The following is a 140,278-nucleotide window of genomic DNA, read 5'->3' as shown; positions in this document are numbered from 1 at the left end:
GGGCTTGCCCTAAAGCCTTACACAAACTTAACATTGGCTTCACAGCAGAAACTAATGGCACTGAGGGTTCCCAGCCACAATGTGACTGGACGACTGGGCTGGACAGGAGGTTGTTCCATCTCCAAGAGCTGGTTTCCTGAGACTCTGCCTCTGTCCCCACCGCCCTCGGTGACACAGGTGACACATGGGAAGCTGTTGGCCCCACTCACTGGGCCTACCACCCTCCCTGGCTCCTGCTGGGTGCAGGTGGCAAGAGCGTGCAGGGACTTTAAGCCACCCTGTCACTGAGTTGCGTCCTCTTAGGTCCCTGAAGTCTTGTCTGAAGGAACGTGAAACCACGTCACTCCCCATTGTGGAGGCCGTTTTTCTGTAGAATCTTTAATTCCCAAGTTCCATTTTATTTTTCAGTCATTTAGCTTATTCTTAGCATTAAGCAAGAGTTGGGGCATTTTGGATGAAAGAAACTCTTGCTGGTGAATTCCTTTCAGTGAATGAAGTGTGTGAGCTTTCTTGTTTTCACAGCCTGTCTGCTGTGTTCCTGTGCGTGTGTCGTGATTTACGAGTGTGGGCGATGTCACAGTTTCTGACACGTGAGGAGAACATGGGGACAAGAAGAGACAGACTCAGTGATGCCATAAAGTGAGGCCCCCGGCAGTCATTGTAAGTGTGATAGGGACAGTTCCTGGGGTGAGGTGGCTCTCTCCTCAGTCTGTGCAATCTTTCTTTTAAATTAAACAATGAGACCTCTCTAGCTTTTAAATGCCACTTTTTGGCCTCTAAACCAGGAAAAGGTTGTCAAGGAGCCAAACACATCCTGGAAATGAGTCCTGGGGGCTGCATCCAGGAGTGTGACTTGGGAACGTGCCAAATTAACGATGCCAGCCACACTGGCGGTTAGCAGCAGGGCCCCTGGACACAGGGCCCACCTGTGAGGCTGGAGACCCCACCTCAGAACCATGGGAGGCAGGCGCTTTCCACGCCCCCCACCTCCCAGCCTCTTGTAACTGTCTGAGTATCATGTTCCGCACGTCTGGTGAAGGTGAAAGACATTGTAGTTCCCTTGCCTGGGTGCTTGGATGGCAAGGAGCCGGTGTGCACCACAGGGCAGGCACAACTCTGTCTGCAGGGTTTCATGGTCCAAGGTGTGAGCAAGCAGCGCACCGCACAAGGAAGCAGTGCACGTAACAGCACACGCACACGGGGCAGCCCAGTCGGACCTCGTGTGACGAGGGAGGGGGCTGGGGTCTCCACCGGCTGAGGGCTCAGTCTGTCTGCAGCTTCCTCTGCTGTGGAGCGCCAAGTGGCCCGTCTTCTCAGGGCAGGGAGGTGACCAGAGCTGGCTGGCCCCTCGCTGCTCTGGCTCGTTTCCTCTAACCAGACTCAGACAGAACACTGCTTCCCGTAGGCGCTGAGCGTCTGCGCTTGATGTTGTCCCACATCCATTCTCTGTCCAGTGCGCATTGTCCAGTGCGCATTCGTCCAGCACCTATGATGCTCGGGAACGGCCTCAGGCTCGGAGGACCCGGTGGGAGCAGCCCTGACCTGGTCCCTGTCCCAACTCCGTGCACAAGGCGGGCGGTCAGACGGTCGTCCCACAAAGGAAGGGTCACACTACACGAGGGCCTGTCACTGTGTCATTCCATTGCTGCTGTTGCATTTACGGCAGCGAGGCCGTGGCCCGGTGTGTTAGGAGCACTGGACAGGCACAAAGTTAAGTGGTCCAGGCCATTGCCATGGACAGTGTCCTGTCCACACTCCACACTCCACTGTCCGCCATTGGGGACCTTCTAGTTCAGTCTGAGCTCCCAGCATTTTCAGTCTGAATTGCGGAACTTGGAGACGAGCCACCTGCCCCGCTCAACACCCCACCGTGCTACCTGGATGTCTGAGCGCAGTAATCAATAGACTTGGAGAGGGAAGGAGGTCTGGGTAGGGCTGTAAGTGCGGGCAAGTGAAGGGCCGTGCCTCTGGGGTAGGAAAATAGGGCGTTGGGCTCTGTGAGTCCATGATGACGGATGCAGAATGAGGACGTGCAGGTCTGCGGGCAGTGGTGGGGAACGGAAGTCATTAATAAAACACAGCTCAGTCTCAGGACTTCAGTCTATGTCTGTTGTGTAGCCTGCTTCTCAGGCTCTGAGACAGGCTGAACCTTAACCTGTTGGTTTGTGTCCAGCTTTGCCAGCAAAGATAAGTTTGCAGAACTTTGTCCTTTCAAGGAAGCCACCTTTGGGGGAGACAGAAAAGGCTCCCACTTTTCGCAGCTGTCCTCCAGGTGGGCGTCTCTGGATGGCTCTACCCATTAAGTCTTCCCTCTTTCTAGGCAGCTGTGTGTACATGGGGGGTGGCACTGAGGGAGGTTAAGAATGAAGGCACCTGCAGTGGCAGTGACAGGCAGAGCGGACAAAGGGAGGATCTAGGTCCTTGGTGGCACTGTTTGAGTCCCTGGCTTGACTCTCAGCTGAAGCCAGCATGCCTCTGAGCTTCTCACTTCTCCGAGGCAGAAACCTCCCTCCAGGGTCAAAGCTGGAATGGGTTCTTTTAATCCTTGCAGTGGGAAGGCTCCTGGTGAACACAACTGTCTGTCCTTTCCCCGAGCCTCTCGGGACTTGCCCTGGCCTGTCCCCCGTTTGTCAGGAGACCCATAAATCTTTTGTGGAAAATGTATAAAGCAGTTTATGGTGGGGAGACAGTTTGAAGAGGAGGAGTCAAAAAAGAGATAAGCAGTTGTTCCAGAGTCTATGACTGAAAGGGTAGATTCAGTCGTTCAGAAATGTGTGTTGAATGCCTACTATGTGCCAGGCAGTATTCAGTCTGAACCAAGTTACTACTTTCCTGAAGCCAGCATCCTGGGAGTGGCAGGATGACAATGTGCAGGCGAATCAATAAACAGATATTAGGGAGTGGCAGTGCTGCAGAGACTCAAAACAGGCTGGTGCTGTTTCGGTTCTGGCCCAGTGGGGACAGGCATGCCACTCTCTCCTCCCACAGAAGGCAGCCAGACGCCCTGGACAGCAAGTTTGGGGCAGTTACCTGAGGAATCTAAATAGTACATGGGAGGCAGCAAGAAGGTTTGGGAAGGAAACCGCAATTCAAAATACTACCACACTGGTGCTGTTTCCCGTATTCCTTCCTCTGGTGTCTCCAGGCCCTGGCTCAGCGACAGCGTGGAACCCAGAACTGAACGGGAGACAAAACCATCTCCCAAAGAAGCCCTCAATTGCTGGTCCGAGGCATGGGAAAGAGCCTCAACAGTCAGAGTGTAGAAAACCCTGTTTATTTGTGTTTTCTATCTTTCCTGCCCAGCCCCCAGGCAGTCTAGTGACAGTAAGTCGTGCTGGCAAGGGAAATGGCAGCCAGACAGTGACCAGATGCTGTAGTCCCAACAGGGAATACCTCTCTCTCTCTCTCTCTCTCTCTCTCTCTCTCTCTCTCTCTCTGTCTCTCTCTCTCTCTCTCTGTCTTTCTCTCTTTCTCTCTTTCATACACACACACACACACACACACACACACACACACAAACACGGAGGGTGCCAAAAAATGTATACACACTTTAAGAAAGGAAAAAACTGTATTACAATTGTAATACTCAATATATACCAATAACAAAAGGTGAATACAAGTCACGTTTGACTTCTGCAATTACAAGAGGTGCTCAAAGTGGTTACCATCAGTGTAATTTTAATACAGTTTTTTTTCTTAAAATGTGTATATTTTTGGCACTCTGTGTGCGTGTGTGTGTGTGTGTCGGTGTACCCAGCCATACCATACATATATATTTGCTTTTGGGAACAGCAGAGCAGGGAAAGCAAAATCCTAGCTTTTTAACCAGAAGACCAAGGTGAGGTTGGAGGGGACAGGATCTGCTGGGAATGTGAAAGTGTTGGGGAGGTCATGGAAAGGGGGAGCTAAAGGAAGTGATCCTGTAAAGTAGTGTGTGAATGTCTGAGCTCACCCCAAAACCTACCGTACAGAGCATAGCTGTGGACATTGGAATTGAGCTCCCAGGTCCAAGGCTAGCACACACACTGAACAGATTGGAATAGCGCTGTGAAGCCTTAAAACTGAACTGACACTATTTAGTAGTTTCAGCCCAGAGAAGGCAGGCAGAAACTTATAGCCTGAACCTAACTAGATTGATTGCCTGATTTAAAAAGAAAGAAAGAAAGAAGAAAGAAAGGAAGGAAGGAAGGAAGGAAGGAAGGAAGGAAGGAAGAAAGGAAGGAAGGAAGGAAAAGAAACAAAGGAAGGAAGGAAGGAAGGAAGGAAGGAAAGAAGGAAGAGAGAGAGAGAGAGAGAGAGAGAGAGAGAGAGAGAGAGAGAGAAAGAAGGAAGGAAGGAAGGAAGGAAGGAAGGAAGGAAGGAAGGAAGGAAGGAAAGAGAGAGAGAGAGAGAGAGAGAGAGAGAGAGAGAGAGAGAGAGAGAGAGAAAGAAAGAAAGAAAGAAAGAAGAAAGAAAGAAAGAAAGAAAGAAAGAAAGAAAGAAAGAAAGAAAAGAAAGAAAGAAAAAGAAAGAACAACATTTCCCATAGGATTTAAGGCCCATAATCCCATAACAATATTCAAATTGTCCAGGATTCAAAATCACTTGATTTTTGAAGACCCAAGGAAATATCTTTCAAGGAAAAAGACAATCAAGAGACAAAAAGCTCTAATATGACACAGTTGTTGGAGCTGAGACATTAAAGCAGCTATTGTAATCATGCTCCAAAAAGTAAGGGCAAATCTCCCTGAAATGAGTAGAAAAATAGTCTCATCAGAGAAATAGATACCAAAATTTGGAAAGAACCAAATTGAAGTTTTAGAAATAAAAAATATAATAACCAAAATGAAAACAGTCATTGGATAGACTCAGTAACAGAAAGCAGACAATAGTGTCAGTGAACCTAAAGATAATCCGGTAGATCAATATTGATAAATCAATGTAAACTGATCTACAGATCAGTATAAATTATCCACCTGAACAACAGAAAGACAATAGATTGAAAAAAATAGTCCTCAGGAAACTGTAGGACCACACCAAAAGATATAACATTCTTGTCATCAGAGTCTAGGAGTAGGGGAAAAAGTGTGTAGTGCAAAACATTTTTTGAAGAAATAATGGCTGAAAACTTCTTAAATTTGGTGAAAGACATAAAATTACAGATTCAAGAAGCTCCATGGGTACCAAACAAGATAAGCTCAGGGAAATCCATGCCCAGCCATATCATAATCAAACTACTAAAAGTAAAGACGCCAAAAAAAAATCTTGAAAGCAGCCAGAATAAAAACAATGCATCTAATATAGGGAACAACAAGTTGAATGATGGAATTTCTCATCAGAAACCAGAGGCCAGAAGGCAATAAACATTTTTAAAGTGTGAGAGAAAGGAAAAAAACAAAACCAAAAGCAATAAAACTGTTAACCCAGAATTCTATATTCTGCAAAAATATCCTTGAAGAATGAAGGTGAATAAAGAGTATCTGATTATGCTCAATTCCACAACACATACTAAATCGGAACAATGCTGACATGCTATAATGACACCCAGGGGACAGAAAGGGGAGGGACAAGCTAGAGAGGGGGTTCATCAATTTATTAATTTAGCAATATCTAATCAATTTAGTTAGCAATATGCAATAGCAAAAGACAAAGGCAATTAATAGACTATGTTAATGTCAGAAAGTAAAGGTGGTTAAGACTAAACTATATGCGTTGGTAACAGTGTCATGTCAAAGAAGTGCACATACGTATAAGTTTAAGAGACCTCAACATATGTTTAATATTGATCAAAAATCATTTGGCTAAACACACAAACAACATGAGTAAGGAGTATCTAAAGGCAGTAATAAGCTTTATAGGATAGTAACTATTACAGTAGATGCCAAAATCTCACCAAACTGGGGGAGAACAACACTGGAAAGTCATAAATCAAAACCTTGCCAGGTCTGTAGCTGAGAGAAACTCAGGCGTCTCCCACACCAATACTTGCTAGTTCCCAGAATGCTGCTGCTGCTGCTGCTGTTGTTGCTAGAAATCAAGGCATCTTCTGACGCTGTAAGCTGCAAGCTGCACACAAGTTTTCTAGATGCTGACAAGTTCTCAAGAAGGCTAACCGTGGGAACAACACTGGAGAGGCCGGGAACCAGCCAGACCCCACTAGGTTCGCAGCTGGAAGTCAGGACACCCCAGTAGTAAGCTGCACATTGCTGGAAGTCTTCAAAACGTTAGAATGATGAGAAGTCACCAATGACAAAGGACCAAATGACGAAATAATAATCACACTGTCAACTGAGGTCTGTTTTATATATTTTCTCAGATGTACCTTAGAGCCAAGCTTCTTGTTCCCGCCTCCCCCTCCGGGAGTGGCCAGTTCCAGGAGGGTCCAGCAGTTACTGAGATGAATGCTGCCCATCCAGCCGAAGGGCCAATTCATCCGGATAAGCACCAAGGCCTGGCAACGTGCCTGTCACGTCGTCCTGATATAACTTAGCTACTTCTTCACTTCATCTGCTGATTTGGGCAAAACAGACAGAAAGCAACATCACCTGTATCTCCTCTACTCAGGAGGATGAGAGCAAAGAGGGAATTCTCTCAACCCCTGATCATAGAATTTTTTTAACCCTATCACCTCACAGCACAGACAGAACAGTAGCCTCATCTCGTATCTCCCCTGCTCGGGAGAATGAGACCAAAGGGGGACAGAAAAGCAACCTCAGACCGGCTCAGTGGCTCAGGTGGTTGTAGCTCCGAGCTCCTAACGCCGAGGTCACCGGTTCGATTCCCACATGGGCCAATGAGCCGTGCCCTCTACAGCTAAGACTATGAACCACATCTCTCTCTGGAGCTGGGCTGCTGTGAGCAGCCGGAGGTTGGCGTGAGCTGCTATGAGCTGCCAGTGGCCAGCGTGAGCAACTGCCGTGAGCTGCTATGAGCGGCTGACCGACAACCGGCGACCAACTGCCTCAGCCAGGGGGAGCACAAGGCTCATAACAGCAGTACAGGCCAGGGAGCTGTGTCCTACACAACTAGGCTGAGACACAACGGCCTAAACCAGAGTGGGGTGGGGGGAGGCGGACGAAGGAGAAACAACAGCAACCTCATCCGATACCTCCCCTGTTCAGGAGAATGAGACCAAAAGGGGGAATTTACTCAACCCGTGATCAAGCACAGAAATCACCTCACATGCAGGAACAGATAAAAACTAATAAACAAAAGCTCACATCAACCAATGAAGGCAAATTTTCCTCAACATCTGCCCTACACATGTAAATCCGTATTTTTTAATGTACAGCATGGTGACTATAGTTGATAATACTGTGCTGCACATTTGAAAGTTGTTACTGGAGATCTCAAAAGTTCTCATCACAAGAAAAAATATTCTGTAACTATGTGCTGTGATGGATGGTAACTAGACTTGTGATCGTTTCGCATTATAGATATATATGGAATTATTAGGTTGTACACCTGAAACTAATATAATGTTGTATGTCAATAAAAATAAAAGACATTCTCAGATGAAGAAAAAGTAGAACTCATTGTCAATGACATGCTCTAGGAGAGGTGCCTACGGAAGCTTTCAAACGGAAGGAGCTACAGAAATGGTAAATATCTGGATAAACATAATAGATTGTTTTTTTCTCTTAAGTTCTTGAAAATATATATGGTGGTTGAAAGCAAAAATCATAACATTGCTTGGTGGGGTTTTCAATTTATGTATGTGTAACACATAAGACAACCTGGAAAGCAGAAGGGTAGAGGGACCCATATGGTCATAAGGTTTCTACATTCTTTTTGAAGTGGCAAAATATTAATTCTGAGTAGAATGGAAAGTTAACTATGTATATCATAACTCCTAGAGCAACTTCTAAACAAACAATACTAAGAGGCATAGTCAAAAACTCAATAGGTGAATTAAAAATGGAATACTAAAAATATTTGAAAAATCCCAAAGAATTCAGGAAAGAGGAAACAAAGTAATGAAACACAGAGCAAACAAAAAATAGAACGGTAGACCTAAATCCAAACATCAATAATTACATTAAATGTAAATGGTCTAAACACACCAATTTAAAGACAGCAAATTTGAGGAGGATTGCGGGGGAGGACCCAAACATATCATAATCACAAATGAAACCATTATAAATATAGTTACATAGGTAAGTTAAAAGTAAAAGGGTGGAAAAATACATGCCGTGCAAACACCCAGTCTGATACCATACATGCAAACATCAATTACAAGCCGTGGGACTGCCTTGTTGCTGGGACTGTAAGTGGTTTTACCATTTTGGAACATAGCTTGATAGGATCTGCTAAAAACACATACCACAGCACACATAGTTCCACTCCTAAGATATTCCCAGTAGAAATGCACACATAGATGTACCAAAAGACTCGTTCCAGCAAGTTCATGCTGTTATTAATTAATTCATATGCCAAATTGAAAGAACTCAAGGGTCAATAAACAATCGCACGTGCCAATAATGCAGTGAGTCTGTGCACTGCAACACTGTGCAGCACTGACTACAGCAACACACAATGGCGTGGGCGGGTGTCAGCGGCGGCGTTGTGAGTAAAAGGAGCCAGGCACAAAGGAGCCCACTCAGAAACAGGCAAAAGCAGCCTCTGGGCGTAGACATCGGGAGAGCAGGTGTTTGAGGAGGAGTCTGCAATGTTCTACTCCTTGCTCTGGGTGGTGGTTTCGTGGTCTGTACGTTTTGTGCACTTTTCTGTGAGTGTATTATAGATCAATAAAAATTTTGAAATAATTTTTTAAAATCAGAATTAAGAGAGGAGGTGCTGGTCTTGCTGTGGAAAGAAAGAGAGCCAAAAGAGAAGTGATTTCAGGTGGAATGGAAAACAAGTACTTGTGAAGCACCTGCTACATGCCAGAACCATCCTCGAGATTTTCATATACATCATCTCATTTAACCTGCCCCAACTAACAAACGAGAAAATGGACATGATGAACATGGTGTTCAGTATTCACTAATTGTCAGGCCATGATGTGGAAACCAGGGGGCCCGTTGTAGAGGCCCTGGCCTCTTCTCCTGGAACTGGCACCCCCCCAAGCCACCCCCCTCTCACCGGACTCTGACATTGGGTCCGAGAGCAGTCACGCCCCAGCCCTGGCCTGGAAGGTGGAGATGGCCTTGCCGCTCTAACCTCCTCCCTTCTGGCGTCCTGCTCTCACTGTCTTGTGAATCCTGTCGTGTTCTTTTAAATAGCCTGAGGTGAGTGACTATACTTTCTCACACATGATAAAACATCACTTGGTTAAATGTAAACATTTAAAATATGCTGGATTTTTTACAACCGGATTTGTCATAACCATCTTCTGTGAATACACTAAGTGCCTCAGCAGGCGGAAGGGGCTCCTTTCCCCTTGTCACCTCTGCTTCGTAAACCAGGGATGGGCCTGACAAAGCTTTCCGTCTTGCTTTCCCTTCAGCTGTTCCCGCTGTGCCACCTTGTTGCTGGTGGTCAGTCAGATGGATCCTGCAGCCCGTAAGGGAGGACAGGGCTTATTATAACATTCAGGAAGGAGGCAAGGGTGGGACTCCTGGGGCAATGCCTGGTTGGGTCCATCCTGCCAAGGAGATGGGCGGGTGGCAGGCGAGCCCCGGCCTCACGTCTTCCCTGGACCTCCAGCAGACTGGCTTGAGGTGCGCTTGGTGAGCCCATTGCCACTCCTTGCAGTGCCTTTGCTCTTGGCTTTGTTTGCCCAAACCCCCCTCCCCTGGCTGTCCCCAGACCAGCAAAGGCCCATGTGGCTGCTCCACCCATCTGTGCAGGAGGGCAGGCCTGGAACCAGCACTCTTGCTAAGGAGCAGACACTGGCCTCTTGTGGAAGACAGCGAATTCCCTGGGTCCTCCCCACACCCCACCAGATGGAGCACTGAGGAGAAGGCCATGAGGTCAGGGAGAAGGGACCCATCCCCCAACTTCCAAGCAGACTGTGGGTGCCAAGCCTTTCTACAGATGGTCAATTCATTCTAAGGTAGAGAGGAAAGGGCTCAAATCTCCAGGATCTGTTTGTAGAGTGAAAAGAGTTGCTTGGCTCCTGGGTCACAGTCCCTGTGCTGGGCCAGCATTCAGGGCCTGGAGGCAGGAAGGAGCTGCCTGGCCCCAAGCCCAGCTCCTGGCTGCACTGGCTGGGGGGGCAGCGCCAGGAGAGAGGAGGACTGGGGCTTGGGGCAGCACCCAGCCAGCAGGCCCTTCTCTGGTGCCTGCCAGGGCAAATTTCTCCCACAGAGGGCGTCCTCCTCATCTGCTGTGTGGGGAAAAGAGGACAGGACCATAGGAGGGTGCAGAGAAAGGAGTCACCAAGTCCCTGGGGACAGGAGCTGGAAATGAGGGCTGTTCCTCCCCTTCTGGTTTGAGGCTGAGGGTGGCCGCCTGGGTTGGACAAGGAAGGAGCAGGGGAGACCTATAGGAGACCCAGCAGGTCCATGGTCCCTGCCTTGACTTCACAGATTCTCGGTCTCTGCCCTTGGGAAAGGTGTGAACTGGCCGCGTGCAGGGTGGGAGGAACACCAGAGCGGTCTGCAGATTGCCCAGTGCACAGTAGGTGCTAAATAAACGTGTCTGTCACGGCCAGCGGCCTTAGCCGACACTCTGGGCACCGGGTTGGGGGGGTAGTGGCTGCTGCTGGCCTAGAATAACACGCTCCTGGATTCAAAAATTCCTAGGAAGGAAGGGCCTGCCTACCCGGCGCTCCCGCCCGGCCCCGCCAGGGAGGCCGGCCCGGCCCGGTGCGCAGCCCTCCTTTTGCTGAGGATTTCTGGCTAGAGCGAGTGGAAGGACCTGCTCGGCTGGAACGTTCTTGTCCCTCCCAGGCGACGTCTGATGGGTGTGTCGGGCAGGAGGTGATATTTGACGGGCAGCGGGAGGGAGCAGCGGAGCCGGCACCAGGCAGGGTGCGAGCATGGCCTCCCGGGACCCGCCGCCCCCCACCACCCACGCGCCGCCCGACGTGCCCACGGGGCTCGCGCTGTTCCTCACCATCCCCTACGCCTTCTTCCTGCCGGAGCTGGTGAGTGCGCCCCTGCGGACGGCGGGGCGGACGGGGGATGCGGCGCTCCCGTCCCCCGGGGGAGGGGTCAGGGCCCTGCGGGGCTGCGGCGTCCCCGTCGCGCCAGGGGGCCTCCCGGGAAGCGGCCCAGTCCCCACTGCGCTCCCCCGGGCTCCTGCAGCGCCGGTGGGTTTCCTCCTTCCCCCACCGTGGGCCTGATAGGAGGCGGGGGCCAGCTTCTAGAATATTCTGAATCCTCAAGATAATGTTGGACACGGACTTTAATTATATAGCTTCTTGTCTCCGACTTCTTGTTTGTGCTTTACTAAAGTTCCGAATGGGGGGGGGGTTGTCTTTCCTGCCGAGAGGAGGTCTTGCAGTTCTTAATTGTCGCGTTAGCTGACTTTGAACTTTGACTTATGCGGGTGCCCCACACGAGGGAGCTTATGACAACCTCCCATAAAACAGCGGAGCGAGCTGCCCTTGCTGCACAGGAGAACCTGGCCCGGCGTTGGTTACTCTCTGGGGCACCCACCTCTGAATTCTGGTCCCCTTCCTGCCAGGTGCTGGCGTGTTCCCATCTACAGACAGTGCTCACCGAGCTCAGCTCTCTCTGAGCTACTGTCACCATCCGCTTTGATGGGGACACTCTAGTCTGGCGAACAAATCAGGGCAAAGGAGTTTGTTTTCCAACACCTGAAATATCTAGCTTGTGGGCGACATTTCCTAGTACCTCTGAAAGTGGCAGTGCTGCCTCAGGCAGAGACAGACAGATAGGAAGTGGTTCCAACTTTCAGCTGGACCTGGCCAGCCCTCTCACTCTCATCTGCCTGGAAGGCTGGGTTCAATTGAGTGACCTTTTGGCAAACTGGTTAAAGGGCGCCCATTAATGACAACCAGAAAGGGAGCCAGGCAGGGCGGGCTGAGCACTTGGGTGGCTCCAGCTGAAACCCCACCCAAGAGGCAGGTTTCTGCCAGGGCTGCTCCCCAGGGGACACAAGTGTGGGCATCCTGCCAGGCTGATGACATCTTGTTGCTCTTGCAAGGTCTCTGTGCGGGACCTGGGTGTGTCCCTCACCTCAGAACCACCACGTGAATTGCCAGGACGGTGCTTGAGTCAATCATATGCTTTATGTCCATCATGGAAGCCATGGGCGACACTACCTCCCCAGGTCCCTGACTATTGGAGAGACTGGCGAGCACTTCCCCTCCACGGTCAGCCGGTCCCCAAGCACGGGATCATGAGGGGCTGTGGTACCAGCAAGGAGAGGCCACCTGACCTGTCAGGTAGGAGAGTGGTCCAGGCCTGTCACAGAGACTACTGTGGATTTGAACCTCAAAGGACAGGCTGAACGTCCAGGCTGGGGGGCAGGAGAGGGAAAGGCTCGGAGTCCAGGAGAGACCAGCCAGAGGCAGGGCCTGGGGGCTGGGGCTTCAGGGGTCAGGGAACACCCGGGTTCAAGAGGCCATCTCGTGCACCCTCTCCCACAGTGCTGGCTCCTGCAAATGGAGTTCCCAGAGGAGTGAAGTGCATGGGCGCTTTATAGACATGTGTAGACAGCAGTCTACAGTTTTGCTTTCTGTGCTTTGTTACCCGTGGTCAACCATGGTCTGAAAATATTAAATGGAAAATTCCAGAAATAAACAATTAATAAGTTTTACACTGTGCACCGTTCTGAATAGCATAATGAACTCTCTCTCTGACTCGCTTTGGTCCGCCCTGGACATGAATCATCCCTTTGTCCAGCGTATCTCTTATACACCACCCTCTCATTAGTCACTTAGCAGCCATCTCGGTTATCAGATTGACTGTCATGGTATCCCAGTGTATGTGTTCAAGAGACACTTATCGTCCTCAACAATGGCCAAAGCGCAAGGGTCATGATGCTGGCTCTTCAGATATGCCAAGGAGAACCCAGAAAGTGCTTCCTTGAGGTAAAAAAGGTGTAAGTTCTCGATTTAATGAGGAAAGAAAAATTATATGCTGAGGTTGCTGAGATCTACAGTTAGAACAAATCTTCCATCCGTGAAATTGTGAAGAAGGAAAAAGAATTTCATGCTAGTGTGCTGAGAGAGAGAGAGAGAAAGAGAGAGAGAGAGAGAGAGAGAGAGAGAGAGAGACCACATTCCCATAACTTTTATCGCAGTAGATTGTTATAATTGCTCTATTTTGTTGTTAGTTATTGTTGTTAATCTCTTACTATACCTAATTTATAAATTACAGTTCATCATAGGTACATATGTATAGGAAAAAACACAGTATATATGGGGTTCGGTATCGGCTACTGTTTCAGCCATCCACTGGGGTCTTGGACTGTGCCCCTCCACAGATAAAGGGAGACCACCATACACACGGGTATATTTAGTTGGGTTATTCTGTATGCGCTGCTGTGCACTGGCTGTTTTCTTCAGTAAGCGTTCCTCGCAAGGCATATAGAATCGTGTGTGCCTCTCATCGGGGAAGGAGGAGGGGAGAGCATCACAGCATCATCGAGGTGAGTGGTGACTCTAACCCCACAGGAGCAGAGGACATGCTGGGCTGGAGAGGACAGTATAGAGTCAGCCAGTAGAAGCCCTCTCTGCCCTGTCCCCTGGGTATGCTGCCACTGCTGCCCACGCAGACTGACTGCAGAGCTCCAGCCCTGGCAGTCCCTGCAGATTCCTAGGCTTTGGGCCCAAGGTATCACAGACGAGCAGATGTCATCCTAAGGACATGAGTCCAGAAAGTGGATTCTAAAACCGGGAGCAGAGGCCAGCAAAAATGAGGCAGAGAAAATGAAGTCCGTAAGCTGGATTCAGCTGTCATCCGTGGCAGGGTGGGCCAGAGTGGACATTGGCAGTGCCTGCAGCCACCCGTCCCTCAGTCACTGTTTCCTAAGCGCCCACTGTGAAGTCTGGAGAGCAGGCCCAGTGGCCAGGGCCTTCCCATGGGGAAGGGGAGAGCAGAATTAAACCAGGGCTCCTGGGGAACCACTGAGGCCCATGCCCCCCCTGCTGTCTCGGGCTCTTTGCATTTCTGGACCATGACAGACTTGGGTAGCACAGACTCCAGGGGCATCTGTTCCCCACCTGCTCTGCTCCCCACAGACCACTCTCACAGGTCTTTGCCTAACTGGCTTTATTTTAGAGTCTTTAACATCAAAATGCAAGTTTTTAAACTTCTGACTTTACAATGCTTACAGATCCTAGGCAGCTGCAAAGGCCGTTCAGCGAGGCCTCCGTCGCCTGCATCCAGCTCCCCCTGTAGTTATACCCGCCCACGCGCTAGGGCAATATCAAAGCGAGATGCCCGCGGGGCAAGACGCATCTGTGCTCATGCCGCCGCCTACCCAAAGCTCGCTTTCCACCACTTCACTTTAAGGAAGCCCTACATCAGTACTCGTTTCCATTAACCGAAAGAACCCCAAAGAGGACTTCCCCTTTTACGAACAAAGGTGAAAAGTTCAAAGAGCGTCCCACGTCTGTTCTGCAGTGGTTGTCGCAGAGGCAGCTGCCCGAGCTCCTTCCGGGAACCACACTGGGCGTCTCAGCATCCAGCCTCAGAGCCCTCACTGTGTCTGGGAGCAGCTGGGCTTTGTCTCCACTGAGTCTGATGGGTCCTCGGGAACCAAAAAGGCCTGAGAGAGCTCAGAGGGTGTGACACTCGGCTTAAAACTACTGTATCCGGTATGATTTGGCACTGTTACTTTGGGGATCTGTGAATGCTCAAAAAAGTTTCCATATGAATTAATGGTAATCACTTCCTCGCTTTCCTCCATGTCATAGGAACCTTTGGATAGCAGGGGACACCTATACGTATATGCCATTTTCTCACATGTGTAGATTCATGTAGCCACCACCAGGGTCAAGACAGAACTGTTCCGTCCCCACAAAAGCCTCCCTCCTGCTTTCCTTTTACAGATTCCCCCCCACACTCTGCTCCGGCCTGGTGCACCCTCACCCCTCCTGAAATCCCGGAAACCACTAATTCCATCTCTCTAATTTTGTTATTTTGAAAAAGTGAGATAAATAAATGGAATCACACAGCCTGTGGCCTTTTTAGACTGGCTTCTTCCACTCAGCCCTGAGGTTCACCCAAGATGGATGTTTTATGTATTAACAGTTTCTTTCTTTTGATTGCTTTGTAGTAATCCATGGCGTGGATATACGTGGTTTGTGTAACCATCAAGCCATTGAGAAACCTTTTAGTTGCTTACAGTTTTTTAGCTGTTCTAAACAAAGCTGCCACAAACGTTCCTGTGTAAGCTTTTGTGTGGCCATAATTTTCACTTCTTTGGGAAAACGCCCAAGCGTGGTTGCCTGGTGGTGTAAGAAGTGCATGTGTGGTTTTTATTGGGAAACTGACAAACCCCTTTCCAGAGTGACTGTAGTGTTTGACATTTCCACCAGCAACAGAAAAAGACTTTTCAGATCCTAACATTCAAATTTGTATTTTATTCAGTTTCCAGTGGAATTCAGATTTCTCATTTGAAAACAGTAATTTCAAAATGCAATGTCCCGGTATGAGAAACCGTTGAATTAATGGATTTTAAAGTGAGAGCAGACATGGTTTGTTCTCTCTCTGCTTCATTCAGAGAGTGTGGTGCCTGCTGGTGCCAGCACTGGGCGGGGCCTGGGGGCCAGGTGACTCATGCCCCGCCTCTTTCTTTGGAGCAGACAGAGCTGCTTGGCTACATGGGCTGGGGTGGGAAGACTGTGATTCCCATCGTGGTTGACTAGTCAGCTGTTTCACGAGCTGTGTGGTGACCCAGGTGGCTAGGACTGCGGGAGTCCTTATGAATGAGAGTCCAGGGAAGTCTTGTAACTTTTGACCTTTTTAATAGTTAACTTACTAACTAGATTTTTGACTAATGAGAGAAACAGCTAAGACGATTTGTAGAGAGTCAGCCAGTTCAGAGGTGAGATGGTTGGAACACCCTGGTGTTTGATATTTTCCTGCCGGCACTGTGGTCAGAGGCAAAGCTGTCATCAGAGCCTTCCTACTGGGGACGCACACCCGCGTGTCACCCATGTCGCACTTCCCCTCAGTGTCAGCCCACGACTGCTGCTTCTCTGTTCACATGTAAAAGACTGTGTGAAAGTCTATGGTCCCTGCTGTCTCAGGTCAACTGTGAGGGCTGAGAGCAGGCCTGGGGCTCATCTCAGGCCAGGCTTAGGACAGGCTCCTTCCCCGTTCTTGCAACATTGCCTTAGAAATTGGGTTTTCCCAAAGGAAAACACCGTCCCCTTGTTGTCCTCTGCTCCCTTCCCGTTCTCCATGCTTCTGGGGAGCAGTGAAGGCTGACTTAGTTTACCCGCCTTCACTCCCACCTCCCCACTGCAGGCCTTACCCGGCCTCGCCTGCCATGCACAGGTTACCACTGAGTCCATCAGAGTGCGTGGGGATGCCCATGGCAGGCATGCGGCAGGACGGGAGAACGGGAGGGAAGTAAAAGGACATGGAATGTGGACTGGTGGAGGGCAGGCCTGGTGAAAGAGGCTCTTGGCCCCCGAGGCTGCCTGCATCCTTATGGCCTCCCCCTGCACGGGGCCAGTCCTTACTCTACCATAAAATAGATTCTGTGGGGACGGTTCTCCTAGTTAGTCGCTGTGAGGCCTCGGGTAGGTTGCTGACCCACTGGGAGCCCGAGCAAAGGAGAGAGTAACAGTAGAGATCTCCTAACACAGCTCTGTGGTTTCCAAAAGGACTTTCGCTGGAGGCGTCAGCTCACGGGACAGCCCTAGAAATGTCAGCCCATACTGTTTTATTGCCCTTGGCCATCTGGACCTCTTCACAGAAAGCTGGGTCTCTTGCCAGCGGATCCCAATTGTAAACCCACAAGTATTTTCTGAGACGCTGCTCCAGCCCCAGACTTTGCTCTTGGGGAAGGCAAGAACAAGAGGTGATCATAAGGAGCTAGTGTCCGGGGAGGGGGGTCACCATAATGAGAAGGCAACTCCTTGAATATGACAGAATTTCTTAAGAGTGGAATCTCCTTACAGGGATGAAGGGTGGGAGAAGACAGGTGACCCGGCACTCTGCACAGGTTACTCTCCGCAGGCCCATCACAGTACTTTTTTAAAAGTGTAACTCAGGTACTGGTGATTGACAAGACAAAGGGGCAAACAATGCAGTCATGGCAGGGGCCAGTTGATATTTATCTTGGTCATCACACCATTCCGTCATTACTAACAAAAATATTTATGGCTACATCTTAAGGAATGCAGACAACCATGAACGGGAAGGTTTTGATGTGCTTGCTAAGGACAGCAGGGGCTCCGGGCTCAGAGATGGTTTTGTTCACGTCTGTAGCTGGACAGATAAGGTCAGGCATGGCCCTTCTGAAAGGAGTGATGCGGGAATATGTGGAGAGCACCCCAAAATAGAATTGGGGAGCTCAGCCACAGCTTCCAAGGCTCCCAGCATGCTTACTCAAGGCATAGGGGTATGGCATCCATGACAGTAGGATTTCCTGGGACCGGGACTTGATGCAGACGGAAAACAGGCTGTGAGAAAAGAGGGAGGCGGCCCCACACAAAGGCCATGTGTTCGGGCAGATGTTCCGTGAGCCCTGCTCTGGGCCAGGCACGGTGATGCAAAGATGAGAAGGCAGACGTGACCCTGCCCGATGGCATCTGAAGCCCACCAGGGCAGATGGATGTAGCGAAGGACACTGGTGCATGGGGCGTGCCCCCCAGGGGGTGGGAGGAGGACAGCGCAGCGGGTGCTGCACACGGAGCGCGCTCCACACGGAGTGCTCACACCATGTTGAAAGGCTGGGAGAGCAGAGAGGAGACACTGACGCCCCCAGGAGGAAGCCCTACCCAGCTGGGAAAAGGCCTTTGAGGAGGAGGTGCTGTGAGGGAGGGGTCAGCCCAGAGGAGGGGCGCAGGGACCTTGGGATTGAAGCCAACTGCCACTGCTGCTGGAGTGACAGTGACGGGACCTGGAGCCAGGAGCTGTGCATCACAGAGACCCTGGAACTCACTGGCACCGTCCACACCCACCTGTCCCTCATGTCTGCACTTCTAGTCCTTTTCTTCCTCTGACCATCCAGCCAAACCAGGCAACCTTCCCTGAGCCACTGGCCCCTCTCAGGTAGACAGGTCACAGCCTGCTGCAGGCAGGACCCCCAGCAAGATACCACTTCAGTAGCAGGTGTCCTGGAGGAGAAAACCAGCCCTCCTGAAGGGTGGGAGGAGGGGCCCAGCACATTCTGACCACTGGTCCCGGGGAGCCCGAGGTAAGCAGCCTCACCGATGAGAGATGCCCCACCTGCCACTAGCATCTTCACAGGGCTTTTCACCTGGAGAACTTTCCCGGCACGGCAGGTCTGCGGGGCAGGAGAGCTTTCCAGAGCTGTCCAGACCAGCAAGCGGCAGGAAGGGCCCGAGGACCTCGCACACTGTTTCCTGGCCTTTACCCCTCTTATCTCAAACCACTGCTCCCTCACATCCTCCCATATCTGCCAGCCAGCCTGTCCCTCAGCTGTCACCACATGGTCAGGGCTGCCTATCTGGGCCAGAGTGGATGGAGGCTGGGGGCCCACACAGAGCCCGACCCTGCAGCAACAGAGCCACTGGGACCCACGTTCCACAGCAACTCGAGGCCCAGACCCCACCCTCTGGCCTCCAGCTGCACCTGGAAGGCATCGGGGGGGGGGGGGGGGGGCTCAGAGTGGGGCCGCAGTAGGCTCCTCACCCAGGGGTCCAGGTATCACGGCGGTGGGACCCAGAAGCTTTCAACCTATTTCAGAGAAGCCCACTGAGCTCAGCCCGTCACCCTGGCCCATCTCTGAGCTTTGCTTTTCTGCCCATGTGCTATTCACAGCCCCCACCCGCCCCTCTGGACCCTCTCCCTACCCAAGTGATGCTGGCTGGGGGTGGGGAGTGCTCATTTGAACGCCATCCTCTCTGACAGCACAGTTTTGTATAGACCTTCCTGTGTGCAGCTGTGAGGGGTTGCAGCTGGGGAGGGGGCCTGCGGGGAGGTGGGAAAGCCTCTCAGGGGATCCCATCTGTCCTCCGAGAGAAGAGGCTCCTGGGGACAGGGAGTTGATGGAGCAGGAGATGAGTGGGGATGAAACAATGGCTGTTTGTCTTCATTGGTCCAGGCTGCTGGCGGAAATGCCCCTGTGTGGCTGGGCCTCAGTCGCTGGCCTAGTGGTGCCACATGGCACCACCTGCATGGGAACCGGGCCCAGGAAGGTGAGACTGAGCAAGAGTGAGTGGAGAGGCCAGTAATCTGCCTCCTGCCTCCTTTCTCGAGTTGGTCAGCAGCTCATACCAGGCACCCGCTTTGAGTCAGGGTCCATGCCCCACACAGGGGGGACACAAAGACCATAAGGCAGTAAAGAGAGACAGTGACCATGAAGGACGTCCCGGGGTGTGTGCTAGGGGCTTGGTAGTTAGGAGTGGCTTCCTGGAAGAGGTGACATCGGTCTGGTCTCTGAAGCCTGGTCATAGACAGGATGGGATGGGGGGAGCTGAGCAGGCAGTTAACTGGAACTGGAGTGAATGGTGACATCCTTGCATTCTCCATGCATGACGATGGGCAGGGTCATGGTCCCTGGTCACAGAATATCTGTGGGTTCCTGGGAGAAGCAAGAAGTGGGGGGACCTACCTGAGCCCAACTCCAGGGCTCATCTGGTGACTTCTTGGGGACATATGAAGGGACGTAAGGTTAATAAATATAAGAGCCAAAGAAGGGAAACCAGAGTGGAAGGCCTGGAAAGTGGGGAAGCTGTCCAGAGACCACTGTGGGGACCAGATGCCCCTGCTTGCTTGTTTACACCTTTTCAGTACTTTCTAACTTTTCTAAGGTACACAGTTAAAAAAAAAAAAAAGGCAAAAAATAATTGCCCCCAATAATGTTTAGTTGTTTTGTTTTTTAAGACAAGAAGGAAAAGCCCTTTAGACTTTGGATGGATCGGAATGTTTTGATTATTCTATTTTATGTTACACTGTAAATCTGTACTGTTTAGTCAGGAGAAAGCTGGGTCTGAATGGGTGGGTGCGGTCCTGGGGAGGAAACAGTGGAGGAGACCTGGAGGTGACTCACCGTCCTGCCGCTGTGGTATCCTGCCCCTCCTGCCAGCCAAGCACACCCGAGGTGGGCCCTGATTTCCCTGGCTGGCGGCCAGCCTGTCCTGATTGCTCCTGAGGACACCAAGGGCTCCTTATATGACCTGGTCAGCCAAGATCGGTCTGGCCAGCACTGTTGTTCCTGGAGTGGACCGGATGAGACAAGGGCCCTCACTGAGGAGCAGGAGACCAGGCCAGCCATTTCCTGCAAGCCTTAAAGCCACAGAGTGATATTTTCACTCTGTAAGTCAGGACGGGTGACTGGGTACTTAGAGGTGTCCTAGGTTGGATTACAGAGCACAGAACTTGCATATAATGCTGGTTGCCTGGCGCCCTAAATTCCCATGCAGGCCTGCCATGCCCCCCACGGGTAACTGAGGAAGTCACTTGGCCTCTCAGAACTGGTCTGTTTAGGAGGTAACGATGCCCAGAAAGCTATCCAAGGCTGCTGGCCCCCAGACGCAGTGGTCTCCAAGCTGCCACAGGGAGGCCTGCCGCAGAGGAGGGCTGCCCAGAGCACCTGGCTCCCAGGCTTGACTTGGGCCTTTTCCTCCCAGCCAGATGTCTCTGAGGCTACGTGGTATAACCTGTGCTCAGCGTGTGTGGAGGGGACAGAGGTGAAGCTGTCAGGGAAATTAAGACAAGTGGTAAGAAGAGGAATGCAGTGTTGGTGGTGGGTGAGACCCGCCATGCTGAAATACCGCCAGCTATGCAGAAAAACCTGCTACAGGTGTCAGGTGTCTCTGTTCCTGGCCAGCCCCACCCAAGCCCACCTCCCAACCTCAGCCGAGTCCTGCCCTGCAGACCTGAGAGCTGGCATTTTTGGGCTCCGCCTTTGCCTGTCACACAGGTTCATCGCTCAGGCAGTGTCTGTTTTCATAACCCGGTGGTGTGTGAAGTTCACTCTTATGTGGCAGCCCAGCCCCTACCTCTCACCTGCCCCTCACCTGCCTCAGCCCCAGCTCCTCACCTGCCCCAGCCCCTGCCTGCCCCAGCCCCTCACCTGCCCCAACCCCTCACCTGCCCCACCCCTCACCTGCCTCAACCCCTCATCTACCACTCACCTGACCTAGTCCCTCACCTGCCCCAGCCCCTCACCTGCCCCAGCCCCTCACCTGCCCCAGTCCCTCACCTGCCCCAGCCCCTCACCTGCCCCAGCCCCTCACCTGCCCCAGCTCCTCACCTGCCCCAGCTCCTCACCTGCCCCTCACCTGCCTCAGCCCCAGCTCCTCACCTGCCCCAGCCCCTGCCTGCCCCAGCCCCTGCCTGCCCCAGCCACTCACCTGCCCCAGCCCCTCACCTGCCCCAACCCGTCACCTGCCCCAACCCCTCACCTGCCCCAGCCCCTCACCTGCCTCAACCCCTCATCTACCACTCACCTGACCTAGTCCCTCACCTGCCCCAGCCCCTCACCTGCCCCAGCCCCTCACCTGCCCCAGTCCCTCACCTGCCCCAGCCCCTCACCTGCCCCAGCCCCTCACCTGCCCCAGCCCCTCACCTGCCCCTGCCCATCTGAGGCCTCTCAGCTCCTAGCTGCTCCATCAGCTGGATGGGTCCATCCCCCCAAGCACAGGTGGTCCTCGCCTGTCTCTCCCATTCAGTTATTTTGTGAGTCTCCATCGTCCAGCGCAGCATCTTTCTTCTTTCTTTTTAAACTTACATGTTGGTTGTTTTGGGTTAGTTTAAAAACATGTCATCGAGCCAAGCAATTCTTCCCGCAGGTTAGGGTGCTGATTGATTGACTGAGTCTCATTCAGATACATTCTGTGCACCTACAACAAGGTAGGTGCGTACACACACACACACACACACACACACACACACACACATTTGCTCCTTTTTCTACACAAATAATAGCGCACTGGGCTCACTGGTCTGTGCCTTCTTCAATTCTTAGACTTTGTACCATTTTGTTCTCTTGGAAAGCTGCTGATTGTCCCACTGTGTGGACCTCATGGCTTTCAGTGGTCCCTGCTGGGCAAACATGGAGCAGGATTCCTAGCTTTGTTACTGCAAGGCTGCAGTAACAACCCTGTGCATTTGTCGTTTTGCTCACGTGCATTATTTGTAGGACAAATTCCCAAAAGTGCAATTACTGAGTTGAACAGTATGTGCATTTAATATTTTGATTGATAGTCTCAAAATAATAGCGCAGTTGGTAGCACCATTATTTTCCCAGGAGATGGCAATGGACTTCAACCTGGGAGCTGCAAGTGGGCTTGAGGGGAGGGATTGGGAGCCCCTAGATTTGTGGACAAACATTGTGCATGTACATAGATATATTTTTCTAGGCGACCAAAGCTTTCATCAACTCCACAGAAGGGTGTGTCCTACTCACCCTGCTGATTGGTCCCCCAGCTTCCCCAGAGGGAACTTCCCATCCCTCAGGAAGACCAGCCATAGACGTTTCCTCATCTGGGTCTTTCTCAGGGAGAGACCCTATCTTCTCTGCCATTCCAAGTGGTTATGGCCACCATGGCCAGCAATGGCTACACAATGCTAACCATTTGCACAAGAAGCAACTGAGACGGGTCAGTGCGATGCCACCTCTATCAGATGGACAGGGACATAGAGGAACAGATGAGTGATGTCACCTGCCCAGAAGGCAATGCTGGGATTCGAACCCAGGAGGACCAGTGCTTCCTCTTCTCTGGCAGGAGCGGGAGTGGGAGCGAGGACATGGGGTCTGAGGTCCTCGTCCTGGCTACAGCATCTGGGGAACTTTTAACAACGCAGCCTCTCTCACCAGCCCAATCAGGCCTGGGGCCTGTCTCAAAGTCCCCAATATTCCAGAAGGAACAGGAGTCCATGTGCTGCCCTGAGGGAAAGTCTCCTTACTCCTGCGCCATACTTTTGGCTGATTCTTTTCCATTATTAAGCATTTTTTTTCCCAAAACAATAAGGATTGATGGTATAGTGATGAGCACTGCTGCCTCCAAAATATAAATACCCCAAAAGTGACCAAAGTGAACTTTTTAAAAAGTATCATTTTCAAGTCATGAGTTTCCACTTAGTTGGTTATTCCAATCCATTGTGGCTGTTATACTTATTTGATGCTCAAATTGTCCCATCTTTTGTTGGCATGGGCCTTCTGAATCCTTTGACCTAACCCAGGAGCTCTTGAAAGAGTTTTCACTATCTGTGTGATGAGCTGCCCAGGCCCCACTGCCCCCAGCCCCGGAATCAGCATTTCTCCCCTGACTCCCATTGGGGGGCTGTTATTTCAGTTCTAATAGGTGGGTTTTGCAACCAGCTTCCTAAACGTGAGGGGGCTGTTCTCCATGCTCTAGATGAGAACGAGTGACCAGACTTCTTGTTCACCTCCATCCTACCTTCAAGATGCTTTCAAGTGCCAGCCCAGCTTTTGGGAAATGCAGTCTGTGTTTGTTCATGAGAACAGACTGCTCAAACTTGAAAACATAAATACAACCCAAGGATGGTAAGGCGATAGAGTCACTGAAACAGTGACACATTGATGTCACGTGATTGCAACACCCAGGTACAACACAGTATTCTTCTACTTCAAGGATCAGCCCCAAATATCTAAAAATAGGTCCTTCTCTTGGGAAATACAAAATAGGGCTTAAAAGACGAGAGCCGTGGAGGCTGCCAAGAAAATCTGGAAAACTCAATTTGAGATTCTATTTAAAAAAAAAAAAAAAGGAAAGAAACGCTCGAAGTTGCTTTGCCTATAAAGAAGCAACCCTGGGTCAGCCCGGTGGGGCTCAGGTGATTGGATCTCCATGCTCCTAACATGGAAGTCACCAGTTCGATTCACTGGCATGGGCCAGTGAGCTGCGCCCTCTACAGCTAAGATTGTGAACAACGGCTCTCCCTGGAGCTGGGCTGCTGTGAGCAGCCGGAGGTTGCCGTGGGCTACTGTGTGCTGCCAGGAGCGGCCGGCAGCCAGCGTGAATGGCCGGCAGCTGGCGAGAGCTGCCGACAGACAATCAATGACTGGCGACCGACTGCTTCAGCCGGGTGGAGCACAAGGCTCATAATACCAACATGGGCCAGGGAGCTGTGTCCTACACAACTAGAGTGAGAAGACACCGGCTTAAACCGGAGTGGGAAGGGGGAGGAAGAAAAAGGGGGGAAAAAAGAACCAACCCAGATTGCTTGACACAAGATAACACACTCGACAGGGCTTCATTCATTGGGATTTGTCCTTGGTTCTGGTCCCTTCCACTGCTCAGAAAGTGGAGAGAGTGGAAATAAAAGTAAATAGCATCCCTCTGTGTCACATTGATTGTGTAAAACTGAAGCCAGTTCAGAAGACTCCTGTGCAATCTGAGTGGATTCCCAAATGCTCAGAGGCCCCTGCCCTCAGGTGTGAAGCATGATTGTGTGGAGAGACCCTCAGGTCCCATCCTGTGCCCTGTGCCACCTCGGGCCTCAGTCCCCTCCAGCACGCTCCACCTCACAGACTGTGGTCAGAATTAAGTGCAGACGTGCACGTAATGTGTATGTGGTAGTGTCTGGCCAGGGCAGTCTCTGATGGTAAGAGGGGAAAGGCACCGATAGGCATGGTGGGGCTGAGGTACCCTTGTTCCCCTGGACCTGGCACAGGCTAACTGGCAAAAAGTGGAGGCATGTATCAAGTGCTGCTCGCTGGTCTTAGAAAGCCCAAGGGAGATAGAATTGCTGTTCAGACTAAATGAGGCCATCTGAGAGAGTGCATTTTATAAACTGTAAAGTACCTGGGGAATGTGAGGGGCTGTTATCTCCATTCATTCAACAGAATGTTCGCAGGCCCCATCCCCACCTACTTTGTTCCAGGCCCCGTGCTGGAACAGGAGTACAGCAGAAGGGCATAGACTGCCCTCTGCCCTCAGAGTCTAACGTGAGTCTACCATTGTACAAGTTCCAGTACAGTCACTCAGTCCTGACTGCCACCCCACTAATAGCCAGCATCGTTTGGGTGTTGGCTGTGTGACAGTAGTTGTATGCACTTCCCACGGCGCATGGCGAGGACACTGGGCAGGTGCCCTAAGGCTGAGCCCTGGCACTTCCTGCAGCATCAGCTGTCCTGTCCCTGGGATCAAGTTGAAGGGCCCAGTTCAGAGGCGACAGCAGCCCCCGCCTCTCCACGCTCCCTCCACCCAGCCTGCCACTTCCCAAATCTACCTGGAGGCTGATTGTTAAGGTCTGCCACAGCTGGTACTTCAACAGATGCCAGACTTCCAGAGCATTGCCCAGCCCATACAAGCCTTTGCCTTGTGGTCAACTTCCTGTTCTTTTCTGGCTTCTCACCTGCTCCCTTTCTCTCTTTAAGAGCCCATGAATTCTCCATAAATTCAAAAGTACATTTTCTGTCCTGGACGATAGCAGTGAAGCCTCATAAGGGATGGGCAGCATAGCTATGTCTATGGATTGTTTATTTGTAAGATGATAGCATATTTCAGAAAGCCAGGGGTATGTTATGAAAAGCAGAACCCGAAAGTGCAGCGCAGGACTTTGTAAGCGGGGTGCTTTAGTACAGAGGGCCTCTAGTAGCATCATTCAGAGTCATGTGCTCACAACTGAAGTCCACTCATAGGGGGGATCATGTGAACAGGAACCACAAACTACAGAATCTGACTACCAAGACCAAGATAATGGAATCAGCAGATATTGAACATAAAATGAATATCAAGCAAAATTAATAAAAATATACCAACACCTCAACACATTGTATCAGCATTGCACAAACAGAGAGAAGAATCTAAAAGCAGCCAGACACCTAAGGCAGAGTCCAACAAAGGGGCAGCAGCTCATCTGACAGCCAGGCTCTCAGCAGTGACAGTGGAATGATGTAAAAAGAGGCAGAACACAGTGGGAAAACAAGTGCTGAGAGCAAATGAGTGTTGGGGGGAAATGACATTGTCTGATAATTCCAACTGATTACTACCAACTGAGCTTCCTAAAGAAACAACTAACGGTTGTATTTCATGAAGAAAGAAAGTAACATCAAAGAAATATCTGAGGTGCAAGAAGAGTCTTCTGACTTAAGGTAGGGAAGGATTTCTTAAACTTGATCCAAAAAGCATAGACTATAAAGGAAAAGATTGACATATTTAATTACATTAAAATTAAGAACTCAGTTCATCAAAAGGCATGATAAAATGTGTGTGGTGTGCTTGCAGAATACAGTTGTAATATATATAATGAGATCCACACCATTAGAAAGAATTCCTATGAATCAATAAGAAAATGACAAAGCCATAAGGAATTTGGAACGAATAAAAAAGTTCACAGAAGAGGAAATATACAAAAATAAGCTTAATCTCATTAGAAATCACAAAAATTAAAATCTAATGAGATACATAGAAAATTTCAAGAACTATACCAACCAACCACCAAAAATACCTCCTTGAACTAATAAGTGAGTTTAGCAAGTTGCAGGATACACTGTTGACACATAACATCAATCCTGTTTCTATCCACTAGCAATGAACAATTGGAAAAGTAAAAAATTATTAAAAAGCAATATTATTTACAATAGCACCCCCAAAATCAAATACTTAGGTGTAAATGTAGAAAAACGTGTACAGCATCTATAGTGCCTTAAACTACAAAACATTGATAGGAAAAGTCAAAGGGCATGTCAACAATTGGAGAGGCATACCATGTCCATGGAAGGCTCAACAAAGAAAAGATGTCAGTTATTTCCAAATTGATCTCCAGATTTAACACAGTCCAAATCGCAGCAGACAGATGTTGGCAGCTGATTTTAAAACGTATGTGGAACGGCACCAGCACTAGGCATGGGGTGAGCTGTCTCCTGAGAACTGTGAATCGCCTGCACTGATGATAACTCTCTTGATTATAGTGACTTTATAGAAAGTTCAAAACTCTGGTAGTCTGATTTCTCGAAGCCGCAAACCCACCTCTATCATCCCCAAACTCCAGTGGTCTCATAACCCAACAAGTTCTTCTTCTTTTTGCAAACTTATCTTCCTACTTCATAGAAGATAGACTCCTATGCCCCCACTGTACCCTGCATGAAATGAAACATTGTCATTGTCTCTGGAGCCCTCCAGATATCCGTCCCCAGCCCTATAGCCTTTCCCCCTCAGGAGGACAATTCTCAGAAGGCACTAAGGAAGCTGAGCCCTGAAGGAATTTGGGAGCGGCATCAAGTTAGGCCTTTGGACCTGTTGGATTTGAGGAGCTTGATGGGCAGGGCCAGGACTGGCGTGAGGCAGGTGAGGTGCCCAGGGTGCAAAATATCATGAGGAACTCATTGTTAGGGTCATGCAAGGTCAGGGTTGGCTCCTGCAGAGAGCAGAGACATGCAGTGGGCAAGTGGGTGGGTGTGTGGGGCTGAAGCCATGGCAAGAAGTGGGGTGGAGGTGGGTTCCTGGGATCGAGCAGCTGTGGTGCTTCCAAGCACATACGTAAAGGGAGTGAAAGGACGGAGAACCCAGGAGGCTCACAAGGACTTCCTAAGGAGGCCCCGGGAAGGAGAGCTGCTCAGAAAGTCGGAGACAAAGCAACAGCAGAACCACTTGGAGCTCACGTTGGTCCCTCTCCCTGCAGGCCTCTAACTGGACATGTGTCCAGTGGACATTTAGTTCCTCCCTGGGGCTCTCCAACAGGGGTACAAAGCCCAGCCCCAAAGCAGAAGACAGGGGAAAGGTTGCTTTCTCCACCGAGGGGCTGATAAAGGGCCGGACAGAGTTGGGAGGTGATTTCACTGGTAATGGACCTGAGGGTGTCAGACGTGATAATCTGGGGGCTCCAAACAAAGTACCCACAGGGCCAGGAAGGCACTGCCAGGGCTGAGGGGATCCAGGAGCAGAACAGTGCTGGTCCACAGTGAATGTGAACAACAGGGAGCGCGCCACCCAATGGCATGGGGCAGCAGGGCAGGTGATGTGGTCCACTGAGGATGCCAGGTCCTTTTCACAGAGGACATTGTCTATGTCACGGCTCACTTCAGCCTACTCTGGCCTGGGAAATGGGTTCACTGTGGCCAGAACTATGGATTTCCCAAGAAATGTCTGAAATATGGATTTCTCATGTGAAATATTGTTTTAAATTGTTGGCAACTTATTCAAAAACGTTTAAAAAACTGTATATGCCAACACCATTTGGGCCAAGAAGACACATCCACATGCCAAATTTAGCCAAGTCCTTCCATTGGCAACCTGTGTGTTAACCCCTTGAATTTTCCAACAAAAGTTGCTGTGACTCCGGGCCAGCCTTCTGCCCCACCTACATTCACCATAACAGCTTTTAACCAAAGCTGAGGAGAGAAGAGACTCTTAAAGGGAAGCACACCCTCTACTAGCAAACGAATCCCCTCCTTCTACGGTTTTGTCTTACAGGTGTTTGGGTTCTGGGTCTGGATCCTGGTGGCTTCCACCCAAGTGGCAAACCCGTTGCTTCAAGGATGGGTGATGTACGTCTCGCTGACCTCGTTCTTCTTCTCTCTGATGTTCCTGCTGTCTTACTTGTTTGGATTTTATAAGAGATACGAGTTCTGGAAAGTTCTGGTAAGAACCAGCAAGGGGACCCAGGCCCACAGGCTCCTGCCAGACTGGTGTCCTGGGTGCTGTGGGGACAGTGGGCCTTCTGGGTGGGGAGGGAGAACCAGAAACCTTTTCTGGGCTAGGCCCCCACAGAACCAAGACTTCTTGTGTTCATGAGTTTTCTGTTAAACCACAATGAAAGTGTTGCTCTGCCAGAGTTAATCTCTCAATGTATAAATCTCCGATGGCTCCCTTATTAGGAATATACACGTTCTGTGTCCAGCTGACCCTTGAACAACGTGGGGCCTAAGGGCACCAACTCCCCACACAGTCAAAAATCCATGTATAACTTTGACTCTCCCCAAAACTTAACTACTAGTATCCAAGTGTTAACCAGAAGCCTTACCAATACTATACAGTCAATTAACACATATTTTTTGTGTTATATGTATTATATATTGCATTCTTACAATAGAGTAAGTTAGAGAAAAGAAAATGTTATTAAGAAAATCATAAGGAAGAGAAAATACATTTACAGTACTGTATGCATTTGTTGAAAAAAAATCACGTGTTAGTGGCCCCGCCTAATTCAAACCATATTGTTCAGGGGTCAGCTATACTCCCGTATCAAGCACATCTCGATACATTTCCCCCCAATTTTATTTGTGGTAAAAATGTTGGAGCAACACTGAAGGAAATGCTGGCAGGACAAAAATCACCCCAGTCTCAAGGGCCTCTCACAGTCACTAGGCTCATTCTTCAGTATTCTTCACTAATTTTACGTGCAATGTATGTATGTTCTAATCACAGTGAATCAATAATTTGGTGTGTCAGTTCTTTCATTTAATATTACATCACTAATTATTTTTCATGTTGTCACATCATCTTGATAACCGTTTAAGATTTTTCCATGTTGAACAATTTAAAACACACACGGACGTAGTGAGGATTATGTTACGGACCCTTGTGTAACAGTGTCCCAGAACTCAGCGTTATGGAGATTTTACCACACTTGCTTTCTACTCTTTGTTTTTTCCCCTGAAGAATGTTAAGCAATCTCCATGCATCGTGTCGGTGCATTGTACACACTTCAATATGCCTCCCAAACACATGCATGCGTCTTACGTTTTCACACATATATAAAGTTAATCCCTTGGTGTCATCTGAGACCCAGGTCCCACTCCAATGTGTTGGCCCGTTTCAATCAGGATCCTCACCAGGGCCACGCATCACACTTGGCAGTGAGCTTCCTGGGTACCTTTAGTCTAGAACAGCTTCCTTTGCCAGTGGAAGCCAGATCAGCAGTCCTGTAGTAGGTCCCCCATTTGGGGTTTGCCTGCTTGTTTCTTCCTGGTGTGACTTGACTCCTTCCTTGAGCCCCAAACTCTCTGTAAGCTGCAAGTTAGCACTACTGGTTATTGAAGATGGTTAACCCTTTCTGGCAGGAATGCTTCGTAAGTGGCTTCAAGTCACATCACACACGCTGACTGGCAGTCCCTCTCTCAGGGACTGTGACAGCCCTACCCCATTAACTTTTTCTCTAATGCTTTCTTTCATCTACCAATGAATTTTCCTGAACTGAATATTCTATTCAGGCTTGCAAAATGCCTATGATTTGCCTCTGGTGGCATTCCTTCCAGAATTGATAACCATTTCTAATGGCTGCATGACATTCTTGTTGAGCTGAAGGACACTGCTGGGAGTTTCACACAGAGGTTCCAAAATTGAAATCTGAAATCAGGTTAGTGGACTCTGCCAAGTCTACCGTGTGTGAGCCGAGCCTCAGTTTCCTCCTCTGTAAATGGAGATAACAACAGAGCCACCTCAGGAAATTCTCTGTGAAAATGAAATGAGGCAACATGTGTATGTTGTTAGGACGGTGCCCAGAACACAGGAGGTCTTCATAGCGCTTATGGTTAAGAGCGTAGGCTTGGAGTTAATGTGGCCTGGATTCAAATCCTGTCTCAGCCATTTGTTCAGTGACCTTGACCTTGTTTCCATTTCTTCATAATGGCACTAATGATGAACAGGACCTACTTCATAGCTGATAGGGTTGAATGGGATAGGTGAGAGAACAGCTTGGCACGGAGTAAGTTCTCAGTCAGTGCTGGCTAATGTTGATACCATTATTGCTGTTTATTAACCCACTATGTTCACTACATAGATATTTCATGAGAAACACTGCAAAAAAAAGCAGGAACTGGAGAGCGGGTCACCCCTTTTTCTCACTCTTCCCAGCTGCGTAGTCAAAGGAAAGCACGCCCGCGCGTAGGTGACCATGTGACATGGCCTGTGCTCTGCCCTTCCAGGATAGCCTGTACCACGGAACCACCGGCATCCTGTACACTAGTGCAGCCGTCTTGCAGGCGCATGCCACCATCGTCTCTGAGACCGAGGACCTGAAGAACTACTTCATAAACACCGCAGCTTCGGTGGGTGCTGCACCAGAGCCCGGAGCCCCAGGGACGGAGGGCTGGTGGGAAGCCCTGGGCCCCGGGGCTGACGAGCCAGGGGGACAGAGGAGGGGTGTGTGCATGTGGGTGTGCACGTGCATGTGTGTCCCGGGCTCAGGTTCAGGTATCACCTCTCTTCTGTTTTCCCCCCTCAGCCCTCTGACATCCACTTCACTACCCTCAGATTTATTTTTCCAAAACACAATTGGAATACCCCTCTGTCCCATGAAGAACCTTTGATGCCTCCCACTGCTGGTGGAATGGAGCCCAGATTCCTCAGCATGGCTGACTTGTCCAGGTGCCCTCTCACTTCAGTGACAGAGTCCACAGGGGGAACACGTCAGCTAATGGGACCCGTCAAAGTGGCCCAGCCAAATGGTGGGACAAGCCGGACCTCCGGACCTTCGGCGCAGGGGCGCAGCCTCCAGGCCCCAGCTGCCTGCCTGCTGGTCTGGGCGCCAAGGCCTCTCGCCTCCATTTGTGCAATAGCGCCCTCAGGTGGCGGCGGCGCACCGCCGGCAGAGGCCTCCTCCGGTGTGGTCCACCTTCTTCCTTTACCGGACCTTGAAACCTTCCACGGTGGGACTGGAACACGCAGACTGAGTCTGAGTCCTATGTTGTCTGGGGGCTCCCACAGGGGTGCAGCGTGGGGTGCTGTCCCAGCATAAGAATGGGGTGCCAGGCAAACGCTGTGACCCACTAGGGTAGACGGCAGCCTGTCTTCTTTCCTTTCTCGTCAAGCTGCTTTAGCGTCTTTCCATTCTCCCCTCCAGCTGCGGCTCCGGGCCTCAGTGGCCTGGCCCAGCACCCCCGCTGCTCATTCTTGGTCTGCTGCTCTGGCCATACTGGCCTCCTTGCTGCCCCCTCAACACACGACACATCCTCTGGCCTTGGGGCCTTGGCAAGGACACCCTCACTCCAGGAGGCAGTCCCTCACCTCCTTCTGTTCTTTCTCAGGTCACCTTCTCAGTGAGGCCTTCCCTGCGCCCCTCCCCCAGGACCCCCTTTCTTGCTTGAATTTCTCCTGGGCACGTGTCTGCCTCTCACTACCACTCTGCTGGTTTCTGCTGGTTGCTTTCTGCTTCTGCCACTAAATGTAAGCTCCAGGAGGACAGGAGTTCTCAAACTTTCACTGTCATAGCTACTATCATTTTTGATGTATAACAGGTGCTTAAAAGATATTTGTTTGATGGGTGAATGAATGAATGAATGAATGAACGAAGGAACCAGCGAGAACAGAGTGTGAGTGGACAGCAGGACAAAGGGAAGGCCTAGAAAACATGTTAAGGGTGAGGGCCTCTATCCTGAGAGGCGGGGTCGTCACACAGTTTCCGCCACATGTTGGTTAGACAAGGCCACTCTTTTCTCTCGGGCAGTTTAGAGGAGCAGAGTGGGCAGAAGTGCATAAGTTGAGGCCATGAGAAGTCCTGGTGAGGGATGGTGGCACTGAGACAACAGAGAGGTGGGCGTACTAGCCAGTAGACCTTGGATTTGGCCGTGGCAGGATGGGGGAGGGAGGAGTCAGGGTCACAGGTGAGTGAAACTGTGGGAGTCTTCGGGCACCGGTGATGACAGAAGGTGGCAGGAGCAGATGCCTAGGACAAGAATAGCATGAGAGAGAGGACCCATGGCAGGGAGGGAGATGAGCCTCTTTACAAGCCGTTTTACAGCAGGTGGAGAAGCACACAGGCATAGATGAGACTTGAGCAGGACACAGTGTGTGGCCTCAGGACGCCGGGGTGGAGAGTTTCAAAGAGGATGGGGCAGGTAGCTGGTGGCGTGGGCACACAGGGCACACAGGGGACACAGCGGGGTCAGAGCCAAGGCTGAGGACCCCGTGGAGGGTGGCAGGGCTGGCCCCCGTCGTGTCTAACACTGTCACTCTGTCTCCTTGCAGTTCTTTGCCTTCATCACCACTCTGCTCTATGTCCTCCACGCCTTCAGCATCTATTACCACTAGGAGCCGGGCCTGCCCCTGCGAGATGCTTGGAAAGCCTGGTCACTGGATGAGAAACACATCAACAAAATGTTGGTGAGACTAACAGACAGTCTTTTCAGACTGAGTGACGGAATCAGACTCTGCATGTCCATTTGGGCATTTTCGATCATCAAGACGAATATGGAAAAGCTGTTATTGTCTTTTGCCTGGGAAAGTAACTGACTCTTGGACTGACCGCCAACCTCGCTCTTCCACATACTAATCTCTAAAGCCCTCACTGGGCCACCCCATCACGCCTGGCTGGGAACTCTGCGAAGGATGGTCCCCAGAGCAGGAGCACGGGAATGATCAGTCTTACTTTCTTAAAACCAAAACGGTGCTGTCACTGCTGCCACGTCTTTGCCTAGATGCACGGACTTTCCCCTGCCCCGTGTTTCTGCTCTGCTTTGCAGTGGGGAGCGGCCACATGGCCACCCCATCCCCCATCCCCTTCCCTTTCCTCCCCAGCTTTGGGATCCAAGGAAATTCTGTGTAAAATCAATTTGGGGGGTAGATTTGTGGGAAAATAAGTGAGTGACTCTACAAATTGTTATAGCATAAGACCCGGAGAGGGTCTTATGCTATAACCCACCGTCCCACCTCCCACCGGGGAGGGGCTCTCTCAGAAAGCATGCAGCATGAGGCCTGCAGCACTCCACCCCAGAAGGACGAGAAGCCTCTTTGTCCCTCAGGAAAGGTCTTAAGAAAGAAGGCAGAATGTCATGTGCAATGACACCCTGTCACATTACGTGGGACATCTCAGGACGCTGGGAAAGGACTCTGTCCCGGGACATGCTCTCATGTGGGTGCCCACTCCCCTCGAGTCCCCCATGCTGCCACCTGGGTGGGGCCTCCTGTAATGAGGGGTTCCCACGGGCTGGTCCCCTCATTGGCATTTGACTTTTGACCATTCTCAATGAAAAGGCTGGTGTCACACACACAGGAACCTAAAAATCAGGTGCTTGGTTTCAAAGTAAATGTTTTAAGAGGAAGCTGTGCATGTGGGGTCTGTGACCTGTGACCTGTCCTCAGCTTTGTGCTGGGTCCCCTGTCCTTGTGGGCAGGGCACAGCCAGTAACTGTGCACACTTCTGTCCCTGCAATAAGTTAGGACGCAAAGGGACTTGTCTCCTCTGATTGGAGAGCTCACAGTTTCTATCAGCTTCTTTCTGCTCCTGGGGGGTGGGGAGGGAAAGGGGTACAAGGAGTCACCAAAGACAAAACTGGCTTCACTGTCATTAACTGCTCTCTCGAAAAGCCACCATCAATCTCTCCTTCTTGTCTGGCCGCTGTCTAGGATGAGCACTGTCTATATTTACTGAGTCGCCACATCCAAATAAAAGGGGTTTGTACAGCGAACTGCACTCACTCACTTTCGATGTCAGCAGCTGGAACTGCCACCGCTTCATGGCCTCCTGTGGAGGTGTGGAGGCCCAGCCCACCGGCCAGCCAAGTGGGAAGGCCACATTTGTCTCCAGGGCTCAGGCTGGCGGCACTGTTTCCACCTCAGGAAGGAGAGTTCCAGAACCAGCTGAGGCAAAGCTGGGGGCACACCGGCCCGGCCTGGGGGGTAAAGGGCTTTGGTGGGCAGGGAGTGGGCCCCTTGCCAGCCCTTTACCGCATATCCCTGCTCTTCTTCGTGGGGTGCTGCCCTTCTCTCCCACCACCGGCAGACCCCCATTTACTGCAGACACTGTGGACCCAGCCCTGAGTCCCACGTCCCCCATTTTCCTGCCGCTGACCTGTTCCCAGCTCACCACCACCTTCCAGCTGCTTCGCCTTTGGGGTGGGGGGTCTCCTCTCTGTCTAGGGCCCTCCCAGGACCCCCGAGGCACCAGCAGGAGAACATTCCGTGGGCTGGGGCACAAGCTTAATTGGCTTTTCTCCTTTAGCTCATCTGTACCCTACTTCCCCATGGGGCTTCTGGGATTCTGCACCCAAGTTCTTGGCTCCACGTCAGCGTCGGGTGACTTCAGACCAAGACGTCCCACAGCCATGTCCTGAGCCTCAAGCATGTGGGCTCAGGGTCCCACCAGTCACACCCTGCACCAGGCTGAGCAAGTAGAAGGCAGGTTGGATTTGTGGCTTTGTCCCAGAAAGCCAGTGATTCTTCCTTGGCCAGTAACTGGGTTAAGGTCTTTAAAGGCGAGGGGAAAAAAATAATAAAATGTTAACATTTGACAACCGGACAACATACCTCTGGTGGCTGGGGCGGAGCAGAACCGGAACAGCCCTGAGTGACAGGGTGTTAGTCCCCCTCCCGACCCCTGAATCTGTCACTGGCTTCGTGTTGGGAATTTGAAGTGGAGCCGGTCTCAGTGAAAGCTGGACGCTGACCTTGGAGAACCATATGCAGGCTCTTACCAGCGTGCTGGGGGTGAGGAAGTTGTGCCCATCCGCTGATTTCCCCCCAGAATCTTCAGGGCTAGCTTCTCCCACGGTAGGAGCTGGTCCTTTGAGGACCTTGCTCCTGCACACCTGTACCTCTGTCACCGTCCCCAAGGCTTCACGTATCCGAGCCTGCTCAGTATACAGCAGTTGGTTCATCACTTGTCAGCAGGGCACATGGGGGAAGTGCTACATTCCCACGGTGGCGCTGCACCACCCTGTGCGGAGGCCTAGTGTTTTTTCAGAGGAGTTTTGGACTTGGTGACAGAGCACCTGGGGAGACTCAAGGCCCCACCTGGACGCCTCTTTATTGCGATGTACCCTCCAGGGGCATCCAGGCAGCACACTGGTTTCTGGCCGCTTTCTACCGACCTCCCAGCCCTGTCCCAGGGCCAGTGGCTGCACGTCCCAGGGGGTCTGAGTAGCGGGGACAGCTCCACATGTGTGCCACAGCCCCTCAGAGCTCCGCCCGCTCCCCAGTCCTCCCTGCAGGCCCAGCTCCTGTGCCAGCCTCAGCAATGTGTCATCGAAGGAAACCCTCAAATTCCACATCTAGACGCTGCGTGCCCAGGTCATAGGCCAAGACCTTCACCGTCGCCGCCAGGGCTCTCCCCCCCTGTTCTTCCTTGTCTTGACCTTTAGCCATAAGGAGGTGTTTTCGAAGCATAGGAAACAGAAACACATAGCCCCGTTTATGAAAACACACAGAATACCACCCCAGGAAGGCCACCCAGCAGTGCATCATGCTCTCCCTCCTTTCTTATTAGCTCCAGGTCGATAGATTAAGGTATGTGGCAGTCAGGGGCCCTGACACCCGTTTCTGGCCTCCCGCCGTCCTGCTGTTGTCCAGGGCTCAGTTCTGGCCACCAAGAAGGAAGCAGAGATCCACTGGGGGCACGAAGGAAGGGAAGGGGTCTGGGAAAGCTTTAGCATTCCTGAGGAAGGGGTCAGACAAGACTGGCTGTCTTAGATGGAGTTCCAGGGACAGACTAAGACCGGAGCTGTGCGCGTGTGGTGGACATTCCATCTCTTCTTCCTGGGCACACGAAACACTGACCCTGTCAACATGGCAACTCTTGTTTGTCTTTGGGGGTCTTCCCTGAATGGCCTTCCCCAGCCCTGCAGTTAATCGCTGCCTCCTGGGTGGCCCTGCACCTGCGTGTGTCTGCAGGGTCTCCCCCACTGGACCATGAGTTTCCAGGTCGGGGAGCCGGCTCTTGGATGTTTCTATCATCTTTGCCCATCCCCACCCTCCGGCCTGGTGCCGCCAACCTCAGCTCCCACTGCTCTGTCTGCCCTGTGGACCAGGATGGGGACGCGCATAGGCCACAGCGGGCTGGCAGTTCTGCTGGTTCAGCTGGCTCTTGCCCTCCCTGTCCTTACCTCCAATCTGCAGTCTGACGTCCTGGGAGCCAGCGGTGTTCTCTGCCCATCCCTCTACTTCCTGAACTCCACGTGGCAGTCTAGCACCTCCCACCTTCAACTCTCATCTACAAGGAGGGGCCCAGCCTGCCATCACCAGGACCCAGTCCCCTCTGGTGGCCTTGCAGGGCCCTGCTGTGGGCTGCCCAGTGTGCACTCCTGTCCAACCCTGGTTCCAGGCCCAGCACACAGTAGGGCTACTAGGAAGGCACTCGGTGCCCCTGAGAACACCACGGCCTGCGTGTTCAAGGAACTCTTCTGAGGGGACTGCTAAAACCATGCCTTCAAATGTCACCCAAACTGTGAAGGCATGTGGACGTGGGGCCAGCTGGGCACCGTTGCGGGGTGGGTGAGAGGACCCAACCCCTCTGAGCAGGTGGTGCTGGAATGGGAGGTGAGAGGTAATCACAGAGGCGGCCTAGAGCCTTCTGGGCTAAAGGCAGCCACTTAGGACCCCAGTGAGCCAGGCCTGACCTAAGACAGAGCCCAAGGGGCTGCCAGTGGCAACTGTGCTCTGTCCCCTACCTCCCAGCTGGTGGGCGCCCTCCCACCCCCACAGGCCCGAGAGGCCAGTTGAGGGGGAGACCTCTAGAGCAGGCTGGCCAGCAGACTAAAGTCGGGGTAGGTGTGGAGCGTACGTGCAACTGCCACCTGGCCCATGGCATGACGTGGTGCCAGATGATGGCCCAGTGAGAGCGCTGGGGGTGAACCACCGAGGAAGCGCGTCCACCTGGATTTCTGTAGAGGGCGGGTGCCTGTAAGGCACCATCACATGACTGAGAAGCATGAGATAGAGGAAGTTACTTGGGTCTTTAGATAACACCCACATTTCTGTAGGGGGTGTCTGGATGGCTTAAGACCTCTAGCCGGTGGCAACCCTTCTTATGTTAATGCCCCTCCACCCAGCTAAAGAATGTATATAACCCCTGATTGAGCTGCAATAAAGAGAGACTTGATCAGAACTCCTGTCTTGTCTCCGGTCTTTGTGTCTCCCATTTTCCTCCCTTCTAGGTGCTTCGGGGTCCCTCGTGTAGTGTCCCACGGGTCGGGACAGATTTCTACTGTGGCTGGAAGACTGTACTTGCTGATGAAAATTCTGGGACCGTTTTAAATTTGTTACCGTTCCCTAGCACTTCAAGGCCATGAGGACCCCTTTTAAGAGCTCAAATCAAGCAGGGTGACACTCATGCAGTGTCATCCTCTGCTTTTGTTCCCAGCTGCTGACTGTGGGATTGGCTCTCCTGGCCCTCCCATCTTCTGAGTTACAGGAAATCACAGCTGGTGGCTCCTGCAGTGACCAGAACAGAAACTTCCACTGGCTGAACCAGGAAGGGACAAAAACAGCCTGAGGCCTGGGAGGTGACTGCCAGGAAATGAGGTGGAGACACAGGTGTGTGAGTGAGAGCCAAAATGTTCTCTAATGACTCTGCATCCACAAAGGGGAGAAAACATTGCTTCTGAGAGTGAAGGTATGTGGAAGATCTCACACACACGTGTGATGGTGACGACACTGGTAGCGTTTACTGATACTGGCTTCCATGTCTTAAAGTTTACTTCATGGCAGGCTCTGCAAAGGGTACTTGGCCCCCATGACCTCCTCTCACCCACAATGGCCCTGTGAGTGCGGGATCGTCACTGACATTTTATAGACAAGGTCACCAAGGCACAGCCTCCAAGTAATTTGCCTGAAGTCGCACAGCGAGTAAATAGCAGAAGGGAGATTTTTAACCTGGGTCCCAAATGTTCTCTCTCTATTCTGAGGGCTCTCCAAGGTCCCTTACTAGATGTCTGTTGTCTACTCAACATGGGACCAGAAGGAGGGCGATGACTGACAGAATCAGAGGTGCAGCTCTGTATGTGTCTGCCTTTGTGGAAGGCAGTTCATAGGGGACAAAGCCAGAGGCCAGAGTTCAGGAGGGAAAGCTGCCTGGCTGCTTAGTTCCTTCCTGTGGGAAGGAAAGCCAAGGCAAGAGGGTTGTGACAACCAGGTGATGGAGGCAGCACGAGCAAGCAAGAGTGTCCATCAGCCAGGCGCCTGACCTGGGAAGCATGCCGCCTTGTCCCCTGGCTCTCTGTCCAGTGACCTGTCTCTAGCAGGTTGGGGCCATTGAGGCAGGGAAAGCAAAACAACATTTCCAGAGAGGGGAGCTCTCAGGTCCAGGGTCTCCTGCCGCAGTGTTCCTGGCGTGGCAGAGCAGGCTGGAGCCAAGACGTGCCTCTTTAAATGGGCTTTCCAATGGCCGGGTCTGTGTTCTACATCCACGATTTTTAAAGGACAAGGGGCCGCTATCTCCTACCCTCACCCTCTCCTCTCCCTCACCCACCATCCAGTCCCCCGAGGGGACCACTGTGAAAAGTATGGCTTCTCTCCTTCCAGGTACTTCTTCATTTATGCTTTTACAAACTTTCAGTTTCTGACGAGAAGAAAAAACATGGGTTATGCTTTATGATTGGTCTGCAACTTCTTCTTTTCACCTCCAAAATACGTTCTCCTGGACACCCTCTGTGTCAGCACGTGAATGTCTGCTGTCCCTTTTCCAGCTGGCCTGAGGTCCCACAGTGTAGTCATAAGCCTCGTGTGTCTGAATGACTTCTCTGATGCCGAGCGCATGTGGCCACAAGACCTTTTAGAGAAAGAGTTATCCTTTCTCACAGAGCTGCTCCCTCTGAGGAATGACCAGAGGTGGGGGCAGCGGGGACAGGACCTGGTAATGCCAGGAGTCTGGTCCCTCTGATGTTTAAGAGTTTTAGAGGAGCTGATGGGTCTGAGAGGTGATGGTTTGGTGGGTCTGGAAGGTCTTGGGTCTGCAAGGTGACGGGTGAGGGAGGTGATGGGCTTGGGAGGTGATGGACCTGGGAGGTGATGGGCCTGGGAGGTGATGGGCCTGGGAGGTAATGGGCCTGGGAGGTGATGGGCCTGGGAGGTAATGTGAAGGTTATAGGTCTGAATCATCTCCCACAATGCAGTACCCAGCTCTGCACAGTCAGGGCTGCTCTCCAAACCATCTAGGCTCGTCAGATGAGGGTCAGCCCACCTCCCCATAGGCTGTGGTTCCTGTTTACCCTCATGGGCTGGGCTGTTCCCTGCTCACCTCTGGGTGCACCTCTCTGGGTGTTCCCTGCTCACCTCTGGGTGCAACCTTCTTCCTCTGTCCGCCACATGAGACAGCGGCAGGTCCCCTTCAGTCCTGCCAACGGCCTAGTTGCTCTGAGTCATAGACCAAGACCCAGGGCAACCACGAGCTTTTCCCTCCTCTTACTTTTCACCCTGCAGTTGGAAAAATGGGTCTGTTTGTCGTGATAGGAATCAATTCACGCAAAGGACACACTTCGTGTCATGGTTGGCAATTTTAGGAAAACAATGGAACACAATCCCTATGGAGTCTGAGGTTCCTCGCTTTCCAGAAGCCTGCCTGCATGCTGAATTGTCCCCTCCTCATTCCTTCTCTCCCTTTCCCCAGCCTCTCTCCCTGTGCTTTGTGCCCCCCACATGCCAGGCACTGGACACCGACAGATGAATCAGTGAGTCCTACTACTCTCCACAAGAACATTCCATCTTCTTCTGTACCAACTTTCTCATTCTGCTTGGTGGAGTTTTTATGGTTTTATCATGTTTTCTTATTTCATGCTGATCCACCTCTCCAGGGCTATTTCTGAGACATCTGGGCTGCTCCCTGGCCCCCCGTGTCTTTCAGATCTGTTCCAAGCACTTGGCATTGACCAAGAGTTCCAAGGACTGAAGGAGCATAGGCACCTGTAGGCCTCCCCCCCCCAACCCCTCCAGGAGAGCTCACACTGGCCTTAGAAAGGCCTTAATGGCCCCCACCTGGAATGCTTGCAGGTACACCAGCCTCACCCCCACTGCCAGGCTCCCACAGACACCTCCCTTTCTAGTCTGGTCAGTGCTCAGCTTGGGCGTGGCACTTGGAGGGTGCGTTTGGGGCTGAATGAATGGACAAGTCGCTGTGTGGGACCAGGTTACCACGCAGGTCTACCACTTCACAAGTTCTAAAAGATAATTTGCAGAGATGGAAGTGGTCGCCTTGATTTGGGAGAATCAGGGCTGTGACCACAACTTTCCTTTGTACATTTCCTAAGTGTAAGTGTATTTTTTCCAACAGAAATGCTAAAAAGAAAAGATAGCGAGACAGGACCCACTGGCACGACAGATGGGAGGTTAAAGTTTCCCTTACTTTCTCAACGACTGAAGGCCCGTGTCTTCTCTAGAAGGTGGGCTCCTTCCTGAGGGGTCAGTGCCCATAGGCAGGCCTTCGGAGGAAGACGGGTAGAGGAATGAGTTTGAGAGGGAAAGGCCTGGGGCCGAGGCTGTTCTGAGATGCATCAGCTGAATTCTGACACTTACTCAGCAATTACTTCAGTCTAAGAAGCATGCTGCTTGGCAAAGGCTGTCAGAGGGGCAAGTAAAACCTCAAAGGAAGGTGCTTCACACGGAAACAAGCCAGCCCAGCCCCAAACCTGCTGAGACCACATTCCGAGGACCCAGGGGCCCAGCCCTGCTCTGTGCCTCTGATGTTTCCTGCTATTTTGGGCAACTTGGGCCAAATTCCCCGTGCAACTTGCTGGGCAGGTCCTGGCTCTCGCGTCGGGGTGCAGCCTCCAGCCTTCTCTGGGGCAGACAGAAGGAGCCCGATGACTTTCAGGGCTGAACAGAGAAAACGACTCAGCTTGATGCTGTGAGTGTTGCCTCTTCCCTCCTGAGCCCAGCCTGCCTGCCTTTGGCCTTTCCAGCTGAGTTCCACAAGCCACCCTGCTCCCTACAGAAATCAAAGCTTTCTGGCCTCCAGGACTCATCTACGCTGGTGTACCCTCTCCTTCTTCTCTGCACAAGCCCCCTCTAGTGCTCCTGTCCCCAGTGGTTCCGGTCTTCTTCCAGAACTCACTGCCTGTGTCTGTCTCCTTCTGCCCTGGACGCCCCCACCCAGCTGCCTCTGACTCTTAGTATGGATTTCCTGCTTTGTACCTGTAGCCCGGGCAGTGTGTGGATCCGTGACCGACACTCCTCTGGGAGACCCTCCCCACTTACCCACGGCTCACTCTCTCCCACGAGCTCCCCCAACTCCTAAGCCGAGCCAGGCTTTGTTGGGCTCGCTGCTCCATCCTTCCAGCACCAAACCTCATTGCACATTTACTTCATGGGTGTCCGGTTGATGCCTGTCTTCCGTACCCTGTGATAAGCTTCAAATAGGCAGGGACCGTGTCCACACTGTGCCCAAGCTATTCTTGTTGCCTGGCGCTTAAGGAACTGAGGGCAAGGGCCCCTGTTACTGTTACATCTTGAGTGCTCCCAAGAGGTGCTCAGAAACGGGGGCCTGTCCCCACCCCAACCTTGTTGTACAGTGACTGGCCCATGTGCCACCTCTCAGCCTTTGCAGAGATGGGGAAAGTGCTCAGCCTGGGTGTCTACTGACTGCATGTGATGTCCCTTTTCGGTGGAACCCACCGTGGGAGCAGGGGCTCACAGACCCTCGGCTCTAGGTCCCTGTCCCTGAGATACCCAGACAACGCTAGCCCGCATTGCATGCTCTGAACCCCAGAGCTCAGTGATTACTCTCAGGTGTTGGGGGTGTGCCAAGCCTCCCCAGCACGAGGCCACATGAACCCAGCAGAAGTTGAGAACAAGAGGAAAAGGTCACATGCAGTGGCTCATTGTCACTGGAGGCAGCAGGCCACAGGTGCCCCCTTGGACCACTAAGGGACTGCTGTCTGGGGAGCCACACCTCTAGTTTTCAAGTGTATGGATTTCAGGCAGTAGGGACAGAGGCGGGTGACCTGGGCACACCCCCTCCCCACCCTGGGCCTGTATGGTGGGTGACACCTACCAGAAAGGCTCCGTGGGATGACGTCATATAGGCAAAGTGCTTGAGTGCCTAGGGCAGGTGGGGCACTTAGTGGGCTTGGGCCAAGACCGCTGTGACTGCCATTAACCCATCTGTCCAGCAGGTGCCCTCATTGCTTCACACCATGGGTAGAAATCCAGGGCTGTGGTGACTGAAACCAGTGAGATCCCTGGGATAAATGCTGGCCCCGGGCAGTTCTAAGCTCAACCTTCATCCTGCTTCCCCAGTCATACACAGGGATGGTGACCTCCAAATATCTTTTCCCTGTCGGGGTCCAGAGCTCTGACAGCCGGGAAGGGGTGCCTCGGGGAACAAGCCCAGCACCATGCTTGAGATGACCACCAGGACTGGATTTGGGCGGCTGCCGGTGGTCTTCGTGGAGCACGGCATCTGACGGCCATTGCCCACCTTAAGCACGGTTGCAAGTGCTTGTAGCTTTGGAGGCGCAGCAGCAGCACTCAGGCTCCAGGCGAGCTCCACCGCTCAGCAGCTGTGTGGCCTTGGGCAACTACTTCTTAACCTTTCTGAGCCTCCATTATCCCATCGGTCAAATGGGAGTCATTCTACAGACCTCGAGAGCAACTCACCTGCTATGATTTATTGGCAATTCCTGTCCCCTGGATCTTCCCCAGAACACGTTGCTCTCCCCCAATCCCCTCCCATCCACAGTGGGGCGGTGACATCCTCTGCCCTCAGGCTGGCACAGCTATGTCACTTTCTACTTTCTACTTTGTATACAACCACTCTGGGCCGTGTTATTATATTGACCGAAGCCCCAGATCCAGCCCAGGCTGACCCCCACACTCACACCCAGTCTGCAGCTGGGAAGACTGAGGACACTGCAGTGTGACTTATTGTTAGCTGGGGTTGTTTTTCATACCTGCTGGAAACCAAAGTGTGGTCCTGTGCTTCGTATCAAAATGAACCATCAGCAAGTGGCCCAGAGCCTCCTGGGGAAGTTCTGCTGTGACATCAAGACAGATCTGTCACTGCTTCCAACACTCTTTATGTCCAAACAGAATCATCCCACTTTCTCGTCTGTGGTCAGGCACAGGCCAGGCTGGGGCCGCGCTGGCACTGCACAAGCACGTACTGAGCCCCTCCCAGGGGCTGGGTTCTTGGTTAGGTGCCGAGGATATGACATACCTGGGAGTACACAGGCTGATGGGGTGGGGCGGGGCCGCCCTGCACAGGGTAAAGCCTGGTCAGGATGACGGGGCCTATGTAGGACTACATTGGAGTGGCGGGGGCACAGAGAAAGGGACAAAGCCAGGCTGCTTCCTAATACTCTGTAGCCTCTTAGGCCTTATCAGAGGAGGTCTGTGGTCAACAATCAGCTTTGCTGAGGGACAGCAGGCAGACTTTTGCCAAGGTCCACACTTAAAGGACTTAGCAATAAAAGTTAGAAATAGTTAGCAAAAAAAACAAACCAAAAAAACCCTCAAGGCCAGGCAAAGAAATTATTAAGAATTCATATGACCTTTATGTTTTTTAATTAGTGAATGCCAATAGAGAAATTGCCAAGGAGCTGGATTTGCTTCCAAAGGTTGTCTCACTTCCTGTGGCCATGCTTGGAGGCTTGTACCATTAAAGTTCCCTCAGAAGGAAGAAGATGTCTTCCCAGGGCCAGCAAGCCCAACTGACACCATGTGAGATGCCTGAGTGGGTGGGGACCTGGAGGGAGGCCCCTCACTCTCAAGGCCATGTGCCCATGAAGGCTCATCCAGGCAGAGGTCCTGTCCTGGGGGTCTGGCAGGGGGCAACAAGCCGTGGCACAATGGCCCCGGGGCCTCCAGTCACTCAGGCCAGCAGCCCCCAGGAAGCTCACAGAGGCATAGAGGGATTTTCTCATCTCACATGCCTGGTCTCTCTCCAAAGTGGTCAGAACGCACAGCTCCCAGCAAAGGATTTGCTTCTTTCTGGGGGGACTGGGAAGGAAAGAGCTGTGTAAAGGGGAAAGGGAGAGGGGAGGGTTGTAGGTGAAGCCACAGAAGGCCCAGGGAGGCTGATCTGGGGACATGCACTGGTAATAGTGCCTAAATTAAAATAAACAGGCAATGACTCCAGTGTGATACTTGTTTAAAAATAAAGTCAAAACAAGAATAAAGAAATTGTGGCCAAGGGGGGAAGAAAAGCCCCTCAGTTAATCCACAGTCTAAAGACACGAGGTGGGGGGGGGGTCGGGGAGAGTCCTCCCATCACATAGGCTCCCGCTGCCCCCTCTGAGTGGAGGGGACAAATCTGCGGTAAGAGATCCCCCTGTCCCTTGGGCTCAATGCTATAGTGCTGGGACAACTGAGAGCGACCTCCTTCCCTCAGGACAGACTCTCAGCTCCAGCTCACAGTGGAGGGGACCTTGGGCCATGGTCCCCCGCAGGCAGGGAGAAGGGGTGGGTGGTCAGAGCTGGTCTCAGCACCCGCTCTGCAGACCCCCAGGGGGCAGGAGTAGGAGCTGGTCCACCTGAGCCTGGACGCGGAGGTCGCTAATATTAACGCACCCCACGGAAAGGTGAAGGGACATCACTTAGAACAGTTAAAGCAAAGGTGACTCGGTGACGCGTGGCGCGCCATGCTGGGGAATTTGAGGGGCTTAATTATTGATGGTTGTCGTTCCTAAGGGATGGTGATGAGCTGCGAAGAATGCACAACTTAAATGGCCTTGTCCTGCTCCCTCAGGAGGTGGCTGGGGAGATGGACGCAGGGCCAAGCGCCCGCCCCCCCAGTGGGTCAGGGCGGCGCCCGCAGCGCGCCCTTCTGCCAGGTCCCCTGGGGCGCGCCCGGCGGGAGGGCGGGCAGGGCAGCCACGGCCGGGGCTCCTCCCTCCCGGGCCCGGCGCCCCTGCTCTTAACCCGCGCGCGGGGACGCCCGGCCACTGGGCTCCACTGAGCCAGCGAGCGGTCATCGCGGAGCCGGAGCTGCGCGTCCCGCCCCAAGTCAACGCAGCCCGCAGGCATGGCCCCCGCAGCGGCGTCAGGGGGCAGCTCCTTGCCCAGCGGCTTCGCCGTCTTCACCACCTTCCCCGACCTGCTCTTCATTCTCGAGTTTGTGAGTGGCGGGGGCGCCCGCGCGGGCGGGGGCGGGATGGGCAGCTCGCACCAGAGCGTCGGGGAGCGGGGCCGGGGTGTTGGCCCCTTCTAGGCCAACGGCGATGGAGGACACAGTCGCCAGGACTTAGGGGAAGCAAACGCTCAGCCTGGGGTACATGTGCGACGCGGGCCAGGTCCCTCGGTTGCGCGCGCGCGGTCCGAAGCTGCGTCCCCCACCCGCCGGGCATGGGGGGCACGGAGGAAGCTCTGCTAGGAGAGCGACGTCCGCCTAGAGGTGCCCAGCTTTCTCCAGGGTTAGGATGTCGGGTTTTAAAATCAGCAGAAGAAATCTGAGCAGCACCCGCCGGGGTTTGGAGATTTGGTCTAGTGCGGTGGGAGGAGCTGAAGCCGGATCATTCTCCTCTGGCCTCTGAAAGTTTCTGGCCAGCGACTGTGTTTAAGACAACTTTGATCTGGAAATACTAAAACAGGCCGGTGGCTTGCTCCACCACGGTCATCCTGCCCTGTGGGGGTGGAGGGAGGTGCTGGCAGAGCCTTCCTGTCTGGGCTGACCTTGAGCAGCCGTCAGGGCCCCCACACCTGCAGTGGGTCGCTTTTTGCCCTGGAGCGCTGAGCTCCCCGGTGGCTGCGGGATGGTAAGGCCTCCCCAGGGGCCACCAGCTCTAACCTGGGAGGTCGTGTGCTGTGTTTATTCTGTGGGTGCAGAGCGTTGCCCCTGGAATCTCCTTTCCTGCACCCCCACCACAGAGGGGGCTGCCTGGAGAGTTGGTTGGAAAGGAAAATGGTCAAACCTGACTGTTTAAAAACGGGACCCCGGCTTCTTCCTGCCTGACTGATGGAGGCGGGAGAGTGACCACCAAAGGGAGCAGGTTCTGTCATCCATGGAGGGTTTGGGGGGAGGTCAAAGGGGGCTCAGGTGGCCTGGTGCCACTGGATCTCTGAACTTGTGAGAGTTGAGTTGAGCCCAAATCTGGGTGTATCCAGAGGGATTTCAAACCCTGGGGAGAGCTAGAATCAAGGAAGTGACATCTAGGAGAAACCTTGGACACTGCTAAGCCCAGCCCCCCATTTATAGATAGGGACACCCCCACCCGGAGAGAGGAGGGGCTCTTGCACCCACTGGAACATTCTTTCCCCTCGTGTCTCATTCCATGGTTCTGTGCATCACTCAGCCTGTGCTTGCCCGAGGATGGATTTCTGAAATCGAGGGTGCTGTGCCCACGGTCTGGGAGCGAGGACTGCACACTTTCTTTCGAGGCTACTGTACTGCTTTTACAAAGGCAGGGTTTACTGGCTAAGGGTGAGGTGTGATGGGGCAGAGACATTTTTAAGCAACAGAAGGTCTTCTAGTGTCTCTTCAGTGGCCCTAATGCACGGCTCACTCAGCCTGTGTAGCTGCTTGGGCAGCATCAGAACAAGAATCATGAGAGAGTGTGTTAGGTGGGTTCCATGCGAAGGGTCCTGGTGGCCCTCCCACTCTTGCCTTCATGAGAGTGGGTTTGGTGACAGCAGGTGGTGGCAGGTTGCAGGGCCCGGCTTCACAGAGGGGACTGCTGTCTGGTGGTATCACAGCTTAGGGTCAGGGATGCCCCTGAGGGTAGGAACATTCCAGCCAGACAGGGCGATATTCAGAGGAGGCCACAGGAGGACCCCATGCCACCCCACCTAGTGAAAGGCAAAAACACGGTGTGGAAAGTATAATTGGCCAGAAATTAGTGGAAACTTACTCCTCCAGGATGGTGTGTGACCTGTGGCGGTGGGGACTCCAGAAGAAATTATTTTCCCTTGCTGGGACACTTCCCCCTCAGCTGTCTTACAAGATTTCTTCTCCTCCACCTCAGCTCCTGCTCCCCACCCACCCCCATTTCCTGAGAGCCCTGTATGCCTTTTTCTAACTCTCTGTATTGAGAGTGGGCTCATAGCGGTTCTCGGGGAACAGAGAAGAAAGCACACACAGTCCTATAAGATTCCTTCTGCACGGATTATAAATACAAAGCTGTCTGTATCTTGAGTCTTGACGTGTGGGGAGGGTAGAGGGTTAAAGGGCCGAGGAGGTGCTGCCACCCTGGGAGTTCTTTTTAATTATAGACTATTACAACTCAACAACAGAAAGATAAACAGCCCAATTAAAAAATGGGCAAAGGACTTGAACAGACACTTCTCTGAAGGAGACATACAAATGGCCAACAAGCATATGAAAAGATGGTCAACACCATCAGTCATTAGTAAAATGACATCAAAACCACAGTGAGGGGCCACTTCACACGAAATTAGGATGACTATTATTTAAAAGAAAAAAAGGGAAAATAACCAGTGCTGGCCAGTATGTGAGGTTGGAACCCTTATACATTCAAGGAGGGGATGTAAAATGGTTCCCCTGTGGTGGAAAACAGTTTGGTGGTCCCTCAAAACAACTGCCATGTGATCCAGCAATTCCACACCTAGGTTTATAACCCAAAGAACTGAAATCAGGGACCTGCCCAGGTACAAGGACATATGGCTCACCATGTCCAACAGGTGGAAACAGCCCAGATGTCTGTCAGCGAATGAACAAATTGTGACCTATCCAGTCAATGGCATATTTTTCAGCCATCGAAAGGAATCAAGTGCTAACACATACTACAAAGTCAATAAAACTTGAAAACTCAATGCTAAGGCAAGGAAGACAGGCCGAAAAGGCACCTATCGTCCATTTATATAAAATAAACAGAGTTGGTAAATGCATAGAGACAGAACAGAAACTGGTGGTTACAACGGCCTGCGAGGAGAGAAAACAGGGAGCAATTGCTTACTGGGGCCGGCTTTCCTTTGAGGGTGATGAAAGTGTTTGAGAACTGGATAGAGACGGGATTACACAGCACCGCGGGGGTCACAGCACCGCGGGGGTATTCATGCCATTGGGTCAGTTTAAAATGGTTAGTTTTGTGTTGTTTGAACTTTACTTCAATTAATTTTTTTTGAATATTTCAAGTATCACGGAAAAGTATATAAAATAACTTAATAGGCACCCAGGTAATTATTACTCAACTTTGTCAAATCTTAATATTTCTCCTTATTACTTGTAATGTTAAGGAAATAGAGCTTTTCAGATGGCCGCGAGGCCCCCTGGATATTCCATTACTACTGTCCTCCTTGTGTCCTCAGGATGACCCCTAGACCACGGTGAACTACAATCAGCCCTGCTTTATGTTTGCACACTTTATGAAAACAGTATTGTCCTACAAGTTTGTACGTGCTCACACTGTGTTATCCCGAGGTACACACCTCGGGAGCAGAGATGCCGGGAGGCCGACTGTCGCTTAATTAAGCTCAGGATCCCCACTTGCTCAGCTCCTTCCCAGCCCCTACCCCACTTTGTATTCTTTTATAAAGAAGGTCCCCAAATTGTATCAGCTTCAGTCTAAATCTGGACCTTCCCGGCTCTCACCAGCAGCCTATGAAAGTCACCATTGTTCCTCGTTCTTGCCACACTTGGTAGTGTCAGATTTTGTAATTCTCTGCTCATCTGAGGGGTATGAAATGCTTGACTATTTTTAAAATCTCGTCCAGCGAGTGTCTGGCTGATCACTCACACTTGACTGTCCCATGCCTGACCTCCAGGTAGCCTGGGAGGCGCAGGGGTCAAATCCCAGCCTCCAGGAGCCACCAGGGTGGAGCTCATCCCCATCCCAAGGCAGGGAAGGGAAGGGAAGAGAAGGGAGGTGGCTCGGGTGGGGCATAGCAGCCTCCCCAGGACCCAGCACCCCTCCCCAAAGCTGACCTCTGACCGGAAGTGAGCACCCCCAGACCCACACAGGCCGTGCTGCTGTCGCAGGCAGTGGGGGCATAGGTGCACCCCATGGGCCTGGTGGAACATTCAATGCCTCCCCTCCCCCAGCAGCTCAACCTGGGCTCTGCTTCTGGCCTGTCCCGGTCCCCTTCCTATGGGGGACTTTTACTTTTGAAGTCACAGTCTGTTTCCTCTTCCTCCTCCTCCTCCTCCTCCTCCTAATTCAAGGCCTTCATGATAGTTGGCCACCATTCACAGAGCAGGATACTGACACAGGGTGCTTTTCATCTCAGCTCTGGCCAGAACCCCAAGAGGAAACCTCTGACACAGTGCCAGGACGCCCTCTCCCCCCACCCCCAGCCTATAGGAGAGGTGAAGCCACTCACATTCCAAGGATGGGGTTAAGAGAACATGTCTTAGGGGACGCCAGCACCTTTCCCTGCATGGGGAAAGGCATCGTTGGGGGGGGGGGCGATGGGGTGGGGGGGCCACCTGGAATTGGTTACAGTGAACTGGGTATAGTAGTTACTCAAATGAGACCGTTTCTGTGACCCAAAGTGACTGGGGACCTTTTATTACTTGAGAGTGACCAGACAAGTCCTGTGACCTGCCCTAGATTTTCACCTGCCAGGATTGGGCACTGGGGGTCGGGTGGGGCAGGATTTTCTGGCAGGTGGTCCACATTCTGGCTACGTGGAGAGGGCAGCATCTGGGAGAGGAGAGATGTAGAGTCATAGAACCCCAGCTTTGCAGAGCTGAGAGGAAACTGAGGCTCAGAGAGGAGAGGCAGCTTCTCGGGTAACAGGGTCTGCAGGGTGGCACTTCCTGCGGTGACAGCAGGTCACATCCAGGTTCCTGCATTTCCTGAGGCAGTAGGGCCAGGGCAGGTCACGGGTAGCCAGCCGACCCTCTCTGATGTTTTTACTGGGGGACAGTGCTCAGTGAAAGGCACCCTGTCTGCTCCCGGGGATTTCGTGCTGCACCAGCCAGAGCCCTCGTCTACAGTCAACAGAGTGTGGGGGCTGGCAGTGCTGGCCAGTGCAGGACGGTGGCGGAGCGTGGCCTTCCCTGGCTGTGTCCACAGGGTCCTGGCCTTGTCCTTGCACTCTCTGTCCTGTTTAGAAGGGGGGAGGGCACTGCCTGGGTTTCTCCTTTCCTTCTCTCAAAGGGAGGGAAGAATTCTAGGTAGAGGTCTCAGGGGGTTGTTCTCGGTTGAGAAGTGACTTTTCCGGTTTGTCAAGAGCCAGAGGACTGCTTTGATCGGTGACTTTGAGCTGTTCTCTGAAAACTGCTAAGTGTGATGGTGGGGCTGGGCTCGGGGGTGGGTGGACATGGCATCAACCAAGCTGCCTTGGAAAGAGTTGCTCTTAAGCTGGCCAGGGGAGGTCCAAGGCACCCTCTCAGAGTGCTTTCCAGAGACAGTAAAGGGATTCCAGATGCCGCTGCCTGGGTGGCTCAAGCCAGGGACAAAGGCTGACCATTTGCACCTGCACCCACCGTGCCCTGGAGACTGAGCCAGCACACTGAGCTGCTGGCCGAGGCGGGTTCTGAAGCCTTGGGAATGGCGGGGGGTGGGGCCTGGGCCACCTGAGGCCACCCCGTGCTGACCAGGCCCAGATGGAGTTGGGGGCTGCCATGGGGATTCAGCTTAGAACCTGGCTCCCCACCCACACGCCTGTGGCAGCTTCCTCCCTCTCTATCAAGTATCAGTTCCTGGACATAGTGATTTGGACCAAAGGCCACCAGGGGCAGGCGACAATAAGATCCCCCAGCTGCCGTTCTGTTCAGTGCTGGTGGTTGTGAGCACAGTGGGCGAGAGGCAGCCCTGGTGCCTGAAGCACGAAAGCCATGGGGACCTGCAGGCCGACTGTTTGCAGGGCCTGGCTTTGTCCATATTATGGGCCCCACCTGCCTTCCACGTTTTGGTGGAAGGAAGGGCTTGGTTCCTGGTACCTCCTGCTGACACCAGGGTGGCATGGGCATGGATCTCTGCCAGCCTTAGCTGCAGGCTCTCTACCGCTCTCATCTCATTCATAGCTCGTGTTCTGCCTGCCTTGGGGCAAAGCAACCCCTGTGTTGAACCACGTTAATACACCAAGGCCATAGGGCCTGAGAAAAACATGTAGGGACTAAAAGAAAAGCCTTGTCAGCAGCCATCGCACACTGGTATGCAGGGCAGTGGGAAGAGGAAGGCCCAGGACCAGCTGAACTGAAATTCCACGCCAGAGCCCCATCCCAGCAGAATGCATTCGGGTGGGAGGGGAGAGGCAGGAGGGAGGGGAAGACACCAGAAACTGCTGGGTCCACCTGTGAAGGAGGACGTCAGAGGGCCAAGGGTACAGGCTGGGGGGTGGGGCTCTAGGAAAAGAGCTGCTGGGGAAGGACAAGAGATGAATCTGCACCCCACACCTGTTAGTGGGGTGCAGGTGGTGATACAGGTCGGGTTGATGCACTCAGGGGTGAGGACCTGAGGACCCCAGAGGGGGAGATGTCCTGCAGAGTTCTGGTCTTTTGTCCTTAAACACAGATCTTGCAATTCTTTGACAGAACTGAGCCTATTGAGCAGGAGAGGGGTGGGGGCAGGCCCCTCTCCCTGTAATGACTCTGCAACCTCCTCTCCCAGAGCTGGGCAGGCAGTGGCATGGGCAAGGTGACGGCTGGTGGGCTCTGGGCTCACCCACTCTCCCTCCTGTCCTTACGCGGGACTTCAGGCAGCCTGCCTGTGGGTCGCCTTGGGGAACTGCCACAGACACAGAGGCCTGACCTGGGGCCTCGGAGCTGTGGGCTCTGTATCTGCAAAATGGGGACATGGTAGCGCCTACCACCAGGATCTCTGTGAGGAACAGGCGAGTGTGAGACGCGAAGCTCTTACAGCACGGGATGCAGTTGGTCACTGCTCAGTAGCTGTTAGGGGCAATTTTCAGCAATTCACCAATAACGCAAACAGCGGCTCTGAGACCAGCTGGCTGGTCCCTGCTGAAAGGGGGCTGTGAGGCTCATCCCGCACCCCCCTTTGCCTTGGATGCCCTGCTCGGTAGGGTGTGCAAGGCAGGGGGTGAGTGAGGTTTGGGAGTGTGTGGGGCTGTGGAAGGCACACTTGACTCGTCCCCAGGGTCACCAAGTACTGCAGACCTCACTCTCTGTGGGGTTTTCCCAGGGCTCTTGGCTCGGAGATGCTCTGGCCAGCCGGAACATGGCAGCCCTGTCTGCCTCTGTCTGGGGGGCGGGGGACTTCCTGAGCCTTTCTCCTGCCAGCCTGGTGCCAGGACAGGTGGGGAGAGCTTTGTGAATTCTGAGTGTGATGAAAATTGCTGTATCTGCCCAAAGGCGAGGGAACCAATTACCTGTGAGCCTGGGTTCCAACCTTTCAAAAACGATTTGTCCCCCTCTGTGTCAGCACACCACCGTCTGGAAGGGCATCGGTCCAGGGGGAGGGGCAGGCCCCCACTTCCCCAGCCTCCATCCTGCCCTGAGCTGCTTGCTGCTAAGCCAGGCAGTTAAACTGGGGGGCCTTCTAGGGACGGAACCCCAGCTCTGTGTGTAAGGACCCTTTCCAGCAGCAGCCCCGCCCTCCTCGCTGGTCTCCATTCACGTGCTCCTTTGGTGCGTGTAGTATGGTGGGGCTCAGTCCTCTAGCCTTCAGGCCTGGGCTCCCCCAACACCTCCACCTTCCACCTGGAAGCCCACTCTGAGAACACCCCCTTACTGGCTTTCAGCACCCATCCTCCTGGCCACTGCTGTGGTCTGCCACCGGCCCGGACAGTGACTTTTTCCACGTCCCAGCACAGACTATGTGCAGCACAGACCTGTGCAGCATTTGTGGTCAGCGTGGTCTGGTAGGACAGGGGCCAGCACCTGGTCTCCCACCTGGCTAGTGTTTCTGAGTCACAGGATGTATCCTAGACCCCAAGGGCAGACTGAAGGTGAAACTGAGCATCACCACTGATTCCCAGGAGACCCCACGGGACCCTTGAGAGAAGCGCTGGCCCTGTAGGGGCAGTTTGCAGGCACACACTGTTCTGTGTGTGCCCTCATTGCCAACTGACTCTGTGACTCCTATTAGATTCCCATTACTGTCTTTGTGGTTTTTGGAGGGATTTTTTGCACTGAAGTACTCCCGCCTCATCTAGCGTGTCCCCGGATTCTGTCATTCACAGGCAGCTCACCTGCATTTTCCACAGAACCTCCTGTTTCTGTTTATCCTGCTGGGCAAAGCCAGTGGGTATGGGCGTGGTTGGGAAATTTTCCATCCTACAAAGGACATGCCTGAGGCAAGCCCCTCGTTTTTGGGTCTGAGAGGCCTTCTCATTCATTCAGTGACTGTCCTCTGCCTGGAGAGGGAGGTCATGTCAGCCACCGTGCGTATGGCCGGTGCTGTGATGCAGAGTTGTGATGAGTGTGATGGGGCAGAAGGCTTCCCTGCCACCTGAGGCAAGTGGGGTACAGGACCGAGCAGGGGCCTCCCCCAGTTCATATCAACTGTGTGCGTGAACTCACCCTCCAGTTCTTTCAATCCCCAAACTTCACACACAGACTCCAGGGTCCCTAAGTCTTGGTCTTGCCTTCAGATTAGATGAAGGGACACCATCTAAGCCTGACTTGGGAGAGATGATGGCATGATGGGCCCACCTGGGAGGAAGGCGCCTGCTGATCATGTGGCCAGGAGGGCAACATAACTAGTAGAGGTAAACTGAGTGGGGGACCTCAGCACCCCCCCCAGTGTGAGCCTTGGGAGAGCTCCCAATAAGCTGCGTTGTCAGCTGCCAGAGGGGGCGGGGGTCCCCTCAGACACCTCCCCATGAGTCAGAGTAAGGCATCCTGTGCAAATTGCTGAGCTCTGTCCCTGTCCTGGACATGGGAGTTTAGCTGGTAACACTCACTGGGGCCCAGATACCTTCACCAGGACCTGACACTGCCCTTGGACCCTGAGCTACTCCAGTGGGCCTGGTGGCAAGAGAGGGGACAGGGCTCTGTTCAGTAGTGTGTCTTTGGATAAGGCCTGTCGTCTGGGTGCAGCTGCCCTCAGGGCTGACCGTGCTCCTGGTCGCTGTCTTAAATGCATGAGTGACAGGGTGGTGACCAAGTGAAGAAAGCATCTCCTTGGACTTTCTGGGAGCTGAGTTTTTCCACACGAGGTAGGTGACGCTCATGTAAGATCCAGACAGGCAGCGTGAGCCCCTTTGTGTCCGCTTCCTGCCATTTGCACCCCTCAGAGCAGGCGAGTCCCCAGCCTCCCTCTCAGACCGGTTTTCTGACGGGAAGGTCCAACGGGAAGGCTTCCGGGTTTGGGGGTCTTGGGTCTTTCCCCTCGGGCTCCCTTTGTGCATCCTCCTACCACCTAGTGCTAACATCCTATGCTGGACAAATTGCCTTATGCCCTCCAGCATTGCAGTTACCCCTGAATGCTAGACAGTCCAGTGAGTGTAGAGAGTTCCAGCATCACAGAGTGGGGCTGCTGCTTCTGGTGGCCCCAGAGAGTGCCCACGGGCTTGGGGACGAGTCTTCCCTGCTGTGGCCATCCTTTCTTTTCCTTCCTGGGCAGACCTGACCCAAGTGGCAGGACCCAAGTGGCTGAGTGCATAGCCCATGGTCTGCAGCATTTCCTTTACTTCTCAGGAGCTCAGGGCACACACTTCCCTGCACATGAGCCTCCAGGCCCTCAGAACTGTAGGGGCCACACCACCAGGTGTGTCTGTGGAAAGCCCTATGTGGGGAGTCCTCTTTGGTTCACATCTTGACACGTTCCTGGAAGAGCATCTGCTGGTGGCGACCCTGACAGAGTACAGTGGAGCCCCAGAAAAATATCCAGAGAATGTGAGCAATGCCTGTGCACGGAGCTCAGCTGTCCCGGGCCTGTAGCAGAGACAGTGGATGATTGTGGACTCCGAGCCGGTCAGCCCAGCACGAGCAAGGGCACCACCCACGAATCTCAGGAATGTGCGTGAGATTCCATTCCCCCTTTGTAACCAAGGCTCATTGTTTGAAGGAAGGCTTCTCATACTTTCATGTCCTTTATGTTTTTTCCTCAGAGGCAGACACATTGTTCTCCACTTTCGATTTCTGAAAGATCATAGGTTTTTCTCCTTTTGATGCTTTTGAGGTTATTTTTAAATCCTGGGTCCCAACAAGGTTTGGAGTGGATAATTGTGCACGTGGAGATCCTAGACTCCTGGGATTCTCACGTGGTCACAGGTGAGGCTTTGCCCTATCACAGGACAGTTGTGACAGCTCACAGTGTGACAGGTGCCTGCAGGTATACACTCATTTCACCCCAGCTGCACGGGTGGGTGCTGTCGTTACCATTATTGGTCACATAGGGAACAGAGAGGCTAAGTAACTTGCCCAGGGACAACAGGCCACCCAGCTGGTGAGTGGTGGAGCTGGGATTCAAGGTCTTCTCTAAAGTGACCCGGAACCATCCTCGCCTGCCCTCTGCAGATTAATGCAGGAAGGGAAAGAGAACCTTCTCTGAGTGTACACCACAGCTCCCCACAAGATGATCTCCCGAAGAAATTGCTTCCACAAAAATCGTTTTATTCGGTAGACCACAGAGGTAAACTCTTAAGTCTTTGGGAATTCTATTGTCTCATTTTGTACTTTATCTTTGGTTCTGGGAGAACCACTACTCAGCACTCAGATGGGTCTGAATTAAGGATGGGTTTCAAGTCCTGAAACGCTGGGGTGGGTAGGGGCCCAGACCACCAACTCAGGCCCTGTTACAGACACTGAGGCTGTGTCCTGGTGAGGCCACTGGAGGATGAGCTCATGCTCAAGGTAAGACAGGACTGAGGCTTAAAGGGAGGAGAGGAAAGGAGAGGGAACGGTGCAGCCAGAACCCAGGCAAGAACTGGAGTGGCGTCCTCGCTGGTGTCACCAGACAATGGGACAGGAGCTGGAGACAGTGCCAAGGAACACGTTCAAACACCTTCCAAGGCCCTTGACAAGAGCTTGGATGTCCATTTCTTATTCTGTAGCTACTTCTCCTCGGTCACGTCAGACCCTGGACATTGGTGTGTTTTTCAAGGTGTCTCAGCGATTCTAGCGCAGAGTGAGGGCTGAGAACAACAGTGTTAGCCCAGGGCCCACCCCACTTTTAAAGCGAGGACACCTGGGGCCCAGAGACAGAGTTCCACTCACGGGACTTACAGACCTTTGTCTAAGACCATCTCTGTCGTGGCGGATGGTGAGCTGGGTGCAGGCAGGGCTGGTGGGAAGTCCGGCCCATTGACAGAGATGAGCAGAAACTGGGACCAGACCGCAGCTGTGACAGTAACGATTTCAAGGTGATGACCTCTGAGTATGTGCCTCCTGGATGCTGGGAGGTATTTAGAGTGTTCTTTCCAAAGGGAAATGCTTGAACCCTCACCTACCCCCTTGCTCTTGACAAATATTTGGCCAGTGGGGTCCCGCGGCTGGGACACAGTGACTGCTCCCTGGCCGGGATGCCTTATCTGCTGGGTGTGGGCGCGGCCCTGCGTCTCTGTTTGCTCTCTGGGTCCTGGTGGGTGGAGAGCAGCTTGGTCGCATGATTCACGCCAAATCCCAGCTCTGCACTGAGCGGCCTGGGAGGCTACACGCGGGCACAGTGGTCAGTTCTGTCTCGAGGCTCACCCTCCTTCGAGCCCTGTGTCCTGCCGCCCTTGCCCCTGACTCCATGCACAGCTCCCCCGCCTCCTTCCTGGGGCGTCAGTGAGTCCTCTTTCTTCCCCGCCGGAAAGCTACTTCTTGGCCCTTTGGCCGGGCTAACCAGCCAAGTCCACTTCTCCTGCAGGACTTATTGGGGCCCTGCCCCAGCCCACTCGGGGCTGGTGAGCATCCACCAGTGTAACTGCGTTTGTCTCCGCTGGGCTGCCGGCCTCCTGAGTGAGCGTGTTTCACCCCGGCTGTAGGGTGCTGCTGCACCCAGAAGCTTCCCACTCACATCCCTAGTTTCAGCCAGTTTGCACCCATGGCAACGTGGGGAGACAGCTGCAAATTGCCACTTAGGAAGCGGCAAGGAGGCTGGATCACTCCTGTAGCCTCCACCAGGGAGGCTGTGGCGCCCCGCTCAGGGCTCTCGTGCAAACGCCCTGTGGTGTGGCGCTGCGGGAGTCTCAAGTGCAGGCACAGAGCCCTCGTGGCGGTTACAGCTTCTGACACGGATCTGCACTGCGATTCTCAGGACAGCGGCGTCTGTGTCCAGGGCCCTTACCCTCCTGTCCCCCAGGCTGTGGGGCTCCCACCTCAGGGCCCGTGTGCTTCCTCCCGCAGCAGCCTCCATGCCTTTCCCCCCTGGGCATCTCCTGGGCAGGCCCACTGCCCATCTCCTGGGAGCAAAGCCCCAGGTTTTAATCATTTCTTGCACTGCGAACATTCCCTTCATAACGTGATGTGTAACTTAAAATGTTTCTGGGATAGGTGGAGTCTGAGGGAGCTTGCCTATACAAACTTCCCTGGGAACCATGGTTCCCCCGCTCTTCCCACCTTGGAGGCCCCAGAGACATGAGACACGTTCACTCAGTGGCCCCCAGGTGGTGGGGGTCAGAATGGGCCGTGGGATGCGCTGTGACGGTAGAGGCATTTTGTAAAAGTGCCCTTGAGAGAAAATTTCTCAACTTGAAAGACGTTATGCTGAATGAAAGAAGCCAGTCACAGAAGTCCACATATTACAGAGTCCCACTTGTGTGGAAGCTGAGGACAGGGACATCTACAGAGATAGAAAGTTGGTGAGTAGGGGCTTAAGGACGGGTGTGGAGGAGAGAGACAGGTAAAGGCTCCAGGGCTTCTTCTGAGGTGACAGAAACGGTCTAAATGGACTTGGGGTGGTGTTTGCTCAGCTCTGTGAATATGCAAAACCCACAGGATTGTGCACGGAAGTGGATGAGCTGGCTGCCATGAGAATGATATCTTATTAAAGCTGTTTACAAAAAGAATTTCTCCCCACCATCTTATGGTGAAAACTACTGCTGTAGACAGAACATGCAACTGAAAGAAAGTGTAAATTTCTAAACGACCTTTGAAAGGTGGGTTACACCCACAGGGGGGCTGGGGTCTTGAGCTCTGAGTTGGGGGAGGCAGGGGCTGGCATTGAACACAGGGTGGTTTGCTCCTCTGGGCACCAGTTCTCACCACAGACTCCAAGAATCTGCATGAGAAAGAGGTGGGGCAGAGGGGGGGGGCAGAGACAGAGAGAGACAGAGAGAGAGAGAGAGAGAGAGAGAGAGAGAGAGAGAGACAGAGACAGAGACAGAGAGAGAGACAGAGAGAGAGAGAGACAGAGAGAGAGAGAGAGAGACAGAGAGAGAGAGAGAGAGACAGAGAGAGAGAGAGAGAGAAGAAGGGAGGGAGGGGAATGGTAGGGGGAAGGAGGGACAGAGAGAGATAGAGAGGGAGAGAGAGAGAAGGTATTTTCTAGGGAGCGGGAGTGTAGTCTTGGTCAGATAGGTCAAAGCACACACCTGAAGCAGGATTCTGGATTAACCTCGAAGCTTCTCTCTGCCCCTGGGTGCCGAGAGCTAGGTGCCAAAGCTCTGACCGTGTTCAGCGAGTGCACGCTCAGGAATCCATGGCAAACATTAAAGATGGTGACTTCACTGTGACCTTGTGTGTCTGGCCTTTGATCCCTTACCCAGCCACGTGGGGAAGAGTGGAGCTGGAGGAGGCCAAGCTAACTGGCCTGCAGACCAGGATATAACAGTCACCCCGTCAGATGTTGTCACTGCCAGGGACCACCTGTGCATTCATTTACCTCATATGTATTTTACAGTTACTTTTTTCCAGAACAACTGTCTTGAAAATAAAAAGTCTCATTATCCATCTCCTCTCTGCCCACCCGCCCTTGGGGCCCATGCTCCAGGGGACCCCAGACACCTGGCCCCGCCCTGAGCTCGGCTCCTTACCTTAGTCAGAAAAACCAGACAGTGAAACAGAGAGTCGTCTTCCCAATGTGGCATGCAGTGTTCCTCAATGCCGTTGTCCATGGGCCACAAGCGCCTCCAGCCCCTGGGGCCCACACGGTTCCATCAGGAGTGCGTTCCCCTCCATGGGCATTGCAAGCTGTTCCTTTGGGATTGGGTCACACATGGCTCTAGGTCACCACAGGACCCTGAGGCTAGTTAGCTAACTCAGAGACATGTACTCTGGACAGGTGTCCCACCCCTGGGCTTAGCCGTGAGCAAGTCCCTCGCCTGGGCAGGGAAAGTGCCATTTTGTCACTAACAAATACTCCCATTTTGTGCTCAGTGCTGCAAAGGACAAGTGCAGGGCTCTCTAACGCCTGTCCCTGACTTAGATTGGCCCCCCTGGGAAAGTCACCCTGTGCCCAGGCAGAAAACGCTTAGGAGAGGAGTGTCCCGGCCCTTGTCTGCCCACCGGCCACCAGCCCAGCATGTGACTGTCCCACTTCTCCATGTGGCACTCTGGTGCCTCCCCAGTCCGCGTCCTGGGTGAAATCTGCACACACGTCTGATTGTGTGGCTGTGTGAGGACTTGTATTTAAGTGACTTGGCTCCAGTTGTTATAAGGAGTGGCCTGCACGCTCCTGGCTCTGTCACGTGCTTTCAGGCAACCTCAGGTTCATCGGTAAGAAAGCTTTCTGGGCACAGACGCCCATGTCTAATTCATTAGGCCCAGCTTGGTTTCCATAAGTCCAGAGTCCTCACTGCACTGATTTTCTACCCAATGTGATTCTCTCCGCTGAGAGGCTCAGGGAGCACTTGTGAGGACAGTGTACTCACCCAGCAGGTGGGCAGGGACTTCAATGAATGAGGGGCCCAGATACTCAGGACAATGGTGCCAGGCAGTCCTGAGTGCCAGGCTACCACAGTAGCTTGGAGCCTTTGACTACAAAGCCATGTCTCCCCATGTCTAGCTCCGAGCCAGTCCTTGTCGGAATGGGGGCGGTGAGTGGGGCTGAGCAGATGTCACTGGGATGAGGCGTGACAGGACGCAGGCAAGATGTTCAGAGAATTTCAGTGTGGGTTTGTGCGCTCTTGTCCACGGGGGAGTGGCACTGAGGGGCATTACTGACCACAAGGCCTCCTTGAAAACAGGGTCTCACTGTCCCTGTGGACATCAAGGGGGGTGCCTGCTTCTTTCATGCCTGTCCTGGGCCACCTGGGGACACTGGGCTGACCTGGACTCCTCTCCACTCCAGCCCGGACTCCAGTTGTCAGAGCACCTCCTGGACGTGGGAATTTCAGGGACCAAATTTCAAAAAAGAAAATAAAAAGGGAATGACGTAGTGTAGCTAATTTATTTTGCTGGTCACTACCATTTCATAAAAGAAAGGATACTTGAACATCAAAATAGTAGGAAGGCTATAACCTCAGAATAAAGGACAACCCTTCTAATGACGATACTGGATGAATGATGTAAGTCATTTCTTGGGGTTATGAGTTACCTAACTTCCTGTGCCTCAGTTTCCCCATTTGGGTCAGCACCTTGCTCATAAGGTTGTGAGGATTAACTGAGTTCATATTTTTAAAGCGCTTAGGACACTGCCTGGCAAATACAAGTAAATGTGATCTACCCATTTGTTAAATAAAAAAATTGTAACTGTATGTTTTTTCAACTGCCCGCCGCTGGTCCCTGACTCCTGCTCCCTGCCCAGCGTGGCCTCTGGTCTGCCCACACCCAGCTCATCCCTGCCCCCCTCTGCAGGTCTTTGGGGGCCTGGTGTGGATTCTGGTCGCCTCGGCACTGGTGCCCATGCCCCTCATCCAGGGCTGGGTGATGTTCGTGTCTGTGTTCTGCTTCGTGGCCACCACGGTCCTGCTCATCCTGTACATAATTGGCGCCCATGGCGGGGAGGCTTCCTGGGTCACCCTGGTGAGTGCCAGCTCCTCATGTCTGGGGGTGAACAGTGTTGGGCCCCATCCTCTGGGAGGCTGCCCCGGAGACATTCCAAGGCTGAGCTGACCAGGCCTTCAGCTCTGAGCTGCCAGGTGGCCAGGTAACAGCAGGAGGAGGTGGCTGTGGTCACTGCCTGCTCTACTTTCTCCTGCGTGACTGCCTTCTGCACGGATAGCCAGCAGCCCAGCCCCCCCTCTGCCCTGCCAGGTGCCCACTGGCCCCTGCCGCCCCCCCAGGAGGGCTGGTCTCCATCCGGTCCTGGGGCCTCTCTTTGGCTGCCCAGTGTGAGATGCTTATTGCCCAGCTCCCAGTCACGCCTTCTAAAGCAGGGTCACCAGAGAGGCAGTAGGAGAGGGCAGAGGGATAACCTATGGTGTCCAGTCTGTATAAATTCTGCCTTGGGCCCCATTACCTGGAAGAGGGCGGGTGCGTATGGCTGGGCCTCTCTCTCAAAAGGCCTCTTACTGAGACTTTAAAATCACTTCCAAATTACAGCTTTTCAAAACTCTTTGTTCGCTTTTAAACATACCTGGGCCCCCTCCCCCTAAAAAACAACAACAATGAAACAACAGTGGAAATGGCCTGGGCCTCTATCGCTCTGCACTGGCCAGTGAGGCCACATCCAAACCAGGACTGTGACCACGTGTGACCTTTCTCAGATCCACGGAGAGAAAAATGCAGTGGGCAGTGCTGGTTAGACAGCCTGAGGGGAGGGGGGGGCTGGTGACTGTGGTGATGGGCAGGTGGGGGGACAGGGGACCTGAGCCCTGCTGGACCACAGCCACCCTGTCTACACGTCGGGGCCCATCCCCCATGCCCCTCTGACCCTGCAGGACGCCGCCTACCACTGTACCGCCGCCCTGTTTTACCTGAGCGCCTCGGTCCTGGAAGCCCTGGCCACCATCCAGATGCACAACGGCTTCACCTACAAGCAGTACCACGAGAACATCTCCGCCGTGGTGAGTCCCACCCACCCGCGTGCTCACGGCTCCCGCCTCCCTGACCGTTCTGGCCGAAGGCTGCCCAGCACCTCCCCGCTCCCCATTTTCTTAGCTTACTAAGGTTTGAATGAGGTAAACCTTCCCCTGGCTTCTGAAGAAGCAAAGCCCCGAAGAAGGGCAGCAATGTGCCCAAGACCCCGGGCATCAGTCCAGGCTGTGCTGCCCAGGCATCCGTGCCCAGGGGGCTGTGCAGAGGGCGGCTGTGTCAGGACACATGAGGGCTGAGTCTCTAGGAACAGCCCCGTTTCACAGTCCCAGCAGCCCGAGGACGTAGGCAGTTATTGCACCTGTTCCACGGATGGACAGCTGGTGCACCTAGAGCGTGGACAGCTCCGAGACCACAGGCACTGGGGGGTCCTGGTGTCCGGCTGCTCAGGTCTCTAGGCTGTCACTGAGCGGCTGGTCTGCCATGGAAGCACAGTCAGGCACAGGGAGCACTGACACCAAGGGGCCAAAACTGAGTGGCCAGTGTGTCGCCAGGCTCTGGCTCTGCGGCTGGGGCCGTGGGGCGGCCCTTCCAGGCCCAGCAGATGCAGATGCCCTCTGCTGTGGACGTTTGCTGCTTCAAAGGCCTTTGTGATGTGAGGCTCTGTCCTGCCTGACAGGTGAGCCTCTGTGGGAGGTGGAGGGGCCAGAGTCACATCCCTTGTGCAGGTAGGTCCCTCACGGCCTCTGAGCCTTGGCTTGCTCATCTGTGAAATGGGTGCACTTCCTGTCCAGTTCCCTGGAGGACCACAGACATAGTAAGCAACTTCCTCTGAGTCCTTCCAATGAGCAGTGGGTGGGACAAGAGCTTGCACTCCCTCAGCCCATCAGCGGGACAAGTAGGGATGCCCACTGTGTGTGATTCGGGGGGCAGGTCTCTGAGCTCTAACAGGGACACTGTGTGATGGCAGAGCCAGACCATTAGTGGACAGATGGTAAGGTCCTTTTAGTGGAAAGGATGAGAATGGCAGGGAGCTGAGAACAGATTGTTTCATAACACTTTTCCCAGGGTCCCACGTACTTACTCATGGTGTCAATGAGTTTTGAACTGTGGAGATCATTTAAAATGTAAGACAACGGTTCAGAAATAGCACTCGTCAGATTTCTAGTGGTCGACTATGGATTATGCAAATGTGATGATAGCCAGCTCCAGCTGCCAACGAGGAAACCCGCAGGGACGGCCACATTAGGCTCTGGCAGGGGCTTTGGCGAGGCTGCTGCCCCTGCTCCCAGAGCAGGGGGTCTTCTGCTCAGAGCCTTGCCCGCTGCTCCTCTGGGACTGTCCCCCGCCCTGGGGAAGCCACACACTCCCCTTAAGCTCCCAGTCCCATAAACAGGGCCACCTCAAGGTCCCTGGCACCCCTCACTGTCCCACAGTGAGAAATGGCACTTCGGTCACTCTCCCTTTCCTTGGGAGGCTGGTCACCCTTCTAATGACACTGGTCATCTCCCGCTCTCCTGAAGAGCCCCATATCTCCCGCACCCCAACCCAGAAGCCGTTTCTCCAGGCAGACATCAGCAGGGCACGTGGCAACCATTTCCGTAAAAGCGCTGCAGACAACAGCTGAGATTGGAGCCAGGATGTGGCCAGTGATTTGATGGAGCCGCCCAGATGGGGGGGCATTCACGCCCCTGCCCGCTGGACAGGCCTCCAGTTGAGACCCACTGGCCCGTACCGTGTTCTGACATTTTTACTTTTTTACTGAATGCAACCAACACCCAGAGAAGTGGTCAAGCGCACAGCTTGGTGCGTTTCCTCAAGGGGACTCCGCTGTGTGAGCAGCATCCCGACCACGAAGCAGAGCAGAAAGAACAGCTCCCAGGGCGCCTTTCTTGTCTTGCCGCCATCCCTGTGCACCCACACCAGGGACAGCCCCTGCCTGACTTCTGGCTGCCGGGTTCAAGTCCACCTGCTTCTGAACTCCCTGTAAATGGGGTTCTTTCACGTCTAGCTCCTTTCTCTCAACCTCAGGCCTGTGAGGCGACCCACACGTTGGGTGACATGTATGGTGTCCATTCTCATTGCTGCGTGCCCCACATTTTCGTTAGTTGCGCTGCAGCGCCATGAGTGTGTCCAGGCAAAGTTAGCAGGGCCAGAATCAAGAGCAAGCTGTCCTCCGCAGGCAGACGCCCTGGGCTGAAACCACCACGGGAAACACGAGCCGAGTTCCGCGTAAAGTCACGCCTCTCTCTGCCAAGTACCAGTGGCACCAATGCACAAGGCAGGAGTCACAAGTACTCGGGATTCAGCCCCAGCCCCCACCCAACCACAAGCTGCCCCTGGGAGGGGCCCCTGGCCTGTGGGACCCCAGGACTGCTGGACTAGCTGGAAATTTCTGCAGACACCTGGAGGTTTCTGGGTCTGTGGGGAGCACTAAAGGCAGCTGTTTAGGGAAAGAGGTTTCTGAAAGCTTAAGAATGTCCCTTTATGTCCTTGCCTGTCAGTGTCTGTCCCCAATGTGTCATTTCGTGGCCTCACTTGGAAAACAAATCCCTGTTTCCTGTGGGGACTTCCGAGGTGCTTCTGCAGAGAGTTCTCACTGGGTCTGGAATTGCCCGGACGGTGACCTGCTCCCTGCTGCTGGGGGAGGTGTTTTGGGGTGCTGCTTACTCAGACGTGACTGCTGGTTTCAGGCACGGCACTTAAGAGTCCCCGGATGAGTTGTCTTACATTTGTTATTAAGTAACTCAGCTCTCTCATCGCCTCTGGCCAACGAGGCTGAAGGGCTCGCCCATGTGTGGAGGTGGGGACAGAGCAGCACGGTGTCACCACTGTTTACGGGCATTTTCCAAAGTCAGGGAAGCGTGGCCACCGGGAGTGCTGTGCCTGGCCGGGAAACTCTTGACCCTGCGTCCAGGGTCACAAAGCCAGGTGCAGACAGTTGACAAGGCGGCAGGCAGGCCTTTGGGGAAGCAGCCACTGGAGTGGGCTGATAGGAACAGATGGTGCCCGATGAACACCGCCGGCAGGGCCACTGACAGCCACCAAGTGGCCCTTTGCCACATTACCGGGACCTCTGTTCCCAGTGTCAAAGTGGCTCTCTCAGTAAGCCTCCCTTTTTTGCAACAGCTCAAAATCCCTCGTTGCTGTCACAGTCCCTTACTTCCTGTGTCGTCAAGAATCGTAGAATACAATTCTGATGGGGCCTGAAGAGGTCCAGGCAGCATCCAGAACTTCACCAGCACTAGCAAACCCACGTGCTGAGGCTGCTGGGGTCCCAGCCGGTGGGGGGCAGGAGGTTCTCCACAGGCAGTGCCCGGTACTCTCCTGCCTCTGAGGCCCCCCTTCCAGTTGGGTGGCACCCACATGATCATGTGACATGGCTGATGGTTGACCCTGCACGCCAAGCCCAGTGGATCATCAGGTCACCGGGAGCTCTGGGGCCACATCTGGGCTCCGCGAGGAGGGATGACGCATGAGTGGGAAGCGGTGGTGGCCGCAGGCGGCAGGTCTTTCGTCCTGAGCGCCATGGGAACGGCCGGCCCCCTGCCCACCCACTCACGGTCATCTGTCTTGGTTGCAGGTGTTTTCGTACGTAGCCACTCTGCTGTACGTGGTCCACGCAGTCTTTTCTTTAATCCGATGGAAGTCTTCGTAAAGCCATGGAAGAGCTGTTGCTGAGAAGCCAGATGGTGTTAACTGATCAGCCCGCCTTCCAGCATAACGTTTTAGAATGCAGACATGCTCGCCATGGTGGAAAAAGAAAACCAACCAAAAAAAAAAAAAAAACACAAAAATAACAACACTCTGTTTCTTGTGGGTGATATGTTTACTCTCCTGTAGACCTTCAGTCAGGGTTGGGAACCAGCCACCTTTAACCTCCAAAGACCTGTCTTTCCTGGGTAATTTCCTGTTGTGGGAGAGTGGTGGGGGTGGGAAGTGGGGGCTGTGACCTGAGACACCATGGAACAAAGACCCTCTGCTGACCCCTGGGTGGGTCTCCGGAACTCTCCACTGGAATTTTCCACGGGCTCTCTGAGCACCCATGTCGTGGTGTGTTTCTAAGTCTTCATGGAAAGTAACACCCACCCAACGAATATAATATTTGCAGATGTCCATGGTGGAAAATGATAAATCTCGGAAACACTTCATAAAGTGCCTTTATGTTCAATTCCTTTGCGAGTGTTTTTGCGTCGTTTTCAATTCCCCTGTGTCAGGAATGCCATCATGTCATCTTTCTTTCTGAGGAATCCTTGGCTCAGACTGACTCTCTCCAGGCTGCATCAAATGGCAGTTGAGGTGACAGCAGTGTGTGCTGGCCACTGCACTGCCATCTCAGAGAGCCTGCGCTGGGCATCCCACTGTCCCCAGCTACTAGGGAGGGGCTCAGCCAGGATGGCTTCACCCTCCCTGGCAACTCGCCAAGCACCAGTGTGAGGGTCCCCTTCTTTTTCCTACAAGACAAAGGGGTCTGTGCTCATTAATTAGAGGCAATAAGGCAAAGAAAACAAGGTACAGAAGTTTCTTCTCACTCTCTGTGCAGCTGATCAGAAATGCCCCGTGCAGCATGGTCTGACTTCTGTGCCAATCAGGGATGTGGCTAGTAAACTGCTTTTAGAATTTCCTCAGGCCACCCCTTAGGAGAGAGCAGGGACCGGACTACAGAGAGAAAGGAAGTGCGGTGACAAGTGGCGAGCCCCACATTTCGGGTATGAGTTGTCTGGGTTGAAAGGACAGGTGCACTTAGGATGGAGGGTGCTCAGTTAGGACTCCTGAAAGCCTGGCTCCCCTCAGCAAACACTCCTTCGTCCTGTGGCCCAAGGAAGTTCGTGATGTGCCAGAGCTGGGACGGAAGCCCCAGCACCTCAGACACTGTTCAGGGCCCAGCGGCACAGGGACTGGGTGACCCCTTGCTCGGGCCACTCCGGGAAGAGATTGAAGCGTCAGGCAGAGGTGCGACTAGTAGACATTTGACCCTCCGTCCAACCTGGGGACCCCGTGTGGGCACTGGGTCTCCATGCTATCTGCCGGTTGTCCTTCCTTATCCCAGGGTAATGGCACCAGGAAAGGGGCACTCCTAGAGAGCCCCCCAAACACAAAATGTAAGTGAACTCGTCAGATTAAATTAGAAGCCCAAGGTTTGACGGGGGCTTTGTCCTGAACAATTCAAGTGCAAGTGAAGAAGTGAGAGGGAGTTTGTCGTGTGTTTAACAGAACTTACAAACTTACAACCAAATGATTGAAGGAAGTCTCCTTTGTTGACCAAAACTGCCAGAGCGCGGGCACCTCGGCCCCTGATGCTGGTAGAGCCTCACTCTTGACCCCCATCAAAAAAGAGAAGCAGGGGGCTTAGCAGACTTCTCAAGGGCTTCTCAAGGTTTTTCTCTGTTTTCTCTCTCGGTTGCAATGGGTCCAGCTGTAGAACCCTCACTAGCCAGGAGGCTTTGCTGGGGGTGGGGGTGGAGGGCTTCTCCCACAAGACTTCTCTTTCCTTGCATCCCATCCCGAGTCAGTTTTACAATGTGCAGTCTCGTGGCATTTGATTTGCCTCTGATTCGCATCGAATGGTAAGGGGAGCCCTCTCCTGGCCTTACTTTGTTCCCCCCAGACCACCCTTCCTTCCCCACCCCCATCCCCATGCACCTCATTGCTCAGCTGTGCGGTCCAGCTGTAATGGAAGGGTTTGCAGGTCCAAATACAAAGAATGAGCATTGATTGTGCTGGGACCACTGGTCCCTCAAGGTGTGGGGTGGTGTCTGCCCCAAAGCTTCTTGTGGCCACCATGCCTCTCCTCTCTGTCTCTAGGTCTTGGGCAGGAGAGAACCTCCTTTGCAGCGTACCTGGTGCCACCCCAAGGGCAGGTGGGGCATTCCTGCTCGGCTCTGACATGGACAAAGACAGGTTGCACCAACACCCCACGACCGCCCAAGGGACCCACATCTGCACCTGAGTGACCCATCCTGCCGCCATCTTTGGAGCTCTCGCCTTGGGCCAGGCCCTGGGCAGGCACCTTACATATCTATAGCATTCTGTCATCCTCCCAGGGGCCGCAGGGGCCTTCAGAAGGGGATGAAACTGGGCCTTTGGGACAGCCCCTGACCACTCGCAGGGTCTGCAGGAGGCCACGTGCTGGGCCCAGGTCTTACTGAAAGGGACTGGCTGCGCTGAGCTGCACTCGTGACAATGCCAGTTCGGGCAGCTACCAAGTTCCACTTTGCAGCCCCTTCAAAGGCCAAAGGCCCAGCCAGCCCAGCTGATGCTTGGTAAAGGTGAATAAACAGAAGCTGATGTCTGCGACATGACCCAGCACCAAGGCCCGCACAGCAGAGCAAACCGCGGTCATGGCAGGAGCACCGGCAGCTGTGCATCAAGTCCAGTCAGGCGTGGGAGGGGCTCTTGCTTGTGGCTTCGGTGGCCGTGCCCCCCTTGCTTCATGGGGGCGCTGGGGGCACCTCCTGGGGGCCTTCCCTGCACAGGGCAGGGAGGCCTTGGAAGGGGCTTCATCTGTGTTCAGCCCTCTGGGACAGACCCCTGACCCCTGCTCTGCTCATGTCGGTCCCCGCTGCATCTGCCCTTCTGCTGGAGAGGACACAGCTTCCAGGAGCCGAGCCTCCGCGACATTCTAGAACAAACTGTAAAGAGCACCACTGTCAGAGCCCACAGCCTCCCCACGCTGACCTCCAGGACAGCTCAGCGGGCACTGCCAGCCGTGGGCCGAGCCCACAGCCTCCAGGCCACACAGGGCCTGTTGTTCTGGGGATCACTCGTGCCGGCTCGGGGTCACAATGGGGCCTTTCAGGGGACAAAGCGCCCCTGCCCGGCCTAGTGTCCCCGCACATGTGGGCATCTGCCCAGGGCACTGACAATAACACAGTTTGGAAAAACAGATTTACAGTGATGTCCCCCACTCCTTGGGTCAAAGCCCTTTGTTGTGTCTCCATCTCCCCCGGCCGAGGCCGCCCTAAAAGCGGGGGCGCTGCAGGCAGGTGCGGGGGCTCCCTCTCATCCCTCATTGTTGACATGGGGACAGTCACAGTGTCAGGCTGTACAGATGGCAACTTGGGAGATGTGACGCCTGCAGGGTGCTCAGCTTCCAGGACTTTCTTCAGCCAACATGTGGTCAACAAGAGCCTCTAGGAGGCAGACGCCAGGGCATGAAGGGGATAAGGCTTTCGATGACACTGGGGACCCGGGGCTGCTGGGAGAGCGTCACTTCTCCTTCAGTCCTCATGACCACTGCATGTGGTGCATACCATTTGGATGGGGCATCTGAGGCACAGAGGTTAAATGATTTACCCAAGGTCACACAGCCAGTGGGTGTGATTCCAGTTCCAGGATTCTGGCTCCATACCCCCCCCCCATTACCTGTCATGTGCCACATGTCACCATTACAAGTCCCTGTCCCTCTGGGAACAGGGGGGACACACATGCCAAGGAAGTCCTTCAGACTCACCACACTGACCAGAGAAACTGCAGGTTCCAGATGGCACCTGAGGAGAATCAGGGAAACCCGGCCAGAAGCCCACGCTGCCTAAGGGGTGCGTCTGAGACAGGAGACTGTCAGACCAAGAGGACAGGGAGCGCTTTCAGGCAGAGCCAGGGGCTGACCCAGCTGACCCAGCCCAGGTAGAGTGGAGGTCCCAGAAGGCCATGAGGGCCCGGGGTGTCCCGCTGAGCCTGGCTTGTACCCAAGGGGCCTCTGCAGGGAACAGTTGGACAGCAGCAGCTGTCCAGGTGAGACAGGGTCCAGGCAGTGGCAGTGGGGCGGGCAGGCTGGCTGGGCTGGGGACGTGGGACTGCGACAGTGAAAGCGACTGGCTGAGAGCCAGCCCAGGTGTGGCCTCGCACTCGGCCTGGGTGCCTTGCCGGCAGGATGGGGACATTCATAGGTTGCTGGCAGGATTCTGGACTTGGCTCAGGGAAGCCCGTGGGACAGAAGAAGGCCAGGGAATGATGGGAATGAAGGAAGGAAGGGTCTAGAATGATCCTTAAGTTTCTCACCCAGGCAGATGATGGTTATTCACAGTGTGTTTGTTCAATAGTCATGTTCCTGACATTGTCATGAACTTGGATGGGTGGTTTTGCGTTTCCCCACAGAACACGACATTTACTCGGCTGTGACAGTTTAAAATAGCCCCACCTAATAAATGGAACTTCAGCCCCTTGGGAGGGAGACCACATTGGTGAGAGCCCTCTGACCACTAAGTGAGAGCCTGGGACGGTCAGGGTCATTCATCCAGACCCTTCAGTGCCCTCGGTCGCCCCAGCATGAGCCTCACCCCCACCCTGGGGACAGCAGTGCTGGGCGGGACTGGGGAAGGACAGGAGGCCCGAGAGGCACCCGGAGCACCCAGCTTCAGGGCTCCCCACACCCTCCACAGCCAGAGCCCCTCGACTCCTGCCCCTCATGCCCTCCTCTTCTTTTCCCAGTTTTATTAAGGTGTGATTGTCATATAACATTGTGTACATTTCAGGTGTACAATGTAATGATTCCGTATTTGTATATATGGCGAAATGGTCACCACCATTTGTCTGGTTACCATCCATCACCGCACATGGTTACACATTTTTGTTCCTTGTAATAAGAACTGTTCAGATTTACTTTCTTAACAACTTTCAAATACACAATCCAATATTATTAACTGGTCACCATGCTGTACGTTATTAGGTTGGTGCAAAAGTAATTGCAGTTTAAAAGGTTAAAAATAATTGCAAAAACCGCAATTAGTTTGCACAAACCGCACAAAATTTAGTTTGCACAAAACTTTTGCACCAACTAATATATCCCCAGGACTTACTTATAACTGGAATTTTGTGCCTTTGGCTCCTAACTCATTCTCCCCCGCCCCCTGCTCTGGCAACCACCAATCTGGTCTCTGTTTTTATAAGTTTGTGGGTTTTTTGGATTCCACATATAGGTGTGATCACAAGCATCTGTCTTTCTCTGCCTTATCTCACTTGGCACAAGAAAATCACTCTCCCAAATAGGTGTCTGTACCCCATGTTCACTGCAGCATTGTTCACAACAGCCAAGATGAGTACAACCTAAGAGGTCATCGATGGATGAATGGAGACAGACATGCTACATATGTTCGACGGAATATTACTCAGCCATAAAAACTATGTCCTGCCATTTGACATCGTGGATGGACCTGAGGGTATTATGTCCACTCTTAAGATACCCCGTTTTCCGCCATCGTTTCTGCCTCGGTCACTGAGGCAGACAGAGAGGGGTGAATGGCAAGCTGCCCTGATGACATGGCAGGGTGGGGAACACAGTGCCCAGGCTCTGTGGCCCCTGGGAAGCCTTCAGTTTCTGGGGCTAGAACTGCTGACGACCCTGTAGGTCACACAAAACATGCACCCCCACGGCTGGGGTGAGGGGCACGGCTGCCCTGAGCCACTGCGCACCGATCACCCAGCACACTCTCCCTACCCTGTGCTATGGATGCCAGTGGCGACCATGACGTCATCCCCCAGCCTAAACCCTGACCACCGGGCAGGCCACACCCTCCAGGGAGCGCCCTACCCCCAGCCACCTCCTGCTCCCGGGGACCCTGCCTGTCCACACCCTACCAGCAGCCGCCCTGCCCGGGTCTCTGCACAGGCTCACCCATCGCCACCCCAACAGGACAGAGTGAGGGTAGGTGGACAGGGGCTCTCCGCAGCTCCCAAGATGGGAAGTGGCAGTGAGAGAAGGAAGTGAACTGGCCCTGAGAGCCCCGAGTCCCGCCCTTCACCCAGGCCAGGAAGCGCTGGCCAGCAGGGAAGTGCAGGTGGGCAGACAGTGGCCCTCTCACTTCTAAGAGAGGGCCTGGGGCCTCCAGTCTCAGCCTGTGCCCTGCCCTGGGCAAACAATGACAGGAATGCACGCTGAGACTGCATGCCCAGCGAGCAGGCCCAGGCGGCCAGATGCCCCGATAGGGCTGCCTGCCCTTCACCCCACTCCCGAGCAAGCCAGTTTTCTGGCCTCTGGTGCTAACAGGCAAAGCTGCTTGACCCTTTCGGGGGTCTACCCCCAGGGTGCCCTCCGTGCCCTGGCACAGGGGCTGGCGGCCTCATTAGGCAGGTAGGTGGGGGGAAGAGCGGTGCTGGAGGGGAGACAGATGCCCTGAGGTCAGCATCGCACCCCATCCTGGCCGCACCCTCTGCTAACGTTGTTCCCTCCTGCTACATGAGGTCCCCAGTCACCGGCATCCCTCTCAGTGTGATGGCCGCTAAGAGGTCCCCACGTGTTCTTTGCTGCCACCTCTCGACCATCCTCCTAGGTGGGTTTGTCATTTCCACTGTGTATGAGGAAGCAGGTTCTTGGACAGTTGTGCTCACAGGAGGCCCTGCCGCCGGCTAAGCTAGGACTGGAGTCATCCTGCACAGGTCCCGTGGCCAAGTGCTACCCTCATGCCCTCCCACCACGGCCCCCAGGCCTGGCTGAGCGGGCACTCAGCTGCCTCGTTCATTCACCTTTGGGCTTTGAAGGGCTACAGCTCCGACCATGCGAATCTGCGAGGAAGGCCTCAGTGGTGCTGTTCCCAGCACAGGATGCCAGGCTTTCCTGCCCTAAAACCTCTCTCTGCTGGGGTGGGAGCCTACCCCCAACCCGTCCACCCCCATATTGGAGTCCCCAGCTAGCTTAAGCAAGCTCCCTTCTCTTTGGGCCCAGATATTTCCTAGACAGAACGCCCATGAGAAAGAACAGAAATAGCTGCAGGAGCCGGCAGTCAGCACGTGGTTAGGTGGCCAGGATGTGTGGACACCTGGGCACACGTGGGTTTTGTGTCCTGATTTGTGTGGCTTGGTTCCCTCACAGACTCCACGTCAGCACTGGGATCAAGGGGACATGCAAGACCCCTCTTCTGTCACTGCCAGAGTGGACACCAGAGGCCCTTCCTTTCTCCACGGTCTTCCTGTTTGAGTTCGTTCTTTCATAGCTATGTGTTCAAGTTTACGTGTGTTTGGCGGTGTCCAATCTGTGGCTGACCACGTCCAATGTATTTTTCATCTCTAGAAATTAGATTTGCACATTTTTATTTTCCATGTTATGTTTAGTTGATTTCCTCTAGTTTTTTTTGAGCATAGGGAATAGTCCTTGTCTACTAATTTGTTTCAACGATCTTGTTTACTAATTCGATTACGGTGTTATTTCTACATCGGTGTCAGTTGGCTGGTTTCCTTTAGTTACGAGTTTTATTGTCATGATTCTCTGCATCCCCGGTGATTTTTTATCAGAAGCCAGGCACTGTGAATTGCACCTCACCAGCTGTTAGACAATTTTTGCATTTTTACAATTATTCTTGAGCTTTGTTCTGGACCACAGTTACTTGCAAACAGCTGTGTTCCGGTTGGGTCTTGCTTTAAGGCCTGTGAGGTGGGACCAGAGCTAGGTCTAGTATAGAGTTAGTTCTTCCACTCTCAGGGTAAGTCCTCCCACTACTCCTCCAGTGCCACATGAATAACGAGGTCTTCCATGATGGCTGTTGAAAGAGGCACAATCTCAAGCTCTAAACGCCATTCCCTAATCCTTTGGGGTGGGTCTTTCCCTGGCCTTGGTCGTTGTGCTTCACACACAGCTGAATACTTAGGGAACCCTCTGCAGCCCCCCGCCCCCTGGGCAGCGGTCCTCTCTAAGGCATCCTCCCTATGAACCTCAGCCACCTTGACCATTCTCGACCCCCAACCCCATCTCCTCAGCTCAGGGGGAACCACCAGGTCCTGACAGGGTAACCCCGCCTGGAGCCGTGGACTTTCTCCAGATAGTAAGTGGGGGTGTTTTACTGGTTTCCCATTTCTAAGCGGTCATTGTCCTTTGTTGTCTGAAGTTCAATGTCTTGGTATTTCTTAGACACGTAAGGAGGGAGGGTAATCTATCAAGACAGAAAACTTTTAGACAATAACTACCTTCCTTGCTCAAGCCGAGTATCACAGAAAAAAATGCAGCCTGCCTTCATCTGATGCCACAGGCTGAGGACCACCCTGCTTGGCAGTGTCTGCCAGTGTCTGTCATTGTGACCCTGGGCTGCTCCTCTATCTCACAGGAAGATGTAGAGCCTGGAGCGGAGCCTGAGGAGGGAGCCTGGATTTCCAGCCCCACCGGGCAGTAACCAGACAGCGTCCCCGTCCCACCTTCACGCAGCCAAGGGGCCTGCTACAGATTAAATAACACTTTGAATTTCATCACAGTTTCTTGAAGGAGACACTATTCCTGAAGCGGCACTATTTATAAGAGCTAAAACGTGGGAACAACACGTATGTCTACCACCTGATGGATAAACATCCACACAATGAAGTATAATCTCGCAATCAAAAAATGAAGTGCTGACTCATGCCACCACACGGATGACCCTTGAAAGTGGTATGTGCCATGACAGAAGCCAGGCACCAAGGCCATGCTGCACAATTCCACCTGTATGAAATGTCCAGAACAGCAAATCCACAGGGTAGCTCGGTGGTTACCAGGGGCTGGGATGGGGGCAATGGGAGTGACTGTTAGCAGGTAGAGTTTCTTATCGGGGTGACACAAAATTCTTAAATTGATTGTAGTAATGGTTGCATAACTCTGGGAATAGAACTATACTAAAAACTGCTGAATTGTTAAAGAGAAAATAAGAGAAATAATGGGAGAAAATTTCCCAAGTTTGGCAAAAGAAATAAACAGGATTCAAGAAGCTAAGCAAACCCCAAACAGAACAAATGGAAAGAAATGCAAACAGAAACATACAAGTAGTGTTGTCAGACTTCCGAAAATGAAACACAGAAAAATTCTTGAAAATAGAGGGAGAAACAATGCCTTGCCTGTAAGGGGAAAACAAGTCAAATGAAAGCAGATTTGTCACCAGAAACTGTGGAGGCTAGAGGGAAGTGGCACGTTTCTCGAGTGTTGCAAAAAAAGAACTGTCAACCTTGAATTCTCTATCCGGTGAAATTATTCTTTAGGAATGAGAGGAAAGACATTCTCAGATAAGGGAAAACTGAAAGAACTTGTTGCCGACAGACGTTTCCTAAAAGAATAGCAAAGAAGTTCTTGAGGCAGGAGGGAAACATGAGATAACATAGAAAATACCTAGATTGGTCTCTGCTCTGGTTCCTGACACAAGGCTTCTGAAACCCTTGTAATTTTCTGGGTGACCTCATTGTCTTTTGTTCTAATGAGGTGACTCTGGGTGGCTCCTGGATGGTGGCTGGTCACCAGAAAGACCAACCATGATTAGAAGCTTGAGATTTTCAGCCCCACCACTGATTCTCCAGAGAGGGGAGGGTCTGGAAATGGAGTTAATGATGGATCATGACTCTGTGAGGGAGCACCTTAAAGTCCCAAATACGGGGTTCAGGGAGCTCACGGGTTGGCGAAGCTGTGAAGGGGCTGGGAGAGCGGTGCCCAGAGAGGGCGTGGAAGCTCCGTGCCCCTGGCACACGCCTCTTCCATCTGGATGTCCACCATATCCTTCATCACATCCTTGTACACAAACTGTAAATATAAGTTCCTCAGCTCTGTGAGCTGCTCTAGCAAATTAATGGAACCCAGTGAGGGAATTTGTGGGATCATGATTCACAGCCAGTAAGAAGCACGGGTGACAACAAACTTGCGATTGGCATCTGAAGTGGGGGAGGCAGTGTTATGGGACTGAGCCTGAATTGGTGGAGTCTGACGCCATCTCCAGGCAAACAGTGTCAGAAAGGAATTAACTGTGGGACACTCAGCTGGTGTTGGAGAGAACTGCTTCGTGGAGGTCAATCCCCCACATCTGGTGTCAGAGTGTGAGTGAGGCACAGTGAGAGACACGAGAGGGCTTGGCTTTTCCTACTCAAAATGATAAAAGAAGGACTCGGAATATCAGGAGGAAGAAAAAGCAAAAAGAGTAAAAATGTGAGTAAAGAAAACAGGCTTTTTTTCTTCTTGAGTTTTCTATATTATGTTTGATGACTGAAGCAGCAGGTATAACACTGTCTCGTGTGGTTCTTAATCTTGGTAGAGGACATTTTAAAAGTTATGGAAATGGGAGGGTAAAGACCACACGGCAGGAGGGACAAGTAATGTATGCATAACGTCATACCTACAGCAACCACTGAAACATCTGCACCAGGCCTAAAAAACAGAATTTCAAGTCAGAAAGAACAAGGTTTGCCTGTTTTCCACCATTTTCCAGCTGTGTGACTAAAGGCAAGTAACTCCAACTTGACTCTTTTTGCCTGTCTCCCCAGTTCACTTATTCTGCTAGTTTATGTGAGTATTTCAAGTGGTCCTGAACTAAGATATGTATGTATAGTTCCTGTCACAGTGAGTGGTGCAGACCATGTGCTCAGGATGTTAGCACTATACTCATTTATTACTTGTAAGTAAAGTTAAAGTTGGCCTTTTCCTTTAAAGACCCCCCATCCCAAGACACGAGGGCAGAGTCTGCTCTGGGGCTGAACCCACCGACAGCGTGTGGACGAGGCCGAGGGAAGGTCAGGTGGCGGCTCTCTTTAAACCTGACCACACGGAGCGCTTCATTCCCTGGGCAGCCTTCACCTCCTCCCAGTCCAGTCTGACGTCCGGAACGTCATCCTCAGGTTCTGGATCCTTCCTCAGGCCTCCCCTGGGCGAGGCGGCCACGATGGGCAGAGGGCCACACTCGTCCCGAAACTCTACAACGTGGAGACTCTTCTTATCAGCCAGCTGCTGGTGGGTTTCCTGGGCAAGACCAAATGGAGACACAGTCGGGCTGTGAGGTGACATGTAACTCGAAGGGCAGGGGCTTCCTTCAGCCAGAGGGAGGCCAGCAGTGACAGCACAATGCCACCTGGGGGGCTTACATACCCTTTCAGTTGATTCTGGGGTAACCTGTTGTGGGTGGAATGATCTCAGCCCCACCTCCCTGCATGCAACTGGGACGGAGGACAGGCCTTGACCCTTGGCCTTCCAAGCCCTCCCAATCCCATGCCAGGCCATGCCCAAAATCAGTGTGAAACTCATCACACCCCAGCTCCCAAGTCACAGGACATGAAGGGAGAAGATGCGAAGGACCCACAGACAAACAGTCGGCACCAGACAGGGAAATCACAGGACATACAACCTGATGAGAGCGTTGGGGGATTCATGACAGGAGGTTCCAGCAAAGGCTGGAAACGGGCAAATAAATGTAGCAGATGGTTTACTGATGGGACATTAAAGTGTGTATTGATATGTTCACTCTCATGCTTCCAGACTTTATGCCCACCCTGGACTATTCTAATTCTACACGTTTGAAGTTAGAAAGAGATGAGCTGTGTCATTAAGACAAAATAAAATTATTTAAATCAGTGTTTCTTAGCATCAATGGCATGTTACTTAAATTGGTGGCCTTTTTTTCTCTGGAGTAGCACATTAAATTACGCAACTATTTTATAGCTGATGGTATTTTAGAAGAGGCAATACGTAGCAATCGTATCAGAAGATTCAAAGCACTCACAGAAAACAAAAATACCGCACAGGTGAACGGCCCTTGAGCAGGACGAGGACCCATTTACAAGCAACCTGAGTCACAGCGAGCAATTCAGCCTTTCACAAGTTTAAGTTTAGAAGTGCTTTTGAAGGCTGTTTTGGACAATGTGTGCGTACACACACGCACGTGCACAGGCACACATAGCTGTTTAAAAAGCTCTTTCACTGTGTTAATTGACTTCAAGTTTTTTCTCCAAAATGTGTCAAAAATCCACAAAAACTAGTTATAGTATTTATATTTTTAAGTCAATACAGTTAAGGTGCTACATTTTATTAAAATAAATGATTATTTTAAGCATAAAAATTTCCTATTGTTATTCATTTTTGAAAAACACAAAAATATAGAAGAATGTACATCTGCTTTCCTAAACTTCCTTTCTGGAACACTAAGTGTGGGGGAAAGCTGAACACCAGTCAGCGGCTTGGAAATATCACTAGACTATAGTCGAACGCCGCAGCGAAAGTGTTAAAAAAAATATTTTAAACAAAGCTTTTTCTTTTAATGAATTTTCCTATTTCAAACAGCGACAGCTACACTTTTTCCATGGCTCATTTTATTCTAAAACAACCATGGAACTCTCTCAGCGTCAGGAGGCCTGTCCGAGTCATCAACAAACGGCGGCCAGCAGCCAATGGTGCCTCAGCCTGGCTGTGCGGCCCGCCCATCCAGCCCTGCTAAGACCTACCCAGCCCTTCAAGGGGAAGCCAGCCCGTCCTCTGGTGCTCTGCCCCGGGGAGCAGGGACCGCGAGCCCACTGGGCTGCGGGGAGGACAAAACCCAGCACACGAGTGCTCGTGTTCCTCTTCACTCGGTGTCTGTCTGAACCACGCACGCAGGCGCCGTGCAGACGGACCGAGCTTCTCGGGAGGCAGCTCCTACGAGTGGAGTTGCAACCAAAAGGATGAAACTAGGTAACAACCTCCTCTTTTTACCTGAATGTCTATGTTGCTGCAGCTTCAGAACAAGCATGTATTCTTTTCATAATAAAACACAGGTTGCAGTAACTGGCTTTTTAAAATACCTCATTTTGAAAGTCCAAAACACTCGTGAAGGATTTATTAAAGGTTCACTTTCACAAACTAACTCTTCAGCGACAGCACCCAGTGTCCTCAGGCACCCGGGACATGGGGGTCTCCCCGTAGGGGACGGAAGAACCCACTAGAGCTGGCTGCGAGCCAGGGCAGCCTTACCTGGCGAGCCAGCCCGTGGAAGAGGCCGCGGGTGAGGTTGAGCATGTTCAGGGACCCGGACACCTTGGCGTACATGTCTCTGATGCCGATGAGACGGCAAATGGTGATGATGGCCCGGTGACAGCGCAGGCCGTAGCCTAGGAAAAGAAACTCGGAGTCAGTTGCCCTGCTGGTTGGGCCCGGGCCCAGCACAGCCCATTCAGTCTGGCTTTATCACTTCCCAGCCATGTGACCCTTGACAACTTACTTAAATCATGACACTTATTTAAGCGAGATGTTCTTCGGATTAAAGAAATAATATAGGGCCGGCCCGGTGGCTCAGGCGGTTGGAGCTCCATGCTCCTAACTCCGAAGGCTGCCAGTTCGATTCTCACATGGGCCAGTGGGCTCTCAACCACAAGGCTTCCAGTTTGATTCCTCGACTCCCGCAAGGGATGGTGGGCTATGCCCCCTGCAACTAGCAACGGCAACTGGACCTGGAGCTGAGCTGCGCCCTCCACAACTAAGACTGAAAGGACAACAACTTGAAGCTGAATGGCACCCTCCACAACCTAAGATTGAAAGGACAACAACTTGACTTGGAAAAAAACGTCCTGGAAGTACACACTGTTCCCCAATAAAGTCTTATTCCCCTTCTCCAATAAAATATTAAAAAACAAAAAAAGAAATAATGTACATCAGTTTCTTGCACATGTGGGTCAGAAAACAGGGCTGTTCTGAAGAGTAATGGAGCTGCCTGGAAGGTCTCCTTGGCATTCTGCTAAGAACTACGGGCTAAGGAACACATGTGCCATCTGCTAGCCCCTTGCCTGCTGGGCTTCTGAGCAGAGATGTCCACTTTCTCCTTCTGGAAAAGCTCTTCGGCTTTGGTACCGCACCCTGCCTGATGTTCCCTTGGGCCCTCCTTCTTACCTCCTGACTGGCCTTCCTTCCCGACACGTGCCCCACTCAGTCTACCTATAACCCCTTTGCCAGGAAGAAAGCATTAAAAACATAAACCAAACACAGCACCCTGTTTAAAGCTCTCACTTCTCACTGTTCTCTGAATTTAAAATAAAATACCAAGAACTGCACCCCCACGAGCCCTCCGTGGCCTGCTGGCTCTCTGAGACCACCCGCCTGGCGTCCTCCCACCTCGAGGACTTTGCACTTGGTCTTCCTTCTCCCTGCACGGCTCCTTCTCACCTTCAAGGTCTCACTCAAAGACCTCCTCCTCAGAGGGGCCTTCTTTGACCCCAATACTCAAGGCAGCGCCCCGCAAACCGGCACCCTGATGCTGTTTCAGGCCTTGGCAGAAACTGTCACCCACTGTCCCCTCAGTAGAATGTGGGCTCCGTGAGAGCCGGCTATGGTTTGTTTACTGCTGTGTCCCCAGAGCCTAGAGCAGTACTTGGCAAGTGCAGATGGAATGAGGGAGAAAAAACAGCCCTGAGTTTAGATGCGAATGTTCTGGGGAGCCAGATATGAACGCGCCACCCTGCCTCCACCCGGGCAGCACTCCCCTGCTGGGACGCCCACTCAGCAGAGCTGATAGGAGCCCGAGGCAAGGCGTGAGTGCTGCCCAGCACCTGGCCACACGCGACACTGCACGACTGGCAGACACTGCTTTGCAGAACTTCCTGACGACGTTAAGCGAGGATTCACTGTACTTCGTGAAGCTTTCCAGGGGGGACTAAGTCAAAAACCATGTGTTTAATAACAGCTAAATGAATGTGTGCTGTACGGTTAATGCCTTGAGTGCCGTGTGAGGAATTAATACCACCCTGCCGCCAAGGCAGGGGCGTCCCCTGAGGACGTCGCATTCTCCATCCCCTCGGGGAGACCCACACTGCACAGCAGTGCATTAAAAGCCGCGACATTTATGAAGGCACACCGCAGCTTCTGACTGTCCTTATCCAGTTTCCCAGCTGGCGCTCTTTTTGGAGTAGCGCCTATTACTGTATCCTCCTTGTGGAAACAGGGACACTACAGCAGAGGTTAGGGCAGGCTGTCTATAATGTATCACACTGTTTGAGCTTCAAAATCACAAGATCTAGCCCCAGTGCACAGGTCAGGGGTTAGGCTATGGAGAAACCTGAGCAACACAGCATAGATTAGATGATGGGGAAGGTAAAAAACAGTAACCTCTGCAATTAAATTAAAATGGGAGCAGTCTTTCCAAAATCGTTCAGATATAAATATGTCTCAATCAACACTGTCCAACAGAAATATGACAGCCATGAATGCAAGCCATATATGTAATTTAAAATATCCTCAGATGCATTAGAAAAGTACAAAAAAGGTAACATTAATTTTAGTAATGTATTTTATTAACCCAATGATGTCAAACACATTTCATATAACTCTAGGTGTGTCTTAAAAAGTTTAGAAGGTAAAACATTGTATTTTAATATGCAATCAGTACAACAGTATTTCTGAGATAGTTGACATTCTTTTTGAATTCCGACTCTTTGAAAACCAGTGTGTATTTGGCACAGCAGGCCTCAGTAGCCACACAGGCTGGTCGCTAACATATGGGACAGGGCAGGTCCAGGCCTTGATGTCCACGTGTCCAACTCAGGACTCTTCGTAGTGATAAAGTAGGTGGTTTTCATCAGGCATGTGAACAATTAATTCTGACCTTAATGCAGAAGGCAAGGTCTGGTACACTCACACAGCTGGTAATGTATTTGGTTTTTTTCTGATTTATATCCATGCCAGAGCACTAGCAGAGTTATACCAGAAGCTTTGGTATCAAAAACTTAGATACAATGTTTTACCTTCTTCTGATCCAAACTTTTAAAGATATATCTAGTTACATGAAATCATTTTTCCTGTAAAACCACAGGCGAAATGCAAATCAGAATGTTCAAGAATCCTACACCCAGAGTGCACTGGGCATGACTGCCGCAGCCCCATGACCCTGAACTCGGCCTGCTGGCCCGCTCTCCCACCAGGCAGGAAGAAGGTCCATCTGTGCACCCAAGAGCCTAGAGTGCACCCGGCTGGCTCAGAAGTTCAATTAATACTAGGTGGTGACAGTAAGTGGCTGGAAGTGAATAAGCTATCACAGGACTGTCAGTGAGCTCTCCAGGGAACTACTGTTCCCACTTGCCCAAACCCAACTACTCACTCAGCTGCTACTGCCTATTCCTAATGTGCTCTTCCCACCTAGAATTACTCCTGGGACAGGCGGTGCTCATGGGAGCTGCGCAGGCTGATGACTTTATGTCCCCCAGAGCCTCAGCCATCTTAACTCTGACTTAGGCCTTTCCGTTAAGCATTTTCAAAATGAGTTCAAGTAAAGGTGAGCAAAGGTAGAGGACAGAACAGGATGGAACTGTTTCAACAGGATGGAACATTGTAAGTGCTCTATCTTCAACAAATTAGAAAAGTTTGTTAGTTACCTCTGGGTTGTTTCTTCATCTTGATGTGTGTCCTTTTAAACGTTAAAGAGATATCATGGAATACTGGAGGATAAAAACACAAAGATGAGCAGGATTAGATGTGTGGCTGTAATACCTTTGCAAACATCACAGAGCAACTAACAGGGCCCTAACTAAGCAGCCAGCACACAGAGGCCAAGGACAGGTGACAAATTCTGATGTCACCGATCACCACCCTCTTAGGAGAGAAAGTTTGTTTCTACATTTTACATGTTTATTGTAAAAACGTAGCAACAAGCAGAGAAAAACACAGATACCACCCTAGAGATACATTCCACATACAATGAACAAACGTCATCCTGCAAATCTTAAAAGAAAAGATAAATACTCACTTGTATGGCCTTCATATCGTTCTATATAATGCAAATAGTGAACTGCTCTGTTCTTTGCCTGAAAGAAAAAAGGAAAATGTTCTTAAAAACCTATCATTGCAACTTACATTTTCTCAGAGATTTCAAAACATACCTTTCATAAAATATTTTATTACGGAAAAGTTCAAACTTACACAACAATTGCAGCACACACTTCTAAAAGCTAAGGGTTTAATTTAAAAAACCCCACCCACAAGGGCACTATTATACCTCAAAAACGTAATTCTTTAGTGTCCTGAACCTCATGTCCGTGTGAGACACTCTCCCAGTTGCCTCACAATTTTGGTAACAATCACAACTGCAATGAAAAGAAGCTAAAGAGCACAGGAACTTCTGACACTGCTCTTCGTGAGGCATGGAAACTCAGGGGAAGGTTCTTTTTATTTGCTTTATTTTGTGGGCGATTCCCACGGTTCCACGGTTCCTAGCTTACTGATCTCTTGTTGTCAACAAAGGAAAAATGTACATACTTTTCTGAAAGCGTCCATCCGTTCAGTGGCTTTCCCAATGGCAAAACCTTTGTAAAAAAAAGCCAAAATATGAAAAGGAGCATAAATTTGGCATGTGATGTCTTTCACCGCATTTCAAGTTTTCGTTACCAGAATATTTCATAGCACTTCATTTTCCGTCTGCCCACAGAAAACCTGCTATCCAAAACGAATGACAAAGCGTGAGGCTACAGAGGTTTGCTTATCTGTTTTGGGACATTTTGGAAACAGTATTATTTGTAGTATCTATGAAATCCATAACATTACTTCTTATAAATCTCTAGGTAAAACTAAATATGCCCAATAAAGAATAAAAACCAACCACACCCTAAGTTAGTAAGATATGTGGCTTTGAACATTTTTGGAAGATGACAATAACCAGAAAGGTTGGGGAAAACATACATTGCTATAGTATAAAACCATGATTTCACTGGAACTTCCAAATGCAATTCAGAGTTCAACTAACTAGATGACAAAGTCAAGGATTCTTGAGTCTTTAAATGCTTGCCATGGTAACATGAGGTTTAATCACAAGTTAATGGAAATGCCTCTACTGTTTGCTGTCACCATTAATTATTTATTCTAAAGAACGTACTACATTTTTAAATTATACACAAGAAAGTAACATAAGACAATACTGCTCCATGAGATATATACGACATCCGAGAACCTGGGACAAATGGACTCCAAGTCTGAATTTAAATACAACAAATTAAATCATACAAGTCCTAGAGGAAAATATGAGTGAACTTCTTTATAATCTTCACGTGAAGGTTTCCTAAGAACAAAACCAGAAAACCAGACACGAACCCAGAAATAAAACACTGATAAGCTCGCTCTGTAAAGGTTTAAACGTCTTTGGATTTAAAACTTTCACATGGAAAAAATGAAAAACTAAGTCAAAAATATATGATAGACAAAGAGCCAAAGTCCTTAACTTCTAAAGAGCTGATACCATCAGTAAGGAAAAGGGCAATCACCCCAAAGGAAAATGGGCAAAGCACATCAACTGACAGATCTAAAGAGGAAATAGTTATGGGAAATAATCATGGTGTCAAACTCTCACGACTAAAGAAATGCAATTCAAAACTAAGAGGTATGTTTCACTAGGCTATTGAAGATCAGTAACGTCTGATTATATCCAGGGCTGGCAAGGCTGTGAGGGCACAGAACCTGAGAGTTCTGGCCACATTCAAAATGCAGCAATTTCACTGCAAGAAATTCCCTATCAATGTTCTTGCAAAAGTACAACAAATTACGTATGTAAGAAGCTCCTTATATAAATACTACAAAACTGGAACCAACATAAATATTCAGCAATAGGGAAAAGGTAACAAAAATTATACTTGGAACACTATGCAATGGACACAAAGAATGAGGAGGAATCTATGCTAATTCAGGAAGATCTCTGGGTGCAACATTAAATGAGAAAAGTAAGGCGCAAAATTATGAGTATAATATGATCCCTTTGTATAAATTTTTATTTTTATTTTTTATAAGTTTGAATTTTTAGCCAAACTGATGACATGTGTTGGGGAGCAAGATCTTAAATGCTCCCAAATTTTTTTAAAAAGATATGTAAATACAGAATTTCTGGAAAGATATAAAAGTAACTGTTAAGACTGGTTTCCTTTGGCAACATGCTATTCATATGTATTACTTGTTTTGAAAGTGTCAGTGTGGGTTAAATAGACAGTTTTCTTTCCCTTACCCATTCAGGAACAGTGGTACCTCAGTTTTCGAATGTCTCCATTGACGAACATTTCGGTTTACAAACGCCATAAACTTTATGGATCCATGGTATCATTAGATAGTAAAATTCATGCTAAATTTGCAGTTTTAGGGGATGATTTTAAAGGTCTGGAATGAATTAATCCATCTTGCATTATTTGCTATGGGGAAACCAAGCCTCGGTTTTCGAACATTTCAGAACTCGGTCTTCTGGAACGGATTACATTTGAAAACCGAGGTGCCACTGTATACATTTCAAAGCCAGATGTTCACTATGGAAACTTTACAGAAAAATATAAAGAAGAAAATTTAAATGAGTGGCAAACCTATGAATGAGAGTAAATGCTATTAACCTTTTCAGTGTGTATGTATATACTTCTGGTCTTTTCTTTGCATATAAACATACTTTTTAAAATCTGGGATATATCCAGTCTTATGAGTATGACGCTGTGTTTTTTCACTTAGCACTATTTTGTAAGTAAGTTTCCATAATTCTTTAGTGACTACAGAATATTACAGTGCATAGCTGTACTCTTTTTATAACGACACTATTGGAACATTTGGCCGTTTCTTTGCCCCTAACTTTTCACTATTCGACATAACACAATAGTGTCTTAGCCTTTTAAAACACCCGCTGCTCTTACAGGAAAGGGCCCATGTAGGAAGGTCTGTATCTTTTCCCTCTGAGGGATCCTATGTGTTGACCACAAGGTTTGTGTGCCTAAACCCGAAAAGGTGCCATCAGTAGAAAACGTCTGGCCAGCAGCATGAACCCATGGACTCCAGAGCGGAGCGCAGGACACGCCTGACCCCTCTGCCACCAGCAGCACATGCCATTCACCTGCGGCTCCTTTGCCATTCCCCACGGCGACCAGGACACGGACTGATCTCTTTCTTCCCTCTTTCGCTGTCATATTGAAAACATTTCTGACCTAAAAGACAAAATGTTTCATAAATATTATACCTTAAGACAAATCTCATACGGAATTGTAGTGGCCTCTATACACATGCACACACACACACTACACAGCTCAATGTACCCCATTTTAATGAATGTACACCAAGGAAAAAGGCTGCTGATTAAACTTTGACAGTTTATAACAGACTGGCTATAACACATATCCCAGTGTCAGAGAGGTTAAAATAGGAAAAAAATGTGCATCTCAGAAATAATAAAATGCAGTATACAGAATGAGCGTAGGACTGGATCTCTACGTCAAGGATGAAGCTCACCTGAGGGCAGAAAATTTGAACCACAGGAAAACCTGCATATTGGTGGTGGGGGGGGGAGCATATTTAAAAGGCCAGGACCATGAAACTGTTAACTAAACCACTTACATGGCAGCCCCTTTCCCGTAAAATGAGGTTAAAGGAAAAGGGAGCTGGAGTCTACTCCTGTGGGTCATCTTACAGGAAATAACCCGTATATATGAGAATTTTTCAAAGGGATTCACTTCCAAAAGGTATACACGGGGACCCGGAGCCAAATACTTGTATTTTAAACTGCATACCGCAATCCGGATTGAAGAAATACACAAATTGAATCCCAGACTCAATGCATGTGGTGGTTAGCGCTGACTATTTGGCACCGGCCCCAAGGGAAGACACCCTGGAAAGCAACTGACATTCATTCGATACAGGCTTCCGTTTCTGGGGCCTGCCAGGTGACCCCCACCACAAGCCAGACATTCACAGCACCCCCACTTTCTACCCCACTCACGGCTCCTCCCAGTTTCTGCTCCCTGAACCGATGCCAGACACCACTGGTTTGTAATTCCAGGACAGCTTGCTAATGCTACTTTAGCTTTAGGAAGGAGGAAATCAAGATGCAACCACCAAATTCTGTTTCCGTCGATGCCACCTAAGTTGCCTTGTCATGACACCTCAACTGGTATCCCCCTCAAAAGGGCAGCGGCAGCCAGGAGAGCAACATCAAGTGACGAGATCAAGAGTCATTCTTTTCTTACCTGAATCAGCTCTGTGTCTCAGAAAAAGGCTGGCATCCAGGTTTTCCTCACAGTTGCTTTTGCCCCAGCCCCTCCACCAGCCCCAACCTCCCCAGTTCTCCAAAGGCCTGGCTGGGTGCTGAGCTCAGCGTGCCTACCTCGAGTATCCTGGTGTCAAAGTCCTCATAGGTCTCTGCAGACAGAAAAGAAACAGGCATACAGACATGCGTTCTCTACAATCAGCGTGTGGGGCATTTTCAGCACAGCCACCATCATGGTGTTTAAGCGAGAAACCACCTCGGGCCCCTGCAGCCACCTCGCAGGCCATGCCCCAGTCCTCCAGCACTAAACTCACAAGCTCGGCCACCAGTTCCCTGACCACATCCTCCTGCCCCTGAGGCTGCCCGTGCAATGGGGCCTGGAGCTCCCCAGCACCTCCAGACTCTTGGCCACCATTTTCTCTTCCCTCTCATCCTCTGGTCCCACTCAGCCAAGACACGACAGTCCAACATTTCCACCAGGCCTTGTGCACGTCCCTACCTCCCTCTTCTCCATCATACGTCCAGGCCTGAGTGAGTGCAGCTGTCCAGCCACAGGTGGCCTGCTGGGTGCTACGGGAGAAAAGTCACAGCAGGGTACATATGCGGGCCACTAACCATTCATGGGCTGCAACTCAGTCAAGTGTTCCTGCCGCCTGTCAGTCATTGTAGTCAGGCCTCTCTCTACTCACCACACAGCCGCTCAAACATGGCTGTGTTCTTTTATTAACTTTTTAGTACAGAAAATTCCAATCATATACAAAAATAGAGAGAACCACTGAATGACAGCTTGTATACCCATCAGCCAATTTCAACAATTATCAAGTCATGGTCAGTCTTCTTTCTTCTAAGCTGTCCAACTCCCACTCCATCAGATAATTCAGAAGGCAGTCCCGGGTACCCTAACTTCTCCTCACAATATTCTGGTGGCCGTCACCCTCCTTTCAGCAGATGACCCTACCCCTCCACGCCCCAGATTGGCTGAAGCCACCGGACAGACAGCACTCACACACCCAACACACATTTCCACCACCACAACCACAGGCTCACCTGACTCTGTCATGAGTTAATCCTTTCATCTACACTTTGGATCTCGGCCCCCCATTAGAGACTTAGCCAATTGGTTTTTTTCTCCCCTTTCCGTATCTTCCTCCCAACTGAAGCGTTTAGTTCAGCTCTAAGCATATCTGCCTATCTCTCCTTCTCAACCTCTGCTGTTCTCTTCAAGGTAAACTTAAGAAAGCTGTCAAACTCTCATCTATTTCTTCATCTCCTCCTCAAGAGTGAATTTTCCACATGGTTTTTCCTTCTCTACATACTTGAGGGGTGGGCGGAGGGCTGTGTTTTCTAATTTGGCCTAATAAGAATGATCACTTTTTTCACGCGTGCTTTTCTGAGGCTCAATGACAACTATCTGGCTTATCCTGCTACGGAAGCAGCACTCCCACGCCACCTGCTCCACAGACACTCATGACCAGCAGTCTGCAAACGACCTGTGGAGATCCATACCGTACACCACCACACTTAAGGCTCCGAGAAGCCACACAATAACAGCAGCAACACCCAGTGCTCTGCACCCTGCTTATGGACTACTTCTTGGTTATAGGCCTCCAGTGTTCCATGAACTGCACTCGGATAACAAGGTGAAGTTATTTCAATAACGTTCAAATTCTTTTTTGGAAAATAAGCAACCTAAGCAGTTAGTAAATAAAATCGTTGTAAGGAATTCTAGAACTATAAGTACTCTCTGTCACAAAGGTAAGCAAAACCAGAACTCTGCTACCTCCATTGGGACCGGGGTCGGGGGGGCCAAGACTGACACCTCCCCACGTGCTTCCGCTCCAGCCTCGCTCGCGCTTAACCTTCATCTTCCTTTTCCGGTCCCACTCTTCCCTCTGCTGGATCATGTCAGCCTTCACCTTTTCCTGCTCCTCCTTGCTTCTCTGGGCAATGGTCTGCACGGCTCCATCTCTCATGAGAGGGACATTCAAACCAGGCCACAGGAAGCCACTGTGCCCTGAAGGTTTGAAAACATATATGAATAAGAATTTTAAAAAATCGTTTATTTCCTGAGTGTTCAAATGCCAGGCAATGAGTGTACAGGTGACACTGCTGGTAGGAGTGCAGACTAACAGTCCCCTGGCAGGCCACTTGGCACGTCTATTACCATTTTCAGTGTACCTACCCTAATAGCTAGCGATTGCACTTCATGGCATCTCCTCCAGACACACCCCTATACAGGCACGAGGCACGTGTGTGCTTGGAGAAAGATGTCCACAGAAATGTCATCGTAAAGGCAAAAAATGGAAACAACCCAGACGTGCAGCCCCATGGGAGTGGTTACATGAACTACAGTACGTCCAACGACGAAACCTCCCGCACTCATTTGAAAGAATGAGGGAGCTCTACAGGTTCTGATGCGGAACCATTTCCAAGACCTATGACTGAGGGGAAAAGGTACCTTACAAGACAGTATGTACCATGTGACCTAATTTAATTATTTTTGAAAAGAAGAAAAAAGATCTATTTCTCTTAGGGTTTGATGTATATAAAAGCATTTTAAAAATGACAGAAGGAAATACACCAAGATGAGAGCAGTTGTTTCCTCAGGGAGACAGCTGGGGGCGGGGGATAGCGAAAGGATGTCAGAGGGACAGGATGTCAGAGGGACGTAGGCTTCTCTATGTCTTTGACTTTTTCATTGAGAAGTATACAAATATAACTGTTACAATTTTTTAAAATGTTACAAAATACAAGGCAAGTCACAGAGAAAACCATCCAAGCAGACATGCAGTGAGTAGAACAGTGAAGGTGTTTTCTTCATGCCTGGAAGGCTATTACTATCACAGATCATTTGTCAGCAGCCACAGCACAAAATGTTGATTTAAACGCACCATACCATTTTCACTCTTCAAAACACACAAGGCTAAACAATCGTGTGTTCCCGGGGTTGGCACGGTAAGGGCCATGGGCCCAAACCAGCGTACTTCTTTCTATACATTGTTCTACCGGAACAAGCTCGGCCAATTTGATTATGTATCGTCTATGACTGTTTGTGCCCCAACAGCAGAGCTGACTGGTGACAACCAGACCACGTGGCCCACAAAGCTGGAACTATTTACTATCTGGCCGTTTGCACAGTTTGCCAACCTTTCATTTATTCCAGCATCTATCACTGAATCATAGGTCTTTGAGGGAAGGGATTGTCACAGCAGATGCCACACAAGGGCACTAAAGCCTTGTTGATGAATGAATGAATGAATCCCCTTCGATGGGGTTTTCCTCCCCCAGAATCATGGGGTAACAAATAAGCTGCAGATCCTAGTGCCCTTCAAGAGAAATGTTTTGATGCTTCTAGATCGTAAAAATATCTATAAAATTTGAGGGAAAAAACTTTAAAAAGACATTAGCTGTTTTTCTAAGTGATTTTACCTTCACCAATGATCTGCCCCCTGTTCAAATCCTTCCTTTTCTTCTTCTTCGTTCTCTTGCCTCTCCCTTTTCTTGCTCCAGCGCCAGTCTCTGCTAACGCACCTTTCCAGAGCTCGTCTGCTGTCACTGCAATGAGATAGGTGGTTGTTTTTTTAAATTTTCAAGCAGTGATCTCTGGTCTCCTATTGAATAAAAAAAGGCCAGAAGACGCCAGCTCCACTTGTACCACGGCAGCAATGAAAGCAGTTAATCATTCTCTGCACATGTCACGTGGTCACCTTTGGAAAACCCGAGGAGACAATCCTACTTTCAAAGAATACGCCTTCACAAAAGATGGCGATGACACTGCACTGGAGAAGTGGAAAAATGTATAATACATCACTGCATGAAATGGCGGCAAACCCAAGATTTCAGGGCAGTAGCGTTCCAGGTGAGTTTATTCTTTTTGATTTTCTGTATTTACCAAATCATTTAAAATAAGTTGGCTTTACAAGCCTAATTTCTTTTAATTTGCCTAATGCTGAGTTGTAAATTCACTCTCCATTTATTACAAGCTCATTTCAGTCCAGATTGGACTCTTTCAAGTACAGGTCAGAGTAGTTAACAAAATGCCTACTTAAACTCTTCCTGATTAGATGCCCTATCTCCTCAACTGAAGCACAACTGGAAACAGACTCTGGGAGCATTCTCGCCGGGGGTCTAAGTCAGCCTCAGGTGCCCCAAACGAGGGGACTAAAGTCAACTAGTGGTTCCCAAAGTATATTACAAACACGAGTGGTGGCATGTGAGATAATTCTACAAGGAACAAGAAAGAACATTTTTGTGTTACTAATACATCACAACTAATCACGAAAGTGTTAATTCATTTAAGGAAGAAGAAAAATTAAGATACAAAAGCACCTTTTATTTTCCCATGTCATGAAATGGGAAGTTGGTGGCCAGTCTACATACATTTTGTGAAGAAACTGTAGGGTCTATACTGTTGGCACACCGAGTTGCTGGGCGAAGAAATCCAGCAGTGTGTCTGTAGCGCATGGCTCAAGCTGCTGAAATGACGGTTGTCCCTGGTTCCTGGAGATGACAAAGGGCCTGGAGGTAAATAGAACAAAACTTTGAGTGAGACGCTCCGTGGCTGTGGAGAGATACTGCCAGCACCATATAATTAACCGTTCCTAATAAAAATAAGTCACTAAATTCCTGACTGTTTCAGAATCAGGTTTTGAGGACAGTCTTTCTTTTAAAACAAAAACAGAATTTTGGACTGATAACCTACATGGACATTCTAGTTAGAGCAGGGACGGAGCACACACACAAGGGATGCAGCTGTCTGGCGGAGGAGTGGACCTGCCCACACCGGGGTTGCTCCAGGCTCTGCTGTGTGCAGCTGGACAATGGAAAGGCCAATGGGGAGCAAAGACCTGCCCATGACCTGGCTAGAAGAGCAGGGGCAGAACAGCGCGGACCATCCTACCCTCTTATGTAAGAAATAAGGAGGGTGTGAGCACACTTTACAGACTAACACGAGAAGCACACACAAGAAACTGGTAACAGCAGAAGATGGGACAGATGCATCTGAGGGTAGATGTGAGACATTTGCTTTTTTGTGGATTTTGGGGGAATTTTTTTAATCATATGCATGTATCACTTTAAAAAAATGTTTTTAAGCAGTCATGTCCTAGAGGCAGCCATTTCATCAGTGCCCTGGACGCTGGTGTCCTGTGAGGAAGGTGGCAGGGATGACAGCAATCAGTGGACTCAAGGAAACGGAAATATTGGTTAGAAAAAGTGTTTCTAACACAAACTTGAGCTCTGCATTTCACTGGAGAGTCCAGTGACTGTTAGAGAATCAAGGAGGGCGATTAAAACAGCCCTTGAGAAAAAAAAGGTTACTCAGGGGTGCTGGGCTTGACAACCAGAAAGCCAAAGAGGGACAGCAGCTATTCTCCAGTCTCTGAGAAATCATGAAAAACACAGTAACAACCGCTTCATGTCTATGGATTTTACAGAAATGATTTTACAAAGTGACAACAAGAAAGAATCTGGTTGAACATAAGGGAAAACTGATAGTACATGACTACAATAGCTATTAAAATAGCTCCACTGTATACAGACATTGAAAAGTAAAGATCATTTCATCCAACCCCTTCATTTCACAAGAAACTTAGGCTTACAAAGTGAGGGATTGTCCAAAGTCATGAGACTAGTTAGTCGTTGAGATTTAAACACCCATTCCAATCACAGATGAATTACTCAACGGCAGGGAGGTGGAGGCTGGCTCAGACCATCATGAGGTAGCTCACTTAGTGAATTACTCAATAAAAAGTAGACAGAAAACACTGGCTTTTCATTTTAAATAAATACAGGGCTTCAATGATCATTCCAAACCCCCTTCTGTTGGACACATTTTAGCTTTCCTTATAACTTCTTCAACTTTCAATAAAATATCAAGTACACACGAATTTTATCTTGCACAGTTTACTATTGCAATCTCTGAAATACTTCAAGAGTGTAAAAATCACTACCATCCGATTTAGAATTCTTTAATCTTTTTCAAAAGATCAAAATACTATTCATAGCTAATGATGTATTTAGCCTAAAAAGGCCCACTTGTCAAAAGTTAAAAAAAAAAAAACTTGTGGGTTTAGAAATCATCTCTTTTAATATACTGCTGCTACAATGGAGTTTACTTAAATTGTGTTGTGATTTGTAAAACAGGAAATGGCAGCAGCTGGTGCTAAGTCACATGCTGAAGCTCAGTTACAGATTATTACCCACCAAGGATCAATGACCACTTTTGCTCTGATCCTTTCAATTCTTGTTAATTTCAAACCATGATGACCACATCTCAGGAAACAGTCACCATGGAGTCCACAGAGGGCCAAGCCCAGGAAGCCCCGTGGGTGGACCTCTGCAAAGACACAGTTTGTCCTTGAAGGTTTCACTTCAGTGTCAAACAGTTTTCACCAGTGAAGAATTTCTTCCTTCTAATTTAAGTCTTTCCTATTAAACCAAACTGGTTAACTAGTGATGTTTGAGAGATTTAAGAAAAATTGTTGCTGTTTCTGACCAACCTGTTGCAGCATTTAGAAAATACAGCAATAGGTTCAAAGAAAACAAAGCCACTTTCTAAAAACAAGGCAATTATTAATTCTAGGAAAAAGAAAATGTTGTAGAGAAATGTAATGACAGAATTCTACCAGCTCGGCTGTGAATAATATATACATAACCTTCATAATGAAAACACTGTCCATGGAACCCATCAAAATTGTGCATACAAACCATGTGGGGAAATAGCAGGGATGCTGGTATAAAAACTCTTCAGTTAGCATAGCATTGTTAACAGAGAAAAGCACAATATACAGAGTCTACTTGGAAAGAGAACCTGAAGAAAGCTCAAAGGATGGAGGGTCACTGGAGGATGGGAAGAAGCAGGAAAGGGAAATGGTTTTAAGACATAACCCTTTTGGTGCTCTGTGGACATACAATATTTTAAGAACCAACAGTCTTCAAAGCAGAGACTATTGTCCCCATTTTATAGACAAGGAACCTGAGGGGTGACATTTGCCCATGGTCGCAAAAGCAGGACGTGCTGATGCACAAAACTGTCGCTGTGCTGCCAGTCAGTGTTCCTTGCCATCCCGGCCCTTCCTCAGGGCTATGGCCTCAGCACTCGTCCCTGGCCTTCCCTACATCAGCTCAGGTCGGGGACACTGCCTGGATCATAGTAGTAGTGTATGAACGAATGAATCACCCAACCAACAAATGAACAAATACAGGGAAGCGCCCAGCCCCACCAGGCCTCTCTGCTGCCATCTCCAGCAAGGCGTACGGGCATCTGGGCAGGTGGGGTTAGCACTGAAAGGGGCCAACACTAGGGGTAAAGCCCGGCAGGCAGAGTTTCAGAAGCTCGAGGATATAATGAGATTTCAATTCCGCCCTAAGCAGAGTCCATGTGGAAAAGGCAGGATGTAATGACCACAGGCACAACATGGGCTTGGCAAGGGTCGGCTTCTCCTTTCTGGGGAGTGACCGAGGAGAGGGCCCTGCGCTTGCTCGGTGGAGAACCAGAGGCCTCTACAGAGACTGTTAGGAGGAGACATCACGGCGCCCAGACAGCTTAGGCCCCAGTCCTGCCACTTACTGGCGGTGTGACCTCGAGCGAGTCACAGCCTGTCAGAGACTCACTCACCATCTGTAAAACAGGAATAACACTGGTGTGAGGACCAACCAAAATACCATGTCACAAGCCTGGCACACAGTAACCACTCAATAGATTGTAGCTACTTTTTTAAAGCCTTGAACTATAACAACTGCAACCATAAAAAACTTGAAAACTACTCTGTAGACCCTATAAATTTCCATTATAAAGGATGTGCCTTGTTCATTTATATTTCTATACACTACATAAAGTACTCTAACATTAGCTCTTATAAGAAAAGGTCGTCAGATAAATGAACCTCACCAATGCTGAGAACAGTCTTCAATGCCAAAGTGGAAGCTGTTGGAAAGGTGTTTGCGAAAAGCTTCCTGGACCATAAATGACCTGTAAATTAAAAAAAAAAAAATTAAAGCTACATCTCTACATGAAAAGGAACTTTGAAAACAGTGACACCTGTATTGATATTAATATCTATAGAATAAAAGAACCAAGACAAGTGAATAAGTAATTTTGGGGCTCCACGACCACCTGCCCAAGTAAGTGACACCACGTCACATCTTCACTCTCACATCTAACCAGTTACCAAGCCCTGTACATTCTCAAAACTCAGTCCATCTGTCAGCTGTACCACATGCCCTCATGCCCCTTGTTCAGGCCTCACCATCCCTCAGCCACACGGGACCACAGTCTCCAGTCATTCTCACCGCTTCTGGTCTCTTCCCCTCGCATTCACCATCTGCTGTCAGGCAGCCCTCTCTGAAATGACAGGTCTGGACACTTCACAGCCCCCCCCCCCCCCGAGAGACCATTCTTTGGCTGCCGACTGCGTGCAGAACAAAGCCAGAACCCTCAGCACAGTGCCCAGGCCAGCAGCTTGGGGCCTACGCTGCACCTCAGCCTCACCTCCTCACCCTGTCCCGCCTCGCCAGACTCAGTCTTGAACACGCTCCGCTCTTGCATCCTTCCGTGTCTGGTATGTTCTCTGGTTGTCTGAACAGCACCCCTTGGTCAAGCGTCCCTGACTCCTCCAGGGCTCCCTCAGCACGCTGCTCCCCCGCCTCCTCTGGAGCCCCAGTGCCCGGCTGTCACTGTACTGTGTGCCACTTCACACAGCACCGTGCTTCACAGGCTGACAGCATTTACCGCAACTGAGTCATGAAAGGGGTGCCAAGGCAAATCAGTGGGGACGGAATGATCTTTTCAACAAAAGGTGCTGGAACAACTGAATCTCCACATGCTACTTCACATCATATATAAACATTAACTCAAAATGGATCAACGACATAAAGAGCAAAAACTGTAAAACTCTTAGGAAAAAAACAAGGATAAATCATCATGACCTTGGTTTGGCAATGATTTCTTAGACATGACACTAAGAGCAAAAGCAATAGAAACCAAGAATAGACAAATCAGACTTCATTAAAATATACAACTTCTGCGCTGCAAAGGACACTATCATGAAAAGACAGCACACAGAAGGGGAGAAATTTTTTGCAAACCACGTATCTGTCTCGGAATTTGTATCTAGAAAACATAAAGGACTCTTACAATTCAGTAATAAAGAGAACCCAATTTAAAAATGGGCAAAGATTTAAGCAGCCATTTCTGCAAAGAACACATACCAATGGCCAATAAGCAGTAAGAAAAGATGCTCACTGGCCACCAGAGAAACACACATGGAGACCACAGAGCGATGCCATTTCGCAGCCCCCGGGAGGACCACAACCAAAGGGCCGACAACGGGGGGACTCCCGCCCCGCGGGACGACAGCGGACGGCGTCCTCCGGGGACAAGCCGCCCACGGCGGGCGCAGGAGGACGGTGACAGCAAAACCACCGACACCGGAAACAGCCCTCCGTGTAAGGCTGGCACCGGCCAGCCCCGGATCTCACACGACTGGCACTAGTCCTGCGTGGCACAGGCTGCGGGCCGCCCTCCGCCCCGAACCCCGCGTGGACATCACCAAATGAACCGGTGGGTCCGAAGGGCGACGCGCGGGCGGTTCCCGGCCCCCTCCGCCCAGCACGCACGAGCGGTCTGAGAACTGCCAGGGACCTGGGACGGCGTCCACTTCACCCTCACGTTACAGTCGGAACCCACGACTCAGAGAGGGTGCGGCGCGCACGGTCACACGGCGGGTCCGGGCGGGACAGGGCCCGGCGTGAGGAGCCCCGCGGCTGTCCGTCCGGGAGCCCTGCCTTCAGCCCCCGCCCCGCGTCCGGGCTCTCACCTGCCGGCGCGCCGCACAGGGCAGGGAGGCAGCCCGCCGCGCGCACCGCCGCCGCCATGGTGGAGCCCAGAGCGCCTCGCCCGGGCAGCCCTCCCCACCGCCTGCCGCGACTGACCGCTCCGCGTCACACGGCGGGCCTCGGCCCGTGGCTGGATTCCCGGGGCCGGACGGCCGCGCCGCAGCGCAGCCCGGGGTGGGAGACCGTCCGGACGGGCCACACGGCTGAATAAGTCCGGTGCAGCCGCGGACAGCCCCGTGGGGGTCCTCGGGCGAGGACCCGAGGGCGGGGCTCGGGCTGGCTGCGCTGTGGGCGGGGCTCGGGCTGGCTGCGCTGTGGGCGGGGCTCGGGCTGGCTGCGCTGTGGGCGGGGCTCGGGCTGCCCGCGCTGTGGGCGGGGCTCGGGCTGGCTGCGCTGTGGGCGGGGCTCGGGCTGGCTGCGCTGTGGGCGGGGCTCGGGCTGGCTGCGCTGTGGGCGGGGCTCTGGCTGGCTGCGGTGTGGGCGGGGCTCGGGCTGGCTGCGCTGTGGGCGGGCTCGGGCTGGCTGCGCTGTGGGCGGGGCTCGGGCTGGCTGCGCTGTGGGCGGGGCTCGGGCTGCCCGCGCTGTGGGAGGGGCTGGGCTGGCTGCGCTGTGGGCGGGGCTCGGGCTGCCCGCGCTGTGGGAGGGGCTGGGCTGGCTGCGCTGTGGGCGGGGCTCGGGCTGCCCGCGCTGTGGGCGGGGCTCGGGCTGGCTCAAGCCGTCCGTAGCAGGACGGGGCGGGACCAGCGGGATCTGCAGGGCGAAGGGCGCGCGCAGGTGAGTACTTCCTCCTCCTCCTCCTCCTCGAGACACGTGCTGGGCCCCGGGACCCTCTGTCCAGGTGGGCGAGGTACAGATGCCATGGAAAGGGTCTGAGTGCAGGCCCACAGGGTGAGTAAGGCAGACGAGGAGTGTAGAGAAGTCGTTCATACCCACTCCAGTAGCGCTCTGAAGTTCATTAGCTTTATTCTGATTCTAAGGTTTGGCCACACACCTGTGTCCCAGGTCTGGGCTGTGGCTTCCTGCCCGGATGACTGAAGTACGCAGAAGGGAAAGACACGGACGTCTTGTGATCATAGGTAGTATCTGTAACTGTCTTCTGCCCATTGCATATTCCCTTTGCCTTCAGCAAGCATCTCAACTGCTCAGGTTCCTTACTGGTGGGTTGACCCAAACCATCATTCCTGAAGAGTCTGGATCATTAAAAGTCCTGCCCGAATTGGGTTGTTGTAGTTTTCCACCGCCTTTAATCACAGGACTTGGGTGTGCTAAGTGGTGTCCTAGGCCACCCTTGTATTCCATGCACACTTCTCTTTGTCCTTGTTCTGCAGCAGCAATCCAATTTCCCCCGGTAGTCAGGACCAGTTACCCCAGCCAGAAACCCTTTCTTTATTGTTTCAGTGGCATGAGGAGTCAAAAGTGGCCAGGTGACAGTATTGACTTCCAGTTGAATGGAGTCATTGTTGTATCATATGGTAGAAGCATTCCTCCCATTGGAACTAAGATCTCTAGATAAGCAGAGCCTAAAGTCACAGGGACAGGAAGCAGCATTTTTGCCAGTCCCTCAGGACAGATAATAGTGAGCGGAGCCACTCCCACCCCCAGCCCTTGGTAACTGGCCCTGCAAGTCCCAGCTGTGGGAGAAAGGGAACCTGTATTGGATACAGACTTAGAGCATATATCACATCCTGGAGGACATTGCCCCAACACACAAGATGTTGCCATCTTCCTAGCACCATAATCAAGTCTTCAAAAACTCATTCCACTGAGGATTTCCCTTCACCACTGTCCACTTTCAGGTGGTGCTACGTATCCAGCAGAGCCCAAGAATTTCTTCTTCAGGCAGCTGGTCATGGTAACTTCCCATGGAGCTGTGGGTGGAGTTGAGAGAGAGGAGACAGTGTAGCAGGAGTAGAGGCCATGGTCATGAGGAAGTCGCACAGTTCCTTGTGCTTTCAGGATCTGCTTGAGCCCCAGTCCATGTCTCCCACTTCCAGGTGATGGTGGCGTACTGCTGTGCACCCAGCTCCACGGCCTGGTGGAGCAGACATGTTCCCAGCTCAGGTCACCTGGGAATTTGCTGGCCCATGTTCATGCATTCAGGTTTGGGTTACTTTGTTTCTAACTTTTTATTTTGAAATAGTTATAGATTCATAGCAAATTGCTATAAAAATAGCACAGAAAGGTCCCATGTGTGCTTCAGCCAGTTGTCCCAAGGGTGACATCTTATATGACAATAATACACACCAAAACGAGGGGATTGACATTGGTACAGTCCAGTTTATTTAGATTGTATCTGCTTTACATGCATTCATGTGTATGCGTACTTCCGTAGTTTTATCACATGCACATTCTGTAACGGCCACCATCGAGATACACAGCTACTGTATCATCACAAACACCCCACTGCTTTCCCTTTATGGTCACATTCGTCCCTCTTCTCTCTGTTCCCCCTCTGTCCCTAACCTTTGGCAGTCATGAATCTGTCCTCCATCTCTACAGCTTTGCCTCTTTTTGCCATGTTGTATAAATAGAATCATACAGTGTGTGTGACCTTTGGAGACAGGCTTTTTCACTCATCATAATGCCCTTGGTGTCCATCCAAGTTGTTGGTGCATCAGTACTTTCTTCCTTTTTGTTTAAGCACTCACCCACTGGAGGATAGTTTGTCTCCAATATTTGGCTATTTCAAACAAAGCTGTTACGAACGTTCATGTACATTTTTTGATATTAAAAACATTTTTTTAATCTTTGTTTTTCACTTTATTGTACAAAAAAAGGGAAAACAAAACTTCCACAGTTGGCTTTATTAAAAACATTTTAATTGTGATAAAATGCACATAACATAAAATATACCATCTTGGGTAGCCGAATGGCTCAGTTGGTTAGAGCGTGAGCTCTAAACAACAGGGTTGCTGGTTCAGTTCCCACATGGGATGGTGGGCTGTGCCCCCCACAACTAGATTGAAAACGGCGACTGGACTTGGAGCTGAGCTGCGCCCTCCACAACTAGATTGAAGGACAACAACTTGACTTGGAGCTGATAGGCCCTGGAAAAACATACTATTCCCCAATAAAAAAAAATTTTTTTAAATACTTATAAAAAAGTGTACCATCTTATCCACTTTTAAGTGTATAGTTCAGAGGCATTAAGCACATTCATATAATTGTGTACAGGCATCTTTTTGAGTCCCTGCTTTCAATAGTTTGGGGTATATATCTTGTATGCACACATGCTTTCATTTTTCTGGTATGAAGGCCACGTAGTGAGATGGCTAGACTGTATGTTTGGTTTTTTAGGAAACTGGCAAACTCTTTTCCAAAGAGGCCATACCCTTTCATATTCCCACCAGCAAATTCCTCCAGGGTCCTTGGACACCTTCAGGTGGATTTTGTCCACCTCCCAGATTTCATGAGGTTTGAATACGTTTTAGATATTATATGTCCATTTTCAGCATTCCATTGCTGAAAAGCAGTGAGATTTGGTTCCTTTGCATTCTCACTAGCATTCATTTGGCATTGTCACTAAATAAATGTTTTCAGCTGTTCTAATAGTTCTCCTCATGCCTTCAATCTACCTTCCCCCACTAGCTAATGATGGGAACTTCTTTTCACATGCCTGTTTGCCGTCTGTGTGTCCTCTTTGGTGAAATGGCTGCTCACTCTCTAGTTGGATTGGTTTCTTTCACAATTGCTTTGAGAGTTCTTTATATAGTCTAAATGTGAGTACATTTTCAAATAGGTTGTTTGCAGAAATTTCCTCCCAGTCTGTAGCTTGTTTTAATAGGTTTTTTTCACTAAGCAAAAGTTTTTGATTTTAATGAAGTGTAACTTCTTGATTATTTTTTTATGGATCATGTATAGAATTATTATTGATTTTTGTATATTGATCTGGTTATATCCAGAAACTTTGCTGAACTCATTTATCCTAATAGGTTTTCAGTGTATTTCTTAGGATTTTCTAGATATAAGATCATATCATCTGTGAAAAGAGGTAATTTTACACTTTCAGCCAGCTAATTAACATCTTATGCTATTCTGTTACTCTCTCCCTCTCACGTTTCTGCTCACTTCTGCAGCGTCCTGAATCCTGCCACATGCCTGCTCCTGACAGAAGGAGAACCTCAGGTTGTCTTACCTCAGTCAGGGAACTTTCTGTACCAAGCTCAGATTGATTAGACGCCAATGCACAATTCTGAGCTAAAATTTTTTGTTGATGAATCGTATCTCAAAAATGAAACTGGAGGGTATAGAGCCGGCTATGCTATCACTAATGTAAGTTCTCTTTAGAATATAGTCCTCTAGCTGAGGTACAATCAGCCCAGATGGCAGAACTTATTGGTCTTATACATAGAGTTCATCAACTAACCAAAGACCGGAGAATAAGCACGTACAAAGACAGCAGCTATGCTTGAGATCAGTACATGACTTCGAGATGCTTTGAAAACAAAGTCTTCCTAACCTCTGCTAGAATCCCCACCAAAAACGCTTGGTACTTCAAGCTAAGGATCGCATAGATTCACTCTACTTCCTAGAGAGGAGGCTATATAAAGGTGGAGGTTCACGCAAGAGACAAGATGGAAGTGAAGGAAATGCTCTAGCAGATACGTATGCCAGCAAGCAGCCTTATGAACCAAAGTGAGGTTCCGAACTGGAGGAACTCAAAGGGACCATTGTAAAGTGTCAGTGGTTGTCCTGATTCTGAGAAAGAAAAATGCTAGCGATTGGACCTGTCACTCAGGCCATCGCTGGGGCTCCCAAGATGGCCGCTTGGTGGCGCCAGATTATCTCAAATGGATATTAGCTACATTTTCTGTGAAATTACCCATCATGGTCAAATTGGTTACTATCTTAAAGTAACATTGGTAAATAAACTTTAAAAAGACAGATTTTTAACGCACTGTTTCAGGTCCTGGGTCACCTGTAAACATAATCCTGGAAAAAATTGTAAAATTGGGACGTGGCCAGGAACCAAAGCCTCAGGAGTCTGGAGACCTTGGTGGATTTTGTTCAGCTCCTAGCCTTCATGAGGTATGAATATATTTTAGTTATTATCTCTATTTTCGGGACGTGTTGAAGCATTTCGTTACTGAAAAGCTATAGTCTTTACAGTCATTGAAAGCTGCGTGATTTTATGTGTCTAACCTGGGGCACACACTTTACAGGAACCATTATAACAACTCCATAAGGCATTACCCCTTACTCAAAAACTATGTTGCTCTCACCCACAATATTCTGAGAAGATTGAAAGAACCAATGGCTTCCTTAACTTAAAATCAGCAAAACTTTCAGAAACCTTTTAGTTCCCTGGTCCAAGTTTCTCCCAGAAGCCCTTATGGCCACTCCCTTGAGGATACATCAATTATCCCCCTAAGGACTGATAACTGGAAGGCCCATTTATTTAGAGATTTGTTTCACTTTCAATACTAGACTCTACCCTCCTGCATGCAGACATGCAAAGTATTGCCAGGGATTCAAGTGCTATACCCAGGGCTGTTATCAACAAGTAAAGGCCACCAGCCCCCAGCATCTTCCTAGATAGCCTCTTTATGATCTTCAACCATGAGATTTTGTCTATGGGAAGAGACATCAGAGAAAACCGGTCTTGAACCTCACAGTGTAGGACCTTGTCAGGTACTGTTAACAGCAAATCCAGCAGTGAGATGCCAGGCAGTCAGCTCTTCAGTACATATGTCACAACTGAGGTTCAGAATTGACACAACTGGAAGCCTTACCAATAGAGGACTTCACACCGAGGATCCTCCACGATACTCTGGAAGCAGCTGACCTTCAGACATAAACGCTGACCAAAGACCTTTGGAACAAATAGATGACCTCAGATAATAGATAGCTTCTGTCCATGACGTCAGACCAAGACCTGTGTCAGAGTCCCGTTTTGTGTTTTCATCCCCTTGCTTAGAGCTGCCCTTCTCATTTCTATGGATCCCTGGTTGTCACCCACCCATAATGGCCTCTTTTTACTTTATTATAATTGTTAGGTCAGAACATATTCTAATGCCATTCTTAAAGTATCCCAAACAGTAGCCACTACTCTCAGGCTGCCAGACATGCTGTCCATCGCCAGATCACCATAATAAATACATACGCACAGTTCTCGTCTCGTCAAGTGATGCGATGTGAACTTATAGCCAATTAGTTTTCCATTTGCATCTACAGTCACAAATGACCTTAAGTCAACCTTGGCTTTGCTACTGTCCCTCTCTCCCAGAAAATGAGCCAATTATTACAATCTATTAATCAGACCCCAGGTAATTCTAAATTTGAATTCAGTAATTCTCAGGGTAATAGGTCACTTACACCTGGAAGAAATTAGTAGGGTCCCAAATATGTCACACAGCTAATGTAAGGCTGTAGTCCAATCTCATGTCATGAACAACTCCTCCCCTGGGTCTCTATGTGCCCTACTGGATTCTACTTCCTTTGCTGCCATGTCAACTGGTCGCATTTTCCTCAGACTAAAACCTCATGCAGTTTAGGAATAGTATTCAAAGACTTGTCTGTACCTAACTCTTAAGTCACCAGTGCCGGAAATTCCATCTCAGGCAGGATCTCCAAAGTGAGGTCAGCCTTGATTGTTCAGGCACCCTACCTAGGGAATTGCTGACTCACTGTTTATGTGGATTCTATTATGTGAATTTCAGAGCGGTAGTTCCAATGCTGGGATATAAAAAGGCTATAAGAGGCTTCTTAGATAGGCTTCGCTGCCTCTGGCAAAAGTTATCAATGACAACACCCCTTCCCTCGATGGAAGAGCTGCACATTTGCCTCAGCTCACTGGCACAAGCAGTTGTGGGCAACTGTGTAAACTTCTTATTGACTGATCTCAGTGGCATCTGGGCCATTGCTGTTACTTTCTGCAGTACACGGATCAATGGGACAGGCATGGTGGGACAGGCTCTACATTGCTTTCGAAAGAACACTGTTTGGCTCAGTGCCTCTGCACAACTGCTATTTCATCAGACGGCACAACAAGACCCAGAAGATCTCATGGTACAGTTTCCTGTGGGACAACTGAACAATCCTCGAGTAGCGAAGACCTTAGGACCAACCATAGAAAGCCAGATATACTTCCAAACCAATCACATAAGATGTCCTGCTTCCTCCATCTTTCCCATGCCAACAACCTGAATCAGGGCATACGTGAAGCTTCCTTTTTTTTGTTTGTTTTTTCTCTCATTATAAGGCTCTCTTACTCCCTGTATGCCTTTGGGTCTTTGCCAAATGCAGGTGAGAGTGGCTGGTCCTTTGCTATAGCAAATTCTGTTTGTTCTCATTTGGGTGGTCTTCATTTATTTCCACAAGTGCAAAGCCCTTCATCTAGTAGAGGAGAAGACAGACCCAGACAGTATCGTGGATATGACCTTGTTCCCAAATGGCTTTGGAGTATTTGGGTCCTGAGGCAGATTCTTGGTCGTCTGTCAATACCTGTCCTCCTTTTCTTCCTCAGTAATAGAATCCCCAAATTTTAGCTGGGCCCATTGCTGCCTGGGCTAGACTTCCATTTCCGGCCTCCTTGGCCATCAGCCATGGGTCTGGGTCTAAGTTGTTGCCAGTGGTCTGTAAGCGCAAGTGGTTTATTGCAGTTATTTGTTGAGTAATGTCTAAAGTATGGTCTTAATGTTTATGAATTGTTCATTTGAATAACAACCGAAGAAGCATTTTCACATTGATGTGTGTGCTAGTATAACAAAGAACTTGGCTGGCCCGGTCCCTGGTCCCTGGGAGGTAACCTCTAAATCCTTGGAATTTCCTGAGTGGTAAGTGTCTTCGTTATTCACAGCAGGCCTCTGGGACCAGACCTTATAATTTATGCTAATGAGATGACTCAGGCTGGAGAGTGGCCATGCCAGAAAGACACCAACCAACTGATTAGAGGGATGAGTCTTTACACAGTGTGATATCAGCCCGCCCTCCAGGGAGAGGAGGGGCACAGGAGATGGAGTTCAACTGTGTCAATCAATCATTCCAAGATAATTAAACCCCAATAAACACTCTGGACAAGGAAGCTACATCAGTACACCAGCAGGGTAATGTGCTCCCGGAGAAGATGGAAGCCTCACATTTGGGATGCTCCCAGACCTCACCCCGTGTGTCTCCTCCTCAGGCTAGTTTAGTTTCTATATTTTTACTATAATAAATATAGTGCTTTCCTGAGTTCTGAGAGTTGTTCTAGAGAACTATTGAACCTGCAAGACTAGTGGGAATTCCCAAATTTGCAGCCAGCTGGTCTGAAGGTGACCTAGGGACCCCAAAATCTGTGGTGTCTGAAGTGAGAGCAGTCTTGTCAGGTACTGTATCATTAACCTGTGAAGTTTGGTCTAACTCTGGGTAGTTGGTATGAGAAGTCATGGTAATTCTACCAAATAAAACAGCAATGAATTTTCATGTACACACACTCCAACCCACCCCCAAAACATCAAACAGTGCTAACCTATATTTGAATTTGAAAAATAATCACAGGAAGCAACATTGTATTTTTCTAAGAAAATATTTAATTGGTAGTTTTCTAGAAGGAAATCTTTTCATCTACTACGAAAGTGTGAAGTCGGTCACCGAGAAAACCTGGGCAATACTAGTTGTTTCTGAAATCAACACATGGTTACTAAGCTCCTACTATGTGCTCTTTTCTGAGGGAAGTATGACAACTGACCTGCAGCAGCTGATAATTTGGTTCAGGCTAGATGATACACAAGAAATGGTTTAAATAGGTAGAGTCAGTGCTAAGAACTACCCCAAGTCCAGATAGCTTTCATTTTAGAAACTTACTCAAATAAATGCTTTTTCAATTTAAATGAGTAAGATATTTCACATCAGTGTTCAAGAGAATTCTTCCCTGAGGAGGGGGCTCCTGAATAGGATTCTGACCAATCATTAGGTGTTAGGTAGGTGGAGAGGGCATGGGGGGGTGCAGGTGAGGCAAACGTCCACAGGCTGGGGAGTGTGGAGGCGCGTCTGAGGTGGAGGTGCGTCTGAGGTATTGCAAGCAAGGTTGTTTGTCTGAAACAGGGTCTTGTCAGGAGCGTCAGGTTAGGGCAGACCGAAGAGGGCATTCAATGCCAAACTGAGGGATAAGGAGTCATCCTGTAGGTGGTATGAAGGCTTTCAGAGATGGCAGAGGTGCACACATATGAGAATGATTGACGTGGCAGATACACAGATAGGGACCGATTTTAGGCAAAGGCCAGCTACAGTTGTTGCAGGCATCCACGTATATAAAGTGACTTGCGTGAGGGTTACAGAAGGGCCCTGGGGAAAAATGTGAGATCGAGCAAATTAAGGTACTCATATAACTAACATAAAATATTTGCTGTTTCTGCTCCTGTGGACCTTTCTCTCCCTGGGAAGAAATTCCCATAGGATTTTTAGGCTCCATAGACATGCATTCTGATCTCAGCTGTCCAGTTGACTTCTGTGCATCCTACCTGCCTGCTCCCCTCTGCCTTGGCCAACCTCCGGGACCCCCTGGATCCTGCCTGTCTGCACAGACACACTTTGAACTGGTTCCCTGAATTCTGAGTTCAGCTTCCTCATCTGGACTCTACATGCCTGAAGGACTGTCCTAGTACAAGCTAATTCTTTTCAGTTAAGACTTCTCTGGTCTATGCCAGATTCTGATTTTGGCTGCTCCACAGTTGCAGAGGCAACATGTGAACTTGAAACCCAGTAAGCTTAGGAGTAACTGTTACAGACAATAAAAACCAGTGCCAATGATTCATAGGTGATATAGGAAAGTAACATCAGTTTAGCAATAGCTGGTATATCTACATATTTGATTTTCTTAAGAACAATTTTATTGAGGTGTAATGTACAGCACATAAAATTCACCGTATTTTGTATGCACTATTCAGTGATTTTTAGTAAATTTACCAAATTGTTCAACCATCCCCATAATCTGGTTTTAGGACATTTCCACCACCCAAATCAGACTCTTTGAACATTTGCAGTCACTCCCACTTGCCACTCTCGGCCCCGGACCACTAATCTACTTTGTCTCTGAAGATTTGCCTTTTCTGGATGTTTCACATAAATGGAACTACACAATTTGTGGTCCCTGGTATCTGGCTCCTTCCACTTAGAATAATGTTTTTTGAAGGTTTATATATTATATATATATATATAACTAATACATGTATTTTAGTGGTTTTAATGTTTTAAAAGTTTTCATTTCAAAAGTTCCAGTTTAGTAGCATAAAGATCTAATACAAATTAGGTTTTCCTTAAACTTAATACAACTACACTGCCTCCCAGAGAAGGTAACATACACCAGAGAGAAACAAGTGCCTGGGGTTTTGTGTAGGGAAGGCTGTCAGCTTTTCGATTCTCAAACGACAGCTGCAAACCAGGAGAGGCACAGCCCAGTGTGGCACATGGGCCAGGGCTTGGCACTTCCTGAAGACCAGTGTCTGTGGTTCTAAGTATGGTTGGGCTAGGTCACTGGTGGCTCTCACATCTCTTGTCACCCATACAATAACACCCCATTGCCATCAGTAACAGGACGGGAGGCAGGGCACGAGTGCAGTCATAAAAATTTTTCCCCTCCGGGTGGAAGTCACCAGACTGATTTCTCCACTTCTTTTCAGCTCTAGTTTCATCAGTCTCCAGCCTGAAGGAGCTTTCCTCACATTCATTAAGGTCCCAGGGATTCGCCTTTGGGTGAAGCCTTAATGTACGAGTATGCTGGGGCCTGAACTGTAATCGTGAGTTTTTCTGTTTCACTAAATTTGAAGTCACTCAGGTACAAATCCTCTGCTGTGCAACAAGGGCAGGACCACCCAGTAGATGCTCCCACATGCCTTCCATCCCCAGGCTTTCTAACTCAGGATGAGCTCACTGCTGTCATCAAGCTTACAGGTTTGGCTGAGGGGGCTGTCCCGCATTCACCGTATCCACAGGTATTTTCTCAAGAATGAATTCTCTGAGGATCAGTGAGGGGTGAGCTCTGACTCAGCCTCCCCACGCCTGCTGCTTTCCCAGGGCTTCTCTTTAGCATGGGTTCTCGATGTTTCAGAAGGGGCTCATGCCCTGTTTCCCTGAAAATAAGACCGAGCCGGATAATCAGCTCTAATGCATCTTTTGGAGCAAAAATTAATATAAGACCTGGTCTTACATTATATATAAGACCCGGTCTTACAGTAAAATAATATATTAATTTTTGCTCCAAAAGATGCATTAGAACTGATTGTCCGGCTCGGTCTTATTTTCAGGGAAACACAGTATTGCTGAAAGCTTTTACCACACCTGCAGTTATCTGATTTTTTTCTAGAAACACTATGTGAATGAGGGCTGTGCCGTACACATTACGCTGATGTGGCTTCTCCCGGGACGACGTTGAGTGATGCATATCCTCTGACCAAAACCTGTGCAAACTCACGTTCACATGGTGTCTCTGACTTTTCACACGAGTTCTCTGGCGTTTGATGAGGGAGGAGGTGTGACCGGAAGCCCACCCTCCCTCCTGACACTTCTCTCCAGAGTGTACTTACTGTGTGATGTTGAACAAGATGTGTCCTCTGACCAGGTCTTCCGGCACACATGACACTTAGAGGATCGCTCTACAATACACCTCTTTCTCCAATGACGTGCTCTTCAGCGAAAGCCTTCCGATATTTGCTGAACTCAGCGTTTTTTTGCCAGCGTGACTATTCTGATGTTTGACAAGGGATGTGCTATGGGTAAAGGCTCCCCCACATTCATTACATTTGTAGAGTTTCTCTTCAGTGTGAAATCTATGATGTGAGACAAGAGAAGGGCTCTGGCCAGAGGCTTTCCCACACTTGCTGCACTTGTAGGGCTTCTCCCCAGTACGAGTTCTCTGATGTTTGATAAGAGAAGAAATATGGCCAAGGGGTCTCCCACACTCGCTGCACTCGTAGGGCTTCTCTCTGGCGTGGCATCTCTGATGGCGCCTGAGTCCTAACTGGAAAGGACTTCCCACATTCATTACATGTACAAGATTTCTTCCCTGGATGGCTTCTCTGAAGAGTTCTTTCTCCCTAACATCTGTCTGAATTCTTTATCACATTTATAGGATCCTTCTCCAGTGGGAACACCACATTGGTTAACAAGCACTGATCTTAAGCCTAAACTTCTCTCAAATTGGCTGCATTCATGATGCCCCCCTAAGGGTGATAGCAGACTTGTATGAATGATAGTTCTTTCAGATGTCTCTCCTGGTGTTTTTTTTTTTTTCTTTTTCATGTGTTTCTATCTGGTCATCATGACCACAGGTCGCTTTCATTGTGGAGGACCAGAGTTCACCTCTGCTGTGTTTTTCTGCTGATGTGACCTGGAATAATTCTTCTTGGGAAAGTCCCTGATTTAGCATCCTTGAATCCTTGGCTTTAGGCCTTCTCTCCCAGTCAGGAAAAGAACCTGAAAACATTCTAGTATTACCTGTTCTATGTGCCAAAAGGAAGTAAAATCCTAGAATGGGTGTAAACTAATAAACCTTTAAAATAATATCTAAAAGAGGTGTAGTTTCTTCCAAGAATGGTGTATGTCTGAAGAAGGCTTTGGAGGTGTCAAGCATAAGAGATAAGCAGGTGACTGGAGATTAGGATAACCTGAGAGAACAGTGCTTGGACTCTAGTACATGAGGTAAATTCAAAGACTAAAGATGAGAGGATGGTAGGAAGATGCCCGCCTAAGTCTTTCCCCAATGGCTCCATTCACACCACACACGAGTATGTATTATATGCACATACATATAACGTAGTATTGTGTAAATTGTGGTAGACAGAATAATTCTCACCAAATATGCCCACGCCCTAATCCCAAGAACCTGTATGTCACCTTACATGGCGAAAGGGACTTTGCAGATGTGATGAAGGGCACAGACCTTGAGATGGGAGATGATTGGATTATCTGGGTGCTCCATCTAACCACATTAGTCCTTAAATGAGAACAGTTCCTGGCTGTGTCCGGACGTGGTGTGAGGACTCACCCCACCACTCACGGCTTTGAAGGTGGATGAAGGACCCATGAGACAATGAATGTAGCAGTCTCTAGAAGCCGGGAACACCCCTCTGCTTACAGCCAGAAAACGAGGACCTCCGTTTCACAACTGCAAGGAATTGGTTCTGCCAACAATTCAAATGAACAGGAAGAGATTCTCCCTGGAGCTCTAATAAACTTACAGTGGCCTGATGTTTCCCCATTACCACCCACATTCCATTTTGCTGCTCCTTTGTAGTCAAACACTTCTCTCAAGAGAACACGAATGGGTGTCAGGGGCTCTCTGCTGAGTGAAAGAAGTCAGTCTATAAAAGTTACATGCTATGTAATCCTGTTTATATGACATTCTAGAAAAAGCAAAACTATAGAGACAACAGAGCAGTGGTCACAAGGGTTGTGAGAAAGCCTTGCCTATGGCAAGCAATTTAGGTTTTCTGAGTAAAAGTGCAGTAGTTCCTGGAGTGGGGTTTGTTCATATTCTTTGTGTGGTCCCCGTCTTCCCTGAAGCTCTAGCTCAGTGGTTCTTGGCTCTAGCTGCACACACAATTAGCTGCAGATGTTTTGAAACTCTCCTCTGAGTGGGCCCCCGGCATCAATATGTATGTCGACTGCTGTTCAGGTGAACCCTGCGCAGCCAAAGCTGAGAATCCCTGCGAAGTCTCCAACCAGGGCCCGTGCAGCGGTACCAAGGCCGGCGGCGGTGTGCGCTCCAGCTGCGGGGAGCCCGGCGGCTGTCCAGTTAAATACACACATATCCCGGGCTCTCTTCTTCAAGCGCAAAAATATGTGCACGTACCCTATTTCAGGACCAGCCCCGTCCTCAGAACTAAGTGCTGCGTCTCTCTGGCCCAAATTCCTGAACGTGGAGAAGCTGAAGCAGAAAGCATCCCCTTCTAAGTCCAAGAGGACTCGAGGTCGTTCTCGGTCTTCTCGGGCGGTGAAACCCGAGGCAGGGGCGGCCCCAAGGATCAGGAAGTCAGATTTCCCACCGGAGGACTGGAGGGACGTGACATCACACGTGAACAGCACTTCCAAGGTGACCACAGGCCTCCCAGGTATCCACACCCATTCACTATTGCGGCGGCAGCGTCCGCACCGCCACTGTCCATCCGACTTAGTGGCACCAGCCCCTCTCAGAAGCATACGCCTGCGCAGATTCTCAGACGTCATATGGGAGAGCGCCGGGCGCTGAGACTTCTGGGAAATGCAGTCCGTGAGAAGGCCGAGCGTTGATAGGGCACGCGGGCGTCAGACCCCTTTGCGCAGGCGCATTGCTTTCCCGACCTGAAGAGGTGCCGTCTTCCTGGGTCCCGAGCGCTCTGTGCGGGAGGTGAGGGCTGCGGGATTGAGTCTTCGAGATGCGGAATGGGCGCCGCGGCCGTGAGAAGGGGACACTGAGAACTTGGGGGAGGTGCTGTGGGCGTACGGGGTGACGAGGCGGAGCCGGCCTCAGAGTGTGCGCGTGTGTGTGTGCGTGTGCGCGTGTGCGCGCGCGGCGCCGTCCCGGCTCGCAGAGGTGCGGCCGCAAAGTTGTCTCTCCCAACGGGTGCGTGTGGCCCGTGGGTGCAGGCACTGCCCCAAGTGGTCTTTCAGGCGCACGCACGATACGTCCGATCCCAACTTTCACGTTGGAAGTTTGGAGCCTTCCTTCTTTCAACAAAAACTCCAGGAGACCTTTCTGAGAGACGAAGGAGAATGTTACTCAGAAAAGGTTTGCAAACCAGGGAGACAGCCTCCGGGATAAAGCGCAGGGAGCTGGGCAGAGTTTTAAAAGGCAGAATCCCCGGGAAGCTGACCGTTGAGGGGACTGGCCTGAAGGGGAGGCAGAGCCGTAAGTGTACACGACACGTGCCCTGGTTTATTGACGCGCCTGGGCTTCTGGTTGCCGTTAGTTCGCGGTCAGCAGGTAGAGGTAGGAGACGTGGCCAACGGGGGAATCCCGAGACACGGGCAGCGGGGGTAGCACAGCACCGGCACCGTTACCTCGTTTCCCTGGGAGCTCGCAAAACAAACTTGTAAACCAGTTATTACACAGACGGTACAGGGAGTGCAGTTTGTCCTGTGGACGGAGTCGGAGTTCAAACTGCAAAAAGGTCCAGCTATGTGGCCACAAAGCTATGATACTAAAATCCTCACTGCGCCTCCTGAGTCCCTTCTTTCCATAATGGGGGCCTAATAAACGTGGGTGGACCTGACAATGTGCCTCAGCTGCCAGCCGCTCTAAGTCCCTGCCCCTTTCTCAGAAAACGCCTGACTGTCTCGTTCAGCTCCCTCGGCAGGAGTGCTGGGCGCCTCATGCAGGAGGAAGCAGAGACCATCAGTACAAGACACAGGCGGGGTGGATGGCAGGGACCTAATCTGGGCACTGGCCGGACTAAAACGACTTTGGGACAGTTATTCTATAGATCACATCCAGGGCTAGAGAAAGCGAGGGACTGGTGCCCCGGAGCCACTCGGGAACGGGTGGTGGTGGTCGTCGTCCTGAAACAGGCTGTATGGACCTCCGTTCTGACTGTGTCAGTGGCGGGAAGGACACAGGTGACGTGCAGAAGAGTTAGAGGGACCTGATGACTAACAAGATTTGGGAGGAAAGAGAGTGAGGTAAGAGTTTGAAGTTGGGACACCTGGGAGAACACTAGAACATCCGATAGAAATCTAAAGCCAGGGAGATGAGTTGCTATGGGGAGTTGTAGAGGGGCAGATGGTTTTGAGGTGCTGGCAGAATGCTTAATTCAAAATTGCGGTCATTTGGAAATGCAGGGTGAGTGGACGAGGGACTGGGACTAGGCTGGGGCTGCATCTCTGCAGAGGTGGAAAATGGAGTGCCGGGTGTGAGTGGACTTTCTGGGGACAGCAAGAGGGACACTGAGCAAACACGGAGCCCTGGGCAGCATCTGTGTCCTCAGGGCCACACTGGGAAACCGTCACAGAAAGATGCAGTGTTAGTGGCAGGAAAAAAGCCAGGCTCATGGAGTATATAGCAGCTGCAGCAACTACTTGAAGAAGCAGAAACTTGTCGAAACAGTCAAAAGCTGCAGAGAAGTAAAGATAAGGAGAAAAGGACTATTGGAATTAGAGATCAGAAATGCAGTGGTAATTTTCACGCATGCAGTCTCAGGTGTGTGAGGGGTGACGAGCAGAATAACAGATTCAAGAAGAGTAGGTGGTGACGTGGAGTGGATTGAAATGTGTCATCCAAGAATTTTGGTTGTGAAAGGAAAACCTAAATGAGAACTGTTTTGCTAGAGGGAGGCCATGGGATTCAGTGAAGATAGTTTTAGATATACGATGGTATCTGTTAAAACATCTGGGAAGAAGGTACTGGAGAGACAGGAGATGCTGGAAAAAGAAAGACTGGGTAATACAGGAGCTGATTCTGAGAGGGAACAATAGTGGAAAAGAAGGTAGGACACAGATGGGGACACCGAGGTAAGGTCCTGGAGACGCCGATGTTTCTGCTTTGTTGACCTCACACCCCCTGCAGCATAGCACTAACAGGTACTTGGAAATATTCATTGGACGGTAGGGTGAATGGGTTCGTGATGGGCAGGAGAAAGGAAAGGAGCTTCATTTATTGAACAGGCTGGAAGATAAATGCTTTATATTACTTTTGTCAGTATTTACAACTACTGCATGAAGTAGGTATTAAACCATGGGGTGAACTGTGGGCTTAAACAGCCTGCCCAAGCCTTTCGTTAATAAGTCCAGGTCTGTGGATGCTCTCTACTCACTCTCCTCCCTCACTTGGAGCTCACCCTTGTGAAGCTCTGTATGGTTAAAGGCAGTGTTCTGTTAAAGTTGAGTAACAGCCGTGAGGTTTGGAAGAGCTATGGAGCTACGTACGATGGGAACAGTAAGGCTTTCGAGGCAAGGGCTCCTTTGAAAGTATAGAAGAGAATTTGAAGAGTGTTTTCTCTAGAAACACTCAGATCCAGGGATAGCTCTGTGCTCGGTACTCCTGATGAGGACAGTTTCATTCCATCCCCATATGTCAGTACAGGAGGTACTGTGTTACAGTTTAGGAAATTTAGGCTTTGTAAGAGGCTGAGATAGATTTTGAACCCATGTCTGTCTAGCTGTTGTAAACCTTTGTGCTATAATGATTCATTTTCATGAAAAGATAGCACAGAGCCTGGTCAATAGCAAATGCAACTGCTAAATAAATGCTAGTTACTAATATGTTTGATAGTGTTCCATTGTACAGATGGGCTGTATCATAAATTAATCAAATCTCCTATTTAGAAACTTAGGATATTTCAAACTTTTCCTGTATTAGTGTTAGGGATTAAATGAGATAATAATATATGCAAACTGTTTAGAAGGTTTCCACACATACCACTTAATATACGTTAGTGTTAATGAAAGAAAAAGCTTTGCACATATTCTGACTTAGTTCCTTAGGAGAAACTCCTGGGGGACAATTGTTGGGTCAAGGAGTATGTATATTTCAAGGCCCCTGATACAAATTGCAATGATCTTTCTAAACCCTGATGATGGCACTTCCATGCTTAAGTCCTTCAGTGAGCCCCATGCCATGTATGGGAAAGGGACCGTACCGAGCTCTCCCTGATCTAGCCAGCCTCTTCTTACCTCTCTAACCTCATCTTTCCCACAGCACTGCTCAGAACCCAGACATCTGCCATTCTAAAGTAGCTACAGTGGTTAATCCTTTCCGTGTAAAGACCTGCCTCCTTGTTTGTGAAAACGGGGTGTTTTTCCTGCCTAGAATGTTCCACCTCCTCCCCCAAATCACAGCATATCTTCAATCCCACTTCTGCCCAGAAACCTGCCCCGTTCCTCCCCCTTCCCATCTGGGTTAGGTAAGCTTCTGAGGTGCTTTCATATCTCTTTCCAGCACGTATGCACCCTGCAGTGAAGTACTATTTTGGTTACTTGTTTGTCCTATGTGCTAAGCTATAAGCTTTTGGGGGACAAAGACAATGTCAAGTAGTTTGGGGGCTTGATAAATAGTTGTGCTGAATAAGTGGTTGGAAAACGCGTGGATGAATAACCAGGATCAGTGACCGTGCAGGAGAGCAGTCAGTGAGTCACACCTCTCCCGCCTCCTTCCCAGGACCACACTCTCTCCCCATCCTGCTCATGAATCCCAGCAATGCTTGATTGAACTCCGTCTTAATTAGACTCGTGACTGTGAGAAACTGAGACATACTCAGCTAACTCCAGTAAAGGGAGTCCAGTGATAAGGATTCATATAAAGCCTAAGAGGGTTAGAGTCTTGTGGAAATTTAAGAATAAACAAGGCTGGTCTCTATGCAGGTTGAAGCCCAGGGGTGGCACTGGGTGAATGAGGGATTTCAGGGCCCAGGAATCCTTCGGTCTTTGCTTCACTCCGATGTGACTCAGTTGCTCTTCCTTCGCCTATGTCTCATCCCACCTCCCACATACTCATGGGTTCTGCTTACAGGTAACTGTGTCTCCCTTGATCCTTTTGGCTACTTCCCTCCTTCATGATGTCCTTTCAGCTCATCACCACTTGTCCTGACATTTTAGTTCACAGGATGTCATCTCATCAAGCCAGGTCACATCTCTGTCTGCTGGTCAGCTTGTGCATGGCCCCTGCGGCCTCATCAGTGTGGCTGCCCACAGGCTTTCCTTGAGCAGAGGGTTATGAATGGGACGTTTGTCCTTTGAAGAGGCGTTGGGTCTCTATATGACATGTCTTATCCATGTAGTCATTTATAAAAATTCTTATGCCATTTATGCAGTAACCATTTAGGGCAATAGTGAATGTGAATGTATAAATACAGAATGAGCCTCAGAATGTTTTTGACTTCCAGGAGAACTTTGCCTCCACGATCATGATAAAACAAGCCCCACATTGGGTTCTGAACAGCACTGTCCATGCCTTTCACTCTAGCTCTGGGGTGTGGTGGGCTTGCCCCTGGCCTTGCTTTACTTTCCTTCCCTTTGTGTAGGGTATTGAAGATGGGTATATGACTCACAGGCATATGGAAGTTTCCTGTCTCATGGGTCAGAAAATTACAAAACAAGACTGGTCTTTCTCATACTTCCTTTCTCACCCCACACCTCTGCCTCATTAGGACTGCCCTTTTCTACAAGGAGAGCACACAGGAGGGCATGGCTGCTGTGGGTCCAACTTCCGGATGCCAGGTGAGGCAGACTTTAGTGTTTGTGAAATTCTCTATTAGTTTCCAGAAGGTAACCTCTTTTCTTTCTCTGTCCTGGTGCTTCCTTGATCAGACCCAACCAGGTGGATGAAGGGTTCCACAGGGAGTGTTTCCTTCCCATTTAACTGGTGTCCTTCAGTGACCTTTCCTTGCCTTGAACGTGTGCTCCCTAGCCTGTCACCAAGCTCACAGCCCCTGTGGCCTTTGCTCTGATTTTGCCTGTGGTACAGGTCTGATCAGAAGGTTTGGGGAACAGCGGGCTGGTTCTAGTTCTGAGCTCCCTTTAGTTCATCCATGGACTGCGGGCAGGTCCCGGATACTCCAGGGAGCGCTGGGTTAGGCTGTGGAATGTGACATCAGAGAGCACCTCGGTGAGCTCACGAGTCCTGAGAGTTTGCTGTGGGCAGAGGTGTGTGCTCGCCCCATTCCCGCCCAAAGGTGGAGGGTCTTGAATTCCATGCCCTGGCTTAGAACTTCTGCAGAAACACTGGACACTCATATGGATTTTGCATATGAGGGTAAAGATACAACCTTCTAGAATCGTAGAGCATTAGAATAAAATGAGAGGGATCCTAGAGATGATTGAATCAACATCATTGTTTTAAGGAGTTGGAAAAAAGCAGTTGGTGAAATTTGAATAATGTAGGTTAGATGATAGTAAAATATCAATGCTATTTTCTTTTTCTTTTTTCAAAAATTTTTTTATTGGGGAAACAGTGTGTTTTTCCAGGGCTCATCAGCTCCAAGTCATTGTCCTTCAGTCTAGTTATGGAGGGCGCAGCTCAGCTCCAAGTCCAGTCACTGTTTTCAATCTTAGTTGCAGGGGGTGCAGCCCACCATCCCATGCAGGAATTGAACCGGCAACCTTGTTGTGAAGAGCTCGTGCTCTAAGCAACTAAGCCATCTGACCACCCCTAGGCAGCTCGTCTTCAATCTAGTTGTGGCGGGTGCAGCTCACTGGCCCATGTGGCAATTGCACCAGCAACCCTGTTGCTAAGAGCTCGTGCTCTAACCAACTGAGTCACCCAGGCGCCCCTCAATGCTATCTTCTTGATTTTTATAATTATACTGTGATTCAACAAGAGAATATCCTTGTTTTTTTTACAAAATATAGACTAAAATATATATGAGGAAAGGAACATCATGTTTGCAAGTTAGTCTCAAGTTCAGGAAGAATGTAGGACAATATATGTATACTGAAAGAGAAAGATGAATTTAATGTGGAAAATGTCAACATTTGGGGAAGCTGAGTGAAGGGTCCACGGGAATTGTTTGTTCCTTTCATGCAAGTTTTTCTGTAAGTCTGGAAAAAGCGCCCTGATACTCAGAGGCTCGGCTGTGAGTATAGGGTGTGGAGTCATGACCAGGGGTCCATGCCACTGTCCCCAGGTGCATCAAAGGCCTACTTTGTTGGAACCATTTCCCTTCTCCTCCCTGCACATCTTCCAGGGCTGTCATCTTTATGATAGATGTGTCTGGTCCATGTAAAGAGAAAGGTTGTAAATAAGCGAGAGTGTGATTGTTTCCAGGGATCCGTGACGTTTGAGGATGTGGCCGTGATTTTCACAGATGAAGAGTGGAGGCATCTGGTCCCTGTTCAGAGGGACCTCTACAAGGAGGTGATGCTGGAGAACTATGAGAGCATTGTCTCACTGGGTAAGGAGGGCTTCCCATAGGAGGACTCTACTGTGTTAGTGTGGGGTTGAGAGGCTGATAAGTTGATACATCTTCTCCCACCTGAATTCTGAACCACTGAGAGACACAATAGAAGGATGGGGCTTAGGTGTACAGTGACAGTGGGCTTCCTAATTCTGAGCCCCAGCATTGGGCAGACTTGCCCCCTGAGCCGTAGCAGGTGGAGCGACCACAGGCTCCCTCAAACAGCAGCCTGGCCCTGCAGCACACAGGTGTGCTACAGGGAGCCAACTCTCCAGAGGGGTGAACAGAAAGGGCTGAGTTATATGTGCCCAGACCTTCCCCCAACTCATCAGTCAGCTAACTTAGCATCATGCAGTGGACTAAGGGTGGGGTGAAGGGACATCTTGTTGAGGGAAATTTTCTCAGCAGAGGAGTGGGGAGAAGTGTCTCCTTTTAAAAGGGGGCTGTGCGAGTGGAATACAGGTCATGCCTCTCAGAATAGGTCACTAGAAATGTGTCCGATTTTGAATATTTGTCTTAAGTGCAGCCTTAGATGCCCACAGGAGACACTTTGCAATTAGACACTTGCGTGACAAAGGGAAAATTAATTCCTGCTGATGTCGGGTATTTGTGAGAGGTAAAGTTGCGCTCCGGTAGGTAACGAGAACCTCTCAGGAGCTTCCAAAACAAGAGGCTGAGAGAGTGTGCGGATTGACACACAAGCTTAAAATAAGCAGCAGGTGGCAGTACAAGGGGTCACATTGCAGATTTTGTGCCAAAAAGCAAGTGTCACACCTGCTGGGTTAGTTTAAACAGGCCAAATATGGAAAACCGAACAGAGTGTTCGGGAAATATTAGGAGGCTACTGAGCCTTTGTCACAGCCTTTGAAGGGATGAAATACTGGGAATATAGAATTCCTCAGGTCAGAGACAGGAAGCCACGGGGAGGTGGCCGTTTTGTCAGCAGAGAATCAGCACCCAACTGGATGGATGGTCCTCGGGCCCAGTTGGAAAGTGCCTCTCTTTCCTAAGTCAGGGTCCAATGCAAGGGAAGCTTAGACCTCAAGACTATTTCTAGGGGGCAGTCTATTTATTTATGTAACTGAAAAAGGATAGGTTCATTTCCAGAAATTTGTCCCACAGAGATAATAGGGTTAGCAGCCCATGCTGTACACACATGTCCATTCTGTCATTTGTTAATAGCAAAAAACTAACACAGTCTGAAATGTCTGTCAGCAGAAGATTAAATAAAGATTATTCCATACAGAGTAATATTAGGCATTAAAATGGTAAGGTAGATCTGTGCTAATTGAAATAAAATCATAGTTTTAATTTATTATGTGAAAAAAATCAAGTTTACAAATCAATATTATTTCATTACCTAATTTTTAACAGAATGTGTCTATAGGTATCTTTCGGTATCAAAATGAATAGAAAGAAAAATGAGTACAAAGTACAAAAGGTGATTTTTCTTTTGACTTGTACATGCCGCTATTTTTCCTACAATGAACACAATCTGCTTTAAATAAAACGTTAATACTGAAGGATAAATGAACAAAAATGGACACTTGTATTACACATTTTTACTCCTGATGATCTTTCTTCATTACCTTCCCTGAGCCAGGGACTCTTTCCCCCCATCCTACCAGTGCTAAAGCCAGGAGCTTCCCCTCGGTCTCCAGGGGAGGAATAAATGGGGGATCTTATCAATGTCCTGACCTTGTGAGAAGCTCCTTGCTGACATCCATCCAGATGTCTGAGCATCTTTGCATTACTTTGTACTCTGCATTCCTGGTGTGCAGGTTGTCTTCTGCGATTTCTCTCCAAAAGCCCTGGATGCCAGGATTAAGCTTTGGAGTGGTTGTGTATTTTTATCACATGTGTGGTGTGTTTCTTTTTCCGTGAGCAGGGCTTCCAGTTCCTCAACCAGATGTGCTTTTCCAATTGAAGAGAGCAGATGAGCCCTGGATAATTGACCTTCATGGATCTGAGGACAGATGTCTAGGGAGCATTTCTCTAGGTAACTGCGTATGAGCAGGGCAGGGCGGTTTTGTTTCATGGCTATTATTTTGGGGTGGGTAGGAGATAGTATTAGCTGGCACCTTTCTCTCCAATTCAAATCGTTTTAGTGCTGTTCTTTATCACCCACCAGCTTTGGTTTTTTTCTCTACACTTTGAAGTATTACTCATCTTTATCAACCAAATGCTACTCTCTCAGATCTGTCATATTGCCCGTTCAGGTGGGTATTCATGTGCCTCACCTTGCCACCCACTTCCCAAACTCTCCTAATTGTCCTGCCTATCCTCCCAATGTACATTCTACTTTTCTCTGAGATGTTCTCCATCAGTTCTTGTCTCTGCCTTCTTTATTTACAAGTTACAGTCTTTCCCAAAGCATACAACTATTTATGGGAGCAAGCAATGCAGCGACCGTATCACTCTTCAGATTTATCATAGTAACCTCATCCTCTGCTTCCTGCTGCAGTATTTCCTAGCCCAGGAAAGAAACTGCATCTGTGTTTTCTGTCTATTCCAGACTGGGAGACTAAGCCTGAGATCGAAGCTGCTTCAGAAGAAGAAGAAAAAACAGAAGTAATGTCAAGGGGGAAGCTTGGAAGAAAAGGTCCTCTGTGTCCTAAGTCTGAAGTTCATGCACTGGAAGGTGGGTTGGAAACAGAGAAGGAAAGCCATGTAGTGGACACCTGCAAGAAATTCCTCTCCCAGAAAGAAAGCTTGCAGCGAGGGTCAACCCCTCCCAAGAAAATTCTCACTAAAGACAGAGAACAGGAATGCAGCGACTGTGGGAAGACATTTTTTGACCACTCATCTCTTCTCCGCCATCAGAGGACTCACACGGGAGAGAAGCCCTATGACTGTCGTGAGTGTGGAAAAGCTTTTTTCAACCGTTCATCCCTAACTGTACATCAGCGAATTCACACTGGAGAGAAGCCCTTCAAATGCAGTGAGTGTGGGAAAGCCTTCAGTCACAGGTGTAGTCTCAGCAGACACCTGATGTCTCACACAGGGGAGAGCCCCTACGAATGCAGCGCGTGTGGGAAAGCCTTTTTCGACCGTTCATCCCTAACTGTACATCAGCGAATTCACACTGGAGAGAAGCCCTTCAAATGTGGTGAGTGTGGGAAAGCCTTCTTTGACCGTTCGTCCCTCACTCGACACCAGAGGATTCACACTGGAGAAAGTCCCTATGAATGCAATCAGTGTGGGAAAGCCTTCAGCCAGAAAAGCATTCTTACGCGACACCAGCTAATCCACACTGGCAGGAAGCCTTATGAATGTAACGAGTGTGGGAAAGCCTTCTATGGTGTCTCATCACTGAACAGACATCAGAAAGCTCATGCTGGCGAGCCTCGCTACCAGTGCAGTGAGTGTGGGAAAGCGTTCTTTGACCGCTCATCACTCACGCAGCATCAGAAGATCCACACTGGGGACAAGCCCTATGAATGCAGCGAGTGTGGGAAAGCCTTCAGCCAGAGAAGCCGGCTTACGCGGCATCAGAGGGTTCATACAGGGGAGAAACCCTTTGAGTGCAGTGTGTGTGGGAAAGTTTTCAGTTCTAAGTCATCAGTTATTCAACACCAACGGCGTTATGCCAAACAGGGAATAGACTGAGTTGGGTGAAAGCTTTAGTTAAAGGACCTCAGTGAAAACTTAAGGTAGGTCTTCCCCGTTTAAAAAAATCCATTGTACCTATTCTGGCTGCTACTGTCCTTCCCTGCCTCTGCTAGCACAGTGTTTGAATAAGAACTCTCTCCACCTGCTACGTTACAGACTGATGCTGGAAATCAGGATGCAACTCTAAAGAGTCAACATTGCAGAAGTTTGTCAGATGACAGGGTAAATATTAGGAGGCTATTCTCAGACACACCTCGTGTCTGGGGCCCCAGGCATCACTGCACTTTAAATAACTGGAGGTGACAACAGGAGGGGTAAGGCAAAATTATATCAGAGCAGGACAGGTGTTTCCCAAATAGTTCTCTGGATAGGTTAATCCCTGTCTCTCAGAGTGTTTTGGGGCGCTGACCTTGTTCTTTTGTGTCCCAGCTTTTAGATCTCTTAATACTGTTACTACTAATAGCTAGCACTTATTCTGTGCTTATTATGGGGTAAGCACTCAGAGTTCTGCAAGGAATAGATGATTTGTCCTTTCAACCACCCGATGAAGTAGGTACTGCATTTTACAGTGAGCAAAGGTCTCAAATACAGGTCTACCTTCAAAATCTATTCCCTTTACCATTATGCTGTAAGATTTGTTTTATAATTTATGTACATGTATAATCTCAACTAGATTGTAAGCACTTGGAGGCATGACTTATATGTCTTTGTATCTCACACAGTGCCTTGCAAATAATAGCTCAATAAATATTTATTTCAATCAATGACTTTTCTTCTTACCCAGTCTTCTGTAATTAAAACACTTCTGGATTTACATCCTTTGTATGAATTCTCAGTCTAACCTACACCTTTATCAGCTCAGGCTCCTGTTACTGCAGTACTCACTTTCTTATTCAAATTCTTCCTTCTTAATCATCAAAGAGGGGAATGCTCAGCTATGGTGCCCTAACAAGTAAACTCCCAAATAAACAAAGCTTCATCTTTCACATGAAATCTGATGTGAGTCAGTCTTACTCCATCCTCACCTAGAACTTATTGCCTCCAAGGTCATCATGGAAGAGAAAGCTGGAGGATTTTGTGGGATATTTTTAAGGGCCATCTGTCACTTCTGTCTACAACTCATAACCAGAACCCAGCACCAAGAGGCCAAGAAAGTATACAAGCACTTCAATATTCAGTTAACGTCAACAGCTTCTGTCAGTTACATTTTGCATATTACTGTTAGGCCTGTCCTTCCAGATGACTACTTCCTGTTCATCCTTGCCTTACTCAGGACCCAAATTGCTCAATTAATGAAAGCTCTGAATATTTAAGGTCTACCTTGATGTGATCCCACACTACTGAACTTTAAATCCTGACTCCCCAAACTTCTCTGTGGACCCAGCTCGATATTTGTATTAAAGGTCAGACATCAGGCAACTTTTGACTCGGGGCATCTGCTTAAGGTGAAGCCCAGAGAGGGCTTGATTCTGAAAGGCTGTCTGCAACCAGATGGCCTTACACGGGGCCAAGTGGACCAAGATGTGTTTCTCCCGGGAGTTACAGATTCAAGAAGCTACATTGCCAAACAAACCCTGCCCACCCAACCAGCATCCCTGTTGGTCTCAACCCAAATTTCTTTCAGCAGGTGAGAGGCAGGGAACACTTCATGTGTGGACTTTTGGAGCAACTTGAATAAAAACACAGAGTACAGAATCTACTGGAGTGGGTAATATCTGATGTTATTTAACGATCTTAAGTAGAAAATAAAAGGCACTGTTGACTACCTTTTGGCTGATGACTGTCTTTGAGAGTTCTGAATCTTTCATTTACTGCCTTGATAAATGTAAATTGAGGATCAAATATTTCCCTAAAATATTCAGGCAGTGTCACTAAGATGGGACTAGAACAGGGGTGTCCAAACTGTGGCCCACGGGCCAACTGCAGCCCGCAGTCCATTTTTAATTGGCCTGCAGCAAATTCCAAAAATATATTTAGTTTACTTAAATAAACCAGGTGAGGCAATACGTACTTCACCTCTAGTGAGTGGCCTGGCTGTTTGTGTATTTTACCGCATACGGCCCTTGGTGAAAAACGTTGAAAAAAGTTTGGACATCCCTGGACTAGAACAAATACAGAATTCTAACAGACTTTGAGTACGGACTTAATTGAAACAGAATGGGGACACAAATCTGATAGTTCTTCTCTTGTGTCCTTTTTAAACTTGGTATTCTGCAGATCATTTTTTAAAATGTGAAATATGGTTCCATCTGCTAAAAATTCTGAGGAAAGGGCCATTTTACCTTTTACTTAGTATTTCACAATAGGGCATGCAGTAGTGGAAGCCTTAAATTTTGAGGTTTTAGCTTCACCTAATGGCCATTAGTGGAAACCAGTGTTGGAATCAAAAACTGATCAAGTTGGAAGTATGCCAGCATTTTTAAAACAGAAGGTGAAAGACTTGGTAGTTGCTTAGCCTGAGACTTAAAAATTAGTTTTGAGGAAATGAAATAATGTCTCTGGTGCTTCAATAGCCCTATTTAAATTTTAAAAGAGAACTGAATACTCACAGTACGAACAGAAGCACTCTGTGAACCAACTTTTCAAAGAAAAGGGTCTGCAATGCTAAAGAACTTTGAAGACGACGTGGTAGAGAAAGTCTGCACTGAATGAATGAATACCTGCCTAGTCATGAGAACTTGAGTCCCAAATCAAATACACTTTCTAGAGACTCCAGTAGGAAAATAAACATGAAGCTAATCTTGACAGGACTGCAAACACCTTCGTTGCTGTGGTGCTATCAGCTCAGTCCACTCCTCCTGGAGCTTCCCAAGCTCTGCTTTGGGTCATATGCTCTTGTTCTTCACTTCAGCTCCTTGGGACCCTGAGGTTCCCTGATGTTTTGCTTTTCCGCCCTCTAACCTGTTCTCTGTGCTTTGGTGGACCAAATGTATCACCCAACTATCCTTGTTTCTAGGATGGTGGTGATTTTTATCTTAGTTTTAATCCCACTGGTGACTGAGATTCCTTAGCCTGGCCCTGCCATTCCATGCATACCCTGGACACAATGCTTTCCCCTTTTCATCACCTATTCACTTATAGCTGCTGAAGGGAAAATATTCATACCAGAAAGTTCAAAGTCCAGTTGCAGCAGCCAGCTGCAGCCATGGCAGCTGGGCGAGGTCCCAAGCTGCAGAAGTCAGCCACAGTGAACCAGGAGACGGGGCTATGTCTAATCTCAAAGAATAGCGCCAAGCCAGTTAACTCAGACATAGCTCACCCATGAGTAGTCATCCTTTAGTACAAAAGCAGCAGATGTGAGGATGCACCTGAAAGCCAGGCCACTAGGGGCTATTAGACATGGCCTCGTCCTCAACATCTGTATCTGTGAAGCCCAAATGCAGACTGTCCGACCCACATCTGCACAGCAGAGGCATAGTTTGACTTCCTCACACCTACATCTCTGAGAACTTCTTAATAATAAAGCAGTAATTCCAGAGAGCTGCTGAGAGTGTGGGCACCAAGCTGAGAGCAACCATGGGGTCTTCGCATCTAGGTGTTCTTTAAAAAACAGAATTATCTTAATTTCTTCTTCCTTAATAACAGGAAATGAGTCTATTCTGAGCAGCAGAGTGCCCTACTATATTTTCAGCCTCTTGCAGTGAGGTATCAGGCCAATGGTATATTGATGCAATTGGAATTTGTTGGGTAGGACTTCTGGAAAGGCACCTTAAAAGACAGAGGAACAACTAAGAAACTCCCTTTGCCCTTACCATTCCCTTCTGTCTACCTGGAATGCGGATTTAATGGCTGGAGATACAAATTGGGAGTTGATCACATTTGGAGGGTACAGGTTCTCCCTGCTCTGTTGAATCCTGGAACATTGCAACATTTAGTTGGTTCCCAAATGAGCAGCTTCAGCATCACTTGGGAAATTGAGAAATGCAAATTCTCAGGCCCCACCCCAGACAGCCTGATAGGGATGGAGTTTTCAGCACAGTATTTAACCCGGTGGTTCTGATCACTGAACAATTTGAGAACCACTGGTTTAGACGCTGAGAAGAGGAGGAACTAGTTAAGGAGACCGGTGAGGAGTGCCCAGTCAAGGAGGCAAACCAGAATGTTTCCGGGAGGGAGGAGTAGTCAGATTGATCAACCACTGCTGGTAGGTTAAGTGAGAGGACCGAGAACCGATCATTCGCTTGGTAACAAAAGACGGGGTTTCTGTGGTGGGGCCTTTCATGCACACCGTTTTTTGAAGGAAACGGCGCACTCCTGACCTCCCGCTGGTGGACGGGTGGGGGCCACCCTGCAGCGTCTCCGAGCCGCGGGGCAGTGTTCCCGCACTCCCGCCCCTCCAGCCCTAACCAACTGGACCCGAGCAGCCACCCGGGAGCCTAGGAGCTAAGTGTGGCTGTGTGCATAGCAGGATCCCCACGTGACAGGAGCTTAAACGAAACAGCAGCTTACGTGTCCCTCCTGTTAAAGCCCAGGCTGTTTCACCAAACCGTCAGGGGCCCAGTTCCCGTCTTGTGGGTTCCCCATTGCTAGGGTGTTGACCTGGTCGACGTGCTGCACGAGGACTCATCAGCTAGCGGGGACCCTGGACCCTCCAAGTGTGATCAACTCCCAATTTATACCTCCGGCCACTAAGTCCGCGTTCCAGGCAGACAAGGGAAGGGCAAGGGCCCGTGTGCACAGCATGGCGCCGTCCCCTGCCCCGTAAGGACCACTTTTCCTCCCAGCCCGGCACGAGGCCGGGTGATGAGAAATGGAACCGTTACTCCGGGGAGCCGAGGCCTTGCTGACAACGGGGACTCTACCGGGGACAGGACAGACGGACTCTGGTTTGTGCCCAAACACACGTCAGTCAGGCTACTTCGATTTCCCTTCCTGGGAGTTGGAACCGGATGGAAAACTGGAAACGTTACAGCGGAGACAAGCGAGGGCGAGCGCCAGCCTGGAGACACCGCCGCCGCCGGCCGCCCGCAGCCTCGCAGGGAGCGCGGGGCCACCTGGCCGCGTCGGGGCTGAGGGCTTTCCGGGACTGAGAGCCTCCGCCTCCCCGCCCCGCGGTGCAGCCTGGCGTAACCATCCCGGCCACTTGGGGTACGCTCCAGCCCCGCCACAGCCGCGGCGGAGGGAAGCCCAGCGTGCGGCGCCGCCCTCCGCGAGGCCCAGGTGCGGGGAGTGAAGGCCCTAAGCGAGGAGCGGCCGAGGGCTTCTTCCCGGACCGGAGCCCACACTCAGCTCCGAGGAAGTGGCCTTCTGAGTGCCCAGGAATGCGTTTTCCAAGGGGCCGAGCACTCCCGCAAAGGTGACTCAAAACGGGTCCCGTCGCCGGAGACACTGCGCGGATAGCGGAAGGCTGCTTGACTTGCGTGCCGCGGGGACCCCTGGGAAGCGACGCCCGGTGACGCGCCGCGCCGTGCCGTGCGGAGGGTTCTGGGAGTTGTAGTTCAACCTCGCCTACGGGCCGCCGCGACTTGGTCCCGCGGGCTCCTACATGCCTCTGTCGCCGTCTCGGCTTCCTCTGTGTCTGGAGAGACGTCGAGCCTGGGATCGAGGAGGACTGAGCGCGGGTCCTTCTAAGCTTGAGGCGCTGGAGGGAGCAGGAGACCCCCCGGGTGCGGGCGCCGGGCGAGGGTCGCGCGCGGCCCCCGGGCCTCTGGGTAGATAGAACCGTGGACCCCCGGTACCGCGGCGGGGCTCTCCTGCGCGCCCCGGGGAGGGAGTCGCCATGGAGCCTGGGGGCAGAGGTGAGAATCTGGGAGGGATGCGGCGCGGTGACCGCCGGCGAGGTAGAAAGGGAAAGGCTGCCGCCCGGCTGGGGCCGGCTCTGGAAGGGGCAGCGCCCGTCTTCTCCGGGAGAGCCCTGTCCTGGAAGGAGAACCGATACCTGCGGAGCTCGCGGGCCCGCAGCAGGATGACGCGTGCCTCCCGCGCCCCACGTCCACAGATGTGACGGTTTGAGTTTTGATGACGACTTCCTATCGTCCTCACAGGAACCCCGTAAGGCGGTAGGCAGAAGACTATTAGACCCATTTGGCAGACAGGGAAAATGAGGGTTGGAGAAGTCACGGGATTTGTTTAGAATCCTGGATAGTTTTCCCATTAGACCCATCACTTTTCTGAGAAATCCAGTGTTGTGTCTGAAAAGCCAGTGTTCAAAAAGAATTTAGTCTTCTTTCATCCAGTGAGCCTGGAATAGAACAAGAAGGAAGCACTGAGACGCACGGATGGACAGAGACTTTGAGTATCATTTTGACCATCGCTCAGCCTATGAGACATAGAAATATGTATTTAACTTAAGTGTGCAGATTCTCATAGCGGATTTCTACTGGAGTTTTAGGGCAGAAGAGGATGGGGAAACTGAGGCAGCCATGGTGATAGTTGTCTTGATTCAAGGATGTTGTGGGATTGTCCCTTAATTCCCTGGGTTGACTCTTCTTAAGTGACAAGAGGCTGTGTATGGCAGTTTCTGCGAGTTTACTGCAAGGCAAGAATACTCATCATGGCTCCTATCTCCACTTGTAGGGTCACGTTCTGAGGCCTCTGACACTCCCCATGCTGGAAACCCAACAGAAAATGGCGTGACCCCTGAATCCCAGGTGAGTCTAGGTTACTTCTTTTTTTTTCTTTCTGATGTTCTCAGGGCATGGATATGGTTTCTTCCATTGTTATGGAGTTGGTCAGCCCTGATTCCTGGACTATTGGATGCAGTGGATAAACTGATACGTGGTCAACCTCATGGAAAACTCCTCACCTGTGTGGAACCACCCCCCCCTCCACCAGCATTACCTCTCTGCCCACTTAGTGCTTGGTAAACACTTAGACAGTTCAGTAGTGATTAGCCTCGTGGTGAGATGCACAGGAATAAAAGCCAGTTGCCCCTGGCTCATGAAGTGTACTGAGGTGGTAAGACATAGATCAATAAAATCGTTCAACAGCAAGAAATACGGACTTTTTTAAGTACAGAAATGACTGGTACAGAAAAGCCATAATAGATCACGGAAGAGGTTTTCCATCCTTGAGAGTATTTGGGGAAAAAATACTGGGATAAAACTACATCTTTGAAAAACAGGACAGAATAGGTAGTTGGAGAATAGAATACAGGAATATTCTGAGAGAGAGAACAGCTTTGGCAAAAAAAGAGTCTCCAAATGACAAGAGAGTTGGAGGTCTTCAATGGGTGTGTGTGTCACCGTACGGTAAGCTGGAGAGTGCTGATGGAAGCTGGGCCGTGGTGTAGGCACACCACAGGAGAACCTACATGGGGCCTTAGTCCAAAGGCACATAAAGCCCCATTAACGTCTGCAGAGGCCCTGCAAGGTGAGACGTGCTTCGTTCACTCGTGTTGGTCGCTTCTGAGGCATTTGGCCTTAAGGGCCCATAAACTGAAATAAAAAAGTAGAGATTTCATACTTCAAGTATTAGAATAAAGAGTTAAATTACTTGAGGTAGAGATTTTCAAAGTAGGTAGTTCTTTTAACTTCATTATGTGAACGGTTTTACCCTTTGTTTTTGAAAGGCTGTGTCATAAATGTAGAATGCTGGATATAAACAAATTTAACCATTATATTCGTGCTTATGTTCGGGGCCTGTGGCAACAGTGGTGGTTCAAAGAGAGGTAAGACTGGTTCATTGACTAGCATCCCAGGGACTGGTCTGTTTTAATGGGTCTCATTTAAATTGAACTTGTGTAGACATTTTTTGATAGAATGAGAAAAACTATTAGACATTTATCAGTAGTAAATCGATTCAGCTACAGATTCAAAGGAGCATCACCCACCGGCCCTCACCCCACGTTTTAATAGACAGGCTAAACTTTGTATCTACCATCGAGATCAAGGTTAGGCTGAAGTAAACATTCCTGCAGTGTTTTCAATGTTTGGTATACTTCTGTCCCCCTCCCCACCTCTGTCCCCATGCACACTTCTCTAGAACACCCCATTTAAGCTTTTGCTACTAATTCTTGTTCAAGCATTCCTGCATTACTTCATCTGCCTGACAAATGATTACCGTGTTCCTGCTGTGTGCTGGGTGCTAGGGCTGTGTCAGGGAGCAAAAACAGACTTTGCCTCTGCTCTTGAGCAGCTTACCGTGGGCAGGCCAGATAGATGTAAACCAGAAGGTCCCCTTGGTGTGGAGCGTGTGCTACAATCCAGAGTGGCAGGGCAGGCTTCCCTGAGGAGGTGATGCCTGAGCTGACATGTGAGGCGTGAGTAGGACCAAAATGGCTGAAAGGGTGAGACGGGGAGAGCATTCAGGAACAGGAAGTAGCATGTGGAAAGGGGCCAAAGGGAACATGGCACACATGTCAGGCAGCCGAAAGGCAGCCACCAACTGGAGCACAGAGAGTGCAGGAGGGCTAGTGTATGATGGGGTCGAGGAGGGGCAGTGTCAGACCCATCAGGACCACCATGACAAATGGCAAGCACACTTGGGGAACTTCCCGAATAATTTGAGTTTGAGTTACTCTTTTACAAATAAGTCTATTTCTGTGACATATGTAGCAAACATCTTAATGTTTAATATATATTGGGCTGACTTTGTTCTCAAAGGAAAACCAGAGAGAAAAAGATTTCATATTTCTTGAGCCTCTTATATTTTAAAACCGTAGCATAAGGAAAATGCTGTATTCGCAATTATATTTTCTCCACTTTTCCATGTCTAAATAGTAAGGATTTCTATATTTTATCATTTACTTTATTGATACATGAACTAATAACTTGTTATCTTCAGATTTTACATCAAAGGCGCTTTCCTTCATACGTGCAGGTAACATACAGTCCAATGCATGGAGGCATGGAGCAAGTCTGAGCTACAGATAACAGTAGTTCCTCCTATGCAGTTGCCCTTTGCACAGTTTCAGTTACTTGCACTCAACCATGATCCAACAATATTAAATGGAAAATCCCTGAATAAACAATTCATCAATTTTAAATTGGATGCTGTTCTGAGTGGCGTGATGAAATCTCCTGTTATCTCGCCCCATCCCCCCTGAAACGTGACTCATCCCTTTTTCCATCATCTTTATACTGTAGACACTCCCCTCCCATTGGTCACTAACCATGTCAGTTATCAGATTGGCTGTTACCATATCACGGTGCTTGTGTACAAGGCACCCTTATTTTACTTAATAATGACCCCAAAGCCCAAAGCAGTGAGGCTGGCAATTCAGATATGCCAAAGAGAGGCTGGAAAGGGATTCCTTTAAGTGAAAATGGATGTATGTGTATACAGGTTCCAATACTATATGCGGTTTCTGTGTCCAAGGATATGTCCTCCATGGATAAGGGGGGACCACTGTATGCCAGAGAATCTTAGTGTTGGAAGGGGTGTTAGAGGTCATTTGTTCTAACCTTCCCATTCTTCCTGTCTTCCTTCTCCTATGCTGTCAGTTTGAGCCCTTCCCAGAGGCTTCTGGAAGGAGGTCCCTTGGTGAACACAGCTGTGTTTGTTTTTTCAGGAGATGGTGGTGATCAGGGACGTGGATGAGGCTGTCACCCAGTGGGGGCAGCTGAACCCTCCTCAGGGAGGTGTGCCAAAGAAGCACAGAGACCTGGTCTTGCTGGGTAAGGATGGCCCCCGTGCCGTGAACTTGCTTTGTATGGTACCTTTGCTGCTGCAGTTCCCAGGAGCTCTGTGGTTCTCAGATTCAGAGTCTTAATGCCTGAAGGCCCAAGACAGGAAGTTTCTGCTTTGTGTGTGTACTTTTGACACTCCTAGAGTTAGAAACAGACTCCCTTTTATCACGTCGGCCCAGATGGTAGCCTCCTTCTTTACTCCCTGACCATGGATGTTGTGACAAACTTCTAGTGAAAACACGTCTTAAGAAATGGGTGCTTGATGGAAGGAGAACTGACTCTGGGTGGTAAACACACAATGTAATACATGGCTGATGTATTTCAGAATGGTACACTCGAAACCTATACACTTTTACTAACTAATGTCCCTAATATATTAAACAAAAATTTTAAAAAAAACAGAAAAGAAATGGGTGCTTAGTCTTTTAATGGGAAGAGGTAAAAACAAGCAACTCAACTGTTCTGAATTCAGCCAGACCCCATATCAACCTTCCTGTTTTCTTCTGAGCACTGGTGAGGGAGAAATCAGAACATATCTCTCTCCTTCTCCTTCTCACTTTCCCTCTCCCTCTCCCTCTCCCTCTCCCTCTCTCTCTCCCTCTCTCCCTTTGTCTCCCTCTCCTTCTCCCTCCTTTTCTCTCTCTCCCTCCCTCTCTCCTCCCCTCCCCCTCCTTCTCCCTCCCCTTACCTCTCTCCCTCTCCCTCCCTCCCTTCTCTGTCTTCCTCTCCCTCTCTCTCTCCCTCTCTCACTCTCCCTCCCTCTCTCCCTCTCACCCTCCCTCTCGCTCTTCCACTCCCTCTCCCTCTTCCTCCTTCTCCCTCTCCCCCTCCCTGTCCCTCTCACCCTCCCTCTCCCTCTTCCTCCCCCTCTCCCCCTTCTTCCCTCTCATACCATCTTCCCTAACAACTAAGGAGCTAACCCTGAGCTGTTTTACCAGACCCCATTTTTCTTTCCCCATGAACAGGGCTTCTGATTTCCAAGCCTGATGTAATCTCTCAGTTGGAGTGTGGGGAGGAGCTGGAGAGAGAAGTCTCGAAAGCAGCCAGTCCAGGTGAGTGAGTGTTGGAAATAGTGGACATAAATCCAGATGATTAGTGGGAAAAGCATCTTTGAAAATCTTGTGGAGGAGCTTTTCCAGATTTTGCTAGACCCACGGAAAAGTTGAAGTCCCTTCCTCCTGTGCTACACTGCCCCTCTATGGATGTCATAATTTTATTTTTCAGAAAGTAAACACTTTCTACTCCTGAAATGAAATCAACATTTTAATGTTTGTTAGTAATTTGCTTGGGTATGAGGCTCTAAACCAGGCTTTTTCATATATGTTATTTGGTCTTTGCAGGATAATGTGGCTTTTTGTCTCAGAGCAATGAGTATAAATTGATCTCTGCGTTTCCTATGGAGAGGCAGCATAGCATATGGTTACGAGTGCACTTTGGTTCCAGTCTTCCTGGGTACAAAACCAATCTCAGCTACTCACTAGTTCTGTGACCTTTAACAAGTGAATTAACTTCTCTGTGACTCAGGCTCTCCAACTGTAAAATGGGGTTAATGATAGCACTTAACTCATAGGGTTGTTGTCAGGATCAAATGAAAAGATCGAAGAGAAATGCTTAGAACAGTACCTGGCTGAACGGGTGCTAAGCAAGTGACGGCTATCGATTAAGTCCTGGTAACTGTTTTTGAAAGATGTCGTGGATTTGACTCTATTGCTTCTGTCAGACTGCATTACTGCAGTAGACTGGCAGCTGGTCATACATACTTTCTTTAGTCTAGTCTTGTCCAATTCAGGCAGCAGAATATGCTAGATTCCCCACTGTGCATGGCTTACTCTGCCAGTTCTGTATTCTCCACCTTCTATCAAGGCCTTTGTCAGTCTACCTGCCTGACCATTCTACCTCCTCTGTTCTCCAACTTGAACCCCTAACACGAAGTGGGCGTGTCTCCCTCCCCTGCACTAACTGCATGTGCTCCATGCACTTTTGGTGCTTTAATTCTTCCCACTCCCTCAGCTGGAAATCCACTTGCCTTTAACCTATTTCTACCTATTTGTCCTTTAAAATCCCAGGCACTTCCCTGATTATGATATGTAGTTGAGAACAAAGGATCCTATTGATTTATGTCATGTGGCATCGTGGGTGGAATGGACATTAATGATCATTTAAGCCTGGAAATATTTATACATTTTTAGCAGTGAAGTTTTCCCCCCAAACTCTTACTAGGAAGCCTACGATTTGGAGGGCAGGTATCTGACTAGTTGGGGACCAATCTGAGCACATGAGAATTTGACCTTCCCTTCCCTACACGCTACTCATTAAAAAAAAAAAAAAAAAAAAAAGTGGTTCTGTATCACTCTTTCCAATTGTAGGAGCATCAGAGATGACCAGCTTCTTAGTTACTCAGCTTTGTAATGATTTGATTTTATAGATCTGGACCACTTTGAATGCTAACTTGTAGAATCTGTGTCTCCTGTCGAGACAGGGGAACCAACAGAGATTTTTGTGTAAAAGGAATAGTTTTGGAAGGTTAGTCTGTTAGCAGTGATTGGACATTCAGGAAGGAAATGAATGCTGTAACAATGCTGATGCTCAAGGTGTGAAGTGATGCGGCTCTGGGGAGGGGTGGCAGTGGGTGGTCCCTGGAGACTGCCTTTCTCTGATCCCAGTCCTGTCTCCCCAGACTGTTTTTTATTTGCCATTTCCCCCACATCACCTCTGCTTAGTCTCGTTCTGTTGTTCTTTCCCCTTCCCTGGCTGGCTGGACAGAGGATTGTGAGTGCCTGCTCACCCTCCCCCAGTGCAGCTGCACTTCTCTTCCCAGTCATCTTTCTTTTCTCATGTCCTTTCAAACTGCAAGGCTTTTTTTGAGAGCTTTCAAGTGCATGTGTTCCTGGTGAGCATTTTTTGTTTGTTTTATTATTTTCCTACCACAGCGATTACTTTACTCTCAGTGTAGAAAATGATATGTGTGCATTTTTGTTTCTGTCAGACTGGGAGACAAGACCAGAAAGCAAGGAGCTAACTGCAGAGCAGGACGTTTCGGGAGAAGAGTCAGCCCCTGGGGTATTGACAGAAAGATTTCCAAAGGAAGGTGCCAGTGGAAGTGAGGATTCTTTAGAGAGTCAGCAGGAAAACCATGAGAAACATTTGCTGCAAGAGGTTGTCGGTCAGAAGAAATCTGGGGAGAGAAGTTACCAGTGTGATGAATTTGGAAGAAATTTTAATCGCAGGTCATTACTTATTCAACAGCAAGGAGAGAAACTACGTAACTGTGATTCATTTAAAAAGAACTTAAAGCGAAATTCAAATGTAATGAGGCATGAGAAAATTTGTGCAGGAAAGAAACCTTGGAAATGTAGTGAGTGTGAGAAAGCCTTTAGCTACTACTCAGCTTTTGTGTTGCATCAGAGAATTCATACAGGGGAAAAGCCCTATGAGTGTCATGAGTGTGGCAAAGCCTTCAGCCAGAGCATACACCTGACTCTGCACCAGAGGATTCACACCGGAGAGAAACCCTACAAATGTCACGAGTGTGGGAAAGCCTTCAGCCACCGCTCAGCCCTTATTCGGCATCATATAATTCACACTGGAGAGAAGCCCTACGAATGCAGTGAGTGTGGGAAGGCCTTTAATCAGAGCTCATACCTCACTCAACACCAGCGAATTCACACCGGAGAGAAACCTTATGAGTGCAGTGAATGTGGGAAGGCCTTCAGCCAAAGCACGTTCCTTACCCAGCACCAGGTCATTCACACTGGAGAAAAACCCTACAAGTGTAACGAATGTGGGAAAGCTTTTAGTGATCGTTCAGGCCTCATCCAGCACCAGAGAACTCATACTGGGGAGAGGCCTTATGAGTGTAACGAATGTGGGAAAGCCTTTGGCTACTGTTCAGCCCTCACTCAACACCAGAGAACTCACACGGGGGAGAAACCCTACAAATGCAATGATTGTACCAAAGCTTTCAGTGACCGCTCAGCCCTTATCCGTCATCAGAGAACACACACTGGAGAGAAACCTTACAAGTGTAAGGATTGTGGGAAAGCCTTCAGCCAGAGCTCATCTCTCACAAAGCACCAGAAAACTCACACTGGAGAGAAACCTTACAAGTGTAAGGAATGTGGGAAAGCCTTCAGCCAGAGCTCATCTCTTTCTCAACATCAGAAAACTCATGCTGGAGGGAAAATCAAGGGATACGGAAAAGCTCTTAGTGGCAATTCAGCCTTTGGTCAACAAAAGAGAATTCATACTGGATAAAGACCGCGTAAATGTGGTACATTTGGAACATATGTATGGAACATTTACTATCCATGATGTGAGGACTGCAAGGAACTTTAACTGTGTTATAAAAGATATGTTAATGAGATGTCTTTTTTATATGGAACAGAACTTACTTAGAATGTGAAAGAGGGGGTTTGCGTTTTTTAAATGTCCTAATGGAGGACATTGTGAATTTCCTCTATGTGGATAGAGGAAAATTATTTCTGACACCCTAATGTGTATGTAAGCTATAGAATCCTTGAGACAAGTAGGGTATGCCATGGTGGAAAGAGGGCATCTTGGCCAGGCTAGGCCATCTCTTAGTGCCAAAGGGATGGACTTTTGAAGAGTGGTTCTTGTAGGGAGATTGCAGGGGTAGAAGTAAGAGGTTGAGAATTTACAAAGACTTTGTCTGGAGTCAGGAGTAGTGGAGGAGGGGAATTTGCCCTTAGTCTTAAGTGCAAGGCCAAAGGAGATAGATGGAAAGCATAGAGAAAAAGCTGGGGGAATGAACTCAAGAAATGTTGATAGAGACAACTACTTGAATGAGTACTCACATCTAGGAAAAGTATGAGACCATGAGTTGGTCAGCCGCAGTTTCCACGAAGGCAGCTTCCCCCAAAGCCAGGGGACAATGGCTGGGCAGTTCGCTTCTGCACTTTGTGCCTTGTAGACTTTGCTGGCTGAGACGTCTCCTACTTAGAATCATTAACTCCAAGGGTCAGGCCTGCAGCCTAGAAAGGGGGAATACAGAGCGACCTTCAACGTTTTCCATCTATTTTAAGCTATCTGAATTACCTGACAATGTACTTATTTATGAAGATTTTCTTCCATTGTATATAGTTTGTACCTTAGACTTTTTCGTACCATGGTAACCTTTAGTTGCAGACCTGAACTGCCACTTCATATTAGGTTGTGAAAAACTTGAAAAGATTTTGAAATCTTTGCCTTTCACCATTTTATTCTTGGGTAGAGGCAGATGACATCTTTGTATATATACTTTTGTCACTGAAACTTTGAAGGTTATTACAGGAAACATTTTGAGTGCTGTATTTTTTGCTTCCACATTTGACTAAGATGTGTCTTGTATGGCTTTCTTTGAGTTTGTCCTGTTTGCTGAGCTTCTTGAATCTGTAGGGTTATGTCTTTTGCCAGATTTGGGGGATTTTCAGCCATCCTTTCTTTGACTACATTTGCAGCCGCCACTCCCACCCCTTCTCTCCTTCCAGGCTGCTGATGACACAGATGTTAGGTGTTTGGTTTTCATCCCACAGGTTCCTGAGGCTTTGTTTGTTTTTCCCCCCAGTAATTTTTTCTCTTAATCTGCTCAAGCTGCCATAACAAGATACCATAGACTGGGTGGTTCAAACAACAGAAATTTATTTCTCACACTTCTGGAGGCTGGGAAGTCCAAGATCAAGGTATCAGCTTTGGTTTCTGGTGAGGCCTCTATTCCTGGCTTGCAGAAGGCCACCTTCTAGCTGTGTCCTAACATGGCCTTTTTTTGGTGTGTCCATGTGGAGGGAGGGAAGAGGGGAGAGAGAGAGAGAGAGAGAGAGAGAGAGAGAGAGAGAGAGAGAGAGAGATTGAGGTTTTCCTTTTGTTTAAAGGCCACCAGTCCTACCAGATTAGGATCCCAGCCTTATGACTTCATTTAACCTTAATTACCTCCAGAAAGTCCTATCTCCAAATATAGTCACATTTGGAGGTAGCACTTCAACATATGAATTTGGAGGGGATACAGTTCAGTCCATAGCATTTTGCCCCTGCCCCCCCCAATTCATGTTCTTCTCACTTGCAAAGTACATCCATTCCATCCCAACAACCCTCCAAAGTCTTAACTTATTCCAGCATCAACTCTAAAGTCTCTTTCAAATTACCATGTACATCAGATATGGATGAAACTCAAGGTACAATTCATCCTGAGGCAGGTTCCTGTCCAGCCAGCTGTGAACTATTAAACCAGACAAGTTATGTATTTCCAAGCCGGGGTCATGGTGGTGGGGCCAGCACACGACAGCATTCCCACTCCACAGGAAGGAATAGAAAGGGAGGGAGAGAGGTAGGGAGGAAAGGAGGAAGGAAGGAAGTGACAGGTCCCAGGCAAGTTCAAAGCCCAATGAGGCAAGTTCATCAGCTCTTATGGCAGGACAACAGTTCTTCACTTGATGCCTCGCCTTCCAGGCCCGCTGACCCACTGAGGCAGGCATCCCACCACTAAGGCTCTGCTGGCCAGCATGGCCCCAAAGCTTCAGTCTGAGGCCATCTGGCCTGTTGGCACAGGGGACACCCCCATCCTTTGAAACTGAGGAAGCAGACCCACGATCTCTGAGGCATCCTTCTTTCTTTTTAAAAATTTTTTATTGGGGAATATTGGGGAACAGTGTGTTTCTCCAGGGCCCATCAGCTCCAAGTCATTATGTTTAATCTAGTTGTGGAGAGTGCAGCTCAGCTCCGAGTCCAGTTTCCATTTTCAATGTTTAGTTGCAGGGGCGCAGCCCACCATCCAATGCAGGAATTGAACCGGTAACCTTGTTGTTGAGAGCTCGTGCTCTAACCAACTGAGCCATCCAGCTGCCCCTCATTCCCTTTGCACCTGAATAGCTCTATTGTCTGGTCCTGTAGGCTCTAGGAAGTCTGACAGCCTGCCTTCATTTTGTCCAGTATTTTCTGTCCCCTTCAGTCCCAGCTGGCAGTGTTTCTGCTGGTATAACCCCATCTCCACGCCTGCCTTCTGCTGAGATGGCTGATTAAGTCCAAGAGTGTTAGTGTTCTATTCAGAACAAGCTGCCTCATATTCTGCAATATGGAGGAACGGACTTTCTCAAATCTCCAAGTTCTGTCTTGTTTTTGCTTAACGATTCCTTCAGTTCGTCTCTCACATTTTACTTGTAGCAGTGAGGAGGACCCAAGCTGCACCTTTAATACTTTGCCTAGAAACCTCTGCTGAATATCCAGTTTCATTGCTCACAAGTTCTCTCTCCCACAAAACGGTTGAACACAGTTCAGCTACATCTGCCCCTTTACAACAAGGATCACCTTTCTTCCCATTTCCAGTAACGTGTCTTCATTTCTGCTGAAACCTCACCAGAATGGCCTTTAATATTTGTATTTCTATTAGGTTGGTGCAAAAGTAATTGAGGTTTTTGCAATTATTTTTAACCTTTTAAACTGCAATTACTTTTGCACCAACCTAATAGCGTACACCTCAAAACCTTTCCAGCCTCTCCCCTTTGCCCAGTTCCAACGTTTAGGTATTTGTTAAAGCAGCGCCCCACTTCTCGGTGTTAAAATGTGTCTTAATCCACTGAGGCCGCCGTGGACTGGAGGCTCAAACAATAGAAATTCACTTCTCACAGTTCTGGAGGCTGGAAGATGGAGGTCAAGGTGCTAGCCAGTTTGGTTTCGGGGAGAGCTATCTTCTGGCCACCTTTTCGCTGTGTCCTCACAAGCCTTCCTCAGTGCGTGCGTGTGTGGAGAGAGCCAGAGCCAGAGAGAGAGAGCTCTTTCTCATCTGAGGCTACCAACCCCATCAGATGAGGACCTCACAGTCATGACCTTATTTTTACCTCATGTACCTTCTAAGAGCCCTGTCTAAATACAGTCACATTGGGAGTTAGGGCTTCAACATAGGAATTTGGGGAGACATAATTCAGTCCATAGCAATTTTCTCTTTTGTTCTGGTTGGGTATTTTCTGTTGTTCTATCTCCAACTTCACTGATACTTTTGTCTGTTTCTTCCATTCTGCATCATTGGGTTTTATTTCAGTTGTTGTGTTTTTCAGTCCTGTTTGATTCTATTTCTTTGCTGAGACTTTGTTTTTACCGTATTTGCCAGCGTATAAGACGACTGGGCGTATAAGACGACCCCCTAACATTTCCATTCAAAATACAGAGTTTGTTATATACTCGCCGTATACGACTACCCCCTCTTCCGCACACCTTCCACACACCAAATAACTTTCAGTTTAAAATTTGCATCATACTTCTTTCTTTTGGCTGGTGCCATGATAGGGATGATAGGGGTTTGACTGGTCGACATTTTCTATGCTGTACTGTACAATGGTGCAGTGTTGTGGTTGGCTGTTGGCTGTATACAAAGCCTGATTTGATTGGTCCCTGTTCCCTGTTTGCCCGCCCTGTCACTATAGCAGTCTGGTCCACCCTTGCATCAGCATCTCCCTGGGACCTCACTAGTGCGCAAGTGCGAGCTCTTCAACATTCTAACAGGCACCATGATAGCGCAAAATCGCGAATCTTCAATGCATATGTAAAGAAATATACGGTAACCCGAATTTACCACACTCGCAAAATCACACACAGCCAACCATACACCCAGTATGGTATCGCGATTCGCGATTTTGCGCTATCATACTGGGTGTATGCTCGGCTGTGTGCGATTTTGCGAGTGTGGTAAAATCGCATAACAGCAAAATCGCATAACAGCCGAGCATACACCCAGCAGTGCTGCTGATGCCTGAACGGTATGTGGAATGAAGTGGGCGGGCATCGGGAGGCCACTATGGCACGGGGCAAGCACTATGGGCAGTCTATCTGAAGTGTACCTGGCGTATAAGACGACCCCCCCACTTGGAGGCATATTTTTCGGGGCCAAAAAATCGTCTTATACGCCGGCAAATACGGTAAGTTTGTGTCAAGCATATTTGTAATTGCTTACTGAGGCATTTTTATGATGGCTGTTTTACTCTAATAGGGTCATTCTAACATCTGGGTCATCTCAGAGTTGGTGTCTGTGGCTTATCTTTTCATTCAAGTTGAGATTTTCCTGGTTGTTGGGGTGATGGGTGATTTTCAGTTGAAATCTGCCCACCTCAGGTATTATGAGACTGTACCCTCTCTAAGTCTTCTGTTTGTCCAGGCCTCCTCTGACATCGCACTGCTGGAGAAAGCATTTAAGTTGGTGTTGGAAGACTGGTTTTGTTTTGACTTCTATTGGGGTAGGGGTCCTCAATACTGCTGGGTAGCGTGGGAGTTACAGCTCCCCACTAGGCCTGCACTGACCAAACCAGTAAGGAGAGGGAGCCATGTCTGGTCTCTGGGTAAGGATAGAAGCCTACGTCTCCCATGACACTGCTGGGATGGGATTGGGGGAAGGATCGGTTTTAAAAATCCTGTCTCCCTACTTGACTTTCTCTGACTCCACTCCAGGGTGGGGGTTACAGCCTGCTGAGGGTGGAAGTGTAGGCTGTTCACTCGGCCTTTGTCCGTGTGGAGACAGCCAACATTTTCTCCCACGGTGTTTGGCTGGAGGAGGGTGCTTACTATCTAAAAGCTTTCTGTCATATCAGACTGCTCCTTTCCTAGTGAGTTGGCTGGAAAGAGCAGACTTTTCTAGGGCCTGTTTTTTTTTTCATCTGTGCCCGTGCATT

The 140,278-nt window shown here is 49.9% G+C and overlaps 5 protein-coding genes and 1 long non-coding RNA gene across 10 annotated transcripts; 5 read left to right on the top strand and 1 right to left on the bottom strand.

Annotated features, from left to right (window-relative positions):
- Positions 1 to 10,748: 10,748 nt before the first annotated feature.
- LOC308505836 (MAL-like protein) lies at positions 10,749 to 35,127 on the top strand. Of its 2 annotated transcripts, none has more exons than XM_081068580.1 (4): positions 10,749 to 11,011; positions 28,367 to 28,534; positions 30,820 to 30,942; positions 32,861 to 35,127. In XM_081068580.1, the coding sequence occupies exons 1-4, from the start codon at positions 10,904 to 10,906 to the stop codon at positions 32,921 to 32,923; spliced, it is 462 nt and encodes a 153-aa protein (XP_080924706.1). In that variant the 5' UTR covers positions 10,749 to 10,903; the 3' UTR covers positions 32,924 to 35,127. The 2 variants fall into 2 exon arrangements, with proteins under 2 accessions (XP_080924706.1, XP_080924707.1); XM_081068581.1 differs by having other exon boundaries at positions 10,883 to 11,011; positions 30,749 to 30,942; positions 32,861 to 34,297.
- Positions 35,128 to 45,392: 10,265 nt separating this feature from the next.
- On the top strand, positions 45,393 to 66,354 carry MAL (mal, T cell differentiation protein (MAL blood group)). The gene is made up of 4 exons (XM_081068866.1): positions 45,393 to 45,653; positions 61,065 to 61,232; positions 62,090 to 62,215; positions 65,767 to 66,354. The coding sequence occupies exons 1-4, from the start codon at positions 45,561 to 45,563 to the stop codon at positions 65,839 to 65,841; spliced, it is 462 nt and encodes a 153-aa protein (XP_080924992.1). The 5' UTR covers positions 45,393 to 45,560; the 3' UTR covers positions 65,842 to 66,354.
- A 6,839-nt stretch (positions 66,355 to 73,193) lies between these two features.
- Positions 73,194 to 96,918, bottom strand: MRPS5 (mitochondrial ribosomal protein S5). Of its 4 annotated transcripts, none has more exons than XM_081069358.1 (13): positions 96,652 to 96,916; positions 94,725 to 94,805; positions 91,214 to 91,351; positions 90,263 to 90,388; positions 88,614 to 88,847; positions 86,951 to 86,985; positions 85,688 to 85,778; positions 83,098 to 83,144; positions 82,589 to 82,646; positions 82,218 to 82,280; positions 78,832 to 78,968; positions 76,597 to 76,851; positions 73,194 to 73,654 (listed from the first exon to the last, which is right to left on the bottom strand). In XM_081069358.1, the coding sequence occupies exons 1-12, from the start codon at positions 96,707 to 96,709 to the stop codon at positions 76,627 to 76,629; spliced, it is 1,293 nt and encodes a 430-aa protein (XP_080925484.1). In that variant the 5' UTR covers positions 96,710 to 96,916; the 3' UTR covers positions 73,194 to 73,654; positions 76,597 to 76,626. The 4 variants fall into 4 exon arrangements, with proteins under 4 accessions (XP_080925484.1, XP_080925483.1, XP_080925482.1 ...); XM_081069357.1 differs by lacking the exon at positions 73,194 to 73,654 and adding an exon at positions 76,077 to 76,263; XM_081069356.1 differs by lacking the exon at positions 73,194 to 73,654 and having other exon boundaries at positions 76,476 to 76,851; positions 96,652 to 96,918.
- A 488-nt stretch (positions 96,919 to 97,406) lies between these two features.
- LOC308506211 lies at positions 97,407 to 109,855 on the top strand. Its single transcript, XR_013994668.1, has 5 exons — positions 97,407 to 97,444; positions 97,648 to 97,746; positions 98,665 to 98,770; positions 101,577 to 101,698; positions 107,952 to 109,855. It is a non-coding gene; the product is annotated as an uncharacterized lncRNA (long non-coding RNA).
- A 1,071-nt stretch (positions 109,856 to 110,926) lies between these two features.
- ZNF2 (zinc finger protein 2) lies at positions 110,927 to 122,824 on the top strand. The gene is made up of 5 exons (XM_081069355.1): positions 110,927 to 110,972; positions 115,705 to 115,774; positions 117,321 to 117,447; positions 119,339 to 119,449; positions 119,966 to 122,824. Exons 2-5 carry the CDS (start codon positions 115,742 to 115,744, stop codon positions 121,057 to 121,059), a joined length of 1,365 nt encoding a protein of 454 aa, XP_080925481.1. The 5' UTR covers positions 110,927 to 110,972; positions 115,705 to 115,741; the 3' UTR covers positions 121,060 to 122,824.
- A 3,679-nt stretch (positions 122,825 to 126,503) lies between these two features.
- ZNF892 (zinc finger protein 892) lies at positions 126,504 to 135,990 on the top strand. Its single transcript, XM_081068616.1, has 5 exons — positions 126,504 to 126,668; positions 127,579 to 127,652; positions 130,514 to 130,619; positions 131,597 to 131,683; positions 133,618 to 135,990. The coding sequence occupies exons 1-5, from the start codon at positions 126,548 to 126,550 to the stop codon at positions 134,883 to 134,885; spliced, it is 1,656 nt and encodes a 551-aa protein (XP_080924742.1). The 5' UTR covers positions 126,504 to 126,547; the 3' UTR covers positions 134,886 to 135,990.
- Positions 135,991 to 140,278: the final 4,288 nt, after the last annotated feature.

Source organism: Rhinolophus hipposideros (genome assembly GCF_964194185.1).
Source record: "Rhinolophus hipposideros genome assembly, chromosome: 12".
Classification (NCBI taxonomy): Eukaryota; Metazoa; Chordata; class Mammalia; order Chiroptera; family Rhinolophidae; genus Rhinolophus; species Rhinolophus hipposideros.
Note: the sequence above shows the minus strand (reverse complement) of the source record. Positions and strands in the feature narration are given on the sequence as shown.

Excerpts from the sequence above, each read along its gene's own strand:
- LOC308505836 (XM_081068580.1), top strand. The coding sequence starts at position 10,904 with ATGGCCTCCCGGGACCCGCCGCCCCCCACCACCCACGCGCCGCCCGAC. Across the intron at positions 11,012-28,366 it reads CCTTCTTCCTGCCGGAGCTG|GTGTTTGGGTTCTGGGTCTG; the intron begins GTGAGTGCGCCC and ends TTTGTCTTACAG. Across the intron at positions 30,943-32,860 it reads TCATAAACACCGCAGCTTCG|TTCTTTGCCTTCATCACCAC; the intron begins GTGGGTGCTGCA and ends GTCTCCTTGCAG.
- MAL (XM_081068866.1), top strand. The coding sequence starts at position 45,561 with ATGGCCCCCGCAGCGGCGTCAGGGGGCAGCTCCTTGCCCAGCGGCTTC. Across the intron at positions 45,654-61,064 it reads TGCTCTTCATTCTCGAGTTT|GTCTTTGGGGGCCTGGTGTG; the intron begins GTGAGTGGCGGG and ends CCCCCTCTGCAG. Across the intron at positions 61,233-62,089 it reads AGGCTTCCTGGGTCACCCTG|GACGCCGCCTACCACTGTAC; the intron begins GTGAGTGCCAGC and ends CTGACCCTGCAG.
- MRPS5 (XM_081069356.1), bottom strand. The coding sequence starts at position 96,709 with ATGGCGGCGGCGGTGCGCGCGGCGGGCTGCCTCCCTGCCCTGTGCGGC. Across the intron at positions 94,806-96,651 it reads CCTGTGCGGCGCGCCGGCAG|GTCATTTATGGTCCAGGAAG; the intron begins GTGAGAGCCCGG and ends TTTAATTTACAG. Across the intron at positions 78,969-82,217 it reads GATGAAGAAACAACCCAGAG|GCTACGGCCTGCGCTGTCAC; the intron begins GTAACTAACAAA and ends TTCTTTTCCTAG.
- ZNF2 (XM_081069355.1), top strand. The coding sequence starts at position 115,742 with ATGGCTGCTGTGGGTCCAACTTCCGGATGCCAG. Across the intron at positions 115,775-117,320 it reads GTCCAACTTCCGGATGCCAG|GGATCCGTGACGTTTGAGGA; the intron begins GTGAGGCAGACT and ends GATTGTTTCCAG. Across the intron at positions 119,450-119,965 it reads TCTAGGGAGCATTTCTCTAG|ACTGGGAGACTAAGCCTGAG; the intron begins GTAACTGCGTAT and ends TGTCTATTCCAG.
- ZNF892 (XM_081068616.1), top strand. The coding sequence starts at position 126,548 with ATGCCTCTGTCGCCGTCTCGGCTTCCTCTGTGTCTGGAGAGACGTCGA. Across the intron at positions 126,669-127,578 it reads GGGAGCAGGAGACCCCCCGG|GGTCACGTTCTGAGGCCTCT; the intron begins GTGCGGGCGCCG and ends CTCCACTTGTAG. Across the intron at positions 131,684-133,617 it reads CTCGAAAGCAGCCAGTCCAG|ACTGGGAGACAAGACCAGAA; the intron begins GTGAGTGAGTGT and ends TGTTTCTGTCAG.